The following is a 127,897-nucleotide window of genomic DNA, read 5'->3' on the forward strand; positions in this document are numbered from 1 at the left end:
CGGCTCTATTGTGGCTTCCTGCTTTAGTGAACTGGATTAATGAACATGTGTGGTTGCAATGACTTTGCCTAGACAAGAGGCAGGGATGTGTAGAAGCCCTCAGCCTGTCCTGTCACATGCCCCATGAGTCCCTCACTCTTGGGCCTCCCAAAGAGAGCCAAGTGTCCTTTATCAGCAGGCGGGGGCTCTGAATAATTCCTAAAGCACCAGCTTTAAAGAGTGATTCTGCCTGGAGCGACTGTCACGCATGTCTCCCTCAGGACTCCAGTAGGCTCACTGCAGCTGGTAGGTGGCTAATGGAGGTTTATAGGATGGAGATCTTGATTATGTCATCTTTAAAGACTTGACCAACATCTGGCGTGGTCTGGAAGATGCCACTGAAGAGGGTATACACACAGAGCCCTGGGAATTGGGGAGCTGAGTCACTTGAGAGTCTGAAAGCCTGAGAGCAGCTGCCTTCTCCTGGGCACAAGCTGAGACTGAGGGAGATTGAAAATATATTGAATCCCCTTGGTCCCCAGGGGCACAGGCTCATTTGTGACCATAGCAGCCTCATTGGCACCAGGCTGAGGAAGCCTTGGGTTTCTGCAGGGGTGTGAGGAATCAGAGAGGAGAGCAGCAGATGAAACGGTGGAGACTGTAGGACACTGAAATTGACTTGAGTGTCTGCTAGAAATGTGAAATGTCATATTTACCGAAAAGTGTAAGGATACCAGTCTCAGGGTACCAGGGGAAAGGGATAAATGAAGACAATTTCTTGTCTGTTGGAGAGAAAGACTGAGAGGCTTATACATTTATGAGAGGCATCCCTATTATACATTTGCAAGTTTTCCACGATGTGGGAATGCCACTTTTTTTTTTAAGAAACTATCCTCTTCTCTGAACTATTTTTTTTAAGAATGTAATTGTTTTAATTTTTTTTTCCCTAAGTCAACAAAATATATTTCTTAATTTTTTTTCTCTGTGATTTATCATAACATTTTGTGTATATTTCCCTGTGCTATACAGTGTAATCTTGTTTATCTATTCTACAATTTTGAAATCCCAGTCTATCCCTTCCCACCCTCTACCCCCCCCCCCCCCGGTAACCACAAGTCTGTATTCTCTGTCCATGAGTCTATTTCTGTCCTGTATATATGCTTTGTTTTTGTTTGTTTGTTTGTTTGTTTGTTTGTTTTTGTTTTTTAGATTCCACATATGCGCGATCTCATATGGTATTTTTCTTTCTCTTTCTGGCTTACTTCACTTAGAATGACATTCTCTAGGAGCATCCATGTTGCTGCAAATGGCATTATGTTGTCGGTTTTTATGGCTGAGTAGTATTCCATTGTATAAATATACCACATCTTCTTTATCCAGTCACCTGTTGATGGACATTTAGGTTGTTTCCATGTTTTGGCTATTGTAAATAGTGCTGCTATGAACATTGGGGTGCAGGTGTCATCCTGAAGTAGATTTCCTTCTGGGTACAAGCCCAGGAGTGGGATTCCTGGGTCATATGGTAAGTCTATTCCTAGTCTTTTGAGGAATCGCCACACTGTTTTCCATAGTGGCTGACCAAACTGCATTCCCACCAGCAGTGTAGGAGGGTTCCCCTTTCTCCACAGCCTCTCCAGCATTTGTCATTTGTGGATTTTTGAATGATGGTCATTCTGACTGGTGTGAGGTGATACCTCATTGTAGTTTTGATTTGCATTTCTCTGATAATTAGTGATATTGATCATTTTTTCATGTGCTTTTTGATCATTTGTATGTCTTCCTTGGAGAGTTGCTTGTTTAGGTCTTCTGCCCATTTTTGGATTGGGTTGTTTATTGTTTTCTTATTGAGTCATATGAGCTGCTTATATATTTTGGAGATCAAGCCTTTGTCGGTTTCACTTGTAAAAATTTTCTCCCATTCCGTAGGTTTTCTTCTTGTTTTATTTCTGGTTTCCTTTGCTCTGCAGAAGCTTGTAAGTTTCATTAGGTCCCATTTGTTTATTCTTGCTTTTATTTCTTCTAGGAGAAAATTTTTGAAATGTACGTCAGATAATGTTTTGCCTATGTTTTCCTCTAGGAGGTTTATTGTATCTTGTCTTATGTTTAAGTCTTTAATCCATTTTGAGTTGATTTTTGTATATGGTGTAAGGGTGTGTCTCTGAACTATTTTCTAAAATTTTTTTAACTTTTTAAAAATTTTAACTTTTTATTTTTATTATTATTATTTTTTAATTGTACTGGGGATTGAACTCAGGACCTCATGCAAGCTAAGCATGTGCTCTACTACTGAGCCATACCCACACCCCCAGATGCCACTTTTAAAGAAATGGCACGGTCTGCATGGATTGTGGAGCTTATTTTTAAAACTCAGTATATGTCTTAGTGCTTTACTGTATATTATCTCCCAAGTGTGTTTTTGCTTATTTGACTATTTTAAATTTTTACCAAACTTATACATGCATGGAATTTTAAAAGGCAAAAGGTCCTACAAGACTTATAACAAAAAGCTGTGGTCTCTTAACACCACTTTCACAATCTCTAATTCTCTTTTCCTAGATGCCAAAATTTCAATGCTCAATTGGTTTTATCTTCTTATTTTTTAATAACAAGTTGTGTCAGCCAGGGTTGAGTGCAGGAAATGGCGATTACTCTAGGTATATTAAACAGGAAGGGATTTTACAAAGACTTTTAGGAGCTTTTGAAATCTTTTAGGAGGGCTGAAGGAGCAGGTTCTCGGCTGAGCCTTAGGGAATGATAGCAGAACAGTGCAGATCTATTAGGTGACCCTTTGATTGCTTGTCTGTAAATTTATCACAAATTTGTCATCAAATTCTCCTTCAACAGTGTGGTTTTCCTCTCCATTCAAATGCACAATAATTAATCAATTTGTCTTTTTCTTGGACGTAGCCTTCTGTAACCAGGTAAAGAAATTCTCTTTATTCCTGAGGTTTTGGCCCCAAATTCCTATTTCAATCTGGACCTGTTGATCCCTAGGTGTCCCACATAGCTGCCTCTTGGAATGTCCCTTTAGCATTTATATATACGTGTGTGTGTGTGTGTGTGTGTGTGTTTGTGTGTGCGTGTGTGTGTGTATGTATAAAATGATACTGCTTAACACCTGAAGGTGACAAGAAAAACTCTGGAATTTTCTTGACCCAAGGAGGGATAGGAAAGAAGACAGAGCTATTGGTTGTCATGGGCACTGTTTCCACAGCTGCATTGCCATTTTGACTGTCATTACATATAGTTTGATGGACTGTGCTGTGACAAAAATATAACTTTTTCTTGATTTGACAGTGATCTAGGCAGGACAGACAACAATAGCCCCACTTGATAAATGGACAAACTAAGGGTGAGAGAGATTATACACTCTATTAAGGGGCAGCACTGGATTAGGACCCAGGTTTTCTGGCTTTTTCTTTTCTGATGTCTGTTTTCACTCCGTTAACTCATTCACAGTCAAAAAATGACTGCCTTACAGTTAATGTGGCAAAAATCATCAGAAATCCTACAGTCACTAGAAGAAAAATCCCACAAAGTAGGACACCTGCTCACTACTGGAGCCTCAGTGCTGAAGTCAGTGCCTGTCCCAGAGCTGGCACTTAATGAATGTGTATAAAATGAATGAATGAACGGTGTAGCTGTTTATTTAGTGAGGGAGCAAAGCTCCAGAAATTTTAAGTGACTCATCAAAGGTCATTTGTCATATTTTATAAATTACAAGATGTGTAATAATTTTCACACTTAATATCTCTTAAATGGGGGTATATCTTACAATCAATAATACGTCATAGTTAATTGACTGTGTTTTTCTTTCTTAGTGGTGCATGAAACAGTGGTATGTTGACAGCAAATGGAGTCTTAGATTCAATGAAAAATGGTGGCTGTTTGTGGCCATAAGCTGGGCCTCAGTGCCCAGAAAGTGCAACACAGGGAGGGAGCTGGGGTGTTACACTATGAGCTGTAACGCCAGCCAACTTCCCCTGAGGCACTCAGAAGTAGGCGATCTATTTTGAAGAGAGATGCCAGTCTCTGAGAGGGCTGCTCTCCAGGCCTGGCCACTAGGGGCCTCATAAGACATTTCATCAGAAAGATACCGGCAGTCTGAGAGCCTGTCTTTGGCCAGGCTATTGGTTGCCATGGATACTGTTTCCACAGTTGCTTTGCCCTTTTGACTGTCACTGCATCCGTACCTACCCCCGCCATTATCTCTTTTGGTTGCTGAATATATATTTAAATTAAATCTTCATTCATGTCAATTTAACAGGTTTACCATATCCAGATTTTTCTAATGGCTGATTTTCATTAATGTTGACGTTTATGGTATCTATTTGACTTTACTAGTTAGTTCCGCTTTTTATAATACTTGCAACCCTGTGGTCCAGTATCCAATGCTCCATTATACCTCAGCTCCATTCAAGTTGGGTATCAGCTGCAAGCAGCTAAACACAAGCCGTGAATACTGATGAGGACGAGGAAGAATGGGTCTGTTGTGAGACCCAGTGTGAGAGAAAATGCCTCTGATCAGTGGGTACGTCTGTAGCTCATCTTTCTCGCTGCTCTGAATGGTTCAATTGCTGATGGTAAATGTCACAGCTGAGAGTTCCATGAGTTTTTTTGTTAAGGTTCCCAAAGAGGGTGTAGTCACAGCTTTTGCATTTTTGTAACAGCCATGTCCACCAGCTTCCACCAGCCTCTTGAAGGCAGATGCTGTTTATATGACTCTCCACTGTGTCCTCAGAGCCACATGTAGTAACTAGCGTATGTGTCCTCATTAAAGATCCGATGTATGGTGAAATGAATCATCACACATCACCTGTCCCGTGAGTAGAGCATAAAAGCTGAAAAACTCTCCTGGGCGGAGAAAATCATAAATACCTTGAAGCATCATTGACTTAGGGCTTACAAACCCTTGGGTGGAGTCCTGAGCTTAAAACAGAGCGACTCTGCTAGTGTCCAGCCTTCAGATTCTTTCAAGGGTGGGGCCTGAGATGCTGCAAATATTTTAAAAAGCAGAATGCATCTGTCAAGGCAAATAAATGTCAAAACTGACCACACATTTTCCTCTGTATTTTACACACAGAGATGGGTTTAGTTGTGTCTGTGTATCCACAGCTCATTTTCAGACTGGGGGCTCCCCAAGAATGAGGACGGTGTCTGGTTTCTATTGCTTGGCTTAAAGCCCAAAACAGATTAAAGACAAGGTTATTCATCACCTGAGAGGCAGCTGTAACAGTGAATGATCTTGTGGTCAGAAGACCTGAGTTTAACTCCACCTTCTCCCTCCCCACTCTGCCACTCACCCTCCATGTGACTCGGGGATAATTTATTTAACTCCTCTAAGCCTCAACCTTTGCATTTCTAAGAGGGGATGATTTTCTTACCTCACCAAGCTGATGTGAGGATCAAAAGAGATCACACATGTGAAAGCAGCACAAAGTGCCCATAAACATGTCATAAATGTCAGGTCAGTTACCCCCTCCCTTGGAAAGCTTTCCTGGGTCTCTGGCAGCTGAGAGAGGCCCCTCCTTTGGGCTCCACCTTAACACTTACCTCTATTATAGCACCTTACAATGTAATTGTTGGTTTTCTCGTTCTCCAGGGCAAGACCTCTGTCATTCATTTCAGTTAGTCTCATGTCCTTGTTCTCAAAAGAACACCCAGTACATGCTGGCCACTTATTTAAAAATTTTTAATTTCTTTGTATTTCCTAACACGACCAAAACCAAAGAAATAGCATCAAAAGAAAGCATGCATTCATTCCTTTATTCAAAAATACATATTTTGTCAAATCTAAGATGACACTGAGTTCAAGATGCACTATCACTTATGTCCCCCTAAGAAAGAAAGACCTCTGCCAACTAAACCACGAATCGCCACCAGTGGTAAGACACATCTTCATTTTATTTTTTTATTTTTAAACACCTCCTTTCCAGTGTTTTAATGTCAAACTGAAATTTCAGTTTAAAATGATTTGTTTTATAATTTTGAGTGCACGCACATGCAAAAATCCCCAAATACATAGTAAATAATTAATACAGGAAAGAAACTCAGCTAAGTGTTCTGAAGTTGCACTAAAAGTGGGGAATGGGTGTTATACAGATTTTGTATTTTTAGATTCAGATATTTGTTCATGACAGTGTTGGTTGGAAGGGTTTTGTTTGTTCAGTATAACATTGATCTAATGATAATTTCCTTTAGTATTTTTTTAAGAAGAAAAACTAGCTATTAACCTTATCAGTTTGTTTAGAAGTAGAACCTGGTATTTTTTAATTTCGTTAAACTTTGGTGGAGACTTTTGGTACTTTTAGATCCAGCCCTCATGTGCGGTTGTAATCTAAAATCTTAAGGCTTCTGCTGTCTCCGGTAACATATTTTTCTTATAGGCCATTTCATTAATAGCCAAAGGCAACTATAGCAGTTAAAGGAAAGAGATTTAATTGAAATTTTTAAGGTAACACTATTTTTTTTGAGGTATAGTTGATTCACTATATTATATAAGTTTCAGGTGTACAATTTAGTAATTCACAATTTTTATAGGTTATTTTCCATTATAAAACATTGGCTATATTCTCTGTGTTGTACAATATTTCCTTGTAGCTTAATTATTTTATACATAGTAGCTTGTACTTCTTAATCCTCTCCTCCTGTCTCCCCTCTCCCCTCTTCCCTCTCCACACTGGTAACCACTAGTTTGTTCTCTATGTCTGTGCATCTGTTTCTTTTTTGTTATATTCACTAGATTTGTTTTATTTTTCAGATTCCACATATAAGTGATATAGTATTTGTCTTTCTCTGACTTGTTTCACTTAATAATACCCTCCAAGTCCATTCATGTTGTTGCAAGTAGCAAAATTTCATTCTTTTTTATGGCTGAGTAGTATTCCTCTGTGTGTGTGTGTGTGTGTGTGTGTGTGTGTGTGTACCACATCTGCTTTATCTAGTCATCTGTTGATGGGCACTAGGTTGCTTCCATATCTTGGCTATTGTAAATAATGCTGCTATGAACATCGGGGTGCTTGTATCTTTTAGAATTAGTGTTTTTGTTTTTTTCTGGTATATACCCAGGAGTGGAATTGCTGGGTCATATGGTTGTTCTATTTTTAGGTATTTGAGAAACTTCCATACTATTTCCACAGTGGCTGCACCATTCCCACCAACAGTGTAGGAGGGTTCCCTTTTCTCCACATCCTCACCAACATTTGTTATTTGTGTTCTTTTTGATGATAGTCATTTAGACTCCATTTTAAACTATAATGTAATGGAGGAAAATGTACATCTTCGGGTCAGTGAAGAAAAATGTTTATTGAATGCCAATTCTTTTTTTCCCAATTCTTGTTTCATATATTGCCCCCAAGATCCCTTTTCTCAAGGAAGTAAATTCTAGTGGAAGGAGACAGTGAACAAATAAAACAAAAGTTCAACTTGTGATCAGTTCCACAAAGTAAATAAAAATGATGATATATGGAAACTAGAGTTAAGAGTTTTAGATAAACCACAGGAAAAGTCATGTCTAGGTTAGAAGAATAACTGTGTGTTATTAAGGTATCAAAGAATATCTTCTGTAGGGAGAATGATGAATCACTTTTGCTGGATAACTTCACCAGGCATTCTCTTCTATAAATATGGGGAGACTGAACCAGAATGTGCAGTCGTAGACATTCTTGTGAGAAGTGACACACCCAAACGGGCAAAAATCCTGTTCAGGCACAATTCTTTAAGGGGTATGCTTGCTCGGTCTCCTCAACCTGGCCAGCCTAGTAACAGCAAGTGCCAATTTGGGTCACTTGGATGTTGTACCACTTTTTAACAATAAATGCCTAAAAACATTCTCTAAACACTGGACTTCATAAAGAAAAAAGGAGGATTAGCTGGCCCTACATGCTGGAATGAGCTGTATACATTCATTGAAGAGATGACAAGCATCGATACGTGTAACAAATTACAAGTGTCATAATGAGTATGAGTATAATGTGACTTGGAATCCACCCACCAAAGCTTGTAGTTCAAGGTCCCAGAAGTGGTCAGGGAGGGATTTCCCTTATTCTTTAAGGCTTCATTTTTCCCTTCGGGGTGTTTTTGCAGCATCTTTACCTTGTCCCTTTCTACCTTCAATACTGTCCAGAGACCAGATGATCGTGCATTTGTCTGGGTCCTCACAGGCAGGAACCATGCCCTCCTTCCCAGCAGTACCTTGCAGAGGTGGCCACATTCTGGAGTTGGAGGCTATGTGATGAGATGAGGGAGGCTGACTCAGCAAAGCCTCTGTGCTTTTGGCAGAACTGCTGACCCAAAGGGACATGAGTGTCTTGAGGGTAATCAGTATGGACCAGTTGACTTTAAGAATTTCACTTATCCTATGTGTCCTTATGCCTCTAACTTATGTACAGCCCCAGGATCTTTGGAGAGCAGCAAAAAGGACTAAGATTGAATTGCCCTCTAGTCCAACAGGAACAGAAATTATTTTAAGTGAAAGAAAATAAAATGCTTCAATAGGTCTTGCACGCTAAGGTTTCTAGGCTGAGTCATACAAGCTATGCTACTTACAGAGATTTCACCCTCTCTGCAATTGCTCAGTTATCCTTGAGGCGCGGAAACAATACGCAGACTCCCTCAGCTAGAACTTGCGGCTCTAGTGATTCCTATGACATTGCACAAACCAAGACTGCATAGGTGCTGCCCCCTTGAAGGCCAAGGCAGATTCTGGAATTCTTTCTGCTTGCCAGTGCTCTTTAGTGAATGCTCAGCCCCAAATCCCAGCCTGGACTGGGAGAATTTTATGGTGAAGATCAGACTTTTTTTTAAGTGTTTGGTAACTAAGAGACCATGATCTCATGCATCACGAAGAAAAACACAGTTAATTAAATTATGATATGCCATTGACTGTAAGATGTATTCCCATATGAGAGGTGTTGAATGTGAAAATTATTATATATCTTACATTTATGAAATATGATAAATGACTTCTGGTGAGTCACTTAACATTTCTGGGGCTTTGTTTCCTTATGAAATAGACAGATATACCATTCATTCATTCACCCAATCACTCTTCTTTCCTGGTATAAACTGATACCCTTGCTACAGAGAGTTTCTTGAATCACAAACTTCCTTTTCCATCGCTGCTTCCATGGGAGGTCATTTTATTATTATTCTTCCACTCCCTACTTGTGCATAGGTTACGTGTTCTCAAACTCTTAGCACTAGAAAGGACCTACTGTAGTGTTTCCCTAGATGGAGTCTGTGGATGTATTCTTGGAAGTCCATCATGTCCATATGATATTTAGAAAGACTGTCATGTAAGTTAGGACCCTGTTTGGCTGGGATTACAGAAGGCTGCTTACCTGAGCTGCAGTACACTACTCGTCTCATATGCAAAAGGTTGGGAGTAGCAGCCAGGGTGTAGAAAAGCCATCAGGGACCCAGGTGGTTTCTTTCCCCTGCTCCACTGTTAGCATGATGGTCTTCCCCTTCCAGTTTGTCTCCTCAATTTGCCAGACCTCCAGATCTCATACTTACCTTTCAGGCAGGAAGAAAAGCAGAGGGTGAAGGGGTGAAGGACCTTCTCCTGGTGAGCCTCTACCTTTTCTCTTCAAGAGGGACACCATCCCCAGAGACTTCTGCCTCCACCCCACTGGCCAGAACCATGTCTCACCACCACACCTGGCTGCTAGGAAGACTGAGAAACTGGATATTTCCAGTTAGATGCATTGCCATCCCACACAAAACTTGGGTTCTCCAAGTACTAAAGAATAGGAGAATGGATTTTGGATAGTGACTCGGTGTTTCTGCCACACATGTTTTCTTTAGATGATAATCTTTAAAATCTCCATAGTAAAATCTTTTCCTGGATTTTGTTGATGACCAATCTAAAACCAATATAAAGCTAACAGAAATGATGAGTCTTTATAATTGTCACAGGTTAGCAAGAATAGAACAAGGACTGTCTTAGAATTTAAATGATGCCTTTGCCTTAATCTGAAGGCCAGATAATCTCACAGCTCAGTGAGAGAATGAAGTCTTGAGAGCTGGCGCAGGGAAAGCCCATGGAAAGGAGATTTGTTTAACTATGCTGTAGGAATTAATACCATGTCAGTGTTGGGAGCAAATAATTCTTTAGCAAAAAAAATCATGCATCATATTAAATTACCACTGTAATCTGTAATTTTAGTGGAACAGTAGACTACAAGTATCAGGAGTTTGTATGTCATTTTCTGGTTTATACATACTTAGGTAATATAATAACAATCACAATAATTTCAGCCAACACTGGGAGTTCTCAAAAATATTTTTTCTCCTTAAAAGAGTTATCACTTAATTTTGAGAAATAGTGGCATTTCTCAAAAATAGTAAGTAATAAATATTTATTTATTAAATAAGGATTGCTAGTACTTATTTAATCCCATTCTTTCATTTTAAGGATGGGAAAAGAGTCTCTGAGAAGGAAAGGGGTTTGCTCCAAGTGTGCCGAGCTACCTGATAATGAGCCTCAGTCTTTTAGCTTCCAGCAGCCCCAGTGCACCAATGGGTCAAATGCATCACTGGTTGTATCATAAAAATGATCAGCGCACCTGTCTGTCTTGAGCATTATCTGGTAAGCAATTTGAGTCTCATTCAGTTTGTAGTGCCAGTACTTGGATGATGACAGGTGTTATGTAAAGTTTGGAAACACTGACTGAAACTGGATTTTAATATTTCCATTTATCATTCTGTGTTTCTGATTCTCTACCATAACACCATAATTCCATTATCAGACAAATGGTGGAGATGCTGATAGCAGTGGCTAGGAGGGCAATGAGTAACCAGCCATCTTCAAAAGTCTTTGCTTTCTGCTTTTAGTCCTGAACTCATGGAGCTGTTACACTTAATATTTTGGCCTTGTCTGTGGTCTTAGCCATCTTAAGCATCCTTTGTAAGCCTTTCTGTGAAAGAAATTCCACCTCAATGACTCACAGGGACAGAGGTGTTCTCCCAGTCAGAGGTCAGATCAGGACCTTGCTTTCCTCATTTCATACCATGATTGAGATGGGACTCAGCTATTTGCTACGGTGGCTTGTCCCCACAGTGAGTGACTAGTTGGCTACATCCTGTAGACACGGCTTTTTGGCCTGGGTGTTGGGAGGGCTTGGGTGTGGTGCTTTCGAGAGAACAGAAGCTGTTATCCTTCAGCTCGACAGACTGCCATGAACAGACAGAAAGGCATGGAATGTTTGGCCCATGCTAGGCAGTTAATAATTATTTCATTAAATGAGTGAATTTAGATATGTGACCTAGACAGAAACAGACAAACATTTGCTTTATTTCTTTGATCAGGCTTAATAAATCTCTTTTTTTCCTTCATTTGACTAATTTTTAAATTGAAGTATAGTCGATTTACAGCGTTGTGTTAATTTCTGGTATACAGCACAGTGATTCAGTTTATATATGTGTGTGTGTGTGTGTGTGTGTGTGTGTATAGAGAGAGAGAGGGGCCTTTTCATATTTTTTTTCATTGTAGGCCATTAAAGGTATTGAATATATTTCCCTGTGCTATACCGTAGGACCTTGTTGTTAAGAATGTCTCTTATATTTGAGTTGTGTGTGTCTCCCCCAAATAGTTTTTAATGACTAAACCTGGTAGATAGGAAAAGGCAATTTTCCTGAGGCTGTAATCATGGCCAGACAGAATTAGGTGATACTAAGAGCAGACAGGCATTCTTCTGAGTGTCCCTAACGTGCTTATCCCCAGGGCCAGCTGCCTTCTTCATCTGGTGGTTCCGGGGCTCCAGATGGGGGGTGTGGAGGCCCGAGGACACACACCCTGCTTCATGGTCCCGTGGAGGCCGACAGAAGTCTGATTTGCTCTATAACCAGCTGTAGTCACTGCCGGAATCTTCTTCATGGAGTGCTCCGATCCATGACAGGGGGGTGATAAACAGCTCCGTCGGGTGGATTAAATGGATGCAGGAAACAGTTTTTCTAGAGTGAAAGAAAGCGGTTTGGTTTCAAGACTTGGTTTGTCCTTTATGCTGTACACCAGAAGTTGACACATTGTAATTGACTATACTTCAGTTAAAACAATTACCACCACCAAAAAAAAAAAAAAAAAAGACTTGGTTTGTCTTTTAACCCTGGTGGTTGTGATTTATCAAGATCCATCCAGTTCATCTCTCTGACTCCTTCCTATTTACCATTTTCTTCAGATCCTGACACTTCCCACAAAAGAGACACAACTTCCAAAAATGTTGATGTCATGTGGGAAAAATAAAACTATTTTGATCAGTGGAATTGTGGGGAGGAATGGAAATAAAGATAATTCATATTTTAAAAACTTTTTTTGTCAAATGTTTGAAAGTTTAAAATTTAGCAAGTTCGGGAACACAGACTTTCCCCTTACTTCCTGTACCCTGAGACTTTTGAACCATCTCTTGTTTTCAGTCTCTACAAGGGGTTAAGAAGGTGCCAGTGATCACTCAGTGCCACACTTAGAGGCTGGTTTGGAGGGAGGAAAGGACCCACCAGCCTGGAGCAAGGGAATCTGACTTTTCATCATGATTCACATGATCAAAAGCTCACTTGTTTGTGATCACAATGAAGTCAAGAAGGTCCTCCCTCTACTGATGAATATTGAATGTGACTCATGCGTGTGCCAAGTAGATACTGAAGCTTTCATTTTGTCAGCCGTCCTTCAGAATGCCCTAGTTTCACAGTGTGATTTTGGTGAGATTAAACCATGAACATCTCAACTGAGCAGAGCATTACTTTTGGCTTAATCACACTTATAAACCGATCCCGAGTTGTGGGTCTGCTGCTTGGGCCAGAGGTCAGTGCACAATGGCATCAGTGACCAACAAGAATGATTGAGGGTTTTTTTTTTTTTGAATGAGGTTTTAATGACCTGTATGAGCTAGCTAATTGTGTAAGCCGCCCCTTGCTAAGATTCCACCATAGGATGACACCAAAGGACCGGTCCTTCCCCATCCAGCAGAGACCAGAAGTTGAAGGCTTGGATTTTAATACTTGTTCTTCTTCTTCTTTTTTAAATGGAGGTACTGGGGACTGAACCCAAGACCTCGTGCATGAGGCATGAGCTCTACCATTGAGCTATAGCTTCCCCCCAAGGCTTGGATTTTAGACCAAAAGTCAGCAAGAGGAAGTCACAGGCTGGCACAGAGTCCTTTTATCTCCTTTTGTAGAAACGAGGCCCCTCAGAGACATTAAAAGACCCAGAACTCCCCACTGAGAGCTGTCACGCATTGTCTCTCCAGGAAAGAGTAGCTGTTCTCATTAAAACCTACCCAGTCCTGATTTTAATGATCTTTTGCAGAATTTCAGGGTGGGTGGTATTAATACAAAACAGCACAATTTCTGACACAAGTGGCCATCTAAAATGTTTCCATTTTCTCCTGTTACCCCTCAATTTCTCATCTCTGAAAAGTTCCAAACATCTATCTTTAACCTTATAGTTTAATCCTTGCTCCAGCTCTCACCATGTCTCACTATATTTGTGTTTTTGTGGTCCTCTTTCTGTCCATTTTATCTCTCTGCATGCTCTCTCCCCTTCCCTCTTCCTCTCCTTTCTCCCTCTGCCTTTTCCACCTTCCTCCCTCCGCCTCTTCCACCTTCCTCCCTCCCTCAGTTCTGCCCTCAATTTTTATGCTTCCCTTTCTTTCTCTCCATCTCTGTCTCTCTGTGTCTTTGCAAAGCTCTATGCAGGTGTCCTCATGCCTGATGATTTCACACGCCTCAGTTCCCAATGCCACCTCATCCTCCTCAGATGCCCTGTTCCCATAATGTCCTTAACATTTCAGGGCCAAATACTCACCACAAGGAAGCCAAATCCAACAAAGAGTGCAACAGTGACAGCAGTGGCAGCCAGGGAAATGAGGATGATTCTGATGGGTGTCTGGAGCCCAGGGGGTTTCACTGCCGTCACTGAATCTGTTTCCTCTGGGTGAGTGTCTGGGTGTTTACTGGTGTAATTTTCTGTGTCTTCAGTCCCTGGTTCTGAAGTGGTGTAGTCCTCCATGGTCCCTAGGTCTGCTGTGGTGTAATCCTTTGTGGTCCCCAGGTCTGCTGTGGTGCGGTCCTCTCTGGTCCCCGGGTCTGCTGTGGTGCGGTCCTCTGTGGTCCCCGGGTCTGCTGTGGTGTGGTCCTCTGTGGTCCCCGGGTCTGTGGTGGTGTAGTCCTCCATGGTCCATAGGTCTGCTGTGTTGTCCTCCATGGTCCCCAGGACTGCTGTGGTGTAGTCCTCTGTGATCCCTGGGTCTTCAGTGGTGTGGTCCTCCCTGGTTCCTGAATTCAAGGTGGTGTAGTCTGCAGAGGCTCCTGTGTCTGTAGAGAAAGTCTTTTTTAATGTGGATCATTGATGCCCATCATCATCTGTTCTGCTTAATATTTTTCATAACTTTCTTGCCCATTCAAATGATATCTTTCCCCATATAATGTGGTTGGACTTATTTGAGTTAAGTATCATCTGATATTTTAGATTTAATTCTGATTAAACGTATCCCACAAGATGCCCTACAATATGGAGTATCCAGATCTAATTCATGTCCTTAGACGGTCTTCTCATCCAGCCTTTGATTCTCCCTTTGTGGTTCTGGTCTCTTTGTAGACCTCACCTCCCCCTGCATTGGTATGTCAGCAATCCAGCCATTCTGACTCCACGTTTGTATGTGTTGCCTCTCATCCAGGTATGCCTGGGTCTCTGGTAGACAAGTGAGGCAGGAGCTATGACTTTTATTAGAGATTAAATTCAGGTCATGGGTTGGTATATGATTTAGAATGAGGCATCTCCCGGGTTGGATCCGGGGCAGAAGTGGCAAGATCGAAGGCAGGTAATAGTCAAGGTGGTCTGAGGGTAGGAGGAGTCATAGGGGTGGTGAGTGTGGTTTGGCTGGGGTTGACAGCAGCACTGAGTTGGATATAAGTAGAAGGAAGAAATTAATCTTTTCCCCTCCCACCACCCCCACCTGCAGGGCATCAGGACTGAGAGTATTTACTCTCATCAATAAATGCAGCCTAAATGGCATAAATTTTAGAGTCTTGGGTTCCTTTGCCCCAGAGAGTTCATCCTACCTGCTGCTGATTCCCCCAAATTCCTCAAATAAGGCTCAAATCTTTCATTTCTTAAGGAAAGTTGAAATACAGGAACTTAAAGTCTAAACAATCAAAATCAGAGAATTTCCTTAAGAGAAGATGCTGGAAAGAGATGAACAGGAACCCTGGGAACACTGCTTCCCTGTGATAGGGAGTTTGGGGCAGGTCACTAGGTCCAGAGATCCCCAAGGTCCTCTCATCTATCCTGTTAACTTCACTCAAGACTGACCCTGCCTGAGTCCTAAGAGGACCTTCTCCAAGGATCCCGATCCCCACATCTCCAGACCCTGGGGAACTTTTGTGCCCTTTTCTCCAAAAAATAGTTCACTCACCCAGTTCTAAACACCCAAAGAGAAGCAGCAGCAGAAGAGATGTGGCAGGGCATTTTCTTGTTTTCATCGCTAGAGAATCCACATGGGCTGGAAGCCAGGATGTCTTTTCCTCCCTCCTCGCTACTTTTTCTGTCTTCCCTTCTCCTTAAGTGCACAGTGGCTGTGACGTTTATATGAGCTGCTGCTAAAGGAATCAGGAAGCCTGGGTCTTCTTTCCTTCTTTCAGGGAGGAACAACCGCTCCTCTACTCTCTGTCAATCAAGGGAATAAGAATCTGTTAGAGAGGAGTGACAGGGCGGAAGAGAGATGTCACAGATGCAAGAAGAGGATCTTGGCTCTGGTCCAGGGCCCAGAGTTGAGCGGTAACAGGGGATCAAGCTTGTCATCATGGGTGGCATCACTTTCAGATGCAGAGCCCTAGGCAAAAGCTGTCCGCCACACCATGTCTCAGTGCTCGGAGAAGGGCTTGAACTTCCTTTTCTGCAGGTGGGCGTGGGAAGGTTGGGGTGACTAAGGAGGGTACATGCCAGGTCTGCCTGGGGGACAGTGCATGGTAAGAGGAGAACTAGATGTCAGAGGGCATAGAGCATCTTAGTCCTTAACAGGAAGGAGCATTGATGAGGGAGGTGGAAACACTCAATCTCTTTATCTTAAAACCACCCTCTTCTCTCAGTCATCCACCAAAGTCTTTTTCAGTGGCTCATCTCCCACCTGCAGTTTTACCTCCTTGCTCCTATTACTTGATTGCCCTCACCCCACTAAGCTTCCCTCAGTGACTAGATGAAATTAGTTCACCTCCAAGGGTCCCATTGGGCTTGGAATGAGAAAACCCATGCTCCTTCCTTTTCTGACTCCCATCCCGGCCTCATTCAACATTGTCCAGAAAATTATAGCAGCTTGTTCTCATTCAGAGGCAGGAAGTTTCCTGCCCTTTGGGGGGCATCTCTTTCCCAGTGTCATCCTAAGTGGAATAGGAACTAGGGATTACAGGAAGGCTGGGACAATGTTCCCGTCTCTGATGGCAGCTGATTTTATGAAAGCCAATTTAATGAATGGCCAGTATACCAAACTTAATTGATTACTTCAACTACTAACTTTATTTGAATGGATTAAATATTTTTGAGAAAAATATTTAGATAAATTAAGAAGGTATTTGTTGGGGGGGAGGATATAGCTCAGTGGTAGAGTACGTGCTGAGCTTGCATGAGGTCCTCGTTCAACCCGCAGTACCTCCATTAAAAAAATCATAAATATACCTAATTACCTCCCCCACCAAAAAAAAAAAGAAAAGAAGATATTTGTATATAGTTAATATAACTGATGAATATATTTTAAAGGATTATCTAAGGAAAAGATACTATTTTTTAAGGCAAGGGCTCAATTTGCATATAGTAAAATTCACTTTTGTTCATGTAGAGATCTATGAAGCATTTTTTGTTTTGCTTTGTTTTAAAATTTTTTATTTTGAGATAATTTTAGATTATAGGAGAGTTGTAGACATAGTACAGAGAAATCACATAATTTATACAATTACAGAAACTAAGAAATTAACATTATATAACACTATTCACTAAACTACTGAATTTATTGAGATTTCACATGTTTTTCCATTGATGTCCTTTTTCTACTCCAGGATCCAATCCAGGATTCCATGTGGCGTTTACTCATAGGTCTTCCTGGTCTCCTCCAACCTGTGACAGTTCCTCTGTCTTTGTCTTTCCTAATATTGACGCATTTGAAGAGTATCAACATTTTGTAGAATGTCGCAAAACTTTGATTTGTTTGATTTCTTGCAGCTAACTTGATTTATGATTTAATCAGGGTCATAGATTATTGGGAATGTTACCGCAGAGATGATGTGCCTTCTCAGTGTTCTGCATCAGGGAGCTGATGGGATCAGTGAGCCTTATTCCTCATGATGTTAATCTTGATCACTCAGTGAAGGTGACGTCTGAAAGAATTCTCCACTGTAAACTTACTATTTGTCCCCTTGTAATTACTAAATATTTTGTGGGGGGAAGATATTTTGAGACTCTACAAATATCCTATTTTTGCTTAAACTTTCACTCACTGCCTTTGGTGCATCTTACCCGCAGCAGTTATTATTGTGGGTTGGTAGTGGTGTCCCTCCTTCCTTCTATATTTAGGAATTGGGATTCTTCTGTAACGAAAGTTGTACCCTCTCCCAATTTTTTTATTTGGTTATTTAAATTAGTATGGACGCATAGGCCTTTACTGTGTTCTGTGAGTTGTGATCCAGTATTACCGCTATTTATTTTGTTGCTCAAACCTTGGCTATTGGAAGCTCTTTCAGTTTGGCTCCAGTGCCTTTTTAATATTCTGCATCCTCTTTTTAAAGTACTTTCTTCCATTTTGACATCAGAAGATGCTCTATGCTCATTTTGAATTTTCTCTGCCCAGGCCTTGGAATCAACCATTTCTTCACACATCTCTGATTTTTTTTATCAGAGAATAGTATTCAGAAACAAGATCTGGGCACTAGGTGTGCTCATTGCTGATGAAGTGTTGCTGCTTTTTGTCCCCCACAGAAATTAGAGCTAGGAAATATATGTTAAGTATACTAACTCATACATAAACACATCCCTGTATTTATTTCTGTAATTATCTATCTGTATGTGTGTAAAACAAAAGCATGAGTCCATTTTGATACCTTCAACTCCAGTCCAGCAACACAGTTCATTCTAGCTTCTCCCTTTCCCTTATTTGCAACTTCTTCCTCTGACATGGCTCCTAATATCTATAATATTTCCACTTATTTGTTCACCCTTAGTAAACCAATAGTGGCTTCAGAATTGCTAATCCATACCTATGTGAGAAAAAAAGTTACCAACTAGACTACAGTGTTTGTGCACATGCTTTCTGTCTTTAGTCTTACAGTCAAAACACTGGTTTTCAAAGCTACTTAGGATGACATCTTCTTCCCCATCCCCTTCAGAGTGATTATGTGATTCATTGTCAGCTCTGCATTCCACCTCTGCCCCTACATCTCTGTTGATTTGCTAAATTTCCATACAGTAAAATTCACTCTCTGTAGTTTACAGTTCTCTGGATTTTGATAAATCATGTACTCACCACACGGAATCTGCATCATCTCCCAAAGCCTTCTCGTGCTGTCCCTTTATAGCCCGCTCTTCCCTTGAACCCCAGATCCTGGCAAAACAGATCTGGTCTCTGCCCCTGTAATTTTACTGTCTCCAGTATGTCATCTGAATGGAATTATACAGTCTGTAGCCTTATTGTTTTGAAGATAATCTATGTATTATTCATAGATGATATCAGTAATTATTCATCAGTCAAGAATAAACTATTTTTCTGGTATATATTCTTGAATATATTCTTTCATATGAAAATTTTAATAAATATATTTTTAAGTATGTTCTTGATTATAAAACATATCATAATCAAGAAGATATTCCCAGTATCCCCTCTGCCTGTCCCCCAGTCTCTAGCTGCAGCGGGAGGGAGACAAATTGATTATTATTTAAAGAAAATAAGATAATTTAAAAAAAAAGAATTCAGAGAATTAATTTTAAAAGAATTGTTTTGAGTTTTTAGATGAGGACCTTCTTAAAACAAACTTTAAATAAAAATCACCATGGATTCTAGAGATGAAGTTTTTTTTAACTGCTGGGCAAAAGCCTGTTGAAATCCACTTTTCTTCTTGATTCCTATTTCCATGTTTTTGTGGTCTTGGATTTGTTTGTTTGTTTGTTTGCTGAGACATTACAAAGGCCTCTGGATTCCCATCCTTATGAGATTCCAGCCTCTACTTTCTACCCAGGTGATCAGAGTGTTCTCCCTTGGAAAAAAATTTGTCCTGCAACATTGTAAAATGAACTGTTGGCTTCCTGTTGTCACGGGTTCTCGCCTCCTTGGTATGGCATTCAAGGACACACAGGTCACCCTCTAGTCACATCTCCCTGTGCAGTCCCATCAAGTCCCATAACTCTTTTGACTATTCCTGTCCATGTCACACCTTGTTGTGCACAAAGTTTTCACTTGCCTGGCATTTCCCCTTCTCCTCCTTGTCAATGCCTGCTAAGTCTGTAATCCCCATCAAAGTCATCTTCTGTGTGAGTCAGCCCCTCTTCCCCTTGGTCAAGTTACATGCTTCCTCCTTGGGCACTTCAGTTTGTGTTGCTTGATGCATTGGCCTAAACTTATTTGTCTACAAATCTGTTTCCTTTACCAAACTGTGACCCACGCATTCATCCTTGTTACCCCAACTTCTCAGGGCCTGGTGCCAAGCAGGTCAGTGCTCTGGAATTATGGTGAATGGATGAATGAAGAAATGAGTGAGAAATGTGATCATTGTTTTAAGATAAAGGACTAGAGACTATTAAAGTTGAAGGGGAGATAACTGATAGACTAGTCAATGCCTTCAAGAATAAAACCATATATAGTAAAAAAAAAAAAGACAAAACCCTTTTTTTATGATTTAAATGTACAGTTTAATGAATTGTTCTAAAATAAAAATCCATGTAACCACTACCCAGGCCAAAAAACAAAAACCGGTCACTGCCCTAGAAACCTCTATGTGCCCCTTCAATTACGCGCCTCTCCATCCCTGCTAAAGGTAGCCGTTGTCCTGACTTTTACAGTAATCGCTACATCAATGTTCTTTGTACTAATGGTACCTAGCTTCGCATTCCTGAACACTCCAGTTTAATTTTGCCTGGTTTTGAGGTTTCTATTTATAAAGTGAAAATTTTTTGACCTCTTATATCTGACTTCTTTAGCTTAAAAATTAGCTTTGAAGCATTTATCCATATTGTTGTGTAACAAAAAAAACCCCTATTAAATATAACTAAAAACATTTTTTTCTGAAGTAAACTTGTAAACAGTGAAATGCACAGATCTTAAGTATTCAGTTAGATAAGTTTTTTACCTGAGAGCTTGTTTGGAGGTTCTAGCAGGAGAGCGCAGCTACTCGTATACCCTTGACCGAGGAGAACAGTCCTCCTCTATCGGGGATGGTCGTCGTCTTTGATCGACCGACCGAGTGCTCAGCTTGGGGAGGGACGCACATGAAGCAGTGAGGGAGGAAGGGGACACCCACCTAGCCAGCCAGATCAGCTGAATCAACCCTGGCAATCAATGGAATACCAGATGTTGCAGCCTGATTGCCCTCACATCCTAGGTAAGTTTTTAAAAATTTTTTAGCAGATAAGGCTTTTTTTTTTTTAAAGCCCAATATTTTATCCTTGTTTTCTTTGGAGGTGGGGAAGGGAAGTTAGGTTTATTTACCTTATTGTTGTTGTTGTTGTTGTTGTTGTTGTTGTTGTTTTAATGGAAATACAGGAGATTGAACTCAGGACCTCACACATGCTAAGCACATTGTACCAGCTATACCCTCCCTGCCAGATAAGCTTTGACAGATGTCTATTTACCTGTGTAACCAGTAGCCCAGCCAACATATAAGACATTTCTATCATCCAGAAAGTTCCCCCTTCCTAAAAATTCTCATCTCAGTGTTCTGCTCTCTGTCACTGTAGACGAGATTTGTCTTTTCTTGAATTTCATAACAAATAGAATCATATGCTAGGTCCTCTTTTGTGTTTGGCTTCTATACAGCTCTTTAAAACTGTTTTGTTAATAGTATTGCAAAATGTATGTAAACAGCCTTGGTCCTGTTAAGAAGGCTCTGGCAAAGGCCCAGCCTAAGAGAACCATAGCAAGTGCCAAGTTGTGGAAACAAAGAGGAGTGATTCATTTGCAGTGAGGGAGAATCAGAATCAGCAGAATGCATGTCATGAACACGTTGCACCAGACCCTTGACAAGGCTGTGGCTTTCAGCAAGAGCACGGCGCTGACACACAGGCTTTGTGTCCCTGTTCTGAGTGTGGTTTTGCAGGGGCTGCTGAGAGCCTGGATCCTGGTAGGGCAGGCCTGGCTAGCCTGTGCAGAAACTGGGAGCATGTTCTTCCTGCCCAGGAGGGCTGCTGGGGCTGTGAGCCCACAGGAGAGAAAGGTGGTGACTTACACCTGACTTCCCAGTGAGGAGCCGAGCCCAGACTAGACCTGAGCAGCCAAGGAATGTGGCCACTCCTGGGGGAAGCCCTAGAAGCCCCATTAGCAAGACATTCTTTACTTTACATCTGGGTGATGGCTCCCCTGAGCCCTCTTCATTATGTAACATGTACCTGTTAAGTCCAGCACCTGCCTTCTCCTATCTTCCCTGATTCCATTCTTCCATCAGCCTGGAGGCCTCCAGGGAATGAGGACAGAATGAGGAGGAAACTGGGACAGATATAAAGTCTCTGGACTTCACTCTAGGGTTATGAGAGTCGGAAGAACAGAAAGAAGAGGGGCCTTTTTTTTTTCCCCCTTTTTTGTTGATGGAGGTGCTGGGGATTAAACCTAAGACTTCCTGTATGCGAAGCATGTGCTGTACCACTGAACTTTACCCACCACCCCCTGGAAGAGGGCTCTTAATGATATAAGGAACCTCTATTTACAGTGATATACAAACACACTCACAGTCCGGCTCTCACGTATATTAGGCACAATTATTTAATAATTTATTCACAGCTGCAGCCTCCTTTTCCTGGTTTGGAAAAACCAAACGGGAAGGCAGACAGTCAGAGACTGAAGGAGAGCTGGGAGAAGCAGCCCTAGAGGCAGGACGGGGTGACACTCAGGTCCCCAGTCCCTCAGGCCAGCTCCCCACACCCACTGGATGGTGATGCTTCTGCCTTCAGGGATGCTCAGGACCACTCGTGTCTCCCAGTCAGCTCCATGGCTGCAGGAAGAAACAGGTCTCCTCTGAAATCAGTTACAGTTGCCCTCGACCCTTCTGGGACTTCATAAGAGCCATGAGGGTATGGCCATGGTGGTGGTGCGAGATCTACGCTGAAGAGGTTTCTTAGGCTCAGAGAGTTTCTCTAGAAAACAAAAGGCTGAATAGTTTCAGAGCTTTGCCCCTTCTTCCAGTGCTCTCCAGTCTCAAGCACCCTCTTCCTGCCAGCTCTCCCCACCTCGTTATTTCTTTTGACCCCTTTTTCCCCTCAGCAGTTCCGTCTGAATATGTCTTGGCTTTTCTGACCCTCTGTCTTGCTGGCTGTAACCTGGGGTTTCTGTGTCTTCCCTGATTTTTCATCCCTGTTACTCCCACAGTGACCCTGCTCTCTCTAGCCTAGTTCCTTCCTCACTTCCCTGCTCTCTTTCCCTTAGAAAAAGAGTTTCCTATACATCAGGCACTCACAAAATGGAAGAGGAGTCCAGTGAGGAGAGTCACCGCCATTGCAACCGAGGCCAGAGTGACCAGGACGACTTCCCCAGGCCTCAGGTATCCTTTAGCGTTTTCCTCTTTCCTTGGTGGGGCAGGACTTGTGCTGGTGCCATTGGAGGTTGTAGCTGTTGTATTAGTTCCACGGGGTGGTGTGGTTGGTCCAGGGGAGGTGACTGTGGTGGTCCTGCTGGATGGTGTGGTTGATTCAAGAGAGACGGCTATTGTGCTAGCATTAGAAGTGACAGCTTATTAAAAAAGGATGGCTGGTTAGTTCCATTAGAAATTGTGCTTGGTTCTGCAACTACCACTCCTGCTGTCAACAACAATAATAGCTATCACTTATTGAATGCTGACGATGTTCCGGGCGTTGTGCTAAGTGCCACAGAAGACTTAGTACTTCAAATACTCATAATACCTTCGTGAGATAGGAACTGCTATTACCCCCATTTTACAGATAGGGAAATTGAGGTTTAGAGAAGTTAAACAACTAGTCCCAGGTTAGACAGCTAGCAGGACACAGAACAGGGATTTAAACCAAGGCAGCCGGACGCTAGAGGCAGCCCTTAACTCATATTCTGGTCTGTAGCCTAGGTCGCATAACCTGGGGAGTCACGTGATCTCCGGGGTCACAGGTGTTATTCCTTCTCTATTTGTGATGCTCTCCAGATAAAGAATATAAAAGAGATGGTTGCAGGGTCCATGTGTGTATATTGAGCTCCTCTCCAGATGAACTATACCCTTCTTCTAGGGGAGACATAATCAAGGGGAAGTGTGGGAGGGGGAATAATGCGCATTTTTACTACTATCAGGTAATTATTATGCTCACAAAAGTTTGGGACCCCACGCAGCCTTGGCCCCTGGCCTGGCAGAGAACTAGCCACATGAGCTGGAGGAGGTGAGATCTCCCAGGGTTCCTGGAAGGGACCCAACCTCCTTGGTTAGTGAGTTAGAGTTAAGGTGAGGCCCGTGCTTTTCCCGTCTGCCTCATGCCTATTTTCTACCCTGTTCTGATTTTCCATCCCAGTAAACAACCCAGCTCTTGGCCTCCCGGGTGCCTAAATACCCTCACGTCATCCATGGTCCTGTGCTTCTGCTGGGTTTTCTTCCCCTTACTCTATGCATGTGTTCCTTTCTTAGTGTTGTCTGGACTGACATAAAGATTGCAAGTTTAGATTTAGGGGAAGAATCCAAAAACTTCCAACGAATGCCTCTGATTAGGGTTAGGGTCAGGGTCAAGAGGGAAACTAAGTGAGATGAGAAACTGGCCTGTGGAGAGGGGATAGATTTGTTGTGTGTTGTTCAGGGGCATAAAACAAAGGAATCAAAGCCATGTGGGGCAAATTCTGGAAAGAATTTAAGTTATTCAAGGATAGAACAGCACACCCCCTGACAATTTTAGTTAGAGGCTAGGTGACCGCCGTCAGAGATGCTGGAAATGGACCCCTGCCTACTGTGGGTGATCAGACATTAACTTTAAGTTTCCTTTCAACTCGAATGCATCTCAATCGGAGACTGATTTATTACAAAGGAAATAGGCCAGACTTCCAGGTAGAAGAGTTGTTACTGGGACCAGAATGAAGAACAAATGCTAGGTTGGACTGAAGAGAGTAGAGCAAAATATTGGTCCTTGCTCTTTGGTGAGAATGAGAGCTAACAGGACAGAGTGTGCAACCCAGGATTGGTCAACATTTCTCCCACACTCTCCTCAAATTTCAAGACTATCCTCTTCGAAACAAAAACACTCACCATTTCCTAAAAGTAGTAGAAGGTGAAACCACAGCCAACAAGCAAAGAAAGATGTTTTTCTTTTCATCTTGAGATACTCTGCCTGCCAAGCCTGGAAGGGACTCCCAGATGTGACTAAGGCCTAGAAAGGAAAGAAAAAAAAAGGTCTTGAGAAAGAAGAGTCCCAAGGTGGAGATCTGAGGCCAGAGGGCTAGGAGTTTGGGTCTCCAAAGAATGGGTCTTTCACCTGAAGAACAACACCAGGAGAGGGTCCGGGGGCTGCAGACTGGGAAGGCTGGATGCCTGGTCCCTTGGGATCCCTGCACAGAATGACACCTCATTCTTTCTCTTTCAAAGAAGGCCTTTATAGCGTCATCTGGGCTGGGCAGGGGCTGGACATGTGACCTGTCATTCTTCCAGCTGTGGGCAGGTAACAGAACACCTGAACTCAGAGAGGAGGGGTACAGAGGCCGGGAGGTACAGAAGAGTGCAGAATGACGTGGTCCCATTAGGCATGGCCTGGGGAGGAGCAGGAAGTAGGACAGGCCAAGAGGATCAAGTTGTCAAAGTGAAGGGGACTCACCCTCTGAGGCAGAGATGGGGCTAAAAACCTGTTCTAGCTCAAGACCTTGTTTCCTGGAAGGGAAATCCTGAGTAACCGGGATACTGGGCAGGTGCAGGGCGGGTGAGAAGGAAGCCCCAATACACAGAGCTTAGTGGGAAGGACACATAAAGTGAGACTCAGTATGAATGGGAACTGGGGGCCGGACCTCTGGGCGCTGGTGAGCATGCGTAGGTACACATCTTGAATGAGGGGGGAAGAGAGGCTCAGGGACAGACTCTGGGATCTCTGGGGCATAGGAGGTGGGGGTGGGGAGACTGGGGCTTGGGCTGTTGAGATGAGACCAGTGGTGTACTGGTGTCAATGTGTGCCTATTTGCAAGGAGTCCAAGTTGTTCAGTTTTCAGGATTTTTTGCAACACAGCCATCATTAAAAATTAAATTATATTAAAATAAACAAGCTACAAGGATATATGGTACAACACAGGGAATATAGCCAATATTTTAAAATAACTATAAATGGAGTATAATCTTTTAAAATTATAAATCACTATGTTGTACACCTGCAGCTTATATAATATTGTACATCAACTATACCACAATAAAAATTAAATCATATCATCTTACAGTGAACTAAATTATATTAAAAACAAAGGTAAAAATACTCAAAACTCATCACTTTCTGATAACTATAATCTATGCTCATGAAGTTATGTGCATCTACTGTGTCTGTCCGGTGGAAATAGTAATATAATGGTGTGTAATATAATAGTGTGTTGCACATCTCTTTCCAACTTCGTGTTTAGTGAAGTCTACTTAATCTCCATTGGTATCTCATTGACTTGCTACAAGCTGGACCTGCTGAAATACCCTATACCTAGAATGGAACACACACCATTAAAAGAGGGGAGAAGGTGGGGGTCCTGGTCTAGGATATTCCACCTTCAATCCGTCTCCTCATGCCTGGCTGCCTCCCCCAGCCAACATGTGTGATGTGCACACCAGGTCACATTCCTAAAGCCTCCAGCCTCCCTCTCCTAAAAGTCAGATAGGCGTGTTCTGTCTTCCACTGGGACAATCATTTGGCCACCATCTTTTCCCCTCCATTGGCCCGGAGGACATTATAGCACACAGAGAAGCCTTTACTAAATTCACCCATCTAACCTTAAACGATAGCTAGCAAAGGCTGCCTTTGCTGAACTCTGAAACGTCTCTAATGAGAAAAGCTGTTCTCCAAAATAGGACGGCCATTATTCAAACAGCATGTTAAGTGTTCATACCTGATAAGTCTGCTAATGTGTCATCTGTATTAAATCACATGAGAACACAAGTGAACGCTCTGAGTGATCCAACCCCCAGCCTAGGGAACTTCACAAATCAGTGGTTCAGATCATGGGTCTCTTGGTGGAAAAAGTTGTCCTAGATTTTGGGGATCATTATCTTAATCTATGTTTTCTCTTGCGTATGCCTAGATTGTTCCTGTGACATCTGCCTCCAATGCAGCCAGATACCTCCCAAACGAGCCATCTCCGTGCTAGTGAAACCCCTTGCTGATCACTTAGGACACACTGCAGAAGCAAGGTGGTTGGTGCATAAGATTATAAGAGCCGGCCATGAGGTGGCAAGATGTCAGAGGAGGTCATCAAGGAGATGTGACCTGGGTTTGACTCACGAGCTGGCCCTGGGTAATTGGAGGCTCCTCCTGCCCTCCCCTGTCCTTGGGATAGTTGAGCGACTCCTACACATTGGACAACCAAGAAAGTACCCACCTAAAAACGGATAGGAAAGGCTGAGACAACACTCACTGTATAACCCCCCGTTCCAGCACAGTACCTTACAGTTGGGAGGGAACACCCAGCTCCCAGCTTCTCCTTGAGGAGTAAAGCGTTTAGCCCACACATCCAGTGCCCCAACTTTTAAGGCTGCCACCAGAGGGATGGGCCTCCAGATTGCTTAGCTCTGAAAGCCAATGGGGCTTCCATTCAAGAATCCCACAAGACTAGCAAACAAGGGAGCAGTTGTTAAATGGATGTGCAAGCACTTCCTACACCTGTTCTTCCAGGCTCAGGCAGTGGGAGCAGGCGCAAATACCTATCTCCCGCTTACTGCCTGGAAGGAGTTTGTCTCCCAGCTTCTGCTTGAGGATACAGCTTCTTTATTTATTTATTTGGCAGAGGAGTTAATTAGGTTTACTTATTTATTTCTTGATTGGAGTTACTGAGGATTGAACCCAGGACGTTGGGCATGCTAAGCAGGCTCTCTACAACTAAGCTATACCCGCCCCACCCCCCACTTGGGGATACAGCTTCTAATCAGCCTAAATATGGGAACTGACTGGGATCCTCCAAGGAGCCTGCTCTCATCCCAGCTGGTCACTAGGAACCTATATTGGCATCCAACAACCCCAAGACAAGGGCTACTACTGTCCCCATTTTATAAATGAGGAACCTGAGTCATGAAGAAGTCGGGTAACTTGGCCAAACTCACAAAGCTAGTAAGTGATAGAGTCAGGAATAAACAGGCCAGCTTCAGAGCCTGTGCTCTTCACTGTTAGAGTGGGTGTCATGCAAATAGGGCTTCAAGTCTGGCTGGCCCCCTTCCTAGCTTCTTCCAACCATATTGGCTCTGCCCAACCCATCTTATGTAGAAATTCCAGAGCCATCACTGCTGGAAAGTACCTAGAATATAAGATTGCAGAAGCTCAGCCACGTGGAGTTTAAAAAACAAATGAAATAGTCATCAGAAGGCACTGATTAGGGGAGTTTATGAATTAGAAGCAGGTTGCCTGAGTGAATTGATGGGTCAGAGGTTATTTTTTGAGTGCCTGTTTGGAGAGTCAGTTCTGTTGATTGAAGGAAAGAGCACATGAGGGGCTGAAGGCTTAGCGCTTTTGTTCATTTTAGAGGGTAAGAGATTAGTTTATCACAGGGTTAAGAATTTCAGGAGCCAAACACTCAGGGAAAGTAGACAATTTGTAAACATTCAGCATAGATTTGAAATTCATCCTGCTGAAAGTTTTATTTGAGCAGTGCCTGAGTTCCAGCTTCTCACTGCCGTGTCCTGACTCAGGTCTTGAACCTGCCTGGACAGGAGATCTGCTTTCTCTTTCTGCTTTTAGTTTATTCTCAATTCAAGTGGACTTCTCGTCATTACAAGGAACCTCAAAACTACCTCCCTATAGGGCATATCGTTTATCAGAAAATGAATAAGACTAAAAGAAACAATATTTTCTGTGAAATACAGACCTATATGGTCTATGCTTATGACCCATCTTCCTATAAGCTGCTCACACCACCTCTCCCAGTAGTCATCCTTGGATGTGGGGCTAGAGCTCTCTCATGAAATTGCTTAGACGTCAAGTATCTTTTTTTAAAATTGTTTTTATTGGAGTATAGTTGGTTTATAGTTGTGTTAATTTCTGGTGTTCAGCATAGTGACTCAGTTATACATATGTATACATTCCTTTTCATATTCTTTTTCATTATAGGCTATTACAAGTTATTGAATATAGTTCCCTGTGCTATATAATAGGACTTTGCTATTTATCTATTATATATAACAGTCAGTATCTGCAAATCCCAAACTCCCATTTATCCCTCCAACACCCCTCCTTCCTCCTGGTAACTACAAGTTTTTTTGTTGTTTTTTTTTTGTCTGTGAGTTTGTTTCTGTTTGTAAATAAGTTCATTTGTGTCATTTTTAAAGATTCCACATGTAAGTGATATCATATGGTATTTTTCTTTCCCATTCTGGCTTATTTCACTTAGTATGACAATCTCCAGTTCCATCCATGTTGCTGCAAATGGCATTATTTTATTCTTTTTATGGCTGAGTAGTATTCCACTGTATATACGTACCACAAGTTCTTTACCCAATCAACTGTCAATGGACATTTAAGTTGCCTCCATGTCTTGGCTATTGTAAATAGTGCATCTATGAGTGTTGGGTGCATGTATTTTTTCGAATGAGAGTTTCATCTGGATATAACCCAGGAGTGGGATTGCTGAATCATATGGTAAGTCTATTTTTAGTTTTTTGAGGAATCTCCATACTGTTTTCGTAGTGGCTGCATCATCAAATATCTTGAACCACCATTTGTGTAGAAATGTCTTTATGTGCTTGAGCAATGGTCTTCAATTTTTCCTTTCATATCCTCTGAAAAAGAATTTTGAAAAACTATATTCCCTCATCTGCTTATGTTTAATCTAATGTTTAAACCAAAAAGTTAATAATTGCAAAGAATGCACTATCTACTGTCTTGAATATATAAACATTGAAATAAAACAGTTTTACTACTCTTTAAAATGTTTTAACTAGACTCTAAGCATTGCAGCACCTAAATATTCACCATTATCCTTTTAAATAACACAATAAGCAAGTTCTTCCTCAACAATCCAGGGTTTTTCATAGTTCCTTCAGCTCTGTGAACATTTTTCTTCCCCCACATTATTCTACTGTAATATGTTTTGCTTGCATGATTCTTGCTGATCACCCTACTATGCCTTCCTGTACCACAAGATATGTTTACAAACTTAAACTTTTTCCTGTGTCTTGTCAGACTCTAAGTGTTAAGTTTCTCAGTCCTCAATAACCTTTTGGTGAAAAGTAAATGAAAATTTTTTCCTATGCAATGTTTTTCTCCATCCCCTGCAACTCTGCAATGTTTTCCTCTGTTTTCAAGAAAATGTGAAACATCAACCTACCCAATATAAAAAATAAAAACAAAATTTATAGCGTGCTACCAAATGCAGGACTATTCTAAGGGCTTCCCAGCAACCTCGTGAAGTGGGTACTATTATTGCCTTCATTTTTACAGATGAACACACTGAGACCCAGGAGAGTTAAGGAATTTGTGCAAGGTCACACTGAGCTTAGATTTGAAACCAGAAATTCTGATTCTTCAATCTGTGCTCTTAGCTGACATGTTGTATAGTTTCTCTATCTTCCTTTCACCTTAAGAGGTAGCATTAATCAGCTGGAAGTAAACACGGAACGCATAGCATCTTTCTCCTTGAAGTCATGCAAACTATCCAACTGTACTCTAGACAAAGAAACTCTTGAATGGAACACTCTTTCTTCTTATGGAGAATGATGTACAAGCCAGGGAAGTGGGCTTCAGAGTAAGTTGCTGTTTCCCAGCAAATCTTTACAAATCCTGAATATCCTGGAACAGGCAGACAGATGAGGTGGGTTGCCCTGCTGTAGGGTTTTCGCCATGGTTAAATAAAGCACTGTCACCCTTATTACTTCTCACTGATGCTGTGTTTGCTCTCCTTTCATGAAATGCTACCTCAGGAGGGATGCATTCTTTGACAGGGGATGGAAGAGAAGAAATTGTCAAACAGAAATCTGTATTACTCCTGCTACTTCACTCTATGATATAGCTGAATAAGTAACATCTTAACGTGTACCAAAATTCCCAGTTTGTTACACTTCACTTAGCCCCTAACAGGATTTATGTGAGGCAAAGGAAAACATGAAGCCCTACTCTGGTATACGATGCCTAAATTAGAAGGGATTTTGAGTTATTTCTTTACTTGCACCCTGGAATTTTCTGCACCCTAGGGAAGTGCACCATAATAATATAGGAGCTAGAAAGTAAAAAGTGGGTGGCTATAGAAGGAAATCTAAAAAATTACAACTAGCTGATGCTCTGCAGGAAAAGAAATATACATGGAAGTTGAAGACCTGGAAAATGATACCTGTAAGACATCCCATACCTGCATAATACTCTTTAGAAAGTCTTCCTGTACCTCGAAGAGTTTGGGCAGATTCCATTTAAAGATTAGACCAACAGTGCAAAGGCACTTAACTCTGTCCAATTCCTAGACTTCTGCTTGGGTCAAATATGCTTGGTGGGCTGGGGCTTTGTTGGGTTAAAAATGCTTTGTCCAAGTAAGCGGATCTCATGATGAAAGTTGAGTAATGATGCTTCCTAACTCTGCATACACGCTCTAGTTGCTGGGAGTAGCGAGATGTTTACAGCGTAACCATGTGAATTAACCATAAGCTGAATTGCTCACCATGGTTTCCTCCCTTTTCATCTCCCTCTATCTCAAAGTGCCATTGCTTTGAGTCGTTTGCTGTTTACCTTTGGAAATCAAACATTTTATTTACACAATATACCTAGTAATAATATTTTTACAACTTACTGAGATATTTATATACCATATAGTTTACCTGCTTAAAATAGATAAGTTAACAGGTTTTAGTATATTTACAGAGCTCTCATTAGTGAGTGCTTGCAATTTGCAGACTAAAATCTTTCTTCTCTTCTGTCCTTTTACTTTCTCTGGTCCATCTCTTCCTTGTTTCTGCTTTGAACCTTACTACTTGCATGTTCGTCCTTCTGAATCTATCCTTCAAGTGTCTTCTATTGTCTGGGTGATTTTCATCTCTGATTTGTTGTATCTAATTGAGCAACTTTCCCCACTTGCTCTTCCAGATTACTAATTTTATTTTCAACCAGCCTCTTTGAATTTGTCTATTACAGTTTTAACCTTGAAAAAATGCATGTTTTACAGTTTTTAATTATCTAAATGGATTCCCTTGCCTGATGTCATTCATTTTCACCTTTTTCACATTCTGCTTTCCACAGTTCACACCAGTGGGAGGCAACATTCTAGGGGGTTCAACTCAACTTATTCTGGTTGCTGGACCCTTTAGGTAAGCTGATGGTGGTGGTGATGGTGGGCCTGCATATGGCTCAGCCTGGCCTCACTGATTGGGATCAATCGTCTGGTTTGCTGACATTTGAGAAGCTCAATGAGTGGTAGAAGGCAGAGCAGTTTCCATTGCTGTGGGTTGGGATGGACACACCAACAAAGTGCTAATTCTCTCCTGAGGGCTCCATCCCAGGTGGGAGCCCTCTTACTGCCTCTTGGATTCAGAGCAGCCCAGCCTTTCAAAGCAGCTCCCCTCTGTCCTCCAAGACCTGTAGGTTCAGGGAGGCTTCTAGCCTAGACCGTGAAAGGAGTATGTGCAGCCCTTCCAGGAGAGAAATTCATGAGCAGCTCAGGCTTTACCCCAGGTGTCTCTGCCATGAGCCTCTGGAAAAGTTAGATCTTAGCAAGCCAGGAAGTCTTTCCCTTGATAAAAGAGGAAGTGCTTTCTCTCTGCTTCCGAGAGAAAACTATCAACTAGCACCTTTATTCTGACAAGTAGCCCAGGTCTGGAGCTTTTGTAGATGCCCTGGAAGCTGTGACTGTGAGTGACCACACCCCACCCCACAGCACACCTCCACCTGTCATGCTCTGGGTTCTCTGTGTGCTACCATGTGATCTCTTTGTTCTATAGGCCTATTCCATGAGCCCCGCTGGGATCCTGGCACCTGCCCTCCCTTCTCATCTCTCCCAATTCAATTCTCTTGTCTGTCTGGGTGAGTCTTGGGGACACCGGGTTCCTGCTTGGGACAAGAAGGATTAGAAAAAGGGGACAGATATAAATGACATCTCTCAGGTTTACTGTGGAGATTCTGAATGACAGGTGGACTCCAGCATGAGGTTCTCTTATACCACTGGGAAATTCAGCTCGGCGCTGCAGACACCCACTCATGTGCACACACAGGTGTTCTCTGGGATATAGTTTGTATGTGTTTATTTCTTAATTGTTGTTAAATGACCAACAGAGTCTCCTCTTTCCAGTGTCTGGTAAAAGCAAGAGAGAGGGAGGAAGTGTCTTCCCCAAGGCTGGCAGAGACCCAAACAAAGCTGCAAAGGGGACTCCTGGGGACAAATGAAAGGACACTCAGATCTCTGGTTCCCCAGGTCAACTTTCTCTGTAAAGAATGTGGCCCTCTGGCTCCTGCAGCCACTCAGAACCCATTGTAGCTCTCTCATCTCCAAGACTATTGAGGAACTGGTCTTCTTCAGTACCAGTTAGGGGTCCGCCTAGGGCTATGGTGGACTCTGTGATTCCCTCCAGGGCCCGGGCCAAGGTTGGGACCATGGGGGCGGTAGACAGCTGTGTCAAAGACATTTCTCAGGGACAAGGAGTTTCTCTAGAAAAAGAAGAGAGAATCATTTCAGAATTGTATCCCCCCTCCAAGCCTTCACCATGGACTCCTTCAGGAATCTTCTCCCCCTTTAAACCATCTCCCTCAGTCACTGGTCATTCTTCCAGCCTTTGTTCCTTCTTTTGTCCCCGTTCCCACAAGTCAATAGTTACCTCTGCACGTTGATTGGCTCCTCTGGTTCTAACTTGCTATTTCTCTTTAGTAACTTTCTCTTGATCTTTCTTTCCTCCCTATCTACCCCTAACTTGGTGGCCCTACTATTCATACCCCATTTCCTTATGTTCCTGCTGCTCCTTCCCCCAGGAACTTTCCTATATATTAGGCACTCACCACACAGAAGAAGAGCCCAACAAAGAATCCCACGACCACTACAACTGAGACCAGAGTGATGAGGAAGATTTCCCATGGCTTCAGGGACCCACTGGGCTTCACGTCATTCACTGGACTACTAGCACTTGTGCTAATTCTATTAGAAGTTGTGGGTGTTCCATTTGGAGAAGGTGTACCAGAGCCTCCTATGGTTGCACTGGATCCAGTGTTCAAGGCTGTGCTGGTCCCACTGGAGGTTATGCTGGTCTCACTGGAGGTCGTACTGGAACCAGTATTGGCAGGTGTGCTGATCTCACCAGAAGTTGTGCCGGACCCAGTGCTGGAGACGTTATTGGCCCCACCAGAGGTTGTGCTAGATGCAGTGTTGACAGATGTGCCGGTCCCTCCAGGGGTCACACTGGATCCAATGTTGGAAGTTGTGATGGAATTTCTGGGGGTCATGCTGGATCCAGTATTAGAGGTTATGCTGTAACTACTAGGAGTCATGCTGGATCCAGTGTTGACAGATGTGCTGGACCCTCCAGAGGTCACGCTGGATCCAGTGTTGGCAGGTGTGCTGGTCTCTCCAGAGGTTGTGCTGGATTTAGTATTGGAGGTTGTGCTGGTCCCATCAGAAGTTGCAGTGAATCCAGTGTTGGCTATGCTGTGCTCACTGGAAGTTGTGCTGGATCCAGGGTTGGCACTTGTGCCAGCATCAGTGAAGGTTATGCCTGATGATAATCATAAATGATAACAAGTATAGTTTCTGCTCAATGCTTGGTTAAATTCATTACGTGGATAATTCTATTTAATGCTTACTACAGCCCTATGAAATACATACCATCAACTGCTAAGATGAAAAAGCTGAGGCTTAGAAATGTTGACATTTGCCCAAGTTTATACAGCTAATGAGTAGTGGAACAGGAATTTGAACTCAGGCCATTGAATCTGCGCTTTTAGCGACCATGCTAATTCATCCTCCCCACCCATCCCCAACGCCAGGGTCACAGGGCCTGATTTCACTGGTAGTAGGCTTATTCCATCTTCTGATGTACGATAGCCAATACAGAGGGAAAATATTATAAAGGATCATAGAACCCAGGTGAAGCTAGTGTATATTGATTAATTCATTATTAAAGTAGGATTGCTTTTTTCTTGGAAAATATTGCTGAGTGTTATTCAGAAAACACCTATATCAGAATTATCTGAGGAGCCTGTTGAACATAAAGATTTCTAGGCAAACCACTTCAGACTAAATGAATGAGTTTGTGATGACCCTAGGTATCTGGGTGGTTATATATGCATTGAGGTTCCAGGGGCTCCTGATCACAAGGCAAAGGCTGAAGAAGAACAAGTTATAGGTAGCTTAAATGTGTAAGATCTCCCAGGATTAAGGGCTACAAATTAAGAATCTACAGGTATAGAAAAGCATTTCCACCTTCTTGAAGGCTCAGCTGGAGTTACCTCACTACTTTGAAGGAAGAAGATACTCAGCCACCCCAGATAAACAAAATTTATCTCATTTGTGGCTCATTTTACTACTAACTGGGACATAAGTGCCTATCGTCTCACCCCACGCTTATTTGAACTCACATAGGAGTAGAGTTCAGCTCTTTGGGGAAGGTTCCCAAACTCTGCAATGGGGTACAAATTGGAATTAACATCAGAATCATGAGTAAAACTAAATAAGAAAGCGAGATGAACAGTGGGGTTGATATGTGAAAGAGGGAGTGGATTTGATCTGAGAAGTTTTGGAGGACAGAATAGATGAGTCAAAATCATATGAGGGCTAATTTTGATTCAAATGATAAATTCTCTAAGAGGTCTTGCTTTCTAGTTGCATGACAGGAGATGGCCCAAGTTGTTTAATTGAGGGTCAGAAGTGTGGAAATAGAGTGTGAGTTGGTTTTGACTCTTGAATCCTTTTCTCTTTGGTCTGAGGTTAACTTAGGCTAATTGTGAAATTGGAGTTGAGGACAGGAGGAAAATTAAGTTTGTAGAATATAGAAGAGTGATATTTTAAAACAGCATTCAACTCTTCTTGTTCTTAATATTTAACCCCCCAGCCAAGTTTGAGATTTAAAAAAGAGTTTCTTCTGTAAAGCACAGGGAGCTAAGTTTAATATCTTGCAATAACCTTTAATGAAAAAAAATATGAAACTGAATATATGTATGTACATGACTGGGACATTGTGTGCTGTACACCAGAAATTGACTGTACTTCAACTAAAAATAAATAAAATAAAATAACCCCCCAGCCATATCTCACTGGTTATTACCATTTTATAGATGTAGAAACTGAGGCACAGAGAAGTTACTCACCCAAAGTGCACAGATAACAGATGGAGCCATGATTCAAACGTAGGCAGTTGGAGACCAGAGTCCACAGTTTGAACCACTGTGCTCTAACTGCCTCCCAGGCGGTACTTTATTAAATTGAAGTGACTGGAGTGAAATGATGACCCTCACTCTATGGAGGAGAACCAGTGCTATTCCTAGTAGTGGTCATCATCTCCCAGAATCCCTCAAAAGTTCTCAGATCACCCACATTTAAAGAAAAGCACTCACCATTTTCTAAAAGTAGGAGATGTAATAGTAACCAATACATAAGGGCAATGTTTCTTTTCTGCATCCTGAACTGCGTCTCTGTGGCTGGAAAACAAGATGCCTGGATCCCAGATGTGGCTGAGACCTAGAAGGCAAAGAATAGTATTCTTGAGAAAGGAGAGTTCAAGGTGAAAATATAAAGGCTGGAGCTTCTAGGAACGTGGGTCTCATAAGTATGTGTTCTTGAAAAGAATCTTGAGCTTGGAGGGTGGGAAACTGGATGCCGGGCTCTTTAAGCTTCCTCCATGCGATGTTGTTGCCTCTTTCTTTATCATGAAAGAGCTACATGGGCCTTTATAGCTTCATCTGGGTCAGGGAGGGGTTGGAAATTTGACTTGTTTTTCTGCCAACTGTGAGCAAGTAACAAAACAATACTGAGTCTGGGAAGGAATAGACTGGGGGTCAAGAGGAAGGTGAGAAAGGAGAATGACATGATCACACTAGGCAGGGCACTGGGCTGGGTTTGAGGAGGAAGTAGAACTGAATAAGGAGATCAAGTTTGTCAGAGTGGAAGGGACCCACCCCTGAGGCAGGGATGGGACCAGAAACCTGTTATAGTTCAAAACTTTGTTTCCGGGGCAGGAAGTCCTGTGTGCCTGCTTTAGCATGGAATAAGCCCTAACAGACCTAACTGAGGGGGCAGGACCCCACATTTCTGAGTCAAAGAAAAATATAAGATGTCAAAGAGAGCAATAACTAGGGAGCTGGGGTCCTGGGATCCAGGCAGAAGAAGACAGACAGTGCATTGCTGAGCATGTAGTAGGCACTCAACAATGCACGTTGACTAAACAGGGAAAGAGATCCATGGGTAATGTGTCATCTTTGGGGTCTTTGGGGCATAGAGCTGAGGGTGGGGGAGAGTGTTGAATATGTGGGAACAAGCCACCTGCTACACTCATAGCAGCTAAAGGGGTGGTATAGGGACCTCTTCTGATTCTCAACTATAGGGGTTCCCCTCTTATTTCTTTTCAGAGGAATGCATGGGAGCTTTTCCTCCCTGGGATCATTCAGATGTTCCTTCTCATCAGCCTTAATGCAGCATCTCTCTGTAGGCTATCCCATGGGCACCACATTAGGAGATTTCAAGTCTGTTGGGAGAGGGAGATACATAGTCCAAGTCCTCTGGGAACTTGGGTCTGGACACAGATATAGCAGCAGAAAGGACACACAGTCAGCTAAATGAGCGTGACTGAACAGACCCAAATGAGTGGAGAGTTTGGGGAGTTAACAGAAAAGCCTTCTTGCAGCCAGGGTGAGGGGCGTAGGATTGATGGGAGTTCCAGTGACAGTCTGTATGACCAAAGGCAGCTGTCTCCATTCCCTGTCAACAAAGAGAAACTTCGTGGAAGAAGCGACATCTCAGGTAATTTATTTATAGGTGAACGGGCATCCCCATTATGTAAGACCTGCTAGAAAGAAACTGGCAAGCAGAAGGTGGCTAGAGACATGAAGGAGCTTGGAATAAGTGAATCTGAGAATCAGGAGGGATGGGGTGTGCTAGGAAAGGCTACATGCTGATGTGCCTAGCGTCTGTGATCGGCAGCTCCTGAGGCTGAGATGTGAGGGGGCAGTGACAGGTGGCGGCCTGGACTCCCAGCAACCCTATTCTGTGGCTGTAAAGCCAACAGCATTCTAAGAAAGAAAACTTTTCTTCCCTCTAAAATTATTTGGAGGCAGAGGTCCTGAATTCAGATCAAGATTTTACCTTTTAGAGTTATCCTAAAAATTTTTACACGCATACTTACCAGTCTGAATGTAATTAATATCTTTACCCTCCTTCAAAACAATACAAGGACCTTGGAACACTTTTCATTCTGATTATCTGTCTCCCAACTGATACCCTAACATTACTGAGTATATTAATTCTATCTTTTTTTTTTAACTTCATGAGAGATCATTGCCGTCTGCTCACACACCATTAAGAACATAGTCATACGGCTGCAAGAGAAATACAGTCCCTTGCTGGGCGGACGTGCTCAACTAAAACTTGGGAATTCCATTGTTAAAGATGGAGAAGGGATACTAGTAGACAATCACAAAGCTACGACAATACCTAGTTTTTTTTTTGTGGATCTGATCTTGCTGTCTGTTCTGTTTTGTTTTGTTTCTTACTAGCTTTCACTCATGGTGCCTCGTTTGTGATTAGAGATTTATGACTATAAATTTATTTTTCTTGAATTATTATCTGTATAAGTCTTTTGAAACCTGAGATGAAGGTCTGATCTTCCACAGAGAATTTGCGTGTTTTTACTAAGCATATGGAGACAATCCCATTTGAGGATTACTTTAAATTAAATTATAAGCTTGAAGTCTTTTGAATTACCCAGATTGCATGATTTGGGGCTGCAAACTCTGTAGAGTATTGTGGTTACAAGTTATTTCTCAAGATGTACTTCCTCCATTCTTCCTTCCCATGCACGGAGTTTAGAGACAGGCAGTTTGCTTGCATTTCCTGGGAGGAGGGATAGGTTTGTTTTTATTTTACACTCTCCCTGAACGTCTCAGATTTATGTGAAGGTCTGTTACAAGAGTCCTCACCTGGGCTGGTCCAACTGAGGCTGTGCTTCCTAAAACTTAAGTTCACTGGTTTGACAAAATTTGGCTTGAGTACTACACTTACCTCCTTGGGTTCCTACCTTAACTTAGTGTTTCCTTTCAGCATTCCTTATTTTCTTGTCAAATCATTGACACATTTAAGAAGAATTGAAAAAAAAAAAAAGCCTGGTTTTTCTCACTTCACCTTTAAAGGGTTTAAAATTGTTTCATATCTGGTCAAGTTGAGATTTTTAAGAACTTTATTTTTAATTTTTAATAAAAGTTTACAGCTTGGTTTTTTTTTTAAAGTCAGCAATCTGCAAGCACCTGTTAATAAAGGTCTTAAATAATGAAAAAGAAGAATTTTTAGTTTTTCAGTATATTTTAAGTCAATACACCTAGAGCCAGAAATTTAAGTTCTTATTAGATTGCTTTGAGAAATAAATGATGGTGTATTTACAGGCACAGCACAGCGGCACATAAAAACATGCAATAATAAAGGACAAAGGAAAAGCGTAAATATACAGATGCCAAGTGTGTTTTGAGATTTTAACAGTAGCGCATCCCAGTGGTTTTCTCCTTACTTGTCATATAGCATTTGGAAAAGACAAAGAAGTAGGGAGGAAGAATCTTCCTAAAGATAAAGGAGACCAGGAGGGCACTGAGTAAGTCAAAGATGGCTTTCTATCTACCCAGTTTGTATGATTTGAACTTACAGACCCAAATGAAGAATGTCATGCAAATTCTCAGGGAGGTTTTTTTTTTTTTAACACCCCCCTCCATTCAGTGTCAAGTTTAGAGCCAGACATTTGTCTCAGTCACCGATGTGCGTGGTGGGCAATACAATTTTATTCTAGTTTAACCATACACTGAAGCGTTAACCCTTTTAGATTTCAGCTTTCTTTAGAGTCTCCTGTTAGGCTCCGCCCCTTATGCAGATCCTGGAATTTGTCTCCTATACCCTAAGTGCTAAGAAGCTGTGAGAAGATAAGCTTAAATTCACCAGATTTGGCAAATACCCTCTTTATGAAGGTTGGATCAGATTTCTCCTTCATCCTCTCAGTCTCTGCCTTCTCTTGACTATTGATCTAAGTGTTACTTACTATCTACCCAGCTGACTGATACAGGTACAAAGATTTTTTTCAGTATTTTATCCAGCAATTTTTGTTCCTTTCTATTAAGAGGGGTGGTTAGTGTATCCTTTCCACTATATTGCCAGAAAAGTGGAAGTTCTCAAAAGATTGTTTTGAAGTTACAAATTTCAGAAACGTTAAATGGTAGTGTATTTAAAGTTACCTAGTACAATGCTTAGCACCTAGTAAACACTCAGTACCAAAGAGAAAAAGGAGGGAAAAGAATGCCCAAACAGATAAACAAGGAAACAGGTCATCCTGCTACCACAAATAGTATGAGTTGTTTTGGGTTTTTTTGTGTTTGGGGGATTTGTTTGTTTGTTAAGCTCTAATAATATCATCTTTCCTCCTACTGGTCTTAGTGTGTCCTGAGGAAATAAAAAAGAATTCCCAAGTGAAAAGGGCACAGGTTATTATTACTTGCACATTAGGAGTGCAAAGAGGAATTGTTCTGGTCACTGTGACTTCCTAAGAGGTAAGCTCAGGGAGTATCTTTACTTGAGCTATCCCAACCTGATGAGGCTACAGATCTCCTCCAGAAACACTCTTTGTTTTTCTGGCTGCCCTGTTAGTCAAACCCTCTGTGACCTCTATTCTCTGGTTCTTTTCTTGACCTTGCTGATGATCATTTCTCATGGCCAATCCCTTGAAGAGCTCTTGGAAGCCCATCTTGACCCATTTTATGATCACTGCCTTCTCCTCCATGATCCCCTTCATCGTCAATGTTTTTGTTTTTATTTTTATTTTTTCCAGAGGACCCTTCATTATCCAGTCTGTGTCCACACTCCCCATTCTTCCTTGGTGGCCTCTGCTGTGATCTACTTCACAGCTCTTGTTATGGCCTCCTCCACATTCATGACTCCTGCCATGATTCACGCCATTACTACCCCCTTGGCTGTGGCTTAATTCATGGCGCACTCCATGGCCTACTTGGAGTCCAAAACCTCTCCATATGCCTCTCCATGAACCAGTTCATTTTCCAGACCATGGAACATGCCAGAGCCCAATCCTGAGTCCAGGTCCAGACCAGTTCTGTGGTCATGGAGTTTATCAATGCCTCTATTTATCAGGGAAAAAGAAAAGCCCTTCTAAAAGAGAGGGAAAAAAAACATTATTATTAGTGTTAAATCCTCTTCTTTTGGATCATTAAAACTTGGATTGTCAAAAATCACAAATTTTCACTTTTCATCCATTCTGTGTGTGTGTGTGTGTGTGAGAGAGAGAGAGATATTGTTGGCTTTCTACTCTGTACTTTGGCAAATCTCTCTGAGAGTTGAATCTCCCAGAAACAGGGAGTCTTTCATTGTGTTAGTCAGCTGAGAAAGTTGTGTATCTATGATGACAGGTAAAAGTAAATAAAAGTTCATAAAACGGAAGTCAGAATAATAGTTACCTTTGGTTGGGCTGGTACTGACAGGGAGGGGACACACAGGAAACTACTCAGGTGATAGAAATGTTCAATATTTTGAACTGGGTGTGGTTATTTGGGTGTGTACACATTTTTAACTTAATCAAGCTGTACACTTGAGATTTGTATACTTCTTGTAAATTACACTTCAAAATGTTTTTAAAAGGTAAAGGAAGGCCCATAAAGAACTAAGGCTTGGAGAACCAGCTTTAAACACTGTGGCTAGGAGCACAGGCTCTCCTGTGAATCAGACTTGGATTAGAGTTCCAGCTCTGTCACCACTTCGCCCTGTGATCTTCAGCAAATTACTTCAGCCTCTGACTCCAGTGTCCTCACCTGTTAAATGGGATAGTAAGAGTACTGCCCCAAAGGTGGTTACGCAGAGTTAAGGAAAGACAATGCTCCCTTGCACTTTTAGTTCTGCACTTCACACTTAGTAAGCAGTTAATAAAATGCTCGTTATTATTATTACATCTTTATCTTAAACAATTAGAGGATTGTTCATGGCTGGTGACTCACATTTTGTTCTCACCATAGGGAGGGATCAGAGGATCTGGAATAAGAAACTCAAGTGAAAAAATAAGAAACTTGAGTAAGTTGGTTGTAAATCATTTGTGTCTTCACACACCATTTGTGGCTGGTGTGTGAATTTTTTCATTTACTTAATTTACTTAATGTGTAACTCTGGCTTATCCTACACATGCTGAAGACTACTTACAGGAATACATACTGCAGAAATGGGAAAGTAGAAATATCTTTTTCAAAAAGAGAACAAAAAAAAGATATATTAGAATAGAAAATTAAGATCAAAATGGGGAATAGAATGCAGAAGTGTAGTCTGCTGCTGGTGCGTGGCTGTCACACCCACCTCAGGGAACTGTAGTGGGTTTCAGGCCTTGAAATAGGTCAGCTCTCAGAGGCTCAGAAGCCTTCCCTAGTACACGTCTCTGGGGCTTCTGTCCTTGCTAAGGTTACGTTCTTGTTATTGGCCCTTAGTAGGTAATCAGGTATCTTGAATTTCCAGCCTATTTGAGCTGTGCTAACAGGTATCTATCAAAGTGATTTTCTTTTCACTTGGATACAATCGTAAAAGGAGGGGAAAAGAGGCCTTCACTCTCACCCTGGGAAGTTGCACATGGTAATGTCTATAAAGATCATGGAAAATCTGTTGGGGGTGCAAATGTTCATCACTTTCTCGAAATCCTTTTTATTGTACTAAGTTCCAGCTATTTGATAAAAGATATGCTTTCCTTCATGCTCGTCTCATCAACATCACATAGACTGATGCTCTTATCTCTCTTTTGGGGCACCCTTCAGCTTTTTTCTCTCTTTTTTCTATGTCTCACTACATCTATGATTGATATTTTTAAAAATATATTTTTGTGAAGTATAGTCAGTTTACAATGTTGTGTCAATTTCTGTTGTACAGCACAATACTTCAGTCATATACGAGCATATTCTTTTTAACCATAAGTTACTACAAGATATTGAATATAGTCCCTTGTGCTATACAATACAACCTTGTTGTTTATCTATTTTATATGTAGTAGTTATGATTTATATTTTGATTGACATTTTCTGTTTTTTGTCCTCTCTGGTCTTTGTATTACCATATGTGAAAAAGTAAACATCAGACTGAGAAAGTAACAGTCTACTCTGCCTTTAACAATGTAGATAAAGCCAGCTGCAGAGTTCACTGGAAAGAATATTTTCCCCTTTACAGCTGTAAAGCATCAAAACAACCCCTTTCTCTGAGGGACCTACTCATTTTCAATGATTGAGCTGATGAAAAATTCAGTTCTCTAAAATCATTGGCTATCACAAATTTGCTGTTTGAAGATACATCAGTAAGAAGGAAATATCCCATTCTTGTCTCAAGAAGCTGTTACTTTGATTCAGAGAAGCATCCTGGATTTGTTACCCCAGGGCAGATTACAATTTCTGTGTACAATGTTCCACGTCTCTTGTAACTTTGTAGTTTCCAAGAAAACTGGGTCCACTTCATGGTCTAGAACTGCTGTGGACCCTTGTACACACAGCCCTGTTTTGTTTTGAGAGAACTAAAACTCTGCTGCATTCGACTTTCACCCAAACGCCACACTTCCCTCAATACTGTAATTCTTTTCTCCTTAGTTGGTAAGAAGCTCCTTACTCTACTCCCTCTAGCATACAGTCTCCTCTGGTGCAACGAGCCAAGAAAGCTGAACTTGTGAGACTGCGAGTTCTCTCCTGCTGCCCTTAGGGTGACTGGGTTAGGATACACGTGACTCTCCGCACACTGCTTTCTCGTTCTGAATATCTTAGTGGTCCTATTCCCGTTCTTCTATTCCCACTCATGATCCATCTTCTAGGTGGGTTCCCCTGTCTTCATGCACAGTAACTCACCAGGCAAAAATTCAGTCCTACCAACAGTCCACCAACAACCACGACCGCAGCCAGAGAGATGAGGATGATGCCCCAGAGCTGTAAATATCCACTTGGTTTAATCACATGTGTTGGTATGTGGCTCACACTAACTGTGTTTGTGCCCATGGTGACTGGGCTTATTTTTTGGGAGTGGTGGTTGGGAAGACCCTGTCCTGGTGGTCCTGGTATCTGGGACTGAGGTGGTCAATGACACTCCAATAGTGGATGTGCCCAGGCCAGTGGTATTCTGCATTGTCCCAAGGACTGTACTGCTGGTAACAGGCACTGTGGAGTCCATTCCAGGAGCTCAGAGATGGGGGTAGTTGTTCTAGTTCCAGTGGTCCTAGTGCCTGGGAAATAAGTCACACAATATGACGCATTTGTAGTAGAGATACTTAACGAGGAGAGAGGGGTACTTAGAGCAGAGGGGTTGAATCTAACACACCTGGGGTGCTACAGGTTTGAAGAGAGGTTTTGCAGTGGGAGGAGAGATGGTAGGAAGTGATTCGTCTGAGGCCATGGTTCCCAGAATAGAAGTGGATATCTTAGAAAGAAGAGGTAACATATATGCATGGACAGTGCCACTGATGGTGGAGTCAGAAGATTAAGGAAGTGTGACCATGATTGATGCAGAAGTGGGAGATCCATTCACTCAGGGAGGTAGCCACCCACAGAGAAGAGAGTGGGCTGGGATAAAGGGAATAGAGTTTGATGCCTTGTGATGTAGTCACTGGATGTAAGGATGATGTCAGAGGAAGAGATGATAGAATCAGGTTTATTCATGGGTGAGACAGTGATCGTGACTTGGAGCAGAGGTGACAGAATTGAACACAATCATAGTGGTCAACAAAGACGAGCTGAGTGTGCGCAGAACAGATGTGGAAGAACCTGACCCACGTGGAGGAGACTGGCCCCAAGGATAGGAGAGGGTAAACTCAGACAAGGTGGGAGGACCTAATATAGAAGAGGCGGTGGAGGTGGTTGTGTTTAGACCAGAAGTGGCTACACTGAAACTGGAACAGCGCCAATCACTGGAATAGCAGCGGGAGGCTCAGAACAAAGTGGGTAGAAACAGTTCCAACAGGAGTGCAGATGGCAAGTGCAGAAGTGGCCTTAATCAGAGCAAGTGCCGGAGTATGAAAAAAATTAGTTTTGGTCTTAGATTAGAGCAAGGGTTGGCGAACTTTTCCTGTAAAGGGTCAGATGATAAATTTTTAAGATATTTGATCACAGTCTCTCTCATAATTATGCAAAGTAGCTGGAAAGCAGCTGTAGATGTGCACAAGTAGGTGTGGCTGTGCTCCAATAGGACTTTATTTGGGAAAAGAGACAGCAGACAAGACTTAGCTTATGAAGTACAGTTTGCAACCGCTGGACCAGCGGTCAGTATATTGAAGACGAAGTGGTGATGTCAGAGGTGGCCTTGTGGGGGTTGGGGGTGGGGTCCCCATTTACCTGCATCTGGGACATGAAGAACCTTCCCCACTCCCCCAAACACACACCCTTTGAGCCCCAGTGCTCCATTTTGATCCTTGAGACCTTGGTTGGGTTGGATATTTTGCTTTATTTTGTTTTGGTTTTTATTTATGTATGTATGTATTTTTATTGAAGGGTAGTAGGTTTACAACATTGTGTTAATTTCTGTTGTACAGTGTAGTGTTTCAGTTATGTATATAAGTATATATATTCCTTTTCATATTATTTTTTATAAGATATTGAATATAGTTCCCTGTGCTATACAGTAGAACCTGGTTATTTTGGTTTGGTTTGGTTATTTTTAAATTAAGGTTTTTAAATTAGGGTTCAGCCTGGGGAAATTCAATGGTTAGAGGCTGGGGTTGGGGGTTATCTGCTTTCTGTCCAGGGTGAGTGACACTCCTGTCCTGGCAGCTGCCTCATGCTGAGTCCCATCTGCCCAGATAACTAAAAACTGGGCGGCCTCCTCCTTTTTCCTATGGCACTCCAGTGCTCTTCTGGAACCCAGGTGTCCCTCTCTGCCTCAAGGCTTTCTCTCCAGGGATATAAATCTGAGGTCCCACTGGCACCTGTGTGCCTCCTTTCTGGGCAGAGCAGATCTCTAGTGGGAGATTCAGAGACTCTTTGTCTGAGGGCCCTCCTGGCAGATAATTCAGTGACAAGAGTGTCCAGATTAGGATTATTGTCCAGGATGGGCCTCCAGCTTTCCCACAGATAGCTACCCACAGCCCTGCTAGTTGCTTCTGGCAGGAGTTAAGGTTGGAATGCCTGTGGAAAACTAGAGTGCCTTCCCGATCAGTGAAGACGCTGATGCCACCCTCCTCTGGTCAGAGTGACAGCTGAGGCTACGTGGATGATGGGCAGTGGTCCTGCTGGGACTGACACCTGGGCCCTGAAGCAGGGCTGGTGTCCTACTGTGAAGTGGGATATGGCAGATGCCCGTAGATATTGGGTTTAATTCTTTAGAGTCTGGTTTTATACTATGTGGTACTGCCTTGTGAAAACTCTTACTGAATTATTTAATTCTCCTGTCTCTGTGTCTCAGATGGGAGCTGTGTCTTATCCTTCTTTGTAGTCCTCAACAAAATATATAAAAGGTGCTTAGAAATACTTGCTTGTGAATTAACACATTTCCTCCTCATTGGGTCACCATGCAAATGAGCCCAGCATGAACTCAGGCTGGCTCTTCTAATGATGCTTTACTTTGTAAATAGTGTATACTTTATTATAAAAAGACCAATAGATAGAAAGAAGCTATCTGTCATCATTTGATTCTCCCTTTTCCCTCTACCCAACCAGTAGTAGGTGAAAGGGCTTTAACAAATTGGAGAGAAAATCCAGAAAATGTACACAGATGAAATGTCTCTGGGGAAAAATATCAGAATCTGGGATGAAGGCATGAGGAGAGAGGACAGGGGCAATAGAGAAGACTCCTACAGGAAAAAGCCAAGACTTTGGGGCTTTGGAGGAAGAGACAGGAAAATAAATGATGCGTGGGAAACACCCTCAGGGAAGGTCTGGGATGGGGATCTATGCATGAGACTGCAGGCCAACAAAAATCCCTCCCTGCGTGCCCACCCACCACCCACCAGTCAAACCCACAGGAAGCCCACTGTAGACATTTAGAAAAACTAAGGGATTCAGGAGGAAGAGGGAAGAGCCATCTGGGTGAGAGATATTTATGATCTTTTCTGGAATTCTCCTGGGATTGGAGAGGGTGGAAAGGAAAATAAATCTTTTCTCCTTGGATCCTATTTAAAAAAAAAAAAACCAAAAAGTCACTAAAGGGGATAGGAAGGGATAAATTAGGGGTTCGAAATTTGCACCTCTTGGGGAGTGATGGAAATTTTAGGTATCTTGATTGTGGCGGTGGTTTCATAGGTGTATACATCTATCAAAAGTCATCAAATTGTACATTTGAAATATATGTAGTTTATTGTATAGGAATTATAGCACAATAAAATTGTTAAAAAAAAAACAGAACCAAACAAAAAGTCAGGGGCCCTGGAAACTCAGAGATAAGCCTGTTTACACACAAACTCTAAGTGATGGTAGGTGGAGATAATATAGGTTGGTCCTGAAACCCAGGGGCTCTGTCTTCCATCTCCCCCTGCCCATAATCCTGATTCAGTCAGGCCTGGGGCATTGCTTTCTAAGGCTCCCCAAAATCCCTTCACTGCACCACCTCTCACAGGACTCAGAGCCTGTATTTGTCCCCACCTCATGTATCTATCAGACATCTTTTCATTTTCAGATCATCATCTTCTACAGAGAATACTTGCTTGTATTACTCATTCTTTCTTTTTTTATACTCCAAACACACACCCTTTTTGCTTATCCCTTCATCCCTTGACCAGTTTCAATAAGAACACAGCAGTTGAAGGGTTAATGTGTTAACTGTCAGTACTTTGCCCTTCCTGGAGTCAAGGAAATAGGAATTGTGGGTCTAATCTTCCATCTAGGAAAGAGACAGGGCATGGAAGAGCTGAGGGTGGGCGATTTCTGAAGGATCATCGTGGGGAAGGGGTCTTTCCAAGAGTCTGCTGCTCCATCAAGTGGACTGGGTAGGAATTGTGGCCGCCATAATACTCTGGGTCATTGTCCTCAGTGTTCTGGATCTGTGCACTGTGTGTTCCCCTCAAAGAGCAGAACTGTGAGAGGAGAAAAGAGGAATGAGTACCATCTGCCATGCTGTTTGCTTTCCTCAACACCCATCTCAGGTCCTTTGATTCTCTTCTCCCGGACCCTGGGAACTTTGGCTTACTGCTTCCCCAAGATTCCATCCAAACCTTGATCCTTATTCCAGCCCCAGATCCAATACACTGAGTCCCAAACTTTATCTGCAATTTCTTCTTCTGTCTTATTTTCCCTATCCTAATATCCCCTATTCTCACACCCTAGACTCTATCTCTAACCTTCAAATTTTCCCTACTTTATACCTTTTTCTCCCAGCTACAGCTTGCTTCCTAATTTCACTTTTCATGTCCCACACATCTATTTTCTCCCCCCATAGTTTCCACCACCACAGCCCCTCTATTACCATCCCACAAACCATATGTCTTTTCCTAGACTCATTATTCCCTCTAGTGCTGGTCCATAACTTTTCAACTCCCTATCCCATGGGTTCATTCCCCTGGGGCATAACTCTCCCTTACCAAGAAGATCAGGCCAATGAATACCAGGAGGAGAATCACACTCAACAGGACCACAACAACTATGGCCCATGCAGGGAAGGAATCATTCTCCCTCGAGCTATTCTGGTGTGGTTGGCTCTTGCTGCTAGGGGCTTCTGATGTGATGGAAGGGGCTCCTGTGGTCCTCTTGTGGCCTGATGTGTTATTTCCTCCATGTTCCATGGGTTCTGCTGAGGCACCTGTGGTCCTCTCGTGGTCTGGTGTGATCTTTCCTCCGTGTCCCGTGGGCTCTGCCGAGGCGTCTGTGGTCCTCTCGTGGCCTGGTGTGATCTTTCCTCCGTGTCCCGTGGGCTCTGCCGAGGCGCCTGTGGTCCTCTCGTGACCTGGTGTGGTCTTTCCTCCGTGTCCTGTGGGCTCTGCCAAGGCGCCTGTGGTCCTCTCGTGACCTGGTGTGGTCTTTCCTCCATGTCCCGTGGGCTCTGCCAAGGCGCCTGTGGTCCTCTCGTGCTCTGGTGTGTTGTTTCCTCCGTGTCCCGTGGGTTCTGCCGAGGCGTCTGTGGTCCTCTCGTGACCTGGTGTGGTCTTTCCTCCGTGTCCCGTGGGCTCTGCCAAGGCGCCTGTGGTCCTCTCGTGCTCTGGTGTGTTCTTTCCTCCGTGTCCCGTGGGTTCTGCCGAGGCGTCTGTGGTCCTCTCGTGACCTGGTGTGGTCTTTCCTCCATGTCCCGTGGATTCTGCTGAGGCGTCTGTGGTCCTCTCGTGGCCTGGTGTGGTATTTCCTCCGTGTCCCATGGGCTCTGCCAAGGCGCCTGTGGTCCTCTCGTGACCTGGTGTGGTCTTTCCCCTGTGTCCCGTGGGTTCTGCCGAGGCGCCTGTGGTCCTCTTGTGGCCTGATGTGGTCTTTTCTCCATGTCCTGTGGGCTCTATTGGGTACTCGTTGCTTGTTTCTCTTCTGATTGTTGTGCGCTTATGACAAGTTGTCTTGCTGTTGCGTGTTGTGGCTGCCTGTTTTTCAACAGATCCCGCACTTGTGCTAGTGATTGTGCGTTCATTCCGGTTACTTAGGCCTTCTTGATTGCTGGCATTTTGTTCAGAAGTCAGAGGTGCTTCAGGATGAGTTACAGAGTTTATGGAGTTATCTTTAGCCTGGCGATGGGGTGTGGTATTGCATTGGTGTTTTGGCTTACTGGATTCTGTAGCTTTAGGGAGGTCTGGAGAGCTGGTTCCTGAAGATATTCCGTCAGAATAGCCTGGAGTTGGAAGGAACAAATGAATGGATGGTGGTAATTCAGGAGTTTGCCGAGATGTTTGAAGTGTGATGACACTTGTGAAAGGAGAGAAGCGAATAAGAAACTTTCTCCATCCTCTTCCCTACTTCCCTTCTCACTTCATCTCTAGGGGTCCCTTATTACCCGAGGTGTGTCCCCCCAGCCAGTCTGTTCAGAATATTGTGATATCTAATCCCCATTCTCACCTCCAGTCCCTGGACCTTTGTTCAGGCTGTGCTTTCAGCAAGAATGCCACCCCTCTCCTCTCCATCTCTACTCTTCAGTTCTCAATTTCAGATCTTTCTACCTTTATGGCATCTTTCCACCTTTATGGCATCTTTCCTGATCTTTCCAAGCTGATAAGATCCAGCTTCATCTCAGTGCTCAAAAAAAATTCTTTGTTAGTTACTCTTTCCTGCTACCTTCAACTTGACCTTACAGTTGTTTGTGTGCTTGTCAACTTCTACCTCCTGTCTGGCTTATCACATTGTAAGATTTTTTTTTAATTGAAGTATCATCGATTTACAATGTTGTGTTCGTTTCTGGTGTACAGCATAGTAATTCAGACCAAATTGTAGGATTTGAATAGTACACATTGACTGGCATTTTGCTTTGCAAGTGCTCCCTTAGGGTTTATATACTTATGGAATGGAGTTGCCTTTTCCATGGCAGAGCTGAGAGGCAAGGGAATAAATATGAGAATCTCCATCTTTCCATAATATTCCAGCTCCATCCCAGATGTAACTGTGTGAGAGACTGAGGTTAAGACCTCTGGCAACACTTCCCACCGGGATTAGTAAGTAGGCACAGGGGACCAGTGAGAGGATATGAGGAGGGGTGGAGGATGCGTGGAGGAGGGGATGGGAAACTTTCATTTTGGTGATTAAAGTTGGTCTGGATTCAGGGAAGCAGATGAGATGATTCAGCCCTTATGGTTCCCCACTGGCTCCCCCTCTTCATGCACCTGAAGCCGTCTGGGATAGAAGAAGGTGGCCTTTCTGAAAGAAGGATATCTACCTGGGGGTCCTGGGAGGCGTGAGTGGGACAGCTGCATTCTGGGAGGGACTGGCTGTGTTTAAGGACAGGGTGTGAGGGGAACACTCCTATCGATGAACAGATATTGGCTGTAAATCCATGGAAGAACAACCAGTGGGGAAAGAGGAGGTGTCTCTGATATCTAGCCCAGAGAGTGCAAGCCAGGAGATCACCGGAGAGTGAGAGAGAGACAGTGGGGTTATAGGACTGAGATTTCCAGGCTCTGTTAGCTCAAGGTGGCAACCAGAACCCAGACACACTCCCAATCCCAGGAAACCATGATATGCTCACTTCCCTGCTGACAGGGAGGGTTGAGGGTTGCGGAACTCAGTCCTTGAAAGAAACACAAGTGGGATGAGAAGAGGGTGAGGGTGGGAGAGAAGTCCAAGTCTCTAATGGGATTCGAGGTTGGGGAGAAAGAGGAGGGCTGAACTGCCAGGTCCTCACTTCACCGGGCCAGTTCCATTCTCTGATTCCTTTGGCAGCAGTACCGACAAGGGCCATCACTTCTTGGGCCCCTTCTCTGGGTCAGATGCTCGACTGGGTTGCCCCACAGTTGTCCTCTTTCTGGGTTGTCCTCTCGGGGTACTGACTTCCCAGCTCCCCATGAGGTACTTTAGAAGCTGTCAACTTCCCTATTTTATAGCCAAGAAACTTGAGTTTCATGGAGAAATGGTGACTTGCACACAATCCCACAGCCACAACCATGGCTGACCTTTCTGGAACACTCACTGTGAGACAAACAGTTCCTCAGGAGGAGGACATATATTAACTCATTTACTTTTCACAACACCCCTTTGAGGTAGAGAACTATTTGTTAGTCTCCCCTTTTTATAGACGAGGAAACAAGGTTCAGAGAGGTTAAGTAATCTCCCCAAAGACACCCAGCAAGTAAGAGGTTGAGCCACAACTTGGAACACACATTCCGGGCTCCCAGGGCCAGGTTTTTACTGGTTAAGACCACACTATACATTCTATAGGTCAAGTGTGTTTTATTCATCGCTATGTCTCCAGTGCAGAATGTCTGGTCCATAGGAGGCACTTCATAAATATTTGTTGAATGGATGAATGAGAGAGAATATTTTAAGACTGGTGAAAACTCTTCAGAAGCCATGCCAACAACTTTTTGTTATGCACATTAAGTAAAATCAAACATAACTGTGACCACCAAAGATTGGAAGACCAAGGGGTAACTTCTGCTGTGTTAAGTAATTGAGTCCCTGAGATGAAAAGAAGTTGGAAGAAGGTTTCTAACCCACCGGTTTTGGGCTATTGGTTGTTATTTAACCATAGGAACCACACAGTCAATAATTAGACTCAGATAACTAGATCTTGGAATTCTAGATCTGCATCACATGGTTGTGGATCCATCAATTAGAAAATCTGGAATCAAAACTCAAGGAGTCCTTGGTCCTGAGCTATGAAGCAAGTCAGTGACTAAACTCCCAGGATGAGAGGACCATCTCTCTCCCCAGGAGACCTACCATTGGTAGCAACTTTATTTTCCTAGGAAATTCTCACCATGAGCTGTTCATTCCCCTAACTACAACAACGGTCTGAAAAAAACCTTTTTGGTCACTTTTTGGCAGAGAATAAAATCTGGTTTTAGCATAAGACACTGGAGGTGGATGCCTAGCCTGGATGAAAGAATGGAAACAAATCTCACAACATCGAAACTATATACAATTCCAAAGGCCTCTTCAATCTGCTTTATTCACTCATTTGAAAAGAAGATGGACATCCTGCTAAGTGACTTGTGCCTTGGGGTTTCTGTCAGAGCAGTCTCACTTTAAAAGAGCGTTTCTGGTGTTTCTTGGTGTCCTGCCCTTCAAAAATGACTTACTCCATTTGCAAAAATTAAATGCTTGCTAAAATGTCCATACAGTGTAAGTTCAATATGTGACCTAAATCACAGACAGAGTCAAAAGACTAAAAAGAAATACACTCAAATGGTTGCCTGGGTGACAACAAGAGCTAATTAGGAGAGATTTGATTTTTCTTCCTAATTTTTTTTTCTATTTTCCAGTTTCTGGAATGAGCAAGTATTATTTTTGTGGTAGAAATTATGACAGAACTGTAGGCAAATGTCCTTTTCAGATTCTCTTCAGGACCCCAGCCCCAACTGTGCTTTCCTTAGCGATGATTTAATCTAGGTTCAGCTCCTATGGTTCTGTGGCAGCGTGATGCAGCCCCTGGGGTTCTAGGGTCTCATGATCTGCATCTGGGGTTGGCTGACCCTATGGACAAATGGCAGGTCATACCCCAGAACTGTGAGCCAAAGGTCTCCATCCATTCTGCTCATCACTCTTCCCTCTCTGCCCTGACCTCACTCTCTGCTGGACACGGTCATCGCCCAACCCTGACTCACACTCCAGTTCCACCCTGTGCCCATCCCAACCCCACCTCAGCCTCAAACCCTCCTCACCCATCACCTTTTTGCTCTTCTCTGTAAGATCTGAGCAAGACCAGAGGCTCTTGCCCTCCCTACCTGTCCCCTCCATCCCGGCTAGCCAAGTTCTAGCATGCCATCTCCCAGACCACACCCACAGAGCCTAGCGTGTCCTGCACTCAAATTCGGATTTCAAGTCCACCCTGTGCCTGTCATGTGCCCTAGAATAAATCGCCCTCAAAAGTGAATGTGAGAAGAAAAAGGACGGGGGAAATGTGTGTGAGTTGATTTAGGACGCATTCCCTTCTGCCCCCTACAGGTTCTGCATCCTGGGCAGCAACACCAACAGGAGGGGGTGGAGAGCAACAGGTGGGACAATCAGCCTGACCGGAAGGGGCAGAGAAGGTGGGTGAGACTGGAGAGTGGGCGGCTGAGAACGGCTCTGGTGCCTCTGTCCCCAGACCTCCAGGTGGGAGGAAGAGCATCAAATCAAGGCACTGCTGAGACCTAGCGGACACAGCTCAGAGCTTCCTCAGCCCCTGTCCCTGCTGTCTGCCAGCTGCCCAGGCTACCCACCCAGTTCCCCCTGAGCTTGGGGGAGGAGAAATCCTGTAACATCACCCTTGGTCAAACACTATGGGAAGGAAAAGCTGCCACCTGCCCCACCCCCAGTACTGCCTGGAGCATCCAGATGCATGACTTTCCCAGCCCTGGTTTGGGGTCATCAACGCCATTACCATGGATGAGCCCATGCAGTACTCAGAGAGACTCTCTGAATCTATTTTTGCCAAGCATCTACCTTGTGAAGACCCTCCTCCGATTCGCCCAGGCCCCTCTAAACTGCCCCTGTGTTTGGGCACCTCCGCTCCCTGGGCTCAGCCTCAGAAATATCTCTTCACTAAGTGAACTAATTTGGCAATTTCGCTTTAACTTGGAGGGTCTGTTTTGCTCATTAAACTTTTCCATATTTACTTTCTCACCTAAGCCCTGGGATGTTTCCCAACTGTAAAACGGGGACAAACCACACACACCTTTTCAAGTAACTGTGAGGATTAAATAAGCAAACATGGAACAATGCCTGGTGTATAGTAAACACTTAGGAAGCTGCAACCGTTGGTGTCAGCCAGGCAGCATCCCTCCCGTTTTGCAGAAGCCCAGACGAGTTACGTGGGTCAGCACCCACAGTCAACACTGAATAGGGCTCTTGGGAAAGAAATGCACCCTATGCCTCCAAGGGCGGTGGCGGGGATGGTGTGGCAGAATCCCTGTTTGCCACCATGACTTTGGACAAGCCCCTTTACATCTCTGACTCTCACTCTTCTCTTTAGAAGATGGGATCATTATTAACCACCCTAGGGGATTTGAGGACATGACGTGAAATGAAGTATCTCAAGCATCTGTGAATTCCTTGCACATAGCAGGTGCTCTGGGAGTGTCAGGTCCTTGCTGCTGCCCACCCCAGACTACTAGCCCAAACGGTGTCTATATCCAGACTAGCAGAAGCCCCTTCTTTGGTGGCTGCAGCCTTGCAGGCCATGTCTTCAGGAGCAGAGCATAGGCTGTATTTCACCTCTGACATGCCCCTTAGCCAGCAAACTTGAGCAGTGAACACCCTAGACAACCAAATGCGGCAGCTCCGTACCCACCCCACGTCCCACCACACATTCACCTGCTGCTCATTTCTATGATTGGCCATCAACCCTATGAGTGGTAAGATACAACTCCCCTCTGCCTTCTATCCCCCTATGTGATAGTGACCCCTTCGCCTCTGAGAGCATCTTACCTGCCTCCAGAAAGAGAAAAAGGAGAAAGCAGCACTGGAGAACAAAGATGGAACGGAGACAGTGGGCGAGCTGGGCCATGATGGAGCTGGACGGCTGCTTGAGGCTGTGGGCTGGGGTCCCCTCAGCTTATATAGGCCCAGGTTTGACGTCATGGGGCTGGGGCCCCTCTGGCCTGAATCTTAAACAAATGGAACCACCCCATCCCGCAGGGGTGCCCTGATAACACGAGACCGCAGCTGCTTCGTCACGGAGTGAGGAGCGTGGGTGCCTACTGAAGGGGTGGGGTCTGGGGGCAGGGAAAGAAAACTGGGAGGGGGCAGGCTCCTGCCCCAGCCCCAGTGGAGGAAGTGGGGTTGGGTGAGGGGCTCTGGGTAGGTTGCTGGCAGATGACAGGTTCTAGAAGGACTGAGTTCTGGCTGGAGTTGGGTGGGGAGGGGGACGGTTGGATGCTGGGTTCTGGGAGGAGACTCAAATTCTGGTTCCTCTCCAGCTGCACACCTCACCTCTCTTACATCAGCACAGCTCTCCACACCCCTTACTCACACATGGTCACTCTTTTTGCCCTGGGTGGAGCTATCTGTCAGTATCAGGTGAAAGAGTATAGGAGCCGAGAAGGGGGAAAGCCCTCCCTTGACACCGGTGGAAAGCCCTCACTTGGCTCACTGCTGCGGACGGCTGCTTCCAGATGTCCAGAGACGACCCAACAAGAAGTGGGGACAGTGGGGACACTGGGGCAACGGCAGAGATGAGACAAGGCAGATACAGAACCCCAGAGACTGACATCACCTGCCTCACCAGGGATGCAGGCAGGTCCAGGTCACCCAGAGGCAATGAAGCTGAGATCTTTGGCAGAGATGCTCAGCTGACAGGGGCTCTGCCTCCCCTCCCCACTTTCCCTCCTCATCTCAGCCCAGTGCTATCTCTTTGTCTCCAAGCCCCCATCCACCCCCAAACAGAAATGCAGACATCTCATTTCCAGGATCTTCCTGGAGTCTCCACTGTCCCCTTCTTCCTGATTCCTTGCCCGAAGCAAGCATTTGCTCAGAGATTGTCAAAATTTATACACTGGGCTGCTGAGTGATAGTGCCTGGAGCTGGAGTAGGGGGGAGGACAAACTACCAGGGGCTGTAAGGAGAGAGACAGCTGTGGGTCCAGGGGCCTAAGTCACCACCCCCATCACTCACTTAATTTGTTCCCTTTGGGTCTCCTGTACTGGAAGGTAAGCATCCCGCAGGGAAAGTCTTTGCCTTGATTACTGCCGTGTCTCCAGCACCTGGGACGGGGCCTGGTTCCCAGGAGATATCGGTAATGTTGACTTGGCTGAAAGGAGTGGAAGCCAGGGCTGGCTTCTGCCTCTTTGGGGGAAGTGGAGCCAGCAGAGGGGGTGGAGAGGGCTGGACCTAGAGGGCAGGAGGCCAGGACCTCGGGGCTGCGGGGTTCCACGGGAGGACAAGAGGACTGAATTTGTGAATTCCTCTCATTACTTGATGTGACTGGTCCCTAAGCCTGAGGCAGGGTCGGAATGGGTAGGAAGAGGAGAGGCCAACTTCTCATTAACGCCATTAATGAGAGATTAATGAGGCTTCCTGGAGTCAGGCCAAAGAGCGACTACTCAGAAACAGGCAGCCTGCCTCCAGAGCCATGCATCCTGCAGGATGGGGAAACTGAGGCAGAGGCAGGCCCTCCCCTGCCACTCCGTCTGGACCCAGAAGTAACTGACTACCCCCCTTTCCACTAATCTGCTACCCCACCATTTCCCCCAGGGACGCAGGCCTCTAGAAGAGTGGTTCTCAATAGGGAGGGGCAACTTAGCCCCCCAGGGGACATTTAGCAAAGTCCAGAGACATTCGTGTCACAACTGGGGGAGGGGGTTTGTCCTGGCACCTAGTGGGTAGAGGCCAGAGGTGCTGCTGGCCATCCCATAATGCACAGGACAGCCCCACAACAAAGAACTCTCCAGCCCAACATGCCACTGGTATCAGAGGTTGAGAATCTCTGTTTTTGTTGTGTAGATAAACGTCTCCTTCTCTTTTAGGCACAGCTTCCTCCAGAGGACACAGACATCTTGGGTGGAGGAACCTGGAGGTAGGTGGAAGCTCACATGGACCTCTTAGTGTCAGTAGAGCTTGCTGTGTCTGAGCTAGAGGCTGAGGGGCCGGTCACAAAACAACCCTTCCCGCTACTGCTGTGTCAGCTGTTCCAGCTACTGAAGCATGCTGAGCACTGTACCTATGAGGCTGTAACCTACGAGGTTAGCAACGTCAGCCTCACTTTACAGATAAGAACAAACAGTCTCAGTTCAGGGAAGTGACTTGTCCAGGGTCACACATCTTGTAAGCAGCAGAGACTAGACCTGGCTGGTGCCTGCCTGACAGCAAAGTCCACGCACTTGGACAAATTAAAAAGTGGCTGGGAGACCAGTGGAGGGGGTGCTGTTTTATTTAGCAAGAGTTGTGTCCACCACCCACCTGGAGTGGGCATCAAAGAACAGGGTTCCTCACCTGTTCGAGATGAGAGAATTGGGGGTCTTGAAAGGGTCAGAAGCCAGCCCAAGGGGGCTCCATATAGAAGGAGGTGGTAAGGGGGACCCTGGTCCTGTGCCCTGGGGGGGCCCAAACAAAGTATCCTCAGCCAAGGAGCTTCTCTGATAGGCGGGGAAGAGGATGGGAACAGAGGGAGGAAGGTTCCAATTGCCCAGACTCCGTGAGCCCTGGGAGAGCCCTGGAGATCATCCAGCCCCGGTGCTTCCTTCTACAGAAGAGAAAACTGCATCTGAGTGGTTAGGTACCAGACGGCAGGCTGGCGGCAGGGCTGGGACTGGTATCTTAGCCTCTCATTCAGTGGCTGACAGTGGTCTTCCCCTTACACTGTTGGTGGAAGAGACCCGGGGTGCCAGTGACCCCAGAAATCCACCCACAGGAAATGTCTCCAGTTAGTGTGAGTACGAAGGCTGAGTCCTGAATGAGTCTATTCAGGAGAGGAAGGAGGGAGGCCAAAGGCAGGGGGGGCATGTGGCTATCCTGGCCCTGCCCTTTCACTTGACAGAGTAGCACTGGCTGGTGGCCTCATGGTGGCAGCTGTAGGGGTCACAGAGCCACAGCCTCACCCCACACTCATCTCCTTCCGGAACTAGCAGCCCTGTGAAATGAGAGATGGAGAGGATGGGTTAACCGAGGGCCCCAGGAACCTGCTGGCCAGCCCTCAGCTCTCCCCACGGACTGCTGCCTCCCTCAATAACTCAGGTTCTCAGAGTGCCTCTTCCAGCAAAAACAATCATAATAATGAATTGGACTAATTTACTGAGCACTTACTATGTGCCAGGCACCTAAGTGCTTTACATGCATAAACTCATTTAATCTTCCAACAGCCCTGAGATAAATACTATCCTTCTCATTTTATCCAAGACTAAATTACCTCATTGGTAGAATGAGAGGAATAATATTACCTATATCACAGGGCTGCTGTGAACTAAAATGTGGCACTTGGCACATAATAAGTGCTGTTCAAGTGTTAGTTATTATTATTATTCATGAGGCATCTGGAGCACAGAGAGGTTGAGTAACTTGAACAAAATCACACAGTTATAATGGCAGAGCCAGGATTCAAAACCCAGGTTCTGTAACTTCATGGAGTTGATTCTTCACTGCCTAGAGCTGAATTTAGTGCTTCCAGGGGCTGGTCAGCCTGCAGTGCTCCCCGGCCTCTCCTTCAGTGGCCGCATCCCTGCCTGGTCAATGCTTCTCAGCCACCCAGACTGGGGTTCCGTTTTCCCCTTGCCCCTCCCTAAGTGTGGCAGGCTGTCATCTTTTCCCGAAGCCCCTGTTCATCTTGAAGTTCCAGGGCACTAGGTCCCAGCCCCGCTGGCCTCAGAGACCCACATATTTGGACCATAGCTTCACTCACCTTCTTAATACCATACAGTAGGCTGAAGACTGCTGTCACCACAGTGAGAGTGATCAACACGATGGCCCAGTCTGGGACGGAGCCCTTTCTCTGAGGCTTCAGGCCTGAGGAACAGAGGGGGACAGTGACCAAGGCCAGTGGGACCCCAATGCCCCCATCCTCCACTGCCCTCCATGACCTCCCATCTTTCCTTCTGTGATGCTGATGTCTGTGCAATTCTAAGACCACGTTTCTCTGTGGAGTTCTGTCTTGTCATCTTGGGAACAGAATCTCACTAGAGGGGTTTTAAAGGGCATCAATCCAAGCCCCAGCCACTCTTCCCTGACACCTGTGGGCATGTCCTTCAATCTCTAAACTCCTCACTGACATCCACATCTCTCCATCTTTCTGAACCCTCCTCCATATTGCAGGCTCTACTTTCCGTGTCTCTCTCCACCTGTGATGTCTGCCCTGCAAGGGTCCCCAGGTGGGCCTCTCTCCTTCTTCTGAGGCCCTTTCCTCTCCACTGCCCCAGCCCAACTCTGGTCACTAAAAGGAGCCAGAGCTTGTTGTCCGGTTTTCTCTCCACTCATTTCTTGCCTTCAGACTGTCGGGAGAGGGTGAGAGGGGTAGACTAGGATTGAAGGGGCAGGGAGAAGGGGACAGAGGGAGGAGGGAGGACAGGATCTCTGGAAGGGATGCTTGTCGCCCTGGATAGGCAGATCGGGCCACAGGGAAAGAAGTCAAAAACCAGGTAACAATCAGGTAACAGACATCTGGCTGCTGGTCTGACCAGAGGCTTTGAGAGGGCACTGAAACCCTTTTAAGGATTGGAGACATCCTCAGACATCCTCAGAACACAGTTGAAAGCAGGCACTAATGCCTGTCCCTACACTCATCTCCAGGAGCCAAGGTGCCTGCAGGTCAATGACCCAGTGCAAGTAAGAGTGCCTTACTGGTCAGGATGCTGAGCCCTGGGGATGTTGTGGCTGTGCTAGCCATGGTGGTCATGGAGCCTCCTGACACAGCCCCACTGGGTGTGGAAGTCCCAGGTCCAGCTGAAGCAGTTCCAGGGGCTGTCATGGGGGAAACATATCCTAGAAGGGCAGAGGGGAAAAATGGCTGGAAGAGATCTGAGTGAGAGCAGAAGCAGAAATTATGTCTAGTGTCCTCTCCATTGAAATCCTGGGAAAGTTTTTTGGTAGAAATTGATCAACTGAGTCAATAAAAATGAAAGGATTGAGAATAGCTAGGACAATCTTAAAGAAAAACAAAAGTGGAAGACTTACACTACCAGATCTCCAGACTTGCTGCAAAGCTGCAGTCAGTAAGTACGGCAGCCCTGGAGTGAGAATAGACAGAAGAGAGTCCAGAAACAGACTCAACATGTATCTGGTGACTTGATTTTTGATAAAGAGATTCACACAATTCTATGGTGGAGAAAGAAGGGGGGTCTTTGAAATAAACAGTCTTGGAGCAACTGGTTATCTGTAAGGGGAAAAAAGGAAACTTGACCCCTACCTCACTCCATACACAGAAATTAAGCTGAGATACACTATAGGCTTACATTTGAAAGCTAAAGGAATAAAGCTTCCAGAAGAAAGAATAGGAGAATATTTTCATGACCTCAAAGTAGGCAAAAAAAAAAAAATGTCAGGCAGGATACAAAAGACACTATAAGAGAAAAAGTTGACATGTTGAAAAGCAGAAAGAGGGCCTTTGTATAGCCACCAAGGCCAGCGCACTGCTTCAGTGAGTTTCCAGGGAACTCATATCTTACTCGTGGCAGAGAACCGGAAGCCCCCACCCAGAGCTATGGGCCAAGCTAAGGAGTCCTTCAGAGACAGATTGAGCAACAGAAATATCACTTGGCAACATTGACGCTGCTCCTGAAGTGCTCCCAGGAACTGTCAGAGATAAAGTCTGAGGACTACTGGGCAGCACCCCAGAGGCTGGAGAAACTGTTGGGAAACTCGCTGAGATGGTGGGGAGATCTGCAGAGATGGTAGGGAGACCTGCAGAGATATCCCCAGAGGCAGGGGGTATGCCTTCAGCTACAGTAGAGATCCCCAATGGGGTCAGCTGAGCTGTTGGAAGAAGAACATGATAAGATGGTGTCATAAGAGCTGGCCATCTCTCTCGGTCCAGTGTCCACATCTTGACCACAAGGCCTCAAGTCAGAGCTCCAATGCTCACCGTATCCAGCCAAGGCCTGCAGGCCCAAGATCAGTACCAGTGTGGTGTCCATGGTGTCAGCTGGTGTGTGTTTCCAGGACTGTCTCCCTGGCTCTTTAAAGACTTTGAGGCCTTATTACAAGTCTCGAGAGAGTCAGATGTGCCTTGGCCTTCATCAACACCAGGATCTCCATCCCCAGGGAGAGGTCACCAAGCTGTCCCAGAGGATTGATCTGTTCCAGTCTGATCCCAGGAAGCACTGGGTGAGGGGAAGAGTGAGTAAGAGCCTGAGGATTCCCCTACTGGGCTCTCAGGCTCTTTCCAGATTAGGGATCTCTCCCCCAGACCCGAGTTGATCCCCAGCCCAGACTCCCATCGAAGGGAAGAGATCCAGGCATCCTATCCCCAAATCCTCCCCTTGTTTCTAGAAGTACAACCACTGGGGGTGAGAATATATAGGTCCCTCGGGGAAGCAGGAATTGGGAGCTGGGTGGGGGTGGAGAGCGTCACCGCCTGGGGACTGCATCAGACCCTTAGGAAAACCCAGGGCAGGGGAGGAGGGTGAACACCTGGGCCATCTCTCGTCCAGATGGCTGCAGCCCACAGAGCTTTCCATTCCTTTGGCAGAAGAGGAGTGACAGGAGAAGAGGGGCACCAGGCACAACAAGCATCGTGTTCAGGGACAGTGCAGTGAGGAAGTTCAGAACCCAGCTCTGAATCCACCACTTCCAAGCAATGGGGTCTTGGGCAAGTCACGTGGCCTAAGTTCTTGTTTCTTCACCCCTAAAACTGGGGTAACGCATCTACTTCAGAGGCCATAATTAAAGCATTAAAGGAAATAATGTTTCTAATGTGCCTGGCATGGGACAGCCTCAGCTCTGATTATATGGAAAGAGGGCGCCAGTTGGGAAAGATATAGGGATGCTCCCACCCTCCTCCTATGCAGACTCAGATGCCGGAAAGCAGCTGTCTTCCCACTTTCTACCCTCTGCTCATATCTGCTAGGTCTGCTGATCTTTTTGTCCATCAATTCTTCCCGTTCTGGTCTTCCTGCTCTCCGGTGCGAGTCTGGGAGTCCCTGGATTGCACTTTATTTATATTTATGGTATCGACAGTGTCTCCCTCTGCCTCTCCATTTCCCTGGTCTTGCTTTTGCCTTTTCTCCCTGACTCTGCCTTCTCTGCTTCCATCCCTCTGTGCTGGGGCCCACTGGGTTTTTTAGGGGTGGGTTGTAGATACTTAGGGAGGCAGCTAATAAGATAAGAGGCATGTGTCTTTGTATGCTCTAGAGGGTTTACGTGACTGGTGCGTCAGTCTGCTGTGCTTATTCTGTGTCTGGCATCATGACGGATGGGTTCTAACCTCTCTGCTCCTGACTTGCTGTGTGACTTTAATAAGTCAATAAGTCTCTCTGGGCCTTCGTTTCCCAGCTTTTAAAGAAAGAGGGTAAACACAATGGGTTCCAAGCTCCCTCTACACATCTGTCCTCATGTTTGCCATTCCAAGGCCTGTGTGAAAGGGTGTTGGCTGAGGGGATCCCTTTTGCGTGAGTGCACAAGGCGGGGTGGATGGGAGGATGTTTGAGGAAACTCGTGTCTCCACCTAAATAGCTAGGATGTTTCAGAGCAACTAAAACAAAACATTCAAAATGAAAGTTCCCTGTCACCCAGATTTCTCACCTAGAAAGTCAGCTGTGGCTGGGGGGACAGAGCGCCTGGGTTTGGGAAGAGCTTTATGTAATCCACCCCTCCCTTTTGGGTGCACATTCCTGAGGTCTTTGGTGGCATGAATGATAGAAATTAATTGCAGTTAATAATTAATCCCTCAAGAGCAGTGACAGGCCCAGGCTTGGGTGGGGCCCAGACACCCACAGGACGGACACCTCCTCAACTTCCCTCCCTGCGGGACTGGGTATCCACCCCCTCAAGCCTCGAGACCTGTGGAGGTGGGGCATGGGATTGAGGAAAGGGGGCCACCTTCTATTTGCCCCCCAGCCCAGTGGATGGCCCTTTCGTGGGTCCTCAAAGAACAGTTCTTGAGAGAACTGGAAAAGCCAGTTACCAGCGTCCCCCTCTCATCTCCCACACGCACCTGTGCTAAGGACGGAGTGGGGCACAGAAGGGAGGGCCAGGTAAGGAGAGGCCAGCGGAGCTTCCAACATCTCTTCCGTCCGCCTGAGAAGCAAACAACAAGGTAGCCGCGATGGGGGCTGGACTGTCCCTCTTCCTCTTCCTGACTCTCCTTGGCAGCTCACAGGGAACAGGTGAGATCTGGAGGGCTAGCCACCTGGGTCCTCGTGGCAAGAAGAGGCTGAGAAGGGGAGTAAGAGAGATGGAGGCACCGTAGGCCTGAGCTCCCAGGGGTTCAGGGTGGAACCCCTACACAGAGAGGTCTGGAAGGGGAACTCGGGTGGGGATGAAGTGGGAGGAGTGCCCGCATCTCTGAGGGAATCCAGCCTTGGCAGCTGGGTCCTAAGCTGTACTTTTGGGGCCAGGAATGACTTTGCAACTGAAGCTGAAGGACTCCTTTCTGGCAAATTCCTCCTATGATTCCAGCTTCCTGAAACTGCTTGAGAAGGTAGTCTTTTAGGAGGGAAAAGGATGGGGCGGTGTGGGCTTGGAGTGGGTTTCTGAGTCCACTGGGGCCTCTGGCTGTCCCCAGGGAGGGAATGAGAACCATCTTACACCCTTTTCTCTCCCTCAGCTCTGCCTCCTCCTCCATCTCCCATCAGGGACCAGCGTCACCCTCCATCACTCAGGATCCCTGCATCACGTCATCTGCAAAGTCTGAGAGCAATCCAGGCTGGTTCCCCTCTTGGTTAGGGCATTTGGTCCCTGGGGAGCAGGGGCAATGCCCTGACCCTGTCTTCTAGCAGGTCCTCACCCTGCTGAGTGGCAGTAAATACATTGAATTCAATGACTTGGTTTTGTGGGCTCGTGAGCAGAGGGCCAGCAGGAAAAGGACGCCCAAGTCTCTGACTCTCCCTTGTTAAGCAGAGGGTTTCCGGGCTGGACAGATAGCCTGAATACCAGTGTCAAAGGCACATCTGGGAAATTAACTGCTGGAACACGCACACGTACCACACACACATGTATGTGAACACACACTTCAAGCTGAGATCTTCAGAACACCTGGGAATAAAGGAAAGGAACATTTGACTTCCTGCTTTATTCCAGGCATGAGGCTTTTCCACTTCAGTGCTTACAGGATTCTTGCATGTAGCATAATAGGTCTCATCTGATTTTCCAGATGAGGAAATTGAGGCTAAGAGGGGTAAGTCACTCACCTAAGGTCATTAGCAGTGGAGAGGTTTGACACCGGACAAATGCCTTGGCTTAAGCCAGATTTTAATTTCCTCTCCCTTTGCTTCAGCTCTGGGGTTGAGGGCTCAAGAATCCCAGACAGGGGTGTAGGTAGGACATCCCCAGGACATGGGCCCCCGACACAGAGAGCCACACAGGTTGGTCAGGGTAGGAGTGGGGGGAGGTGCTCAGGTGAGAGATGAGGGGTCCAGCTTGTGAGATGATGGCCAGGCTGGAGGAAGTGGTGGGGAGAAAAGGGTGGGTGCCAGTAGAGGGTGCACTGGCTAACTACGTTAGTCACACAGGCCCACACCTACGTCCTAGATTAGTTTCTTAGTCTCTTAGGGCCTCCACTTCTTTAATGTAAAATGGGGAGAATGAAAGTACCTGCTTCCTAGGATTGTTCTGAGGATTATGTGGATAAGTTACCCAGGGTACGTGCCATGGTGCCTGTTAGATAAGTGGGCCTGGGTGGTAGGGATTATTATTATAGTAGAAACTTGGTCCACATAAGTCCTGGTCCCCTTGAGGGTCCAGGGTCCTCCTCCTGCTTTTCATGAGGCAGTCACTTATCTGACTCCACACTCAAGGGTACCTTGACTTCTCATCAGCTGTCTCAAAATGCAAGCTTGCAGCCCAGACTTGATCATTTGGCGGGTGTTGGTATGACTGCTTCCTGTTCTCCACAGTACCTATCTTCCCATTTCCCCCACCCCCTGCCCCTATCACCATCATATGACATTAAAGACTGACTCCTTTGGAGGGAGGGGAAGGCCACAGTTCCATATGGAGTGCCCTGAAGATGAGAAATCATAACCAAGTTCCTCTAGTTTCCTTGACAACTGTCCTGGGAAAATTAGCTCAGAGGAGAGATAGCCGGGGGTCCCAAAGGGCCCCAGTATTTCATGACTGGCCCCTGGCCTGCACCAGTGGGCAGGTGACATCCATGGGTCAGGTGTGTAGGCCCCAAACAAGCTGGGGGAGTGAATGTCTGTATCTCCAAATGGCTGGAGGAGCAGACAGCTAAATGCTCCTCAACCTGGTTCCTGGGTCTCAGGACTTGGGATCACTGGGCTGTGATTCCTAGATTCTTTTCTCAAAGAATTCTCTTCCCAGATTTAAGACAGAGCAGTGCAGTGAAAAAGAATGCTTTGGGATCCACCAGACCTGGGGTGGCAGAGGCTGCTAACTGTTCCCCTAATAGTCATTCTTCTGGGAGAGTCACGCAAATATTAGCTGAGCACATGGCTTATTTCCACTTAGCTAAGCAAGTGGCTGATTACGTGACATTTTCCAGACTCCCTTGCAGCTAGGAATGGTCATGTGATTAGGTTCTATCCAACAGGATACAAGCAGAAAGGAAACATGCAACTTTCTGGTAATGTCCATCCATTACAGGAAAGGAGCTTCCTTTCCTTTCCCTTCTCCCAGAGGGAAGAACAGTCTTTATAAAGGCGTACAAGGTCTTAGACCAGCACTTTCCAACAGAACTTTTCATGATGATGGAAAAATGTTATAACCTGCACTGACCAATTTGGTAGCCACGATCCACAAGTGGCTAGCAAATACTTGAAACATGGCTAGTGTGGCTGAAAAACTGAATATTTAGTTTTATTTAAATTAATTGAGACAGCCAAGCGGCTACCTTTTTGGACAGCACAGCTGTAGATGATCGCCTAGCCACCCCCCGTCGCTTGCCTTCCTGACTTCACCTCCCACTCCCCCACTCCACTCACTCTGCACCCCGCCCCTCCCCACAGGCCTCCTTGCTATTCTTTGAGCTCTCCAGGTCTCCCATCTCAGTGTTGTGCTCTGGCTCTTCCTGCTGCCTGGAACACTCGTCTCCCAGACATCCGCTTGGCTAATTTCTGCAGCTCCCAGAAGTCTTTGCTTAATTCTCACCTTTACAATGAGTTCTGCCTTGACCCGTTTCATATGGGTCACCCCCCAACCTGCCTTCCCACCGTCACACATGCAGCTGAGCCCCCTTACCTTGATCTACCTTTCCCCCTTAGAGTTTATGACCTTCAGACACACTAGTTTATTTAGTTACACATGTTATTCCTGACTCTCGCTGCTAGAATGAAAGTAGAGGCCCCACTAGAAAGGTCCTCTTCCCTCCAGTGAGGCAGGCCCCGCACAGCACCCGCACTCCCACTGTGGCCCAGAGCCCAGCGCTGAGAGGCAGCCCTCCTCTTTCCCATGTCAAAGTCCCAGGGAACAACTGAGAGGCGGAGAAGTCACCACAAGAGGCAAGAAGGATCAAAGGACCACAAGCAGACAGGTTTGGGATTTGAGTTTATCTGAACTTCCTCATTCTTGAACTTCCATGTGTGACTGCATAGGAGGGAGACTGGGCCAAAAGCATGAGTGTCTCAAGGACACCCAGTCACTCTGACCAAGCCAATCTATCTCCTCATTGACAAAAAGAGGGAGCCAGACCACGTGGTCTCTGAGGCCCCATCACACCCTGACAGCTGCCCAATCTTTCCTCAAAGGCAGGTCTGAGAAGGGAGAAAGGTGCCAGGGATGGTGAGTGAGAGCTCAGAGCTCCCCTGGGCCAGGAGACGCATCCATCAGCTGCTGGAGGTGAGAGGCTGCCTTGTCCAGTTTTGACAATTCCAACTGGAGGGAAGAAAGCTGGACAAGGAGGGAAGCCGGTGAGGATTGATACCTGGGGCCCACATCCCCTCAGGGAGTCAGGCGTCCTCCCCCAGCCTCACCCTCTGCTGCCTCTGAATCTCTGCCTCTCCCTCTGATGGGGTCCGGGCTATGAGGCCATCAAGCTGCTTCTGCAACCTGTGTCTTCGGGCAGCTAGCAGAGGCAGGTGGGTCTGGGGGTCCACCAGGCCCTGCAGAGAGAGAAGGCTCAGACATCAGCAGAGCACCCAGCACTCCCTTCTCCCCACTCTAAGATCCCTCCTCACTTTCATAGACCCCGCCCCTTGCCCTCCTCCCAACATCCTTTTCAACCCCTCCCCTCCCCCTCCAATCTCCTCTGCTCACCTGCAGCTCCATGTAGACCTGAACAGTGTTACTGAGTGAGGCCTGGGCCCAGCCGGAGGGAGCGGCTGCACCTGGGGGTAGAAGACCCACGGCCCCACACTGGCCCAGGGTGCCCAGGGGCTCCAGGAAGGCCTCAAAGAGGCCCTGCTCTCCCGGCTCTGAGCTCTGCAGCAGCACTGGGGAAGAAAGGAAACTGTCAGGGACAAGGAACCAGCTCCTTCTCATCTGGCACCCCCTGACTCTGGGCTCTGCCCTCTGCCAGCCCCTCCTGTCTGCAGAGACTCCAGACCCCAGGGCCCACCTCACCTCGGGGCCGGGCCTTGGTGAGCTGGTACGTGGCACGGAGAGCTCTCAGTGCCTGCACGGCCTCCTGGACCCGGGAGAAGCGCCGTTCCAGCTCGGGCTGGTGCCAGTGCTCCTGGAGGCGGGCACCCAGAGTCGATAAGCGGGCACCTTGGAGACTCAGTGTCAGCTCTCCTGGCTCTAACCTCCACCCCCACACCCCCATCTCCTGAGAGCAAGGATCTGTCCTCTCCATTACACACATAATTCGCCATCTCAAGGAATGTAACACAGCCAAAACCGGGGCATCATCTAAGGTCTTAGGTGATCAGTGGTTGATGTCTATTTAATTGCTCTGATTGAAGATGACAACCAACCAAAAATCAGTTAGAATTTAAAAAGTATTATTCAAAACTCACAAAACCAAGTAAGTAAAAAAGAAATTTGGTTAAACTTATAAAATGGTCTTTTGAGTGAGTTTATAGCATTTATCCCTCTCGAGTTATTAAAGCTTAACACTGCACAGAGATCTTGGAGATTTGGGGATATCCTATTACTAACGTCTCATCCTCATCACGACCATGACATGTACTATTACCGTCCCCAGTTTAAAGATGGAGGAAACAGAGGCATGGTCACAGCTAGTGTCAGTCTGGCCATAGCATCCTACTCTAACCACTTGTGAATACTGCCCCGAACACCCTAGAGTTATCCCAGCCCTGCAGGAACAATCCATCCTCCCAAAGACTCTACAGCAAAATACAAACCACTACTGTCAATGACCTCACAGCAGCAAGCCCTTCTAGAAGATGGCTTCACCAGTAGTTCCACTCGAAGACGCCATGGATGGGGGACTCACCAAGCTGTGGGCACTGGGGTAGGGGGCAACACAGATGCTGGGGGCAGGGGGGCTGCCAGGCCTGGGGGGCAGCCTCTGCCAGAGCTCTTCGGCCAGGAAGGGCATCAGCGGGGCGAGGAGGCGGAGACCAACATCAGCGCAGGAGAACAGGACCTGAGGAGGCCCTGGGGGGCGGGGCGAGTGCGACAGCGCCGGCTTCACTGCCTCCTGGGGAGGAAGCCAGCAGGTCAGGGGACAGGCCACGGCCATGTCCTCCCTCCACACACCTGCCGCCCCACCCGCTGTGGGTAAACATGGGCAGGAGCACCAAGCATCTCAGCCCAGTCACAGTCTGCAGCATGTGACAGGGAGACTTCTAGAGCAGGGATTCTCACAGAGGGGTGGGGAATAAAATTGTCACAGAGGTTTGTGTTGTTTAGAATGGAAAGCATTGAGTTTTTTATTTATCAAAAAAGAGACAAGTTTTTTAAAAGGTTGAGAAACAGAGATCTAGGGCAGAGGTCCCGAGCCAGCAGCATCAGCATCACGTAACTGGGACAAGAAGTGGAAAATTCTCACCACCAACCCCCCAACCTACTGAATGAGCCACCTTTGGGGGCAGAGGGCACTCGATGGTCAACAAGCCCTCCCTGCAGTCATGGTGCAGGGTCAGAGCAAGCAAGAGCCCCTGGTCTGAAGACCACTACTCATCCTCCCCGTCCACTCCCAGCCCCCAGCCGGCCTAGGGTCCAACTCAGCAATCACAGGGGGAGGAAAAAACCTCCATCCGCCTCCCGATCCTGCTTTGTCTTCTAGAAGTACCCCCTCCTCTTCCTCCTCCGTCCCCAGGAGACAGGCAGGAACAGCACCCCAGGGCCAGCCCCAGGGAAGAGGGGAATTGGGGTTCCCCATCTCAGCTCTCTTCCTGCTCTAACTGAGGGAACAATTAGGAACCTAGTTCACAGCTTTCTGCCAGGAACAGGAAGCAGGCGGAATGCCAATACTCACCCACTGCCTCACTCACCAAGTAGACGTCACAGAGGTTGTGGAGCCAGAAGTGGTGCAGGGCGTGAGTGACCAGTGCAAGCTCACGGGTGAGGAAGCCCCGCTCACACTCCTGAGCGGTGTGGGCCAGGCAGCTCAGGATCCAGGCGTCCATGGGGGAGGCAAGGGACAGCTGCAGGCAGAAGGGGGCTTCTGGGTGAAACAGCTGGACTCCCACTCTGCTGTCTCCTTTCCTTCCAGATGCCACCTCCAACTCTCAGAAGTCAGACTGCATCCATCTCTTCTCCCAACCATCTCTTCTTTCTCTCTTACCTCTTCTGCAGGCAGGGGTGTGAATTTCTCCCCCAGGGCGTTCAGGATAAAGCGCAGGGCATTCCAGATCTTGTTGCAGAAATGTCGGAAGCCCAGGACCTCAGAGACAGATAGATGCAAGTCGCCCCCTGGGAGGGAGAGCAAGGAAGGAGTGTGCACTGGGGGACTTCAGCCACACAGGGAGTCCTCAGCCCTGCCCCACCCCTCTGCACAGGTGCCACGCCCGCTGCCCTCACCCCAGGCTTACCCAGCGCCCCATGGGAGCACAAGGCGAATCTCAGGGCATCTGTCCCACACTCAGGGAGTCCATGAGGGAAGTCCTTTCTCTGCAACCAGAGGAAGAAGAGTGGTGGCAGCTGCCTATGAGGCTGTAGGGCCGGAAGCTGGGTTGCAGAGGAAACTGGTGATCTTGAACTAGAGACTGGGATGGGTCAGACACTGGCGACTCACCTGTGCTGCAGCTGCAATCGCCAGCTCTGCAGGGTCCAAGTTCCCATCCCTCAGCTTTTCCTGCAGCACCTAGGGTGGGTGAATAATTCTCTGTTATCTGGTGAAAGACCCTGCCCCTATAAGGGTGCCGCCTACTGGCCCTCCCAGCTGCATCCCTCCTGGCTGGCCCCTCCCCTCAGGATCCCTTCCTCTCCCGAATACCCCATCCCTCACCCAGACCCTTCATCCTGACCTGCAGCTCTACCCCACTGATGATGTCCCGTGGGTCCAGCACATTCCCCAGGGACTTGCTCATCTTCCGGCCCTGCCTGTCCCGAACCATAGAGTGAAGCAGCACCTGGGGGCATGGAGCAGATCAGCAGAGGGGTACTTGGAGAACCTTCCCCTGGAGGGTCCCTTGAGATCTCTGTCCTCCAAGCTTTAGGGATGAGGCTTGGAAGTGAATCAGGACAAAGGAATCGGGAACATGGAAAACACATTAGAGGTTAGAACAGAGAACAAGTTTTAGGGAAAACTGGGGAGTTGCAGAGAGGGGCCGGGCACCAAAGGGTCGTACCTTGTTGAAAGGGAGCTGCCCTGTGAGCTGGGTCCCCAACATGACCATGCGGCCCACCCAGAAGAGCAGGAGGTCACTGCCCGTTTCCAAAAGTGACAGTGGGTAGAAATGAGCCAGGTCTGGGGTCTAGGAGGAAAGAGATAAGCAATAAGAACCTCAAGCTTGGGGCCACCAGCTCTTCCTGGACTCTTTGGGGGGTCCCGGTGTCCACTTCTTCATCCCCACCTTCACTCTCTTCTTCTCAACCCGCCTTACCTCTCGGGGCCAGCCCAGAGCAGAAAAGGGGAAAAGAGCCGAGGAGAACCACGTGTCCAGGACATCTGGGTCTTGGAAACAGAATGGGGAATGGGGACAGCTGGAACCTCAGCATCAGGACCTCAGTCCACTGCTGCCCAACTTCTAGCACAACTCCTACCCACAGAGACCCAGATTCGGGCCCTCTGCCCCACTCCCAGCTTTCCCAACCCCACCTTCTCCATCTCAGTACCTACTCCCTCAAACACGCAGACGCCCCCTACCCACCGCCCTCCATGGGTCAGGTATTCACCCCTCTCCAGGGTCAGCTCTGCCCCTGGTCTCCCTGTCAGTTCTGCAGCTACTTCTCTGGCCTCCGCCTCTGTCCGTCCGACCACCCAACAGTCCTCCTTGTCGCCCTGCAGAAGTAAGGGGTGGGGGAGTAAGGAAGAGCAGCACCTGACAGGTGTGATACACCACTTGAGTTTTCAGGTTCTCAAGCGGTCTGAGTGGCCGGCGCCCTCTGGCTGTGAGATGAAGAAACGCCGGCTCAGGAGCTGTGATCACACAGTAGATGTTTATGTGACTTAAGGCCAGAAGCACAGCAAAGGCAGGGAGGTGGGATTGGCCCTGGTGTCCTCTGACCCCTGTGCTAAGGCTCTTTCGGCCACGCCCAGCTTCCCTTCTCCTTCCTTCTACCAACCTTTGCATGCTCCTCTACAACCAGGTAGGCTGGAATCCGATGGCCCCACCACAGCTGCCGGGAGACACACCAGTCCCTGCCAAGAGGACATGAGTGATTTCTTAGCATAATCAGGGGATTCCCCCTCCCCATCTCCTGAAAGCTTGCGTCTTCCTTACCCAATGTGGGAAAACCAGTGCTGCCAGTTCTTCTGGTGGAAAGAGGGACTGAGCTCCAGGGCCCCCGACTTTACAGCCTGGAGGGAAAGGACCTTTAGATGGTGCTCCCTACCTGCCCCCCCCACCAGTCCCCCATGGATGGGACAAGTGGCCTCTGAGGTGGTTCTACAACTCAGAAAGGACCTCCCAAGCCTCCTAAGAAGATTCTGGGCCTGAGTGAGGACATAAGCCAGCTCTTTCTGGGCACCCTGCCTCCAGCCCCACAGCTCTCCTCTCAACGAGCACAGCTAGAGAGGTCTGCGGGGCAGGAGGCCCTGCACTCCCCGCAAGGCGGCCTCACCTTGGCAGCTTGGTCCCCCATTTCCCGACAGCGGACAAACCACTGGCTCTTCAGTAGGTATTCTACCACGTCCCCGGAACGGCTGAAAGGGACACAGGGTGAGTCCAGCGCTCCTGCAGCCCTGTGCCTTTCCCCCGGGGACACGGGACCCTGCTACATGCCAGGCCCTCAGCACTGACGATACAGCAGCAGGTGAAACAGACACACAGCTCGTATCCTCGGGTAAGGGGTGCACCGCCCATCCCGTGGTCATTCTTCAGCTTCATTACTCCCTTGTGGGGTGGTCCTGAGGGAAGGAGTGAAAATGGGGTTACCTGCAAATGGGCAGCACCATGGGGTGGTTCTGGAGGCCCCGGAACAGGCCCTGCTCCCTCAGTGCCGACATAATCTTTTCCCGGGCCACAAATCGGTGAAGACCCTGGGGAAAAGCGGCGATAGTAAAGCTTAAAGGCTGCTAGGAAAACAAGAAAGTGGGAGAGGGGAGGAGGGGCAGAGGGTGCCCCCAAAGAATGGGGTATCACTGAGCTGGTACCACCTGCAGCCAGTCCCCGCAGAGGGAGGTCATGGTCCCATCCTCTGCAATGACACTCAGGAGGCTCAAGCCATGTCGGGCCCCCAGCTCCGCATCGGCAGGGCTGTGAGCTGGAGTCACCTTCACTGCCCCTGGGGGAGCAGAACCACTGTGAGCACTGAACCCTGACCTCGGCTTTTGCTTTTCCAGATTTTCTAGATGTACTGTCATCACCCACACTGTTCCACCCACTGTCTCATCCCCCACTCTCCAGTGAGACGACCTCCCCTACTTTCTGCCTCCTCCTGGTTCCCTCCCTTTTCCTCCAGAATCTCTGACTTCCTTTCTCTCCCCTGCCCTCACTCACCCGTGCCCAGGTGTGGCTGAACAGTGGAGTCTGTGATGAGGGGGAGAAGCTGCCCAGTCAAGGGGTGACGAAGCTGTCGGCCATGTAGATGCTGAAGGGAAGGGAGAGGGATCAAGGGCAGGTACGTGTGCGGGGTGGACAGGTCTGGGCTGGGTGTGAGAACACTGGGAATACTATAGGGAAAACCTGCCACAGCAGGACTCAGCGGACCTTTTCTTAAGGGGCCAGAGTGTAAATATTTTAAGCTTTACAGACCAGGAGGCAAATTTAGTCTCTGCACAATAACTCCACTCTACTGCCATAGTACAGTTAGGTAATTCATGATCATAACTGTAGATGACACACGGGGAATAAGCATGGCTCATACAAAAACAGGCAGTGGGTGGATCTGGCCCTCGGGCCATAGTTGTCAGCTCCTGAGCTGAAGAGTAACAGAGGAAGAGAGGGGAGTAGACTCAGAGACACTGGAGAGCTGAGATAAGGGAAATCTTAGGAAAAGGAAAGGGAAGCAGAGAGAAGGCGCTGTCATCCTAAACGGAAGGGAAGAGAAGGTGCGGTGGTGGGAAGCACAGGTGGCAGGGAGCGCCCTGTGTATTACTGTGTATCGGGAGTCGTCAGGATGGACGGCCACAGCCACGTCCCCAGGCAGCGTCTCTGGCCTCGTGGTTCCGACCACAACCTCTGCATCTGAAGACAAAATTCAAGCACTTAAAGCTGGTCCTCACCCTCACCCTGCACTTCCGACACAGCTAAAGCCAGGAGAACTGGCACAGGGAGGGGACAGGGATGGTCAAGGTGGAGCAGGTCCCCAGGTGTAACTAGAGAAAATTAGGACCAGCATCTATAGGAGCCTGGGGTTTCTGCTAAGCTAATGACCAGAGACTGAGAGGGTCTCTGATGCTACAGAATTCCTCAATAACTTGCATGAGAAACACAGTTAATCTAGTTAATAAATCAATCTAGTTAATGAATGCAACTGGAATCCTTGCATGGAGCCCAGAGGGCACTGGGGGTTCTCGGGGTGTGGGGTCTGATCACAAATGCTATGCATTCTCTGGGGCGAGCACCAGCCCCTCCTACAAGAAACTTCCTATGTACATTTTTATTTGTCAACCATATCTCAATAAAGCTGAAAAAATTTTTAATGTTAAAAAAAAAAAGAAACTTCCTGAATATTCCAGCTCATCTGTCTTCCCTTCTTTGAACTCTGGGGAACACTTACTGTTCAAACCACCCTGCAGAACTGATCTTTTGTCTCTTTCGGGGGTGGGACCCTCCTGCAGAATTACACTAAGCTCCCGCAGGAGAGGGATCACACACCCTTCTTACATGGCCCAGGATACCCAGGTTAGTGCCCATGAGGATGCAAACACTACCAAGGTTCCCTATGTCCCTCCCATCAGGTCACATGGGAAACAGGCTGGTGAGTTCCCTCCCATCAGCTCCACACGGGCTCGAGAAAACAGAGGTAAGTGGGTGACCCTTCCAAGGACTTCCCTCACCAGGCTCTCCATCCACAGGGAAGGCCACAGAAAAGAGGAGGCCGAAAGACACGGAGGTGGGGCAGCCGGGCAACCGAAGCTCTGTGCGGCCAGGCAGGGGCCGGCTCTCCACCTGGAGGTGTCGAAGAAGTAGGGTCAGAGAGCAGACTTTCTGCAGGCTTCCCACCTCCAAACACCCACCAGCCCCGGCCTCCCAGCAACCCATCCAAATCACTCAGGATTCGGGAGCCACTGCCCTCCCCTCACCTAATCCTTTTACAGTTATAGAAAAATATTCACTGAGCACTTAAACCACGGATGGGTATGGTGCTGAGCACTTTCTGGGAGTTTTAATTTTCCCAACACCCCCACGATGCAGGCATTTCCATCACCCCTAATTTACAGATTGGGAAACTGAGGCCGACAAACGCTAACAGCCTGGCCAGAAGTCACACAGCTGGGAGGTGGCCGGACTGAGATGTGAATCCAGGCAATCTGGCTCCAGAGTCCGAGCTTTCCCATCACCTCTGGGCTCCCACAAATTCTCTTCTCTTTTTCTGTCTCACCTCAACATCCGAGATGGCGGATCGCAGAGTACACGACCAGTTGACAAGCTGCCGGCTCCGGTACAACAACCCTGCCTTGTAGAGTCGCACGAAAGCTTCTGTCACAGCCGCTGAGGAGCCCTAGGACGACCTGAGTGTCCAGATGTGACAGCCCTTTCTCGGCCCATCACCCCACTCTGGGACCCGAGCATCCCCTGGCACAACCCCAACACACACCGCAACACATCTCCCTGCACAGATCTCTAAACACCTCCCGACACCCTCAGGGACCGAGGCGTGGCACTCACAGCATCCATGGTAAAACGTTCTCGGTCCCAGTCCAGGGAGGCCCCCAGCGCTCGGAGCTGCTCACAGATCTCTCCACCTTTCCTGTGCCCAGAGAGATTCTGGTCAGCAAACATGTCCCAAACACCAACTATGCAGCAGGCCCAGTAAAACCGCAGGTGCTGGAGTGAGTACGGCATTGATCGAACCTCTAGAAGCTAATGGAGACAGAAAAACCCGGTATGGATCCTTCTGTGACAGGAAAGAAGCTTAAGGTTCTACCATTACGGGAAGAGGCAGTCGATTTGTGGGAAACCCAAAGATGCTTTAGAGAAGATGGTGTGTGATAATAGACCTGGAAGAAAGGGAAATTTCAAGTGGATGGAAGGTGGGAGTGGGTGAGAAGAGATGATGAAATCTAGGCAAGGGAAATGGGATAAATGGAGAAAAAAACACATGCATACACACATGCATGTGTACACACATATATATACATTTTAATATAATATATAACATCTCACACCCACACAAAACTTGCAGACCCCATCAAATGCTAAGGGGCTCCAGAGCCTACATCTCCACTCAAAGTTAGTGCTGAATAAGAAGAACCTCAGCTACAAGTTAGGGGAGAGGCACTGGGAAGCCAGAACCCAAACCTGCCACCTGGGCCCCTCCAGCCCTGTCCATCATACTCACTCCTCCTTCCACTTCCACACCTCCCCAAGAAAGTCTTCTCGGCTCAGCTCATGTCTCCTCACACCTCGCTCCTTCCACAGCTGTTTCTCCACCACAGCCTACAGTAAGATGAGGGGGCAGGCAGAGAATCAGGTCACCTTGGGGGAAGACATCTCTTTCACCGAAGAAAAGGAAAAAATGGCAAAAGACATACATGAGGGTGGGGGTATAGCTCAGTGGTAGAGCACATGCTTAGCATGCACAAAGTCCTGGGTTCAATCCCAAGTACCTACATTTTTTAAAAAATAACAAATAAATAAAGTCAAGTTAAAAAAAAAAAGACATACCTGAGTAGCAATTCCTGCATGATCCGAACCAGGGACCCACAGCACTCGATCCCCACGCATCCGGTGCCTGCAGAAGAAATACCCTCACGTGAATGCCCTGGCCTCGTATATTTACTCACTCCTTCTCAAACTTTCTCCTTCCCCTCCAAGAACTCAAGCCCCTTCCCCTCTCACCAGCGCACAAGGGCATCCTGTATGGCCACCGTCAGCGCATGCCCAATGTGCAGGGAGCCGGTGACATTGGGAGGTGGGATACACATGGAAAAGGTCTGCCCTGTGGCCTGGGGCAGCCTGGCCTAGAAGGAAGGAGAAATGTCAAAGGGCAAGAGAGGACTGGATGTCACCTGGGGAAACAGCACCCTCTGGTGTCTCCAAGGCAGAAAGGACTGCAGGAAGACCCTTTGGGCAAATTAACAGAGGATGGGAAAACCTGCAGAGAACACTCTGGAGACACGAAGGGGAGAAGACAAGTTCCCCCTGCTTCGTAGCAGGCTCTGCAATGTGGCTGACTGTGAGCTCTAGACTGAGGCTCAGTTGTCCCCACCAACCTCTGGGGCCATTCTGCCCTGAGGACCGTTTAGCACCACCCCTGCCAGGTACTGACCTGATATTCTGGTTTGAAGAAGCCCTCTCGCACCCACCAAGGGTACCAGGCAGCCTCAACGTATTGGGGGCTGTATGCAGGAGGCAGGGGCCGGGAGACATCTATGGAGGCAGAGGAGAGCTCACTAACTCCCGAATTTTGTTCCCAGGTTGCATTTCAGTAAAACAAATGGGCCATCGAAATGTGAGAGAAAAGGCCTTCAAGTTTCCTAGTTACCTTTCTTTTCACCGTGTTCCGTGGGGATTTCATACAACACTATCTCCTTAGGAGTCCAGGCCTTACTGGATTCCACAGGTGACTGGCAGGAGAAAGGATCAGAAAAGGTAATGCAATTCCAGTATATCCCAGGCATCTGGAATCCAGCCAGTCCCCTCCAGCTCCCTCCCAAGATCTCTCAGAGAACCAAGGGACCCCTAACCTTGTCCTGGGATATCCCTGCCTCCAGCGCCGCCTGCTTCTCTCGCAGGCGCTTCTGTTTGGCTTCACGGTTCCTCCGGGAGACGGATGATCCATGGGGCTCTGACTGGGTGGAAAGGGGATATGACCTGGGGAGGCCCCGTGAGGGCCTCAGCCCCCAAAGCGGTGGTCGAAAAGTAGCCAAAGGCAAATGAGGCATCGGGAGTGCTTGGAAAAGGGCCAAGACCTGTTCCAGATAGAGCACATTAGGAGGGTATGGGGGTGAGAGAGGGTCACATCTTCCAAAATCACACTCTCTTCCTTATTTCCTGTCTCCTTCCAGCACTGGTCGGTTATTTTAAGTATCTATCCCAGCCCACACCTTTCCTCCGCGAGGACTAGAGTGCATGGTGTCGACAAGGTCCTGGAGTCACAGAGATCGGGGCTCTTCTGGGACAGGATCGGGGTCTCAGGGCCTCAACCTATTTATCTGTGACGTGAGGATAACCACGGGCACAGAGGAGGGGAAAGGACTCAAGGAGATCCCGAGAGCCAGGAAGAAGTCTCGCCAGGCTCACTGAGATCCCCGCCTGCCCAGAGGCCGTCATTGTCCCCAGCCCAGCGCGCTGCTCCGCCTTCCTGCCCGTCTCATGGCGTGAGCCCTGGCCCCGCACTGCCTCCCACTCCCCGGAGGCTGCTCCGGCGCTCGCTCACCCGGTGAGCCCGCCGCTATCCCAAGGCGCCCTGCGCCAGAGGCGGGGGCTTCATGGACTTAGGGACCAGAGAAACCGCCCCCGGAACTAGAGTCGCGATCCACGCCGCACAATGAGGCGGAACTCTGTCAGGGCGCATGCGCAGTAGCAGGCCTCGGTCCCTCTTCCTCCCCTTCCGGGTCCAATAGCGGTCCACCCGGGGAGGAGCGCGCCTGCCGCGCAAAGATGGGTAGCCTCCTAGGGAGGCGTGCGGGGCCGCTTGGTTCATTTTCACAACTTTATTACAATAAGAGTCCCGGCGTGTGAATAAAAAAACACCTGAGTTCTGAGGCCGCGCGTGCCTCCACGCGGCCCGCCCTGCCCGGTCCCGCCCCGCCCGGGTCCAGTCCCGGTCCCAGGCCGGCACTCTCAGGAGCTGTGCTTCTGCCGCTTCCAGAAGCGCTTGACGTCGCTGTGCCCGGCCGGGGTCACCACCATGAGCCGCTTGGCCGAGTTCTCGAACACTAGGACGCCCAGCTCCCGCGCATGGGCCAACAGCAGCTCAAAGTCCACTTGCGACAGGAACTGGTTATACAGGACGCCTGGGGTCCGCAGGTCAGGGGCAGAGGGGAGAGAGAGGGGAGAACGTGAGGCGAGGAGCCCTTTGGTGGCAGCCTCAGGCCAGCGGTCAGGGCTTGCCACCCACATTTAATATTAATCCTTAATGTTTGCCTCTTCCAGGGCCCATCCTAACCCTAGTGTGATCCAACCGTGTTCAGGAAGGCAATATAATACAGTAAGAAAACCCATCAATGCTTACCAAAACCAGAGAAATTATGAATTAGTGCGCCCCTCCCCCCACCATTTCCCTCTTCTGGCTAAATACAAATTGCACCTATTTGAGGCAATTCATTTACTGCTACCGACTCACCCCAAAATAAAAAGTTCATGGGTTTACCAGCCCATGCAGTAAACACAAATAAAATGCATGAATAGCTTTTTCAGCTCATCAAGAAAATTGTCCTAACTCTGGACAATGACGAACAATCAACCACCAGAAGCCACTCACCCTCAGTGAACCGGAGTCTGTCCCTTTCCAGCTCCCACAGCCGAATCTGGTCCGTGATGGTGGGAGGCAGCACAGGTGTCTGCAGAGGTAAGGGATAGCTAGAAGATTCAGGAACACCGCCCCAAAAACCCCAGCCCTCCACTCATTCCCAGATTTAGATGCCCCTTTCTCTTTTCCATCAGTTCATTGCTAGGTGCCAAGGGCTGTCAGCCTCCAGCAGGTTGGTACCTGTTTAAGCATCACCGGGTGAGCCCTTGTCCTTAGGAAATGGATGATCTAGGAAAACAGACAAGAATTGGGATCAAGAGCTTAAGTTAAGAAGGCAGGAAAGCTACATAAGCTGTCACCTAATGTTACTGAACATCAGCTGACTAAAAACTCTTAGGCACATGCCTGTCATCAATTCAACCCAGGTCAGTTCAGCTGTTGTCCCGGAGGTGCTGTTCCCACTGGTGATGTCTGCTGCTCCTTCTCTGACAGTTGCCCTTTCCATAGTCTTGTTTTGTTTTTCTTTCTTTAAAATGACAGCAGCTATTATTTTCTGAACACTTACAGCACAGCAGGCTCTAAGTTAAATGCTTTACTTCTATTTCATTGAATCCTCCCAACAACTGTATGAGGTGAGAACTGTCATTATTTCCATTTTCCAGATGGAGAAACTGAAGCTCAGAGAAGTAAAACAACTAGGGTGTTTATGCAGCTAGGAAGTGGTGGTGCAGAGACACAAATCCAGAGCTATTGCTCCTCCCTCTGTGCTTTTTCCCCTTGAGGATATACTTATTCCCTCACTTAGAGCCTTGATTTCTCCTGTGTCTGATGCTCAAATGCAGACAACTCACCACCACCTATTGTAATACACCAGGTACTAACCTTCCATAAGGTGACTGCCTTGTACCCTGCAGCCCAAGTGCAGCCTGTCTTCCTGGCCCCTAGTGGGAATACCTGTTGGGCTGTGATGCCACTGGCAATGGCCTGCTGCACACTCTCGCGGGTCACCTGTGCCACCACCATGTTGGGGAAGCGATAGAGCATCTCGGAGAAGAGGGCAATGAGGGCGATCTGCAGCTCCGACTCTGAGCCGGGGACAAGAAGAGGGGATTAGGAGGGTCCCCCCACGACACCCAGACTCCCTCAAGCCTCAGAGAGGTCTGTAAACCGTCAAGTTTACATGAACCACCAAGTTACAAATTTACATGAATAGAAACTGCATTCCCTCCTGTTTCTTTCCCTTCCGCACTCCCCTCCCCTACTGGCTCTCCCAGGGGCCCTCTGTCCTGCCTCACCCGTGTAGGCATACAGTCGGTAATTGGTTTCCACGACAATGAAGCCTGGCTGATGTGCGGTGCCCCCGGCCCCAGAAACACCTGACGAGAGATTGATGGCCAGGCGCGTGGGGTAGTAACGCCGAGATTTCCTCTAGAAAGGAGACAAGGCAATATTGCTCTGTCACTGTCACTGTCCTACATCTTCCTCCAGAGACATCAGATCCCTCCTGGTGCACAGAAACTCAGCTCCAGACTGCCCTCCCCCTCCTCCAAGGGACCCAGTTATTTCATCCTGGCAATTGCTTCCTGTTACTGACTCCAGAGACCCCACTCCTTTTTAAAGGCCAAGGCAACATACCACCCTGCCTCTTCCCTAGAAGCCACATATCTGGATGCTCATACCTTCCTCTGGAAAACAAGTCCAAACTCACGCAGATGTTGCAGGAAGTTCAACAGAGAATCACTCATACCTTCCACAGAGTAATCCTGATGAAGAGAGGTGGCCAGCTGGGGTCCAAGGTACATCCCATGCCTCCTTTTCCAGCCCCATACACTCACTCCCTCTTCGCTCATTCTTATCTTTCACTCTGTTGCCCCATAGCCTCATTTCCCCTTCCCATCTCTCTGCCCTTAAGCTCACCTACCCAAGCCCCCAGCCCCGGTCCCCGGCTTACCTTGCCCAGAGTAGAGAAGCTGAGCTGGAAGAGGAAGGAGAGAATCTCCACTAGGTCCATGCCCCGACTCTAGAGAGGAATGGGCAGAGACAGAGAGGAGCGGGAGGGTGAAAATGAGAAGACAGAAAATCAGGGAACAGAGTCTGTGGGCAGCCATCTCTCAGGGGGTCCTGGGAAGAGCACAGCGTGCTAGCTGGCAGCCCCAGCCTCCTCACCTGGGCTGTCTGCAGGTACTGCAACATAAAGTACCAGAGCTGGGCGGGGGTGTCCAGCAACAGGAACTGGAAGCCGGCAGAGGTAATGCAGGGCGGCTCTCCAGGTTCGGCACTGGAGACAGAGAGGGACCATGGCAGGGGTGTGCAGAGAAAGGCCAGCATCCCACCTGTCCACTCACATGTTTTTCTTGTTTATCTCTGGCCCTACTCTGCTCAGCTGTCCTTTTGCGGTCAACCCCCTCCAATCCTGACCCGACCTGGACACTCAGTTTAGTAGGGACTCGAGGGGGCACAACAGAGCTGTCGTACCTCCGGCTTCCTCACCTCTTCATGAGCCCCGCCTGGCTGAGGAGCTGGGCCAAGTCCTGGCTGACGGCTGCACTGGGGGAGCCCACCATGAAGTGCAGGACCACCTGAGGAACAGAAGACAACAGAGAGGCAAATGCCTCTAAGGGCCATGGGAAGGAGGATTGTGAGCAGAGACACACACAGAGTCCCAAGTCCTCACCTCCCATCGCTCCTCGGCGTACTTGTCAAGTGAGGGGACATCCCGGGCATGCTTGTCTGGTCCCAGCTGACTTGTGTCATCTGACCAGGCCTTGCCCCTATGCCAGGATGGCCAAGAATAAAGAAACTTGCCTGTGTTCCCTGCCCACCCCTTTGCCCTCTTTCCACTCTTGTCCCCCAAGCCATGAGTGAGAGACATTTCCTACACCATGTAGCTATGTCTGGTCTAACATTCCTGAAGGAGTTCCCGAAGGTGGAGCCCACAAGTTTCCAGAGAGTCCCCTCAGGAGCTCCCCATCCAGCAGCTTACTTAACAATTTAGTCACTAGTTCCCCTGCCTCGCTTAGGAAAAGACGGAAGTGACATACCCACCCAGAAGGGCAATGCGGAGGTTTTGGCGGAAGATGGGGTTGAGGATGAGACCCTGGAGACCACCAGGAAGCAGCTGGGTGTGCCAGATACGGAGGCCACTCAGCAGCCCTGTGCTTTCCTCCTGAGCTCTGGAACAGAAGCAGAGAGGTGAGGGGGTGTTTGGAGAACAAAAAGGAGGCCCATAAAGGCTTCCATTTCTGCCTTCTCTAAACTGGTGGTTCTTGGAACACTTTTACAGAGTGAAGTCAGTGTCTTCTTAAGGCAAATTTCTTTACTGCAACACCTACCAGAGCTTTGTTATAGATATCACAACTCTCCAAGAATTGAAATACAGTATGCAGAGTTTCCCAAACTTGTTTAATAAGTTTTGTGGTGTTCCCATTAATATTTCCTGGAAGTGTTCCAAGAACAGCAGTTTGGAAAGTCTGGCTGTTGAGAATTTGTATCTGGCTGAGAATGCAGCAGAGACTCACTTGCTGAATTCCTTCTTCACCCACAGGGCTACAGCAGCTTGCGGCAAAGGCTGCTCCAGAAAGAGCATCCGCATCACCCAGTTCTTAGCCAAAGATGGGAGCTCCCTGTAAGGGGGCGTAGGGAAAATGTTAATATCAGAAACGGCCCTAGATCTGCATCTCTGCCCTCAACAGCCTCTCAAACATCTCACCTCACCCCCGACACTTTTACTGGTCTTGCTGACCACCACAAACCCCATCCGTTTTGGCCTGACATACTTTAATCTTCAAGCCCCACCAGGGCTAAGCTTCTATCCATGATAACCTATTTCTGTCTGCAGACTCCATTACATTTCCCCACCACAGCCCCTGCCATGAAGAGAGTCCTCACCTGAAGACAGCCAGACAGGTGGCAGGATGCCCATATAATCGATCCAATACCCCAGGGCTCAGGCTTCCTAGGAATTCCTGCAGATTCCTGCATTGTAGGTGTACTCGATTCAGTCCACCCCTTGAAGGGGTGCTCTCCATCACCTGAGAGACACAAGTGTTAGCATCCATATGCCAGTGTCACCCCCTCACCTTTCTCATTCTTACTCTGATTCCAGATCCACTGGCCCCCACAAAAACTCATCTTTTCTATGGTTTCCTTTTCCATGTCACTCATCTCCTCTTGTTTCTCCTAAATCTGACCAAACTCCCCTCCTTTCCTGCCTCCTCACCCGACTTATATCCTCAACTCCAGTCTTCTGTCAATTTCTAAGTGACAGAACTGCCAATCGTCCCATATTTGCAAAAAACGTTTTGTATTTCAGTGACTTAATCTCATCTTTACCTAAGCAGTGACAAAGGAAACTTGTTTCAGCCCAATCCTCTCTCCACTTCTCCTGGTCAGGTCAGCCTATAAGCTCTAAATCTGTCCGTGCTTCCCATCTATTTCTTGGCCCTACATCTCTTGCTGCGCATGGCAATAATCCGTGTCTCCCAAATCCAGTTCTACTTCTTTCCTCTCCCCGCCTCCAAGACTACTTCACTCCATTCACTTTGATCCACATCATACGATCTCCGAACTTCTCCCCTACTTTCCTCAGAGTCCTCGCCTCTCACTCAACTCTCTCCCCCTGTATCTCCGCCACCTCCTCTCTCCCAGCCCCCTTACCACTCTGTGTCGATCTCCCCTCGTGCACTCCGAGTTTTAAGCCGTCGCTTAATCGGAGCAAATGTCTCGCATTGGCTCCCGAGAACAGAGGAAAGGAGGGCGGAAAATGAGACAGAAAGATGGGGAGAGGGACGAAGGATTTCACCGACAGGAGTCCAGAGCGGAGGAGTCAGAAGAAAACGGAAGGAAGGGAAGGAGTGGAGAAGTGGGGAGGATAAGAATCGGTGCTGCACTCGCCTGCCGCAAGGCATATTGGGAATTGGAGTCTTGTCTTTCCCTACCCGGGAGCAGGGTAAAGCGCGTCTGACTACAACTCCCAAAAGGCACCGCTGGGAAGCTTAGCGAAGAGAGGCTGGCCTTTAAGCGAGAGAGCCGGGAGCACCGGCGGTTGGGCTGCTTCGTTCCGCGTCGCTATCCACCCACTCGGCTAACGGCGAGTCTAACTGACCTGAGCTAGTGTGGGGATCCTGGGAGAAGTGCCCTGAAAGCTTCCTAGCGGAGGCGGGGAAATGGCTCGGTGATGAGACGTAGAGCCTCACGAAACTGGATTCCTCGACCTCCCCGTAAAGTTGGAATAATGCACTTTCCAGAACTTTTCTTCATATTAGAAGTTAACTCGATCCGGTGCGCCTTCCTCGGCACGTAAGTACTCAATAAATCTTAATTGTCACTTCCTCCATGCTTCCACCCATTTCCCAACCCCCGTTTAGAGATCCTAGTAAGTACAACTTTTAAAAGAAATCAATTGTTTAGTCTGATTTAACTTACGAAATTATTGCGGGGTAAGGGAAGGGAAGCCAAGCCAGAGCTGCGCGTTTCCCCAAATTCCTATACGGCAAGTTTTATTATTACTATTTTTACTGTTATTATGATTATTGTTGTTATTGTTATTATTGTTATTATTATTCACTAGAAGGCGGAAGCACAATGAGATTAAGAAATTTGCCCAAGATCGGACAGCTAGAAAGTGCCGAAACTGGGATTTGAAGTACATTTGCGAGTGACCAGGAATCAAAATGCTAAAAACTAAGACTTGGTTTTACTTGTAGCCCACCCATGCTTGTTTTGTTACATCTCTTTAGCAATGTTTAAAATCCACAAAAAACGACGCAAAACTGAGAAAGCTTCTTTATGGAAAACGTTAAATAAGGTTAAGAGACAATTCACAGTCTGGGAAGAAATATTTGACAAAATAGACAAAATACAAAGAGCTCTTATACAGCAATAAGAAAAAGAAATAACACAATAGAAATATTAAGAAATAACAGGGAATAAACAGAAGAAATACAAGTGCCTTGAAACCAAATGAAGAAACTCTTCACTGGTAATTAAGGAAAAATAAAGAAAGAAACAATAAAATATCCAATTAGAAAAAAAAATTTAAGGATTGACAATCTCAATTTTGGCCTCAGTGTACATGAGCGTACTCATATACTTTTGTGGAAGGTTGACATAAGCACACCTTTCTAAGGGTGGTTTGGCAGTATGTACCAACAATTTTAATGTGATTGCCCTTTGACCTGGCGACTCCACCGTTAAGAACATAGCATACTGAAATTCTCCTAGATGGATACAGAGATATACATGCAGAGATGTTATGAAATGTTTGTTGTAGTAGTATGAAGACAATGGAAACAGTCCAAATGTCCATCATTGGGAGTTGGTGAGATAAAATGTGGCTCACTGGAATGTAGAATCCTGGGCAGCATTTGGAGAGGAGATCAGTATACATACTGGCCTGCCTATATACCATCTGTCATGAGGGGGAGGAAAGCAGATTACAAAGTGGGATACATAGTCCAATGCCATCTTTATAAGTAAGAGGTTTTCTGTGTGTGTAAAACTGAAATAGGCCACATGCTTCATTTTGACTGGAGCCAGTAAGGGGGAGCTGGGTAGACCTGGTCACGTTCCCTACAGTGTAGGGAAAACTAAGGCTACGCTGTCTAGAACAGGAGCTGCTAGTCACCTGTGGCTATTTCAATTTAAATTTAATTAACTAAAATAAAATTTTATACTCAATTGCTTGGTCACATTAGTCCTATTTCAAATAATTAATAGCCACATGTGGCTCATGGCTACCTTTTGGATGGTGCAGATGGAGACCATTTCCATGATCGCAGAGTTCCCTTGGAGAGCCCTGCTCTAAGGGATGCAAGGTATCTGATGTGAGAAAGAGAATCAGTCTGGGCTCCTAGGAGCTGAGAGTGTGGAAAGAGCTCCCTGATACAGGGCTATCCAGGTTGTGCTTGAAAACTTCCTGTGAGGGTAATGGTAATACCTCTTCCCTTCATGTAGCATCCTGGAGAGAAAGAACAGAGAGCCAGGAGCTGACAGTTTCCATCAGCTTCTCCATGTCCTGGCTGTGCTGCCTTGGGCACATTGCTGACCTAACAGAGAGGTTTTCATCTCTGTGAAATGACAATAATTTTCGCTACTTCATATGTTGTACTAAATAAGATATGGTACCTGGCACATTGAGGGTGCTCAGTAAATATGATCATCATTATCCTCTTAAAAAGACAAACAGACATGTAAATCACACCTGTAGTAAGTGCTACAAAGAAGAGAGTCATGTGCTCTGAGAGCGTCAAGAGGGGATTTGACTTGATCGGGCAAGTCAGGGAGGACTGCTGAAGGACAAGTAAGATAAGAGTTAACGAGCCAGATAGCAGGGAACTGGGTTCCAGGTAGAGGAACAGAAAGCTACGAAGGCCATGTGGCAGAGAGGACTGTGGCTCCTTAGAGGAACAAGAAGAGGGCCGATGTATACACTGCTGGGAGGGGAGGCAAACTTGGACAAGAAGACTTTGTTCTTTATTCTAAGGTCAATGGGAGGCCAGTAAAGGGTTTGAAATAAAGGAGTGGGCTCAGATTTGTGTTTTAAAGATCATGCTGGCTGCAGGGCTGAAAACAAACCAGAGAGGAACAGAAACACTCCTGGGGAACTACTATGGTGGTCCAGGCAAGATGGAGGTAGCATGTGCCCGGATGGCGATAGAGACAGAAGTGATGAATTTTAGGGGAATTTGGGATGTAAAGTCCACAGAACTTCTTGATAGACTGGACTTGGGAGGTAAGAGTAAGGGAGGAATATCAAGGATGATCCCCAGGTTTCTGGCTTGTTCAGCTGAGCTGCGGTTCACTGAGTCAGAGAACCAGGGAGGAGCCGCCAGTTTGAACGTGCTGAGACTGACATTCAGATGATCCCTAGGTGGTTGTGTAGGTCTAGAGCTTAAGTTTCTGAGCTCAGAGATTTGAGAGTTCTCGGCTCACCACCATGGCTTCTTTTGCTCACCATTCTGGGTTCTGGCCTCAGTGCTTGTCTTAAATCATCAGTCACAGTGGTCTGACCTATGTAGGTTCCAACAGGACTCAGATGTGTGAGCTGGAACCTCAAGGGCCTATTAATACAACCTTAGATTAAGTTATCTTTATTGTCATCCTCATTATCCAGTTGGCTCATTTTGTGAATGTCATCAACCAAGACCCCAGGGGCTTTATTTCACATGAACTGCCATCAAGATGGGTCTGCCTTTTCCAGTACTGGCCACTGATTTTTTTTTTTTTCTTTCCAACCAAATTTGAACTCTGTTAAATGTTCTCTTGGTGGTTGTGGCTCATCCTTCCAAGCCTCTGAGACGGCTCCCAAACAGTTCACACCTACTGTGTTACTTGCATATTTGATCAGCCTAATCCAGGGATTCTCAACTTGGGACTTGCAGAGCCTGGGACATAGGAAGGGGGTTCCTAGAATTTTGGCAAGAATTAAAAATTACACCTCTATTTTTATTAACCTCTAACTGAAATTTAGCATTTCCTCCAAGTATGAATGTGGGCAAAACCCCCAATAGTATTACTAACACCTGTGACTTGTCACTAATAGACACCACAGCTATTTTTCTATCCCACTACAGTTGTAGAAATCTCAGAATGTCATTTATGCTCATTGCTATTTGAAAATGTCAGTAATTATTACATCTGCTGCTAGGTCTTGTTATTAAATATATTTAAAAGGAGCACATATTAGTATATCATAATTTTTTAACATTTTGGTAAACTCTTTTCATTTGATTTCCTGTTATATATGTATTCATAATTATACATTTTACACACATATAACTTTTTTAATGGGTTTTAAAACGTAATTCTGAGGAAGAATCAGTAGACCTCTCCAGACTGCCAAAGGGGTCCATGGGTCAGACGACGTTGACCCGTGGCCTAACCCACCTCCCTTCAGGCCTCCTGCAGAGTTTCTGTTCAGGTTGACAAAAGTTCACACATTTATGGGGACCTTAGGTCCCACAGGCAAGGGCCTCCCTTATGGAGAAACAGAACACTATGCTGGGCAAAACACATGGTAGGAAATGGAATGGGGAGAATTAAAAAGAGGGAAAGGAAGAAAGGAGATAGACTTGGCGGGGAAGGGGCAGGAGGCAGGTTTCACCAAAACCCCAAGAAACCCACTCACAGCTGTGGAAAACTCAACCTTTATTATTACCTGCCTAGTGCAGGGGATTAAAATAGCATTGAGCTAGATCCATATATTAGTGTAAAAATCTGTGTCTCTCCCCCCAAAAATGTACAAACCCCAAGTGATTATAGAAAAACCAATGTGGCAGCTACGATAGAGATGTCCAACCCCAGGGCCACAGGCCATTCCTCTCTTTCCCTCTAATCCCAATATTTATTCCACAGAAACATACAGGCTTAGAGCAGTTCTAGCTATAGCACGGCAGGTGGGAAGTGGGGAGGCTGGGGGTGGGGCAGGGATCACCCCCACGTCCAGTGTTTCAGAGGATGGAGGGAGAGGCCAAAGCTGAAGGCAATTCCAGGATGAGGCACAAGGGAACCTCTTTCTCCCTTTCTTGTCCTCCTCACTCCCCACATTCTCAGCCAGCAGGGTCCAGTGTGTGACGGAGAGAGAGCGGCTGGAGGCCACAGCCTTCTCTCCAGGAACCAGTGTTGTCCAGGGGGGCCCAGGTGCTCCAGTGGGTCAGGTCCAGTGTCTGCCCTGTATTTGCCCCCACCCTCCCACAAGGGACAGTGAGAGGAGGTCAGAGAGGAGCCCATCCACAGGGCCAGCTGGGTGGGCGGCAGGAGAGGAGCAGGAAGGGGGCACAAGAGCGTGTCCGGGGAAGGGAGGGCGGCAGCTCCCTGGCAGGCCCAGCCCACCTGCAGCCACACTGCCTCTCTCAGAAGTGACGGGTGGTCAGGAGGGAATGGAGTGTGGTGCCATTAGCTCCTCTTGTTTAGTGCTGTTGGCCTCCCCTGAATCCTCCCTGAGGGAGGGATGGCTAGGTGTCGTGATTCACACTGTGTTGAGCGCATCTTCTGCCAGGAACCGATGCAGCTGGGAAAAGGGTGGTCGCTGCTCAGCCTCCCGGCTCCAGCACCGAAGCATCAGCTCATACAGGCCCAGTGGGCAGGCTGGGGGCCGGGACAGGTACACCTACATTGTGGCAGTGTGGACGAAAGGCAGGAAACAAATGTTCTTCAGTCCCCAAAATGACATTGTGGCCATCCTGAACCCCCCAGCCCCATGTTCCCTCCCCTCTGCTCTGACCTGCCGGCCCTGGTCCCGGAAGAACTCTCCTGCGTTCTCGATGACTTGCTCATCGGTGAGCTGCCCAAAGGGCTGGGCCCTGCAGAGCATCAGCACCTCCCACAGGGTCACCCCGAAGGCCCACACATCACTTGCGGTCGTGAACTTCCCCTGGTGCATGGATAAGGCAACAGAGGCCAAGAGAGACATAAGGCAACAGAGACCCTCCTCCACTCCCCACCGGGGCCCCACATTCACTCAGCATCACCTCCACCCACAGCCCCCTGACTCCCTCCCAACCCCTGGGGCTCCACCCTCCTTAGCTGGCCCTCTTTCCCACTAAGCCTGTTCCTCTCCTCCGCTCTGCCTCCTTTCCCCTGCTTTAGTCCTCTCCCTTACATCTTCCAGTTTCTACCCATCCTTCCCCCCTTTTCCTGGTCCTGACTCTCCCAGCTCATCGCCTTCTATCTCTAGCCTCCTTATCTCTCTTGTTTTCTGCTACCCTGACTCCATTTCTCATACCCACTCCTGGCTCCTGGACCCTCTCCCATCACACCATACCTCCCTGTTTTCTCCAGTCCCTGAGCCAGAGGGAACCTCATAGAGCACTGGTCCAAACCCTCCCTTTATAGGTGAGGAAACTGCAGTCCAGGGAATCAAGTGACTGAACGAGATCCCAGAGCTTCAAGTGGCAGCCAGTGTTCCCGACCTCCCCTCTCTGCCCGCCTCTCGGAGCCTCTCACCATGAGGATGCACTCCCAGGCCATCCACCGGATGGGCAGCACCGCCCGGCCTTGCACACGGTAATAGTCCCCGGCATAGAGGTTCCGGCTCATGCCAAAGTCGGCGATTTTGATGGTGAAGTTTTCCCCAACCAGGCAGTTCCTCGTAGCCAGGTCCCGATGCACAAAATTGAGTGTGGCCAGATAGCGCATGCCCGAGGCAATCTGGGCTGCCACATGCAGCAACATCGGGTAGCTGAGTACAAGAGCCAACAACAGAGGGTTACAGGGGTCATCCCCACATCACAGATTTCCCAGGAGACGAAGGGGCACCCTTTCCGCAGGACTGGGTTACCCCTCCTCCTGTGCAGAGATGGAAAGCCCAGGTGGAGGCCCTTGGGAAGGTGCCCACTCAACCTTTCTTGAGCTCATCCAACAGCAGGGAGTTAACTGATTTCATTATGCTCCCCAACCTGGCCTCGGGCAGAGAGGGTGAGAGGGCACAGGGAACTTCCTGACAAAGTCCACATCCCTCCACCACCCTCACTGTCGTCATCTCTGGCCTTTCTGCCCCTCGGGTTCTGGATGAACACAGCCACCTGTCTCACCCCAGGCCTCCTCCTGGAACCTCTACCTGCCTGCCCACCCCATGCTCCCCCCTTTCCCTCTAAGCTGGAGTGAGGGGAGAGCAGGAGACCCCCTTGGGGAACTCTCAAGGAAGGGTCAGCCTAGACAAGTGGGTACCTGATGGTGGGCCCCTGGGCAGCCTCCCCAGCCCCAGCCCCCTCTGCCGCCTTGTCCTCTAGCTGGTGGGCGCTGAGGAACTGGTTGAGGTCGCCGTTCTCCATGTAGTCTGTGATCATGCAGAGGGGGTCGTCCTGCACACACACGCCCAGGAGCCGGATGATGTTTGGGTCCTTTAGCCTGGACATGATCTTCACCTCCTTCAGGAAATCATTCCTGAAGAAGCAGGGAGAAGGTGGCAGGGAGCCAAGGGGCTGACCTGCACCATCCCCCCCAGCTCCTGTGGTCCAGTGCCCCACCCTGCATGGGCACCAACCCTCTAGTCCCAGGACGCTCCCCCTCTGTTGGCCTCCACCAGGTTTCTCTCTGAATCGCTCCCCGCTCTTCACCGCCTCTGCTCCCTTCTTCTGGACGCCATCTCTGGTCCTCACCTGGCATTCTTGGTGGCATCTGGCCGTAGGATCTTGACAGCTACCAGCAACGGGTGTCCCTTGCGCACATTGAGGGGGAAATCAAGACTGACCAGGTCTTGAGGGCTATCTATCTCACACAGGTGGACCTGAAGAAAGGAGGCGATGTGCCAGGGGGTCACAAGGTCCACCAAGGTGACAGGGTCACCTGGGACAAGTCATAGGTGACAGGTTCCTGGCCAAGGGGTTGTGTGGGCACGGCATCAGAGCCCCAGACAGGCAGACACTGATGGCTGGCAGGGCCCTTCTTACCTCCCCAAACTGGCCCTCGCCAAGCTTCTCCTTGAACCGGAGCCGCGAACGAGGGAAATCCACTCTGGGGGGCCCATCCCCAGCCGCCCCTGGGGGCAGCGCAGGCACAGCATAGGTGTTGCCCCCGGTGACGCCCTGCAGGGTGACAATGTCAGCCTCGGCATAATGGGGGACGCTGTTCTGGGGAGGTGGGGGCAGAAGCGGGGCACCCGGCTTCTCAGGCTCCATATAGTCCCCACTGCAGGCTGGAGGGGTAAGGGGAAAGAAGACAGGACAAGGCATCAGGGACAGCCCCTGAGAGCCACGGTTCTCCACACTCGTGCCTCCCAGAAGCCCCCCCATCTCCCAGTTGGGTGAGAGACTGGGTCTACCCTCCATCCTCCTGGTATTCTACCCACCAGCCTCCAGCCAGAGAAGGCACTGCTGGATAAGAGTTAGCTGTGACAGAGCTTTAAAAGCAGTGGAAATGGCTGAGCAAAGAATGTTGTAAAGTCTTCTCTAGGGATCCCAGCACAACCCAAGACTGTGGGGAGTCTCGGCTAAAAGTGGAATTCCTCTGCCCATCATCGGAAGAGGGATGGTCGCAGCCATCTAGTTACCCTCCACTTTCCGAACCCTTGTCCCCCTCCCATTCACATAGCTGTTTGGCCCTGCCATGGCTACCCAAACCCTCCCTGACCCAACACGCCAAGCTCAAAGACAGGCACGGACAGGGGCACACAGAGACAGGGAGGGGAACACTTCCTCATGGCCCGCACAACAGGGAGTCTACAGACAAGAGAGGAAGCAGAGCTGTCCCCTCAGCAACAAAAGAAGGCAACATGGAGGAGAAGGGGAGCAGACAGGAAGGGCGGGGTGCGGGCAAGGAGAGGACACACTGGGGGAGAGGGCAGGCACCCAGGGTGAGGCCCTCCTCGAAGCTCTAGAGAGAGGGCAGGGTGAAGGAGGGGTCACCTCCTCTGGCTCTGGAGAGCTGAAGCAATGGGAGAGGAGGAGGGGGACAGAGCTGAGAACCACGGAGCTTTCTACTCCTCAGTTCAAGGTGGGGAGGGGCAGGGCCTTAAAAAGGAGCAAGCAGCAGCAGAGGAGAGCTAAGGGCACAAGAGCTTCCTCCTTGGGAGCTCAGGAGAGCAGAAGAGGCCACAGTGGGGAGAGGAGGGAGTGCAAAGTGTGAGGACTTTTCCCTGCCCCAGTAGAGGTACAGGAGCTTGGCGGAGCCCGGGGCAGAGGGGCTTACCCTGGGTGTTGGTGGGTTTGGCCCAGGCGGGTGTGGGGGGGCCCGGGCCTCGAGAGGGGCGGGCGTAAGTGGCCAGAAGGAGGCGGTAGGCTGGATTGGAGAGCAGCAACGCTGTCGGGAGAAGGAAGGGGGGAACACGGGGAAGGGATGAGACTCAAGGCTAGACAGACAGGGAGACCCAGAATAGGGCGAGACTAGGGCTGATGAGAACGAATGTACTAAGAGACAGAGACAGGACAGAACAAGGATCTGGAGTGCTGGATAACTGGATGGGTAGGTGATGGATGGATGGATAAAGGGAAAATGGATGGATGGATAAGACAGACAAATGGATGGATGAATATATATGGATGGATAGATGGACAAACGGATGAATGAGGAATGGATAAATGGATATATATATAGATGGATGGATGGATGAGTGGAGGGATGGATACTGGATGAGTTGATGGAGGGCAGAATGAACATGGTAGTGTAGGAGAAAGGACAGGAGCCAGGAAGACACAATGAGAGGGCACAACAGAGAAGAGAGAGGGATGTGTACGAGACACAGAGACAGAATGAGACCACTGGGGGTTATGGGTGATATGTGGGAAATTCCCAAGGGATTATGTGGGAGGGACATAAGAGTAATATAGAAGGTGGTGACCAGGGACCAAATAAGAAAAATAAGTTGAAACTAGGGAAGACAGGAAAAGCAGGGAACGGTAAAGGAGAGGGATACACAAGAAGACGACAGAGAGGATGGAGGTGGCACTGGAACAAGGCAGGTCTTACCAGAGCCATTAGGGATGCTGGGAGCAGAGTGGGGCGGATTCCCACGAGGTCGGGGCTCCTGGTAAGGGGGTGGCTCTCGAGGACCTGGGCGGTTGTTGATGAGGATGGTGTCCCCAGGGACAGAGAGGTGAACCGTCAGCTCCTCTTCTAATACCCGCCGCTCAGCCTTGTCGTGGGGAATGGGAAACATTAGTGGCGGCTACTACTTAGTGCACACTTCCCAGCTCTTTGTTAAGTGCTATACCTGTGTTCCCTTCTTCCGTCCTCACAACGTTCCTACAGTTGCATCTACTATTAATTCCACCTCACAGGTGAAGAAACAGAGGCTCAAGAGCATTTAAGTGAGTTCCAGCCATGACATCCTACCAGTCCATAAACTTCAACACGTATCACCACCACTGGACTCCCGCCTGAAGTCATGGGCTTGGGAGGCACCAGACTTCTGGTCGCTCCTCTAGCTCTACTCGCGGCCTTTTCCCACCCAGCTATGGCCCCAAGAGGCTGACCAGTGTGGACCGCACCAATGGCCAGAGAGGAGCCCCAGCAGGAGTTTGGAGGGCAGGCAGCAAGTGAGGTCAGGGTGTCTATTCTCCCAGCCCCTCCCCGAGGGATGGACCCAGGCCAGCTGCATGACTGAACCAAAGCCCGCCGCCCCTCTCAGGCGCCGTCTCCACGCTCGTTCCTCCTGGGTTCTGGTAACAGCCACCTCCTCTCAACCCCCGGGGCCCAGGGATGGAAGCAGCTCTGCGGTGACCAGGCCTAGGGAACTGCACTGCTTCTCGAGATTTCCACACACCCCGCCCACACCTTTGTACAAGGTCTCTTTATTAATGATGATTATTATTCTGACCAGACTGTGCTCTGTGGTCCCTGCTGGGCCCTAATGAACATAGGAGTCCAACGCACACTACTGGCCTCATCCCACGTCCGTCCCTCCCCAGGCGGCCCCACTCCTGGTGGCCCCAAGCCCCATCCCAGTCCACCCACCTTGCTGAGGAGCCTGCGCCAGTGTAGCCGCCACAGCATGAGGGCGATGATGAGCAGCAGCAGCAGGATGATAGCCACCAGGCAGCCGATGAGGATGGCAGTTGGGCTCCCCTCGGCCTTGGCCACGGGCTGCTGGCCTCTGGGCTCCAGCTCTGGCGGAGGCAGAAGGGTCAGGACCACAGAAGGCTTCCTGCCTAAGCTGAGGGGGGCCCAGAGAGAACTAGGGGCACAGGACCCACAGGCCCTGGAGGAGGCCCCAGGGTGGCTCACCCAAGCTGCTGAAGTTGGTGGGAGGTGGGCCGGGTGGCCACCAGGGGGCGGGTGGGAAGGTGCCCCCCAGAGCCAGGGAGGAGTCATTCACAACATCTGGAGAAAAGAAAAAGGAGAGGTGAGGTAGGGAGGAGGTGACCCAGGGAGGCACACCTGCACAAGACCAAGGGTTGAGGAAGAGCAGCAGGGCTGATCTCAGTATATGTACCAACCAGCCAAGGTGGTAGGAACAGGATCCTGGAGGGGCGTGGCTGTGCTGGATGTTTACCTTTTAGGTGCTGGATTGTGGGGAGAAGCAGGACTCCTGGGGAGAGCCCAGGGTGGGGACCCCGGGTATCAGGAAGCTTAGAGAAGAGCCTGTTTCTCAGCCAGCGCAGAATATTTCAGTATTTTAACAACCACACAGTCTTACTGTTCAATGTCAGTCATGAGTGAGGGGCTCATAAAGGAAAAGCCAAGACAGGTGGGGAGAAAGGGAGGGGGGGTTAAGTTATTTGGGATACCCCTGCTTGGGAAGTTTCATGGGTAATGAGCAGATATGGTACCAGGAGTAGATACCTGGGGGCACTATGGGTCGGCAGTCCCAGAGATTGGGGACTGGGCACAGACCAGGGGCTTACCAGAGGTGAAGGAGATCTCGCTGAAGAGTAACCACGGCCCAGCAAACAGGAAGCGGCATTGCAGAAAGCGGCCCACGCGGCCGCCCAGGGGTACTGACACGGCCCGGGCTCTGGGGTCCCCCAGGCTGCCCCCTAGGGCATGCCGCACGGGTTCCCCCTCCCAGGCCATGGCAGGGCCCCGCTTGAAGCGACACTCCACCCCACCAGGCAGGCGGGCTCCCAGCGTGTGCATGTTGTTGCAGTGGACCTGGTGGGAGGGAGGAAGGACACAGGGTCAGGGCCAAGCGAGCCCGCCAGGGCACCCACCTGGGAACTGGCTGCACTTACCTGCATGGCCTGGAAGGCCCTCAGCCGGTCAAACTCAAACTCCATCTCCACATAGCCACCGGGGAAACTGTGATTGCTCCATCCCACGTAGTCGTAGCCGGGCCAGACCCGCAACTCCTGGCTCTTCCTGAAGTCATCCAGCCCCACCACGCCATCTGCCAGCTGGCCCAGACCCCCGTACTGCAGCCTGGAGAGGGGGTGGAGGAAGAGGAGGTTGGAAGAGAAGAAAGTGTCACCTATCCGGGTGTTCTACACGCCCCCCACCCACTGCCAGGACTCTCCAGGGCAGTTTGCAGTCTCCTACTGCAGAAAGGCACCACCTCTAAGGGGCACCACTCAGCCTATGATGTGTGTGTATTTACTGGGACAGTTTCCAATGGCTGTAAGTGTCTTAGCAAAGGAGGGCCTTTTCTAATTCACATGAAGCATCATATGAGCTAGTGGTCACCTTGCTACCCCTCAATCCTGGTCATGCCCCTTGAGGCCCACCTAAATCATCTCTCTCTGCGGTTCTTCTCTCTCACTGTGCAGACTACATACCAACCTCCCCACCCTCCATCCTCCCACCCCAGGCTCCGTATCCCGCAGGGCTCGCTTCTTTTACCCGCCAACCGTGTGTGTGGTGTGGCCATCGTAGGTGGAGTCGTTGAGATACACGGCCTCAGATAAGTACATCGTCTGCCCCACAGGGGCTGTGTAAGACAGGAGTCCATCTGGGGCGGGGGGAGGAGGGGTGTTAGGGGCATGTGGGGCCTGGGTGGGTTTCAGGCCCCTTTCTCATATCCCTCCACAGCCTACTGGCATGGAGGAGGCAATGCTGGCCAGTCCCCTCCTCACTCAAGAGTAACAGCTCCCCAAGAGAAAGAGGATCCTGGATGCCCCTCTCCCCAGCCCCCAGGACAGGAACAAATTCTCAGGGGTCTGAACGACTCACCCTTCCAGAGGCAGCCGTAGAGCTCCACCCGCAGACAGACGCTCATCACCCGGTCTGCCCGGGGGTAGAAGCGAACCAGTCGGGCCACCATGGGGGGCCCAAGGTCCTTCAGCACCACTCCCCCAGGATCCTCATTACCTAAGATCACCTGTGGGCCAGATGTGGGGGATGTGTGGGAAAGGCTCCAGGTGGGGTCTAACTTTTCCATCACTAGCTGCTCCCTGGCCCCTCCCACAGAGAGACCCATGAAGGCTGGCACTGAGCACCCAGGGTCAGGGGTTACAGCCAGGCATTTGCAAGACAAGGGCCTACAGCAGTGACCTCTGATGCCTCTTGGTCTGATGGTCTGTCCTCAACTTCCAGTGTCAGCCCCCCACCACCCCTCACCTGGCTCCAGTCACTTGTCTCTAAGCCGCTCATCCCCTTGTGCCCAGATTTTATGAGTCCCTCTCAACTCTGCACCCTGCACCCCCTCTTCCTTCACCCCACTCCCTCTGTTCACTTAGCAAAGGCTGGCTCAGCACTCACTCTGTGCCAGCCAGGCAAATTGTAGGTGGTGAGCAGCAGTCCCTCCCCAGTAGGACTGGGAGTCCACTGGGAGAGACAAGAGGCAGCGTGAGGGGCTGGGGCAGTGGGAGGTGGGACAGTAGGGAGTCAGAAGAGGCTCTCTGAGGAGGTGACATCTGGGGGGAGAATTGAATGGAGGGAGGAGAGCCTGTGGGCAGCTGTGGTGAGGAGCTTCCCAGGCAAAGAGAACAGCAAGTGAAGGGAGATGTACTGAGGCTGGAGGATGAGCCCTAGCTTGTTCCAGGAATGGCAAGAACATCAGCGCAGCCCAGGTGGAGTGAGACTGGGGGAGAGGAGCAAGGGATGTGGATGAGAGCCAGCACAGGCTGAGCCTCTGCACCCAGGACACAGCTCAGCTTTTGTTCTGGCAGCGAGGAAAGCCAGCGGAGGGCTGTGAGCCAGTGTGCGGCATTTGCTTTGCATTTTCTCCGGTACCCTGGATGTAGTCTCCAGGTGGAGATCTGACTTCAGGGAAGAAGCCGGGAGAACAGTTTGGAGACACTTGCACTCATCTAAGCCAGGACAGCGGGGGCCTGGCCTAGGGCGGTAAACGTGGAGGTGGTGCGTGGTGAGAAGTGGTCAGATGCAGGAAATATCACAGGGGTGGGGTTGGGGTGGGTGGAGGAGAGACTGGCCTTGCTGATGCTTTGGAAGGAGATGGTGAGAGGAAAAGAGGAATCAGGGCTATCATCTTAGCTTATGGCCTGAGCAACTGGGCCCATGGTGGTACCATTTACTGAGCTGGAGAATTCAGAGAGGAGGAGTAGGTTTAGGGGGACCCAGGTTCAGCTTGAGAAGTTGATGGTAAGTTTGAGATGCCCATTAGACATCTAGGTGGAAAGCGGTCAGGTTTGCAACACTAGATGGAGCTCAGGGGAGCTGCTTGGGCTGGAGAGGGTATACACTGCAGAGTCATCAGCGGATGGGTGGTACAGCTGGAGGAGGGAGGAGAGAGGGGAGCAACCTTCCCTGGGCGCTGCCCCTGCCAGCCTCACCTCCTGGCCCCAGCGGTCCCTCCAGTCCATCCAGCGGTGGCCGTCCCGGGAGTAACGCAGCCGGTAGCTGGGAGAGAACTCCTTGCCCAGGCCCCCTGCATGCCGCCCCTGGGTGCCCACCAGTGCCACCAGGTGCAGCCGCCGCAGGTCCACCTGCAGGTACTCCTCCTCCTTGGGAAACACCGGCCCTGCAGGGCACCATGCCCCATCTCCATCACTGCTCTCCAGCCTGAGAAGGGGTGGGAGGTCACAGGGAATATGTGACCCCAGGTTTGCCTCTGTCTCCAGTATTTAAACCCCACCCTCCTGACCCCTGCCCAGTACTATGGGTGTTTCATCAGCATTGGCCCTCTCAGAAGCCTCCTGGCTTGGGCAGAGGTTTGGAAGGGCAAGTAGAAGCCCCAGGAGTTCCCTCCAGCGCAGCCCCAGGTGTGGCAGGTACCTGCTGTGGCGAGCAGCAGTGGAATCTGACCAAGAGCTGGAGGCAGAGATGTCACCATCCGGGATGGTCCGGTCCTGCATGCCCAGGGCATAGCGGCACTTGGCTGGGTGAAGACAGGCATATGGAAGGTCAAAGCCCCCGACTCGATCTCCCAAGCCCCATCCCTCAGGAGCCAGTCTCCTCACCAGGATCAAAATGTCCCTTCATGTCAGCATCTCCAGGTCCCGCCAAGAGCAGCAGCAGCAGCAATAGAGATGAGAGGGCCCCTGGCCCCATAGCTCCGGATCCCTCAGGCCTAAGGAGGAGGGGGCAGCATCTCTGCAAGGGACATAATGGGTGGAGGTGGGGGGGGTAAGTTAAAGGGCGATCAGGGAGACTGGTCCCAGCCAACAACAAGAGAGACAGAATGGGCTGCTTTGGGTATAATGGCAGTAAAAGGACAACAGGCATTGTTTAACAGCATTGGCTATACTTTTAGAATGATTCCCAGGTACCAGACACTGGGCTAAACTCTGTTCCCCTCCCCACCTACAAGCCCAGAATTCTAAGAGAAGTGGGGGACTCCAGCGCCTTCTAATCTCAGTGTCCTCTATAGCCCTGATGGTTCCTGTCCCAGCAACTTTGGCAACACCTGAGAGCTTGGGAGAAATGCAGAATCTCAGGTCTCACCCAAAACTGGCTGAATCAGAATCTGCATTTTAACACAATCCCCAGTTTATCTGTGCCTATTGAGAATTCCTCACCAGGGCCCAGGCAGCTTGCCTCCCAAAAAAGCATTTCAACTACAACTCCTTATGGACCCAGGTATCCACTCTCCCAGACCCAGCCCCAGGAAAAGTGATCCTGACCTGTCCTCTTCCCAGCAGAGGTCTGTACTGAGTTTTCCAGGCCCTGGGATCCTTCGGGGCCCTGGTGCCACTCCTCAACCCTGACCCCCTCTGCCATCAGGTCCAAAGTGTTCCATCCCCACACCCTGCTCGGCCTTCCCAAGACCCCAACATCCTATCCATTCAGTTCCCAAATTCTGAAGGGGGCTTTCTCAGAAGGAAGAGCGCAGGGCTGAGGAAAAGGCTGAGTTGCCTTGGAGATGAGGGCGGGTCTAAAGACACAGAAGCCAGGTCACCCCAGGAGGTAGGAGGAGTGGGGGATACTCCCCCATCCCTTTGTCCTCCTCCAGTTGCTCCCACAATGCTCTAGGGCAGGAATGTAAGAGGCAGCTGAGCCCCCACAGCTCCCAGCAGCAGCTGAGGGGGCTGACTGAGTTGTGGGGGGACCTGGGTATCAAAGGAGAGTTAGAACCAGAAACATTACACCTAGCCTCTTGGGGGTCCAGAAGCTGGCACAGGGGAGCAAGCTGCTGGACCCCCAGGCAGCCAGCCTGGAATTCCTGGGTGCTCCTCTCCACCCCCACCTCTCTCGGGAACAGCGGGGCCCTTGTTCCCCTGAGTAACCTTCATGCCTATCCCAGATGAGTCATCGGAGCCAGACGGAGCAAGAGGAGCCCGGGGCAGAGATACAAAGACAGGCAGAGGATAGAAGGCAGGGGGAGACAGGGCGAGGAACACAAAGCAAGAGGTAAACAGAGCAGGCTTCGGAGTGCGGAGTGCGGGGCACAAAGCCAAGCAGAGAAACACAGAGAGATGTATGGGGCAATCTGTTCTCTGACACCCAGTCACCCCATTTCTCTCCACTGGGTCAGAAACACCAAGGACAGGCCCAGAAGATCTACACCAACTCTGCCCCACTACAACCAATTACAAGCCAGGGGCTGTGACACTGCCTCAAGCTCTTCACCCACCTCTCCCAACCCACAACCCCTACCCTAGACAACACACACACAGCTCAGACACACACACACACACACACACACACACACACACACACACAGTGAGACATGCGAACTTACAAAGCCAGCTGTAAACAATGGGGCTAGATGTAATGTGTGCATACACGCCTGCGTGAACATGTGCACACACACACACACAACTGACAGCTCCCTCACAGACTTTCAGACAGACACTCACATGTGATATCCTGATAAATCTGTTACACACGTAGACCCCCAGCCAGGGCAAACACAGACACTCATACCCACATCAACTCCATCCACACCTCGACATTCTTTCCAAGTTCAATCCCATCACTTAGTGAATAGCCCTCTCCGGACACCTGTGACCATGAAATGATAGACACCATGTGCTCCTACGATCAGAGGACAGTGTGAGACACACACACGCAGGTTCTCAGGCACAGGCTCCCAACAGACTGGAGCCCACTCCCTAATAACCAAGGTGACCAAGCAAGAAGGAAGTCAATAGAGTGGGGAACGGAAGGAAACTTGGGTGGCTGGAGTGACTTCACCTGTCTCCACTGTATCGCTCAATTCTGGACACACCAGGGTGCCCCCAGCAACAGTGGGTCTGAGCACCAGACTCTGGCTGGGGGTGGAGGTACTGGAAAGCAATGTCCAGCCAGCAGGGGACCTTTGTGGTAAAGGATGGAGGCCGGGGAGGATGGTGCTTACTGGACAATGACAGTATCTCATGTTGGTAACAAATGGACTATCCAACGTGGCTGAGTGACTGTCACTGGCAGGTTAGGTTGTCAAGCCCTCTCTCTGCTGGGCTGAGGCCAGGCTGCCCAACTGGGAGGTGGCCAGGTGGAGGCTTAACAGTTAACAGATGCCCACAGGGACTGGCTAGGTGGGAGGACAGGCCCACTTCTCCAGGAAGTCGAGATGATTCAGTGGGTCCACATAAGAGCACCTGTCTTCCTGGGGTTCAGTTCCTCCATATTGAGTAAAAGGGGTCCTTCCTCAAGGCTGGAACACTTTCTCGGAGGTCAGGGGTCCCCCTCACCATTTTCAGATAGTAAGCCAGCGAACCGGGGAGGCGGGCAGGGACAGACTGAGCGGCGCTGGGCAACCCAGCCCAGCCCGGGAACGTCCTGCCTCCGGGCCAGGCCCTCATCCTTCGGCCGCCGGCTGCCGCGCGTCTCCGGAGCCCCAGGCCGCCGCCCTCGCCCCTCGGCCCCGCAAGGGTCCTCCCGCCGTTCTCCCTACCTCTCATCGCTCTTCGCGGCAGACCCCGGCGTCCGACCCCGGAGCGGGGCCTCCTTGGCGGTGGCGGGGCGCGGGGAGGGGGAGGCGGAGGGAGCCAGGAGCCGGGAGCGGGAGGCGCCGGCGGGGCTCGGGTGTCGGGAGGCGGCTCCCGAGAGCAGCTGTCGGGGGCCTGTTCCGGGGAGAGGAGCCAGGGCTGGGGCGGCTCGGGTCCAGGCGCCGCCTCCCCACCCCCCGCTCCCCCCTCCTCACTCTCCCCTCCGCGCTCGCCGCGCTCCCGGGCCACTGCCCTCCCTTCCCCCTCCCGGGCCGAGCAGTCCCTGCCGCTCCCACGCCCGGCGCCGAGCTCCCGGCCCCGCGCTCCTCTGCGTCCCGCCACGCCCACCCCGCATTCCCCCGCGCGCCCCAGCCTCCCCCAGGTAACCGCGCCGCAGTCCTGGCCGCAAGTTCGGCGCTGCGTGCCCATCCCCCTCCACCCACCCACGGCCCACCTCCCTGGATCCCCACAAAGGAGATCCGAAGCTGAGGCCCCAGGGGCCAGCTGCGGACCAGCTCAGGGCCTCCAACACTCCCAGGTGCCACGAGGGGATGCCCCCCTCCTACTTCTCCTTTTCTGGGCTCAGTTCCTGCAGAGGGAGGTGAAGGGGAGCAGCCCCAGGGCACAGGGAAGGAGCAGGTTCCCACAGGCCCGGTGCCCGGTCCAGCAGCAGCAGAAGTTTGAATGGGGGAAGGGAGCAGGGTTCACCTGTCCACCCAGGCCTCCTAGACCGTCTTTTCACACCACCAACCTTGCTTCTCTCTGGCACCCTCTGAGCCTCTGGTCCTCTACACCCCAACCCAGCCCCAGCCCCTCTCCACTCAGCCTCTTCCTCTAAGTTCCTCCTTCAACTCTCCAGGGCCCACCCCGTCCAGGGCCCACCCCGTCCTCTCAATGACCCTAGAGTCCAGACTCCAAGGCCCTGGTTCCCCTGGGCTCCCTGCTCAAAGCCCAGAAGTCCCCCTCAGGGCAGGTCTCCCTCAGGCCCAGCCAGCTCTGGCCATGGTGGGGTTGGAGGGTCTGACCACTGGCAAGGATAGGCCTGGACAAGGTGAGTGGTGGGGAGGAGGAGGAGGATAGGGAGGTAAAGAGAAAAGCACACACAGCCAAAAAGGAATAGTACCAGAGACCCCGGGCAAGATGGGTGCAGAGACTGAGTAAACAGATCCAATGAGAGAGAGAGAGCACGCGCTCTCCCCGGCTACTGGCTGAGGTGGGCAGGACAGAGAGTTGTGGGAGGGATTCCAGTCCCCAAACCCACACACCCCTACACCCCCGACCCCCTACCCCCTCTCAGCACCACCTCTACCTCGGACCCCACCACCTCTCTCCACACCCCACTTGCCAATCACCTGCAGAGTAAGGTCTCACTCCATAGCAGATATGGGCCCCACTGCACCTCACAGCAGATACGTATAAACTCACCCTACGTGCAGTTCCAGACAACACTCCCAAGAAAGAAACACGAAGTCCCAGACAAGTACACAAAAGCACTACCAGGAAGAGGCTGGCCCCTGGGAGAGGCCAAGGCACATATGGGTACGAACTCCAACCTACAGGTCAACACATAAACCCTAGGACGCCCCAACTGCTAAGGGACTCAATAGACAGCCCCATGGCCACTCTGAGATTTGCCTCTTTCCATCGTCCCCTCCTACCAAACCCCCGGGATTCCCCGGCGCACCTACCCCTCCGGAGACGGCCGCTGGGGAACCTGGGCCGGGGGTGGAGCCACGCCGGGGTGGGTGGAGCCAAGGTTTCCCAAGTAACCTTACCAGGGCGGACTCTCAGCCCCTCCTTCCAGGGGCTGTGCTCCCGGGAAGCCCCGGGCAAGCGGCCGGGCTGAGCCGCAGCCAGACCCCTCAGGGAAGAAGCAGCAGTCCCTCACACCCCAGTGGGACATTTCACACCCCAAGCCCACGCTGACCCCAGCCAGGTGGCATGGCGGTGCCAGACAGAGGAGTCCACTGCGGAAAGTAGAAGAAACCACAGGATCCTGAAACCCTTGTTCCCTCTTCTCCCTCAGGAGAAATTCCTAGTCGGTGATGCCCACCTCGCCCCAGCCCCAAGCTAGAGGAGTGGGAGGGCTGCAGGGCTGGGGCCCAGCGGAGTCAAGTGACAGCAGAAAGGGGGCTGGAGCCGGCTGGAATGCGGGGCTCTGAGCCGAGACTTTCAGGGGCCAGAGAGGGAAATCCCAGCCATCCAGGGACCCCTAGAGCAGCACCAAAGACCGAGCGCATCCATCTACCTACCCATGTGTGGTCCCCAGAGCCCATCCCACATCTCCTGCATCACTCACAACTCCAGAGGCCCCACATCCTCCTGAACCCCCAAAGGACCCTCTACCGCTCCCCCATCTGTGTCCTCCTATTCAGGGCTCCCCTCCCTTTCAAGCCAATAGCCTCCTGAAGCCCAGGAAGAAGAGGAAAAGCTGAAAAAATGTGAGGAGAGGCACGTAGGAGAGAGTAGATTCAGGCAGGCAGATCCCCAGACCACCACAGGGAAGCCTGGCAGGACCAGTGAGAGAGAGGACGGGCCAGATGCCCGACCCCCCACCCCAACAAGCTGCTGTTCCCTTCCTGAGAGATGCAGCTGCCTCTGGGGCAAGGAGGCTGGGTCGGCAGCTGGGGAGAGTGAAAATTCACTGGAGAGGGGAGCAAGGGTGAGGGGTGGACCAAGCCCTGGGTGGGAGTCAGGCGTTGATACCACCAAGTCCACAGTGGAAACTGAGGCCCAGGAGCGGGAGGAGGAGAGAGATGATGTAGCACAGGGAAAAAGATGAGACCAGTCTCAGCTGTTGGCAGCCTAGGGGATGAAGAGGGGGGGGGCCGTGGGGATAGAACGGGACACAAACAGGCCGAGGCAGAGGGGAACTGGGGGTCAGAGAGAGGAAACGGAGGATGGAGACAGGGGGCACACAGCAGAAGGTGGGAAGACTGGGGTTTGGAGAGAAAAGGACTGGGCCAGCGAGTGAACTGGAGTGGAGATGGGGAGAGGGTGAGGGGGACACTCAGAGAGGAGGGCAGGAAAGTGAGGAGCCTCCGAGAGATGAGCAGATGCCAAACAAGGACAAAGAGGAGAAAAAGGGGTTGGAATAAACCCAGAGACGGGAGACGAAGACAGATGCACACGTACTGAAACGAAGGGATGTGAGATCAGTAAGGGGCTGAGAAGGGAAGGGACAGCTGAAGGACTGACTGGGGAGACCGAGGCCCCAATTCCAAAGAGTGAAGCAAACCTGCTACTGGGTGGCAGGACACAGAGGCCCCAGACCTCCCCTTGGAAACCTCGTAGCCCTCGGCCCATCTGCCGCTCCGCCGCCCCCAACTCTATTCCCCATCCTTCCCCTTCTCCCCGCCGTGCCCGGCCGCGCTCCCCTCCTCCCACCACACCTCCAGCCAGCACCGCCCGGTCACTCCCCATGAGGGGAAGACCCAACTCCAGTCCCCACTCCTGCCCTCTCTGGGCTCCAGCTTTCTCTCTCTCACCTCCAGCTCAGGGTTCTCCTGGGTCCCAGTCCCCCGTAGTCTCAGGGCTTTGGGGTTCCGGCTCTGGGACTGCCAAGGCCGCCCGGCTTTGTCCGCCCATCCGGGACCCGGGAGCAGCTGCCCGGGCCAGCTGCGGCCGGCTTCGACGTGACCATGGCAACCCAGCCCGCTCCCCTCGCCGAGCCTCCCGGCCCCCGCAGAGAGGGAGGGAGTAGACTGGCCGGGGAGAAAGGGAGGGGAAACAGAGGACTGGGAACAACAGGGAGATCGCAGACAAAGACCCCAGACAAAAGGAGGCGAAGGGAGGCAGCTAGGAAGAAAGCAGCGATGGGCTGTGGCTGAGAGCTTAGGCAGCCGGCATTTTGGTCTCGCTGAGGCCGCGAATCCAGGAAAGAGGGACAGACAGACAGGAGGTGGGAGAAGAGATCAGTGGTCCTTTGGAGGCCTCCTCTGGGTCCCTAACAATTCACTTCCTTCCCTCAGGGTTTTGCAGTCTGGGGAGAACCAGAATACCAGTTTCCTAGTTGGCTGCCCCCAAAATATCATATGGTGAGCTCCTCCGTCCTGGCTTGTACCAGAGCATAGGAAGTACCCAAGGCCAAAAGGTACCCTATGTTTTCAAGAACAATCCCAATTTCAAACATATTCTGACTTGTCCCTTCTGACGTCTCCTCTGAAGTACAAATATCATTGTCAGACAATGTACTCCAATTCTTGATTTGGAAGATATGCTCCCCAAAGCCAAAGGGGACTGATTAGGCTATGGGGGGTGGGGCCGGGAGGGAGCACTAAGAGGTTTCTCACAGCATTTGAGAGGAAACAGTACCAAATGGGGAGGAGAGAAAGCAAGGCTTTGCCTCTGGGAGGCGAGGATTGAAACGACCCCTCGCCAGCTAGCTCCTGCTGCTGAGTCCTACAGCATCCCTGTCCCCTCATCAGTAAGATAGAGATAATAGTACCTGCCCACCCCGGGGTCTGTTGGGATGATAATGTGAGGTGGCATCGGTAAAGTACCAGCCGCATTGATGGAAGCAACCATTCTAACTCCACTAACATGATCTCCCTCTTTCTCATGTGTCACTTGGGTCCCTGAGTTCCAACCCTTCCCCGACCCCCCACCCCCTACCCCCAATTTATTCCACAGTTATTAGGGTTTTCACAGGGCAGGATTCTGACAGTAAGAGCTACGAAAGACATTCAGGAACATAACCCACTCTCCATTCTCTCTGCATTTACAGTCTAGAGGGGGAGCCAGGCATGGACATGTATGTGCATGTATATGTATATATTTCTAATCACAGAAGACATCAAGACCCATGTTATGGTCAGAGCTGGAAGGGGCTGTGGGAACCCAGGGGAAGGACAGGCCAGGTCCTCCTGAGACCAGGGATAACCTCATGGAAGAGTTGGAGCTTGAACTGGAACTTAAGCCAGACAAAGATTTGCAGAAATGAGGCAAGGCCATCCTCGCTGAAGAAGGTGAGGGACTGTTAGCTGGGAGGCATGAACATGGTTATTTGAACGCAGCTGTGACTGGAAGGCAGAATCAGTCTGTCCAGGTGAGTAAGCCCAGAAGGGCAGATTGAGGTGGGGTAATCTTATTAGTAGTTTCATTTAGTCTGAAGGTGAGGAAGAAGGGCCTTGGGCTTTTGAGCTGGGAAATGGCATGATTAGGTGTGTGTTATTTTCTTCAAGTTTTAAGATTTTTTTTTTAAATGGAGATACTGGGGATTGAATTGAGGACCTCATGAATGCTAATCATGCGCTCTACCATTGAGCTATACCCGCCCCCGAGATGAGATGTACGTTATTTTAACAGTGGTTTCTAGCATTAGCATATTGGATGCACAGTGCAGAGCTGTGGCTGAGGGGGAAGGAGTTAATTCCACCTTTTTCTTGTCCACATCCGCCTGGGGTTCCCCCTAGCCAGGAATGCTACAAGGAAATGGTGAGATGCTACAGGAAAGCAGGTGGATGGGGCAGGGCTCTTCATAAAAAGGGAACCTGGATGGAGAGGTTGTAACTTGCCTTGGATTTGTGGCAAGTTGCTGCTTCCCACCTAGGACTTCAAGATTCCTCCGCTTCACTCTTCCAAAAGCGGGTGGGGGCTAAGAGGAAGATCCAGAACGGCTCCCTGTGGGGCCGGACTAGGCAAAGGCCTGAGCCTGCCCTCCCTGGAAACCCCACCCTTCATCAGTCTTTTGTGGGCCCCACGGTCCCTGCAATGAACAGGAAGGCCACTGGGAGGCGCTCGCTGCACAGGTGACCAGCGCTACGGGAATTACCGGGAAAAGTGAAAGCCAGGAGGGAAGGAGATTCAAACCTGGGCGTGGCCCGGAGGAAGCAGCGCTGGAGGGGCCGCCGAGGAGAGAGAACAGAGAAAGGCTGAGAGAAAGTTTAGGGTAGCTGCAGGGCCCATTACGGTGAAATATCCTGACAGTAGTATAGTAGAAATCTTATTTATAGACAGAATCGTAGATTCTTCACTTTCTCTTTTCTATCATCCTTTGCCAAAGCCTGGCCCATTCTCAGCAACCCTTGACCTCTTCCTGATAAGTGCTGTTAGTGACTGAGCCATGCTCTGCCCTCAGCACGTGCCCGAGTCATCTTATCTGGTCCTCACCGCAGCTCTGTGATGGGGCATTTTGAGATATGCCCACTTTTACAGGGGCAGAGCCTGAGGGTTAGAGAAGTCAAGTAACTTGTCCACAGTTATATACACAGCAAGCAGAATTCCAGGCTGGACTGGAAGGTCTTAGCTATCATTCATTGTTTGTCCAACTCTAAGGGTCCATCATAAATTCTCACCCCTTCCTTTATAGTCCTTGAGGATCTTGGGACGTTGTTAACTCCTCTTTCTCTATCTCCCAAAAGTACTAGTGGTCCAAATTATTCTTGTTTGTGCACGAACAATATACAGAGATCCAACAATAGCAAACGATTTGCTCAAGGTCACACTGGAAATCAAGGTCGATGCTAGGATAGTGTTTCTCACACTGAAGTCCCTGGATTCCTGAGGACCCATGAATGCTCTGTGAAAATTATTAAATTGTATGTTTTTGTTTCATTGGTAATTTTTAAAAAGTATTTTAAGCATGTTCAGGATCGTACATAACTGATTCTTCATGGCGTCCCTTGCATGTGGGTACCTGCCTTTGTGTTGTGTGTTTACCTACTTAGGGTCAAGTTAGCACTTCTTTGCCTGTAAAGTACCAAGTGAAGCCCAGGGGACATGTGCTGACAAAATTTCTTAATTATTTGAACAGACACAAGTAGGGGGAGAACTGAGTCATCCGGGCCAATTTCAAAAGAACCTGTTAGGCAGTAGCAGTTCATGTTGCCAGCAGCAACTTCATTTCAGAAAAACAACACTATTCATCACATCAAATTACTTTTAGTTTAAATTGTCTTTCTGCTTTTGTTTGTATACATTGCTACTTTGTTTTGTTTATTATTGCTTAACTACTGAAGCCTGAATAGTTCACAGTGAGCTGTGTTGCCACCCATGGTTTGCCCACATTTAAGTTATAAAAATAATTTAAGTCAAATCCATGAGAATTGTATTTCCTCCCAAAGGGTCCATATGTTATTCAAGTTCTAACCCTCAGAGCAGGGCTAAAGTTAACCTGGGCTTTCAGAAGTCTCCAAAGGAAACCTGTAGTGTTGGAATCCCTGTTAAATTCCCCAAGTCTCCCCACCAGCAAGATCTAGTGCTAGGAAGTTAGAGCCTGGGGCCTCTGGGCTACTGAGACTGAGAGAGGGGAGGAGGGGGTCACAAAGTGAGGAGGTCATAGGGCAGCCCCTGGGGAGAACTCCAAGAACTTCTGTGACAGAACTGAGAACTGAGGTGAGAATCTGCAGAGTGTGAGAGAGACCACCATAGGCTTTAAGTAAAAGGAAAGAAAAGGTGGATTGTAAAAGATGGTATTGGGCAAGTTTATCAGAGAGAATGCTTGTGACTGCAAGTATCAGGAACAGCTTAAACAAAAACTAAAAATAAGAACAAAACAAACAAACAAACAAAGGTTCTGGGGTTCCAGATTAAAAGGCTCCTGGGAAAAAGAGGTTCCAGGTCAATTCCCTGGCTTACTGATGCCGTCACGGACCCAGCTTCTTTCCATCTTTCTGCTCTCCCATCCATCCTCAGTGTGCTGGGATTCATTCTCATAGATATCCATTGGCCGCCTCAGCTGCAGACACCACATATTCAACAATCATGTCCAGAGGCAGAAAGATTTTCCTATAAATCTTCCTGTTTGCTTCAGCTGACTCCCCATCACCACCCCCGATGTCTCACTGGTCCCAGAGCCCCACTCCTAAATCAATCATAGCGAAAGGCTGGCTTAGACCCATCATGGTAATATAGCTCTTTGGGATGTGAAGGGACCTCCTCTGAATATGTGGGAGGGCAGCACTGAAACAATAAAGAAAGAAATTTTGTAAAAGCTTTGCCAGCATGGAAGTTGGGATGGCCGTTTTGTAAACACCAAAAGTGTCCTCTACAAAAGGCTTTCATGAGTTCGGACAGGCTTTCATGAAGGGACTTGCCTGCCATGCCAAGGGCTTTGGCTCCTATCCAGTGGATTCCAAAAAACCTTTTTAAAAATTGAATCTGGGCATGATGAGATTTCACAATGCTATAAGGGATGATATGATGGTGAAGTAGGATTAGAGGCAGAGGCACGGTAATTAAGCTATTTTTTATGGGATTCTAATTCTAGATCACATACATACCAGGAAACCAGAACGGGCAGATAGATGGATGACTTATCCTGCCTGCTGGATCACAGGGGCAGCAAAAACTGCCTCTCTTGGAGATCTTCCACTGTGAACCTCACAGCACTTCAGCCATGGGTGGAGCTCACCTAAGTACAAACTGCAGACTCTTAGTGCCTGACTAGGATCCAGAGCCACCCTGGGTGTGTGTGTGTGTTTTGGGGCAGGGAGGGTTGGTGGGGTTCCTAAAGGATCAGAGGTCGGAGTGGGAGGGCTGATAATGTTTTAATCAAAGGAGACCCACCCACGTATTAAATTCTGCCACTATGCTCCCCACTTAGACTACTGTGTCTCATTCAGGGCGCCAAAGGTGACAACCTGAGACTCTTAATTGCCTAATTTTAAGCATCCTGCCAGAAATTATACTCCCATCTATGACACATTTGGGGGGGAGGGGCAGTGCCCAAGGGACATCTCATGCGTCTCTTGCCTAGACTCCAGGGAACCCACTGGCAAGGGCTTCACAATGACCTGCTCCCTGACCTGGGGGCAATATTGACACAGACAGAGCAGCCCAAGTCTGCCTCTGCACTGAGTCCCTCCGTACATCAAAGACATAATCTCCCGCCTGCCACACAACCACGTGATCGTCAACGGAGGCTTGAAGTTCACATCCTGTCTCTGGAAAATAGCATTCAAACTTCGCCTGTCTGCTTGCCACTGCCCATAACCAGGGGCCAGATACAGTGTGGAGCCTTTCCTCAGCCTCAGCAGGGCTCCCACCTGGGAGGGAGCCTTGACCTTTGACTCTGTGAAAACCCTGGTCTGCGAGTCGGGGTTGGAGGTGGGAGGTGAAGGAAGAAACTTTTCTGCAGAGCTGTATCCTCACCATCATGGGATCAGCCTTTTAAGTGATTGAACTGACTTTATAGCATCAGTTCCAGAACAATCTACTTCAAAATTATAAAAGATGAAAGACTCACATGGTCCCACTAAGTAGCGTCTTCTCTTCATGTTTTCATGGTGTGTTTTCACATCAACAGACACTTAAACAGAGGGAGGGACTGAAAGTTTCTGCATTCCAAGCGACAGAACCAATTAGAGAGTAAACGAATGAAAAGGAAATCTGAAATTCTGCTGGTTAAAAATAATAATAACAATTTATAGATCTGGTTTTCCTAGACAGGAAGCTAAAATTCCAGGCTGATATTCAACTCCAGATGACCTTCCAACAGAGCTGGAGGCTTCGCTGGGTGTCTGTGGGCTGCACAGCTGAGGCGGGTGTGCAGTGGGGGCCCCAGGACAGGGTGAGAGCGGGCAGGGGACTGGCTCTTACCATTTGTTCCTTGCCTCACCTGTAACACGTGGGGCAAGAACACATCTCCTGGAGGTGCCATTTGGAAGCTGAGGAGACTTCTCACCTTCACAGAAAACCCCAAGAGAGGTTGGTTCTAAAGGCTTTTCAAGGCCAGAATGCAAACTGTACAGTCCCTGGGGAGGCACCGACCGCCCAGGCCTGGGGGCTCTCTCTGTTCTAAATGAGAGCTGATAGTTAATATGGGTTACTCCCCATTAAGGTACAGACAAATCCCTTTCTTAACCTTAAAATTCCTAAGATGGGCCTCCTGACCCTTGTCTTTCCTGTCTGTGTGTGTATAGAAAGCCCCCAGGTGTAAGGATTGGAAGTAAGTGGATGAAGAACGATGAGGAATTAGTGCTAGTATTAACATCACTGGACTAAAACATGATCCCACTCTGTGAAGAGAGGGGCTGGCTGTCCTGTAGGGGTCTGAGGACAAGTAGACTTGGTCCCTAGTATTAGCCTGTCCTTTTTGGTTGCATCTGGCATCTGCTTGATCTGATTTGGTGCTTGCAGGGTTTGAGTCCGAGGTAAGGGGTACCCGAGGGTCAGCTCTGGGTCCTTGAGGCTGAGGAGGTGGGAGGAGGAGGCATGAGACCAGTTATGACAAGAGGGAACTGAGAAAAGTGAAAACACTCGGTGCTTGTTTTGTGCTTCTGTACATTCTGAGCCTGGGGAATTTTAAAGGACTTTTCCTAATATTTATCTTCAATGGATGGAGTCCTTCACTCAGTAAATATCCTAGGCACTGTGTAGGGGTTGGGGATAAACAGTAAAGGAAGCAGAGTTCCAGTCCTCAAGGAGCTTTCTAAGTTCATTTTGCAGCCCCACAGGGACAAGATGGAAATCCCAGGAGCAGTGCTTTGACCGAGGCCCCAGGGCCACCCAGTGCCCAGATGTGTGGACAGAGACACAGCTCCCAGGGAAAGCAGAGTTCCTTTAAAACTCTGTTGACCATGAGGAATAAATCAAAATGGCAAACCTGCAGGATAATATCCTGGCTCATTTCTTATGCAAAGGAAAACATTGAGGGTTTGCTGAATAAGCGAGGAGGGAGCAGCATAGTGGGAACCACGTTGCAAAACTGTAAACTGCTCCCTGGTGATTGCCAAGATCTTGATGATCAGAGAAAGTGGTGTATGAGGCAGAGCAAACACACCCCTGTGATAAAGCCAGAAATTTCATCCCCAGGGAAAGATGCTGCCAGAGGCAGTGCCGCGGGGGTTGGGGAGGGTCAAGATTGTTACTTTTTTAATATATTACATATTCGTACTGATAATTAGAAAGTCTAAGCTCGTCCTACTTGCCGCACAATAAACCGAGAAAAGAGTACTTGGGGTAGGGAATAGCACCTTTATTCAGAGAGCCAGCAGACTGAGAAGATGGTGGACAGATGCCCCAGAGAGCCATGTTAGCCGAGTTAGAATCCAGGCTTCTTTTATACTAAAAGGGGACGGGGAAAGGCCTGGTTCTGGCCAGACTCTGGGGAGTTGTAGTAAGTTCTTCCTGCTTGCAGCCATTCCCAGGTGGGCCTGGTCAGGATGTTTCCTCTGAGCTAAACAAAGGTATTTTAGCTTCAAGTTCCTTACCTGGGAGGCAGGGTTTCCAGAGATGGCCATTATGTATAATTTAAGCTTATAGGCAACATCCCTTTAGTGATTAAGTTGTAATAAAAAACAAAAGTTCTTCCCTATTACAAGACTGGGGTCTGGAGTAACAGTTGAGAGGCTATTGAACTTTCTCAATGAGAGGAGATGAGCGTTTGAATGAAGACAGCTGCCAAGGGGAAGTGGGGGCAGATGGGAGACAGATTTCTAGGCAGGAAGGACCCATATAAAGATGAGGGAGAGGAAGATGACTCTGGAGAGAATAGCTAGGCCCCACGGTGTACTTTCCTCCCACACCATGCTGCCTTGTCCTGTAATGAGGACCCCACTTGAGTCCAACTCTTCCACTTTACAGCAAAAGGAAGAAACTGAAGCCCAGGAAATGGAAACCCTCATCTATGGCCGAACTGCAAGTTGGTGGAGGCGCCCGAGTAGAAGCCAAGTCTCCCTTCCCTGGCCCCACCCCTTCCACAGGTGCACCTTCCAAACCCTCAGGCCTGGGCCACACCCCTCCAGCCGATCAGAATCCCAGGGTCAGGACCAGCAGCTATTCCAGGACCGTGCACAAGCTCCTCTTCCTGCCGTGACCTTGACCGCACACTCTGTCTGGACCACACTTCCCTTTGCTGTTTCATAACTGCACTACATAATTACCGTATGTTACATATCCCTACTGATAACTGGAAAGACACTGAGTGTTTAGATGGAGAACTATGTGCAAACAAAGACCAGAATCCTTCTTCATGGGCCCACTAGTAGTAATAAACTAGAACTGATTTGCAAACACTTCATTGAAACTGCAGGAGAGGGAGGCCTTTGGAGGCTGCTCTCCAGTAAGAGAGGGCTGATGGACAATCATTGTTCAGTCAGCAGTTACTTTGGTAAAATTGATCATCTCTTGATGAGTTTATTTTAGTAAAAGCAAACAATATTTTTGAACATAAAAAATAATATCTTAAAAAAATTTTTTTTAGTTATGGTAAAATAAGGGAGAGGTGGTATAGATCAGTGGTAGAGGGCATGATTAGCATGCATGAGATCCTGGGTTCAATCTCCAGTACCTTCGTTAAAAACAAACAAACAAGCCTAATTACCTCCCTACAGGAAAAAAAAAAGCCAAAAAATAATTAAACTTGTGGTAAAATACACAGAACATGAAATGTACCATCTTTTCTGTTTTGGGCGGTACAGTGCAGTAGTGTTAAGGACATTCACACTGTGGTGCAGTCACCACCTCCCTCCATTCCAGAACTCCTTTCATCTTGCATGACTGAAACTCTGTACTCATTAAACAACAACTCCCCTGTCCCCACTTCCCCTCGCCCCTGGCAGCCACCATCCTACTTTCTGTCTCTATGAATTTGTCTACTCCATGTACGTGGAATCTTGTATTTGTCTTTTTGTGGCAGGCTTATCTTAGCTAGCATATTCTCAAGGCTCATCCGTGTTGTAGCATATGTTAGAATTTTCTTTCTTTTTAAGGCTGAATAATACTCCATTGTATGTATAGACCACATGCTCTTCGGTTCATCCATGACTGGACATTTGAGTTGCTTCCATCTTTGGCTATTGTGAATAATGCTGCTATGAACACGGGTGCATAAATATCTCTTTGCAACTCTGCTGTCAATTACTTTGGGTATATCCCCAGAGTGGAACTGCTGGATCATATGGTAATTCTATTTTGAATTTCTTAAGGAACCACCACAGTGTTTTCCATAGCGGCTCCACTATTTTACATTCCCAGCATCAGCGCACCGGGGTTCTAATATCTTCGCATCCTCACCAACACTTGTTATTTTCTGTTTTGATAGTAGCCATCCTAATGGGCGTGAGGTGGCATAAAACCCTTTTAGAACATGGGTTTTCTAATGGTTTTGATCTCCCCAACCCCTAACTTTGCATAGAGCCTTAAGTTAAGTTCCTTAATCACAGTGTTTTCGTCCAAGGAGATTTTTAGGAACATGACCCCCACGATTAGAGAAGGAATACTCTGTTGTCATTCTGACAATCTTTACCAACAAGAAAAACAAACATTTTAATTTATTTTAATTCTGTTTCATTATTAGTGAAGTGGAACTTTTCACTATAATTGTTAACTATGGTTTCTTTGCTGTGAGTTGTGTCTGAATTCCTCACATGGTACAATATAAAGTAGAAATAGCTGCTGAGTGCTCTCTGTGTGCTCGTTACTGTTCTAAGGGCTGTACATGTAGTAACTTGGTTGATCCTGACCCACCGCGAGGCAGGTGCAATTGTTACTGTCATTTGATGGAGGAAACAGAGGCACAGAGAGGTCAGTGAACTTGCCCACGGCCCTGCCCAGGATGCCTGGATCAGAGCCTGTGCCTCAACTATAAAATAGACAATATGTCCTATTTTATGTGTTTGATTTTTTTCTATTAACTATAAAAATGAAAAAAAAGTGGTTAAATTTATCAGTCTACTTCTTTCTTTTGTTGACCCATTTTTTTCTTTCAGCCATCCTAGAACATTCTCTCCTTTTCAGAGAATAAAAAATATTGGATATTTTTATATATTAAATGTTTTACATGTGTATGTATTTTCCCAAATAATCGATCATTTCTCCCAAACCATTTATTGAATGTTATTTTTTGTTCCACTATTTCGTGATGCCACCTTTCTGTTGCTTTTTGTTTCCTAATTGCTTACTTTTATTTTTTTTTAATGAACATTATATGTTCAATCATCTCTCTGAGAATACTGAAGTCTCTTTCTGGTTTTTCTATTCTTTTCACTTCATCCAGCATGAGTCTGTCTCTGGAGTGTTGGTGTTGCTGGCTGCCTTCCTCAGTGTTAGTTTTTGCGTGTTTGGAAATTTTAGTTTCTGGATCATTTCCAGGTTTCTCTCTCTCACTTCTCTGGTTCCCTAGACCAATAAAGGACGGGCCTCCATGACCACCTTCAGTCCCTCCCAGACCTCCTTCTTCAATCTGCCTCCTCTCCCTCCACAAATCCTCCTTCCCTTCCCCCTTTCACAGAATTTCTCACCTCCCCACATCTGGTCTGCGCTGGCCTGAACCCTCTTATATCAGCAGATCTCTGGCCTCCTCCAGTAGTTTTGAAGTTATCTCAGTGGCCTGGCTAGTCTCTTAAACATCCAGTTTTACTGCAGGGACTGGAGACTTTGGGGACCATGGTGTGTAATGGGGGAGGAAGAAAATTCTTGGGGATAACATTTGTGATTTCCTTTGGTTGTCACTGAGTCAAAAAATAAAATCAGACACTTGCAGCACAGCAAGGGTTAACCTCCTGCCCTGGGCCCCACTGTTGCAGGGGACTGCGGAGGGAGGTGCTGTGCTAGGAAAGGCAGGCTGTCAGCGTCTATTTGCCTGACAGTTGACAGGCTTCATGCACAAAACTCACCCAAGCAGAAGCAGCAGCCAAGTACAATGAACTTGACCCAATAACAACAAAATTTTGAACATTAAATTGTAAGTGCTTTTTCTGGTTTGTATATGTGTGTGTGTGTGTGTGTGTTTGGTTTTTGGTCTTGCATCAAGCTGTAAACTCCTTGGTTTGCAGAAACCACATTTATCTTGTTCACCATGTGACTAGCCTGGAAGAGGAATTCAGGAAACGTCTGTTGACTGAAAGAGTAAGTGAATGTTGTTTGTCACCACCCCTTGTCCAGTCCTGCCTCCATCCCAGGCAAGAAGAAGGCTGAATATCAACCCGGATGCTGTGGTTCTTAAAGGTCTGGGAGACTCTGTGAGAGAGGTGATGAGGCAGGCTTAGTGACCCTGGCAGGTTAACAACAAGGGAAAGAAAGTGCCAGCTGTTAAAAAAAACAGGTTGTTTTTCTTATCCTACAGCTGGCTCCTTGGTCCCAAGGACATAGCCATACAAGACATTTTACGTTCCACAACTGCTGCATCAATCCCAAGGACATACCCCAGTATCTCTTTTTGTTCTCTCCCCACCCACCCCGACGTTTCTGTTTTGGGTCTGAGCTCCAGAAGAGGAAAGAACCAGTACTAGAAGGTGATTGGCACCACTGGAATGAAGATAACCATGGCAGAGCCTTCCAGTAAGAGACCCTGTGGTCCATTCGGGGGCTGAAACCATCTCAACCAGCTACTTAGCTGATGGCTCCCTGCTAAATTGTTTTCTTTGTTTTGCTTTTTATCCTTCTCTCTCTCTGAGCAATAAAGCACCTCTTTTTTTTTTTTTCCTCACTTTGTCCCTCTGCCTCTACTGAGGATTCTTTCTCAGTTAGCAGGCAAGGACCCACATGTTTGTGGGGGCTTGCCCACCCATTTGGTGGGCTTTCCAATTTCTATCCCCTCACATTGGGCCCTGCAGGCATGGCTTGGGTGTCCCTCTAATGAAGTGGATCACAAAAGAGAGGAAAGGCGTCTCCCCGCTGGGCATAGGCACTCCCCCCGCCCCGCAGATTTGGTGTCTTAAGGGCTCCAATTCAGTGGGAGTGATGTTCAGCAGGAGATAGAGACAGAGTTACAATATACCTGGATGAATGGATTTATTAAAATTTGCGTTATTACCTTAAGATGGCCCCATTTGCATATCCTTGTAGGCTAGTGAGACCCAGGGAAACTCAGGTTATGTTTTTGAACTCAACCTTGAAATCCTACTTGCACCACAGACTAGTTACTACCGCTGGGATGAGAGCCCCTTGTTCTGTTCGGGACAGTGGCAGCAGCAGCGGCAGCAGCACTGGGGGAGTCCTGCTGCAAGGTGGGCTAAAAGTTCAAACAGAAGGACAATAGAATACAGCTTCAGTAGCACTTCTGGGCATGTTAATTCCTCTGTGATGCCCTGGAAGATATGAGGTAAGTGGGTGGGGTTGGTATTCGGAAAGCAAACAGTGGCTCTGATTTAAGACAGATGAGCTTCTAAAAGGTTTGAACCTCTTCTTCAATAACAGGGAAATCTTGAGGGAAGGGGCCAGAGCACCTTCAGAGTTCCAAGCCTGGGGATGTCCCCATACAGGTGGGACCATAGACGGGAGTAGGAAGGGGGAAGCTATTCAGCCTTTTGAGGAAATCTAAGGCAGGTGTTTCCTTCCCTTCAAGCCCAGGGAAAGGGGCTTCAGAGGACCCTTCAGAGAGTTTAATGTCTGTTTCCTGCAGCATGGAGGAGAGGGTGAGTGGGTGGCTGGCTCGTCCTAAAAATCAAAAACACAGGCAGCTAGCTGGCTGCCCTGATGGTGGAACAAGAGAGGTTGCCAGGTTGAAGGGCTGCTCGCCTTCCCAGATTCCAGCTCCGGATTCCTGACGTTTCCTGTGGGCCAGACGTGGGGCGAGTGAGAGAGAGCTGATGCAGGATGTTAGAGCCTGTCTGAGGGCATCCCCTGGAGGGGTTTGGTGAGCCTAATAGAGCCCTGCCAGATTCAGAGACTAAAGAAAGAAATGTAGTTGATCAGCTTAAGAAAGGCATTTGCTGGCATCAAAGATTAGAGAGTGAGAAATCCTAGCTATGTGAAGGAATTGTCTCCCCCAAAGAATCCACAAAAGTGCCTAATTGGGGGCAGAGGGGTATAGCTCAGTAGTAGAGCATGTGCTTAGCATGTACAAAGGTCCTGGGTTCAATCCCTGATACCTCCATTAAATAAATAAATAAACCTAATTACCTCCCCTGCCAAGAGTGTGTGTGTGTGTGTGTATAATTTAATTAATTTATAAATAATAAATTATAAATATATATTAATTATTTTTAAAAAGTGCCCAACGAAAGGAAGGCTCTGCTACATCTGGAAACCCAAGGAGTACTTATGCCATCTCACAGTAGTTCTAACCAAATAAACCCTCTCCTGGCCCCTTTGGGCCTCTCACTCTCATCACTCCAACCTATGCTGGGATCCAAGGTCAAAGTTTAGTATGATGAGGGAGGAAAGACAGAAGCATGCATACAGGATGACCTGTATGGTTAGGATACAGGTGCAGCTGCTGGAGGGGAAAAAACTGTATGGTTTAAAAACAAAAAAAAAAAAAGAAAAAAGAAAAAAGAAAAAAGTTAATGTATTTCTAGTGGAATAGTTCCAGCATAAGGACTCTGAGACTGGATTTAGTAACGCCACCATGTTGGGTTCCCCAGATCCTTCTGTCTTGCTGTTTTGCCATTCCCTAGAATGCTTCTCTTACCTGGACCCATCCCCACATCCTCTGGGTCCTTACTCCAGCCAGTGGGAAGAGGGAAGCGGAGAGGGGAGCAACACCCCTGCTTTCCAGAGCATCACCAAAAAGTTTTCACTCACTTTACTTAGACCCTGTTGCCTGAAAGTTAGTCACATGGCCACGTCTAGCTTCAAAGGATGCTGGGAAATGTAGTCTTTATGCTGGGCGGCCACAAGTCCAGCAAAAAATTGGAAGTCCTATTAATAAGGAGGACAAGGGGAACAGATATTGGGGGACAATAGTTTCTGCTACAAAGCACGAAGTGGAAAGTGAGAGATCACCACACACTTCAAGTCACACTGAGGGCAGCTGGTCTGTGTGCCACACAAAGGAAGGGAAGAGCTTTGAATTTAAATGAAGTTTGAAGTTTTTATCATTACATAAAACCAAACCATTTAATTACTGAACTTTTTTGAGAATTAGACCAGATGACCTTTGATTACCTACAAATGACTAGAGAGGTCATAGAACCTGCTTTAAATGTCCATCAAAGGGCAGAAGGAGAATGGGTCCCACAAAATGGTTTTAGAGGGACAAAGAGAAATGAAAATAAAATTGCTTCTGGATCCCACCTTCTATGAGTCAGAGTATGCTACGCTGCAGTAATAAAAAGACCTTGGAGTTTCAGACCTTAACATAATACAAATGTATCTCTTACATAACACTCCTGGGCAGGTTTGTATTCCAAGGGCAGCTGTCCTCATGGTCAATTGGACTGAGAGCGGCTCTGCCATTTTCAACTTAGGGCTTCCAAGGTCACCTTGGGTGTCAAGGTCTCAGTCAGCCAGAAATGAGAAAGAAAGAAGGAGGACTGTGGGACGTTTGTAATAGACCAGCCCTGGAGTTTGGTATGTACACTTCTGCTCACATTCCATTGGAGATAATTGGTTATGTGACCAAACGTGTTTGGAAGGGTGGCTGGGAAATGCAGTCTGTGTACCCCAAGAAGAGAGGATTTTGGTATGTAGCCGGTGAGTTGTCTCCACCATTATTCCCCATGATTTTGCTTACTCAGTGTATAGTTGTTAACAATGTGATGGTTTTAATGAGTCACCAAAAATCTAAAACCTTTGGACCAGGAATGATTTCTGGTAGTATTGTGCCAGGTCTAGAGAATGAACCATTCAGTATGCTGGCTGGAACTTTCCTCTAAGACACTGGATGATTAACAGAGACATAAAAGGGAGAAAGAGAAGGAGGCTGGTACAAAGCCTGTGTGTCCTGCACCAGTAATATCCCTGGCATCAGTGCAGACTGGGCTCTGGGGCAGGATGCTTGGGTGGTGCCTACACTGGGTTTGGAACTGTGGAGAGCTTCAGAACCAAGCTGTTAAATTTCACAGTAAATGTCCGAATGGAAAGGAGAATATCCACATGTAGGTGGTGTTAGAAACCTCTTCACAGAAAGAGGAAAAGAAAGGTTATTTCACATAAAAGAGGGCAGTTTGGTTCACCCCATCAAATCAGGAGTGGTCCACAGATCTCCCATGATTAGTGACACCAAGGAAGAAAGAACAAAAAAAAGGAAGCCTAAAACATTTGCAAGAATGATCATGGAGGATTGGCCAGGGCTGCAGTGCTCAGTAAGGCTGAGGACCCAATGCCTCAGAGCAGCATCCAGGCAGTGTCTTTAAAGTCTGCTGAGACTAATGGGGAACCAGCCCCACTAGGAGAGCACTTCAGGATCCACTGTCTAATCACTGTTGTAGTCAGGATGGCCTTTTCCTGGCAAAGTGTAACAGTGTGCTGAACAATTCCTGGTGACAGAGAAAATATGATCTGCTGAGAGGTGTCTGGAAATAGCCAGTGGCCACTAGCATGAGCTACCAGGATCTTTTTAGGATTAAGCAGCATGACACCTCCAAATTCTAGGGGCAGGGGAAGGTGTAGCCCAACAATATGGTTTTATGAAACAGCCCCCACCCCAAGTGCCTAGAACACTCGAGTCTTCCATGGGTGACTCTAAGGGAGCCACAGCCCTGCAGTAGGAGTGTGAATGGGGTTGGCCCTGCCTCTGTAGCTCCAAACCAGCTTGTCACCCTCATGAATGATGCTCCCATGGCCTATAGAGATAGTGGCACAAGTCACACACTGTTCAGAGCAACCCTCTTCCATTTTCCATTTTGTTTTCAACCTGCTCCTGTTCCTGGTTGGTCCTGACGGAGCTCCCTCACCTCTCCTACACTTGCCTGGGAACTCAGGCCCCATGGCTAGACGCTCAGCTCTCTCCCAGGCCTTGTCTCCGGCCCGACCCCTCAGCCCTTCCAACTCTCATCCTCTACGGTAAGATACTCTACTCTAGTCAGCCCCTGAGGACTGGTTCAGGTCTAGATGGAACTGAGACAGAGCAGGACCCTGTGGGGTCCTCCCTGGTACAAATCCTCTCCATGTCCTCCGTTTCTTCTTTGTAGGAAATAGGCTTCTTTCAGCCTCCTAGACCTTTCCTGAGTTCCAAAGGGCAGATTCAAACAGTTGCTAAATCAGTGAAGAGAGGAACAGTCAGAAATCAATGGTGCAGCCTTGCAGCCGGGTCCTAGTTCCTCCTCAAGGAATATACATAACAATACATATACATCCATGAAACCATCACCACAATCAAGACAGTGAACATTCCCTAAAGTTTTCTTGTTTTCTTTTGTTCTTTGCAATCCCCTTCCTCCTGCCTCTCCCCACCCCCATTCCTAACCAACCACTGATCTTCCTGTCACTATAAATTAATTTGCATTTGCTAGACTTTGATAAAAATGAAACCATACAGGTTGTACTTTTTGTTTCTTCTTTGGCCTGGCTTCTTCCACTCTGGCTGTCCATTTTCAAGAGACATCATTCTGATGAAAGACAGTTTAGCGCAGAGAGAGAATCCTGCCAAGAGCTCAAGCATGTGCAGTGATGAGGTGTCATGAATTATGGTTGGACTATATAATTTCTCTATAAGGATGCCAAATCTACTTTCTGCTTAATGGATCTCTTTTAATCAACAAGAATCATTTGCACTCTGAAGTTTTTGCCAGAATATGTAGCCTTGAACATCACTCCTTCCTAGCCAATTCTTAATCAAAAATTCAGTTAAGTGAAACAAAGCCTGTGTAGCCTTCCTTGAACAATCGCTCCCAGTCTGTGGATTGTGTAATTACAGACAATCACCGCGCTGTGGATTTAGATTGCATTGTTCTAAACCTTTATAGAATCTCTTATAATGAATTGTGCTTTGACATTATGCTATCAGCTTGCAGGGACTCAATATGAGTTGGGTATAATGCTGAAGAATTTGTAGATAAAATGGTATGTCTAGAATTTGTTTAAAAAGATCTCCAGAGGGGGAAAAAATGTGGTATGGGTAATTAAGTGAGTTTGGCCAAATTTTGGCAGTTGTGGAAGCTTTGTGATAGATCCAAGAAGACTCATTGTAGTCTTCTCATTGCTTTTTGGTGGGTTTGAAAATTATCATCATAAGCAGAGTTTTTTAAAACAGTTGTAAGAAATTCACCATTGTCTTTATTATAGGGATATTGTCTTAAGATTTTGTTTACTTATCACTACAATATACTTTTAAAAATAGTTTTTATTGTTGTTTTTGTCTTTTGGGGGGTGGGGGGTGAAGGGTAATTAGGTTTATTTACTTATTTACTGGAGTAACTGAGGATTGGACCCAGGACCTCATGCATATTAGGCATGCACTCTACCATTAAGCTATACCCTCCCCTCAACTACAGTATACTTCTGATGAAAAACTAAGGGTAATTTTAAGACTTAAATAAAATAATATTTATCTCAATCCAATGTCTAGTACAGAGTAAACACTTAGTAAATAACAGTCTTTTTTTACTGTATGATGATTTCATCAGAATTGATTTATGGGTATTAGCAGACTGACCTATTTGGAACTTGGAGGTTTCCTTTAATGATGGACAAAGAACAAAGGGGAAGAAACGTCTTCCTTCTGAGAGACATTGTAGGTTTTCTGGGAGCTGACTGGATATATAGAATTTCTGGAAGAAGCTTTAAGATTTTCAGAGTCTTGATCCAGAAGATGAAATTTAAGTATGAAATATTTTAACCCAGAAATGCAAAAATAGCTTAATATTTTAAAATATATACAAAGTTATCACATCCATAAGCCAAAATAGATAAACTATATGATTATTGACATTTACTAAAATTAAACAATTAATCCTGTAAGTATCCAAAAAAAGAATTCTGAAAACCTGGGAATAGAAAGATATTTCCTTATCATGCTAAAGAATGTCTATGTCAAGCCTCTTTAGCAAGTGGTGCTGGGAAAGTTGGACAGCCACATGTAAATCAATGAAGTTAGAATACTCCCTCACACCATACACAAAAACTAACTCAAAATGACTTAAAGATTTAAAACAACCCAATTAAAAAAATAGGCAGAAGACCTAAATAAGCAATTCTCCAATGAAGACATACAAATGGCCAATAGGCACATGGGGAAAAAAAATGCTCAATGTTGCTAACTGTTAGAAAAATGCAAATCAAAACTACGAGGTATCATCTCACACCAGTCAGAATCAACATCATTAAAAAGTTCACAAAGAATAAATGCTGGATAGGCTGTGGAGAAAAGGGAACCCTCCTACACTGTTGATGAGAATGTAGTTTGGTGCAACCATTAGGGAAAACAGTATGGAGATTCCTTAAAAACTGAAAATAGAATTTACCCTATGATCCAGCAATCCCACTCCTTGGCATATATCTGAAGGAAACTCTAATTCGAAAAGATACGTGCACCCCAATGTTCATAGCAGCACTATTTACAAGAGCCAAGACATAGAAGTAACTTAAATGCCCATCGACAGATGATTGGATAAAGAAGATGATTGGATTGTGGTATATTTATACAATGGAATAGTACTTAGCCATAAAAAAGTATAAAGTAATGCCATTTGTAGCAACATGGATAGAATTGGAGATTGTCATACTAAGTGAAATAAGCCAGAAGGAGAAAGAAAAATACCGTATGAAATCATTTACATGTAGAATATTAAAAAAGACACAAATGAACTTATTTTCAAAACAGAAACAGACCCACAGACATGTAAAACAAACTTGTGGTTGCCAGGGGGAAAGGAATAGGGAGGAATAAATTGGGAGTTCGGGATTTGCAGATACTAACTACTATTATATAAAACAGATAAACAGCAAAGTCCTACTGTACAGCACAGGGAGCTATATACAATACCTTGTGATAGCCTATAATGAAAAAGAATAAATCACTATACTGTACACCAGAAATTAACACAACATTGTAAATTGACTATACTTCAATTAAAAAACTAATCAGAAACAGCCCAGGTGTCCAGCAATGGGAGACTGGTTAAACACCCAACCCTGGTATATCTACCAATGGAATATTATCAAAAAGGCCTGAGGAAGAGTTTTATGTGCTCTGGTATGGAAGGATATCCAGAGCATTTAGTTCAATTTTAAAAAGGAAAGAGCAAGATATATATATACATATGTATATGTACATATATATAAAATATGCTTTTTCGTGTAAGAAAGGAAAAAATAAAAGTACATTTACATAAAGAAAAATTGGAAGGATAAATAATTCACTATTATAATAAAAATGGTTACTTACAGGGGCAAAGTGAGAGAAAATGGAGGGTGGGTAGGGGATGGGAGTGATATTTCTCATGTTGATACCTGTTGATACCATTTTCATTTAAAACTACATAAATGTGATGTCTACTAAAAAGATTGAAATCTTAAAGATCCATACATGATTTGTTAAAAGCAAAGAATACAGAGAACAAATATTCAGGGAATGCATCAAAAATAGTTGGGTTTAAAAAAAAGTAGTGGGGTTTTATTTTTCTGAGCAAGTCTCTCCTCTGTTTCAATTCCCTTTTTTTATTAAAAAAAAAAATCCAAACCTTGGACACATTTCACAAAAATCCTGCCAAGGAAAATGCCAAGAATTCAATGGGCACAGGAGCCCACAATGCAATAAAGAGAAAGCCATGGAATTTTCTGCCTGGCTTGAGAAGCATTTTTATCATTTTTGGTTTATAAAATGTACATGAAATATCACATTCCTTATTTTTTTCTCAATCAAATGGAATCTGCTCTGTGTCCCAAACTGCCAGACTGAGAGGAAATTCAACCCTAGTCATTAGTGGGGCTCCCTCCTCTCATCATGAGCCTGTAAAATATCAGGGGTGTATGCAGGGCCAGGAAACCCAAGAGCAGGGCCAGGTCCTTAGTAACTAGTGGTAGCTGTCTAATCTTGCGTTGCTATAACAAAATACCATAGACCAGGTGGCTTAAACAACACACATTTCCTTCTCACAGGTCTGGAGCCAGGGAGTCCAAGATCAAGGTGCTGGTGGATTCAGTCTGGCAAGAATTTTCTTCCTGGTTTGCAGAAGACCCCCTTCTCACTGTATCCTGACATGGCAGAGATAGAGAGGGGGCTCTGGTTTCCTCCTATTCTTATAAGGGCACTAATTCTATTATGGGGGTTCCACCCTCATGACCTCATCTAATCTAATTACCTCCCAAAGGCCCCATCTCCAAATACCATCACAGTGGGGATTAGGCTTCAATATATGAATTTTGGGGTGACACAAATATTCAGTCCGCAGCAGCAGCCATTGATTCTGATGCTCCCTCTGATTTCAGAGGCTGCTGTCACATCCTGGGGTCCTCTGGGTCAGCATTGCCCTTTACAGATGTCCATATCATTGACAGCAGAGTCTCGGGGTGGGAGACCCTGGCTGGGAAAAACCATGCCCATCCTCTCTGGGCATTCTCCAGCAATCTTTCAGCCTGGGTGGGCTGTGGGAAAAATTAGGGGCCTGGGTCTCCACCACTCATTGGGGGAAGGGACCAAATTTCCAGATCCCAGAGAATCTCAACCTCTCTGCTCAGCCCACACCCACAGCACACTTCTGTCTCAGCCTAGGTGTTTGCACATAATCCAAATGCCAACAGCCACCCACCCTCTGCCTACGCAAAACAGAAGCTCAGAACTGGGAACAAAAGCTTTATAACTTTCTCAGTATGAGAGAAATGAGGGAAACAGACATAGCACAACAAGAACAAAAAAAAAATTATTCTGCAATAAATCATCCTGCCACAAGCCTGGCAGCTAAAAGAATTCTAATGGAATGAAAAGTTGGGAAATTTTGTACCCGCATTGGCAAAGTGAGCTAAGGAGATGGATTCTTATGGAGCTAAGGAGCTGCTCATCATGGATGTGAAGACTCTGGTCCAGGTAAAGATTCAGCTGTTCCTGTTACCTGTCACTGTGTAACTACTCCAAAAAGCCAGCAACAACTACCTCATATCTCATGATTTTATCTATTAGTTTAGCAATTCTTCTACTCCTACTGATGTTGACTGAGGTCACTCAGGGCTATCAGTTGGCAGATGGGCTGGTCCAGAGTATTCAAGACAGCCTCCCTCACATTCCTGTCTCCTTGGTGGGGACAACTGGGCTCTGCTGGTGGTTGACCACAGTGCTGGGCATGGCTGCTCCAGCCTGCAATCTCAGGGACTTTGGACTTCCTGCATGGAGGCTCAGGGCTCCCAAGGGACTGTTCCAAGAGACAGAAAGTGGAAGTTGCCTAGGTCTGGAAATTGACTCGGCCTCACTGCCACTGATTTTTGTTGATCAAAAAGCCATAGAACCCACCCAGATTCAAGGAGACCCCACTTCTCAATGGGACAAGTAGCAAAGGTTGTGTAGCCATCTTGAATCCCCAGCAGTGGACAGAATTAGCCTCCTTCTTTCAGGTGATTCCAGGTGAGTTGAGACCTGCCACTGCAATGGCATCTGTGAAACTTGGTGGCTCTAGAGACAATACCAAGAAGACCTCAGACTTGATCAACAATGTCTGTCTGGTTGATGTGAGCAGCCCACAGGTCTTACCGTTGGATTTACAGATGCTAATGCTCATACTCAAGAGTCTGGCTAGTATTTGATGGAGGCAGCAAATTGGGGGCTCTCAATAACACAAACTCATCTAATCCATTTCAGTTTCTGAAGGAGCCGAAAATTGCAGGAGTTCAATTCAGGGCGCCATTAAACAGGTGATAGAAAAGAATATTGATTCACAGCAGATGTCAGGAATGAAAGAGCAGAAAGTCCTTCATAACTTAAATCCTATCCTGCCTCCCCTTCTCTTGATGAAACAAGAGCAAGGATCCCACAAGGAGGGTGCTGAGCAAAGGGGGCACAGATGATAAAAGACATTCCACCACCTCACTCCATTGTGTCTCATCTTTTGCACTTAAATCTTTTAAAAAATACTTTATACAAATATTCACACAGAAAAGCATATAAATCCAAATGACCTTTCACACACTGAGCATATCCCTGCAACCAGCACCTAGATTAAGGACTAGAACATTCCGGGGGTGGGGGTAGGTTATAGCTCAGTGGTAGAGCACATGCTTAGCATGGACGAGGTCCTGGTTTCAATCCTTGGCACCTCCATTAAAAAGAAAAAAAAAAACCAAAAAAACATTTCCAGGATGCCAGGGGCCTCCCTCAAGTCCCATTTGAGTCACTCTCTCCCCAAAGGGTAGCCTGGACTTGAGCTTTTTAGAAACGGAATCATACACTTAGTGCTCTTTTGCACCAGCTTTTTGCCTGCAGATTCACTGCACTGTCACATGGATGATTTATTCTCTTCACTGAGAAATACCCACCGCATGAATCCGCTACAACTCTCCTCCCCACTGTCCCGTGGAGGGGTGTTGGGGCCGTTTCCAGCTTAGGCTGCAGCATGTTCCCTGGGGGCCTGGGCGCATCTGTGTCCAGAGCAGCTCTCTCCCATCTCTGGCTGAGCTCCAGGGCTCCGCTGTGAGGCCTCTGAGGTCCTGCACGGGGAGGACTACACCGGGACTCAAAGAAGCCAGACAGAGGTCTCCCTCTCAAGCCACAAACCTTTCTGCCATTTCTGCCCCTCCCCCAGGGCTCAGCCCCAAGGACCTCTAGGACCCACAACTGTCCACAGCTGCATCCCTTCCCTCTGCCTTCCAGTCCAAGGAGGTTGCTCTCAGTCTCCATTTCTAAGGGCCGGGCTTATGCTGCAAATCCATTCACTTCCTTCAAGGGTCTACTGTTTGAAATTTAGGAGCCACAAGAGGATCAGCAGGCCCCCACCTCCTGCCAGCTCTTCTCCCTGAAATAGGAGGGAAGGGGACAGGCACAACCACTAAAAGAATATCACAGCAACTGAGGATAGGACATAAACTGGTTAAAACCCGACTAGGCCCAACTTCCAGTAAACCTTGAGGCCCATTTGACTTCCAGTCGACCTTGAGCTTC

General features: G+C 47.9%; 7 protein-coding genes and 2 long non-coding RNA genes across 28 annotated transcripts; 3 read left to right on the forward strand and 6 right to left on the reverse strand.

Annotated features, from left to right (window-relative positions):
* Positions 1-11,444: 11,444 nt before the first annotated feature.
* On the reverse strand, positions 11,445-18,536 carry MUC22 (mucin 22). The gene is made up of 4 exons (XM_031688322.2): positions 18,483-18,536; positions 15,390-15,640; positions 13,781-14,289; positions 11,445-11,934 (listed from the first exon to the last, which is right to left on the reverse strand). Exons 2-4 carry the CDS (start codon positions 15,454-15,456, stop codon positions 11,854-11,856), a joined length of 657 nt encoding a protein of 218 aa, XP_031544182.2. The 5' UTR covers positions 15,457-15,640; positions 18,483-18,536; the 3' UTR covers positions 11,445-11,853.
* Positions 18,537-22,534: 3,998 nt separating this feature from the next.
* Positions 22,535-63,269, forward strand: SFTA2 (surfactant associated 2). 2 transcript variants are annotated; one of them, XM_072945408.1, is made up of 5 exons: positions 22,535-22,698; positions 52,958-53,043; positions 56,458-56,507; positions 62,974-63,056; positions 63,183-63,269. In XM_072945408.1, the coding sequence occupies exons 1-5, from the start codon at positions 22,618-22,620 to the stop codon at positions 63,267-63,269; spliced, it is 387 nt and encodes a 128-aa protein (XP_072801509.1). In that variant the 5' UTR covers positions 22,535-22,617. The 2 variants fall into 2 exon arrangements, with proteins under 2 accessions (XP_072801509.1, XP_072801510.1); XM_072945409.1 differs by lacking the exons at positions 22,535-22,698; positions 52,958-53,043; positions 56,458-56,507 and adding an exon at positions 62,347-62,742 and having other exon boundaries at positions 62,956-63,056.
* On the reverse strand, positions 32,774-40,242 carry MUC21 (mucin 21, cell surface associated). The gene is given in 3 exon segments (XM_072945806.1): positions 32,774-32,926; positions 33,272-33,981; positions 40,140-40,242. Coding segments are annotated over 3 exon segments (966 nt in total).
* MUCL3 (mucin like 3) lies at positions 47,326-54,500 on the reverse strand. Its single transcript, XM_072945405.1, has 3 exons — positions 54,422-54,500; positions 47,971-49,196; positions 47,326-47,466 (listed from the first exon to the last, which is right to left on the reverse strand). The coding sequence occupies exons 1-3, from the start codon at positions 54,498-54,500 to the stop codon at positions 47,326-47,328; spliced, it is 1,446 nt and encodes a 481-aa protein (XP_072801506.1).
* A 2,793-nt stretch (positions 63,270-66,062) lies between the features above and the next one.
* Positions 66,063-77,746, reverse strand: VARS2 (valyl-tRNA synthetase 2, mitochondrial). 4 transcript variants are annotated; one of them, XM_015248712.3, is made up of 30 exons: positions 77,591-77,746; positions 76,899-77,123; positions 76,697-76,778; positions 76,481-76,581; positions 76,051-76,172; positions 75,877-75,943; positions 75,551-75,648; positions 74,878-74,959; positions 74,591-74,710; positions 74,046-74,157; positions 73,142-73,230; positions 72,544-72,634; positions 72,201-72,328; positions 71,980-72,083; positions 71,666-71,747; positions 71,326-71,402; positions 71,168-71,243; positions 70,778-70,883; positions 70,486-70,556; positions 70,231-70,356; positions 69,907-70,011; positions 69,675-69,743; positions 69,472-69,550; positions 69,225-69,352; positions 68,932-69,084; positions 67,929-68,135; positions 67,094-67,205; positions 66,788-66,963; positions 66,505-66,633; positions 66,063-66,421 (listed from the first exon to the last, which is right to left on the reverse strand). In XM_015248712.3, exons 2-30 carry the CDS (start codon positions 77,094-77,096, stop codon positions 66,326-66,328), a joined length of 3,186 nt encoding a protein of 1,061 aa, XP_015104198.2. In that variant the 5' UTR covers positions 77,097-77,123; positions 77,591-77,746; the 3' UTR covers positions 66,063-66,325. The 4 variants fall into 4 exon arrangements, with proteins under 4 accessions (XP_015104198.2, XP_006215367.3, XP_072801491.1 ...); XM_006215305.4 differs by lacking the exon at positions 77,591-77,746 and adding an exon at positions 77,259-77,567; XM_072945389.1 differs by lacking the exons at positions 66,063-66,421; positions 66,505-66,633; positions 77,591-77,746 and adding an exon at positions 77,259-77,567 and having other exon boundaries at positions 66,826-66,963; positions 67,094-67,240.
* Positions 77,747-77,849: 103 nt separating this feature from the next.
* On the reverse strand, positions 77,850-83,496 carry GTF2H4 (general transcription factor IIH subunit 4). 3 transcript variants are annotated; one of them, XM_006215303.4, is made up of 14 exons: positions 83,282-83,496; positions 82,514-82,656; positions 82,144-82,248; positions 81,667-81,798; positions 81,300-81,396; positions 81,116-81,204; positions 80,792-80,903; positions 80,577-80,645; positions 80,305-80,388; positions 79,921-80,053; positions 79,580-79,710; positions 78,866-78,913; positions 78,638-78,716; positions 77,850-78,170 (listed from the first exon to the last, which is right to left on the reverse strand). In XM_006215303.4, exons 2-14 carry the CDS (start codon positions 82,651-82,653, stop codon positions 77,998-78,000), a joined length of 1,392 nt encoding a protein of 463 aa, XP_006215365.1. In that variant the 5' UTR covers positions 82,654-82,656; positions 83,282-83,496; the 3' UTR covers positions 77,850-77,997. The 3 variants fall into 3 exon arrangements, with proteins under 3 accessions (XP_006215365.1, XP_072801507.1, XP_072801508.1); XM_072945406.1 differs by lacking the exon at positions 83,282-83,496 and adding an exon at positions 82,958-83,080; XM_072945407.1 differs by lacking the exon at positions 81,300-81,396 and having other exon boundaries at positions 81,116-81,239; positions 81,671-81,798; positions 83,282-83,456.
* A 4-nt stretch (positions 83,497-83,500) lies between these two features.
* On the forward strand, positions 83,501-93,877 carry LOC116284507 (uncharacterized). Its single transcript, XR_012062265.1, has 3 exons — positions 83,501-83,923; positions 89,459-89,629; positions 93,340-93,877. It is a non-coding gene; the product is annotated as an uncharacterized lncRNA (long non-coding RNA).
* On the reverse strand, positions 87,756-104,768 carry DDR1 (discoidin domain receptor tyrosine kinase 1). Of its 14 annotated transcripts, none has more exons than XM_072945395.1 (19): positions 104,754-104,768; positions 101,232-101,400; positions 98,356-98,488; positions 98,171-98,273; positions 97,729-97,957; positions 96,167-96,314; positions 95,837-95,945; positions 95,233-95,419; positions 94,906-95,152; positions 94,286-94,381; positions 94,016-94,167; positions 93,029-93,194; positions 92,252-92,362; positions 91,015-91,259; positions 90,724-90,851; positions 90,293-90,508; positions 89,570-89,804; positions 88,848-88,997; positions 87,756-88,733 (listed from the first exon to the last, which is right to left on the reverse strand). In XM_072945395.1, exons 3-19 carry the CDS (start codon positions 98,444-98,446, stop codon positions 88,593-88,595), a joined length of 2,754 nt encoding a protein of 917 aa, XP_072801496.1. In that variant the 5' UTR covers positions 98,447-98,488; positions 101,232-101,400; positions 104,754-104,768; the 3' UTR covers positions 87,756-88,592. The 14 variants fall into 14 exon arrangements, with proteins under 14 accessions (XP_072801496.1, XP_072801495.1, XP_072801492.1 ...); XM_072945394.1 differs by lacking the exon at positions 104,754-104,768 and adding an exon at positions 102,954-103,039; XM_072945391.1 differs by lacking the exon at positions 104,754-104,768 and adding an exon at positions 102,691-102,829.
* Positions 104,769-104,897: 129 nt separating this feature from the next.
* LOC140687745 (uncharacterized) lies at positions 104,898-109,805 on the forward strand. The gene is made up of 3 exons (XR_012062268.1): positions 104,898-105,358; positions 106,055-106,312; positions 109,475-109,805. It is a non-coding gene; the product is annotated as an uncharacterized lncRNA (long non-coding RNA).
* Positions 109,806-127,897: the final 18,092 nt, after the last annotated feature.

This window comes from Vicugna pacos, chromosome 20 (genome assembly GCF_048564905.1).
Source record: "Vicugna pacos chromosome 20, VicPac4, whole genome shotgun sequence".
NCBI classification, from domain to species: Eukaryota; Metazoa; Chordata; class Mammalia; order Artiodactyla; family Camelidae; genus Vicugna; species Vicugna pacos.

Coding starts and splice junctions, on each gene's coding strand:
- MUC22 (XM_031688322.2), bottom strand. CDS start 15,456: ATGAAAACAAGAAAATGCCCTGCCACATCTCTTCTGCTGCTGCTTCTC. Junction 14,290..15,389: donor CTTTGGGTGTTTAGAACTGG/GTGAGTGAACTA, acceptor CTTTCTCTACAG/ACACAGGAGCCTCTGCAGAC. Junction 11,935..13,780: donor TTGGATTTGGCTTCCTTGTG/GTGAGTATTTGG, acceptor CTTTCACTCTAG/AAAAACTGTTTCCTGCATCC.
- SFTA2 (XM_072945408.1), top strand. CDS start 22,618: ATGGAAGAGGAGTCCAGTGAGGAGAGTCACCGCCATTGCAACCGAGGC. Junction 53,044..56,457: donor GACCGGAAGGGGCAGAGAAG/GTGGGTGAGACT, acceptor CTTCTCTTTTAG/GCACAGCTTCCTCCAGAGGA. Junction 63,057..63,182: donor TCCTGAAACTGCTTGAGAAG/GTAGTCTTTTAG, acceptor TCTCTCCCTCAG/CTCTGCCTCCTCCTCCATCT.
- MUCL3 (XM_072945405.1), bottom strand. CDS start 54,500: ATGGCCCAGCTCGCCCACTGTCTCCGTTCCATCTTTGTTCTCCAGTGC. Junction 49,197..54,421: donor TTTTCTCTTTCTGGAGGCAG/GTAAGATGCTCT, acceptor TTCCAACTCCAG/GCTATTCTGACGGAATATCT. Junction 47,467..47,970: donor TCATTGGCCTGATCTTCTTG/GTAAGGGAGAGT, acceptor CTCCTCTCACAG/TTCTGCTCTTTGAGGGGAAC.
- VARS2 (XM_006215305.4), bottom strand. CDS start 77,285: ATGCACTCTAGTCCTCGCGGAGGAAAG. Junction 76,173..76,480: donor TCTTCAAACCAGAATATCAG/GTCAGTACCTGG, acceptor CCTTCCTTCTAG/GCCAGGCTGCCCCAGGCCAC. Junction 66,422..66,504: donor AGATTCAGAGGCAGCAGAGG/GTGAGGCTGGGG, acceptor CTCCTTGTCCAG/CTTTCTTCCCTCCAGTTGGA.
- GTF2H4 (XM_006215303.4), bottom strand. CDS start 82,653: ATGGAGAGCACCCCTTCAAGGGGTGGACTGAATCGAGTACACCTACAA. Junction 80,054..80,304: donor GACTTGTTTTCCAGAGGAAG/GTATGAGCATCC, acceptor TCTCCTTTCTAG/AGGAAATCTCGGCGTTACTA. Junction 79,711..79,920: donor CCGACTGTATGCCTACACGG/GTGAGGCAGGAC, acceptor TCCCCGGCTCAG/AGTCGGAGCTGCAGATCGCC.
- DDR1 (XM_072945395.1), bottom strand. CDS start 98,446: ATGGGGCCAGGGGCCCTCTCATCTCTATTGCTGCTGCTGCTGCTCTTG. Junction 94,382..94,905: donor CGAGATCTCCTTCACCTCTG/GTAAGCCCCTGG, acceptor TCTTTTCTCCAG/ATGTTGTGAATGACTCCTCC. Junction 88,734..88,847: donor TCCGGGACCAGGGCCGGCAG/GTCAGAGCAGAG, acceptor GCCACAATGTAG/GTGTACCTGTCCCGGCCCCC.